A 144,179-nucleotide genomic window follows, 5' to 3' on the forward strand; every position below is an offset into this window, starting at 1 on the left:
TTTCTGTGATGTCCATTGTAACTTCTCCTTTATCATTTGTAATTTTATAGATTTGAGCCCTCTCCCTCTTTTTCTTGATGAGTCAGGCTAAAGGTTTGTCAATTTTGTTTATCTTCTTGAAGAACCAGCTTTTAGTTTTATTGATCTTTGCTATTGTTTTCTTTGTCTCTATTTCATTTACTTCTGTCCTGATCTTTATGATTTCTTTCCTTCTATTAACTTTAGGTTTTTTTGTTGTTGTTGTTGTTGTTCTTCTTCTTTCTCTAGTTCCTTTAGGTGTAAGGTTAGATTGTTTATTGGGGATTGTTCTTGAGGTAGGATTGTATTGCTATAAACTTCCCTTTTAGAACTGCTTTTGCTGCATCCCATAGATTTTGGGTCATCCTGTTTTCATTGTCATTTGTTTCTATGGGATTTTTTTTTTTGGTTTGTTTGGTTTTTTTTTGCGGTACGTGGGCCTCTCACTGCTGTGGCCTCTCCCACCGCAGAGCACAGGCTCCGTACGCACAGGCCCAGTGGCCACGGCTCACAGGCCCAGCAGCTCCACGGCATGTGGGATCCTCCCAGACTGGGGCACAAACCCGCATCCCCTGCATCGGCAGGCGGACTCTCAACCACTGCGCCACCAGGGAAGTCCTGTTTCTATTTATTTATTTTTATTTCCTCTTTGATTTCTCTGGGCTACTTAGTAGCATATTGTTTAGCCTCCGTGTGTTTGTGTTTTTTGTTTGTTTGTTTTTTGCTGTAATTGATTCCTAATCTCATAGTGTCAGAAAAGTTGCTTGATATGATTTCAATTTTCTTGAATTAATTGAGGCTTGATTTGTGACCCAAGATGTGATCTATCCCAGAGAATGTTCCGTATGCACTTGAGAAGCAAGTGTATTTATTCTCTGCTTTAGGGTGGAATGTCCTATAAATACCAATTAAGTCTATCTGGTCTATAATGTGTCATTTAAGGCTTGTGTTTCCTTATTAATTTTCTGTCTGGAAGATCTGTCCTTTGGTTTAAGTGGAGTGTTAAAGTCCCCCACTATCATAGTGTTACTGTCGATTTCCTCCTTTATAGCTGTTAGCATTTGCTTTATGTATTGAGGTACTCCTATGCTGGGTTCATGAATATTTACAATTGTTATATCTTCTTCCTGGATTGATCCTTTGATCATTATGTAGTGTCCTTCCTTGTCTCTTGTAGCAGTCTTTATTTTAAAGTCTGTTTTATCTGATATGAGTATTGCTACTCCAGCTTTCTTTTGATTTCCATTTTCATGGAATATCTTTTTCCATCCCCTCACTTTCAGTCTGTGTGTTCCTAGGTCTGAAGTGGGTCTCTTGTAGACAGCATATATACAGGTTTTGTTTTTGTATCCATTCTGCCAGCTTGTATCTTTTGTTTGGAGCATTTAATCCATATTACCATTTCCTTAATTGTTTTGGGTTTGTTATTGTATGTCTTTTCCTTCTCTTGTGTTTCCTGCCTAGAGAAGTTCCTTTAGCATTTGTCATAAAGTTGGTTTGGGGATGCTGAATTCTGTTAGCATTTGCTTGTCTGTAAAGCTTTTGATTTCGCTTTCGAATCTGAATGAGATCCTTGCTAGGTAGAGTAATCTTGGTGGTAGGTTTTTCCCTTCCATCATTTTAAATGTATCCTGCCACTCCCTTCTGGCATGCAGAATTTCTGTTGAAAAATCAAGTGATAACCTTATGGAGATTCCCTTGTATGTTATTTGTTGCTTTTCTCTTGCTGCTTTTAATATTTTTTCTTTGTATTTAATTTTAGTTAGTGTGATTAATTTGTGTCTCTGTGTGTTTCTAGTTGGGTTTATCCGGTATGGGATTCTCTGTGCTTCCTGGACTTGATTGACTATTTCCTTTTCCATTTTAGGGAAGTTTTTGACTATAATCTCTTCAAATATTTTCTCAGACTCTTTGCCTTTCTCTTCTTCTGGGACCCCTACAAACCAGATGTTGGTGCATTTAATGTTGTCCCAGAGTCTCTGAAACTGTGCTCAATTCTTTTCTTTTTTCTTTATTCTGCTCCATGGCAGTTATTTCCACTGTTCTATCTTCCAGCTCAATTATCCGTTCTTGTGCCTCAGTTATTCTGCTATTGATTTCTTCTAGTATATTTTTAATTTCAGTTATTGTATTGTTCATCATTGTTTGTTTGTTCTTTAGTTCTTCTAGGTTCTTGTTAAATGTTTCTTGTATAGTCTCCATTCTATTTCCAATATTTTGGATCATCTTTATTATTATTACTCTGAATTCTTTTTCAGGTAGATTGCCTATTTCCTCGTCATTTATTTGGTCTTGTGGGTTTTTACCTTGCTCCTTCATCTGTAACATAGTTCTGTGTCTTCTCATTTTTTTTAACTTACTGTATTTGGGTTCTCCTTTCTGCAGGCTGCCATGTCATAGTTCCTCTTGCTTCTGGTGTCTGCCCCCAGTGGGTCAGGTTGGTCCAATGGCTGTGTAACCTTCCTGGTGGGGGGTACTAGTGCCTGCATTCTGGTGGATAGAGCTGGATCTTGTTCTTCTGATGGGCAGGCCCACATCAGTTGGTATGTTTTGGGATGTCTGTGAGCTTAGTATGACTTTAGGCAGCTTGTCTGCTAATGGGTGGGGCTGGGTTACTCTTCCTAGTTGTTTGGCATGAGGTGTCCAGCACTGGAGCTTGCTGGCTATTGGGTGGAACTGGGTCTTTGTGTTGAGACGGACACCTCTGGGAGAGCTCTTGCTGATTAATATTCCCTGGGGCCAGGAGTTCTCTGCTGGTCCAGCATCCTGGACTTTGCTCTCCCTCCTCAGAGGCTCAGACCTGACCCCTGGTTAGAGAACCAAGACCCCTCAAGCTGCATGGCATGGAATTTTTTAAAAAAAGGAAAACAAACAGACAAACAAAACTCCCAAGACAAATGGTAACAGCAAAATCAAACAGAGAAAAACCCACAAACAAACACACACACACACACACACACACACACACACGAAGAGAGAAAACAAAAGAGAAGAGAGCAACCAAACAAATGAATCCAGAAACAGAACAAACAATAAAAACTAAACTAACAAAAACAAAAAACGAATCAAAAGCAGAAAGCAAACTACAAAAAAAGGCAAAGCATAAAACACACACACAAAAGTGATACAAAAAAGATAAAAACAAAACAAAGGAAAGAAGAAAAAAGGAAAAAACATGAAACAGCAAAAAAGTAATGTAAAAATAGAAAATTTAGTTAAAAAAGCAATAAAAACAAAGCAAAACAAAAGAAAAAACAAAAATAAGGAAAAAACACAATATCACAAAACAGTAAAGTAAAAATAGAAAAAGAATAAAATAAAAAATATATTAAAAATAAAAGCATAAAAAAACATAAAAATAACAAAAGACTAATTTAAAAAGAACAATGGAACAAAATGAAACAAAAAATTATAGTAATAATAATATTTTCCTGGGGCCTCAGGTGTCAGTGTCCTTGCCCCCACAGTGAGCCACAGCCAATCCCCGCCTCCCCAGGAAGTCCTCCAATACCTCTAGGTAGGTCTCTGGACTTGATGTTGGCACTGTGGGGCCAGCTCAGACTCTGATCTGGCCCAAGTTCCCTCATGTACTTTCCCCCAATGTCTACAGTTGTTCAGGCTAGACCAGCCTCAATTGTGGGAATACTCATTGACTATTCAGATATTCCAGAGATGCAGGGTTTACCAAGCCAACTGCCAGGAGTTAATCCTCTGCTCCTACAGCTGCACAGAGAGATTTCCGTTCCTCTCCTTTTGTCACAGCGCCCCTGGGGCTCAGCTTTGGTTTTGACCCCATCTCTGCATGTGGGCCACCCTCAGGCATCTGTTCCCCACCCAGGAGAGAGGGGGCAAAAGCAGTGGCTGATTAGGGCTCACTTGCTCTCTCAGGCCGGGGAGAGGGATGGATATGGCAGCCACAAATGTGATGTGCAGGGAGTGCCTGAGGTGGCAGAGCTCAGCAGGAAGTTGCAACAGCCTGAGGTGCGCCATGCAATCTCCCGGGGTAGTTGGGCCCAGATCGTGGGACCCTCGGCAGTGGCGGGCTGCGCAGACTCCCGGGAATGTGTGGGCAGTTACCTGCACTTGTTCACAGGACCCTTGGCGGTAGTGGCGGCAGTGGTAGTGGTCTGCGCCCACCTCTGGATCTCGTGTAAGCAGTGCCTGGTTGCCTGTGAACACACGGAGAAAGAAGCTCTTATAGTGGGCCCGACCCTCTCCTTGTGCACCCCCAACAATGGCCCCTTGTCTCTCTGGTGAGCCCAGGCTTCTTCCTGGACTCCCTCAGCTGTGACACACTAGCCCCCTCAGGCTGTCTTCAAGCAGCCAAACCCAGTCCTCTCCTTGGGGTCTGACCTCCAAAGCCCAAGCCTCAGCACCCAACCCCCACCTGCCCCGGCAGGCGAGCAGACAAGTGTCTCAGGCTGGGAAGTGCCAGTCAGCACCGACCCTCTGTGCAGGACTCTCTGCTTTGCTGTACGCACACCTGTTGCTGTGCTCTCCTCTGAGGCTCCAAATCTGGCCCCATCCCTGCAAGTGTGGGGGCTTCCTAGTGGAGCACTCTCCCTTTTTTTCTTGATGAGTCTGGCTAAAGGTTTATCAATTTTGTTTATCCTTTCAAAGAACCAGCTTTTAGTTTCATTGATCTTTTCTACTGTTTTCTTTATTTCCTATTTCACTTATTTCTGCTCTGATCTTTATGATTTCTTTCCTTCTACTAACTTTGGGCTTTGTTTGTTCTTCTTTCTGTAGTTGCTTTAGGTGTAAGGTTAGGTTGTTTGAGATTTTCCTTGTTTCCTGAGGTAAGCTTGTATCACTATAAACGTCCCTCTTAGAACTGCTTTTGCCGCATCCCATAGGTTTTGGATTGTTGTGCTTTCATTTTCATTTGTCCCTACATATTTTTTTATTTCCTCTTTGATTTCTTCAGTGATCCATTGGTTGCTTAGTATCATATTGTTTAGCATCCATGTGTTTGCATTTTTTACAGTTTTTTTCTTGTAGTTGATTTCTAATCTCATAGCTCATAGCATTGTGGTCAGAAAAGATGCTTGATATGATTTCAGTTTTTAAAAATGTACCGAGGCTTACTTTGTGGCCCAGCTTGTGATCAATCCTGGAGAATGTTCCTTGTGCACTTGAGAAGAATTTATATTCTGCTGCTTTTGGATGGAATGCTCTATAAATATCAATTAAGTCTATCTGGTCTAATCTGTTATTTAAAGCCTGTGTTTCCTTATTGATCTTCTGTCTGGATCATCTTTCCATTGATGAAAGTGGGGTGTAAAAGACCCCAATATTATTGTGTTACTGTCTATTTCTCCTTTTATGACTGTTAGTATTTGCCTTATATATTGAGGTGCTCCTAGTTTGGGTACGTATATATTTACAGTTATTATATCTGCTTTCTTTGATCATTATGTAGTGTCTTTCTTTGTCTCTTGTAACAGTTTTTATTTCAAATTCTATTTTATTTGATATAAGTATTGCTACTCCAGCTTTCTTTTGATTTCCATTTGCATGGAGTACCTTTTTCCATCCCCTCATTTTCAGTCTGTATGTGTCCCTAGATCTGAAGTGGGTCTCTTGTAGACAGCATACATATGGGTCTTGCTTTTGTATCCATTCAGCCAATCTATGTCTTTTGGCTGGAGCATTTAATCCATGTACATTTAAGGTAATTATCAATATGTATGTTCCTATTGCCACTTTGTTAATTGTTTTGGATTTGTTTTTGTAGGTCTTTTTTCTTCCCTTCCTCTTTTGTTCTCTTGTGATTTGATGACTAACTTTAGTGTTGTGTTTGGATTCCTTTTTCTTTTTTTGTGTGTGTGTATTTACTGTAGATTTTAGGTTTGCAGTTACCATGAGGTTTTGATGTAGCAGTCTGTACATACACAAGGTTGTTTTAAGTTGCTGGTGTCTTAATTTCAAATGCATTTACAGTATCCCCCATGTGTGCTCTCCTCTTCTCACAGTTGCTCGTTTTGACATCATATTTGTGTGCAGATGATTTTCTACCTTTACTTTATGTCTGCCTTTACCTGTGAGCTTTTCCGTTCATAATTTCCTTGTTTCTAGTAGTGGCCTTTTCTTTTCTGCTTAGAGAAGTTCCTTTAGCATTTGGTGCAAAGCTGGTCTGGTGGTGCTAAATTTCCTTAGCTTTGCTTTTGTCTGTAAAGCTTTTGATTTCACTGTTGAATCTGAATGAGAGCCTTGCTGGGTAGAGTATTCTTCACTGTAGGTTCTTCCCTTTCATCACTTTAAATATATCATGCCACTACCTTCTGGCCTATAGAGTTTCTTCTGAGAAATCAGCTGATAACCTTATAAGAATTCCCTTGTATATTATTTTTTGCTTTTCCCTTGTTGCTTTTAATATTTTTTCTTTGCCTGTAATTTTTGTCAGTTTGATTACTATATGTCTTGGCATGTTCCTCCTTGGCTTTATTATATCTGGAACTCTCCATGCTTCCTGGACTAGGGTGACTGTTTCCTTTCCCATGTTAGGGAATTTTTCAGCTATTATCTCTTCAAATATTTTCTCAGGTCTTTTCTCTCTCTTCTTCTTCTTCTTCTGGGACCCCTATAATGTGAATGTTGGTGCATTTAATGTTGTCCTAGAGGTCTCTTAGACTGTCTTCATTTTTATTTGTTCTTTTTTCTTTATTCTGTTCCACGGCAATGATTTCCGCCATTTTGTCTTCCAGCTCACTTATCCATTCTTCTGCCTCAGTTACTCTTCTCTTGATTCCTTCTAGTGTATTTTTTCATTTCAGTTGTTTTATTGTTTATCTCTGTTTGTTTGTTCTTTAGTTCTTCCAGGTCTTTGTTAAACATTTCTTGCATCTTCTTGATCTGTGCCTCCAGTCTTTTTCCGAGATCTTAGATCATCTTCACTGTCATTACTATGAATTCTTTTTCTGGTAGATTGCCTATCTCCACTTCACTTAGTTGTTCTTCTGGGATTTTATCTTGTTCCTTCATCTGGGACATATTCCTCTGCCATCTCATTTTGTCTAAATTTCTATGATTGTGGTTTCTGTTCTGCAGGCTGCAGGATTGTAGTTCTTCTAGCTTCTGCTCTCTGCTCTCTGGTGGATGAGTCTGTCTCAGAGGCCTGTGCAGGCTTCCTGGTGGGAGAGTTCCTGCCCAGTGGTGGGTGGAGTGGGTCTTATCCTTCTGGTGGGCAGGGCCGTGCTCAGGAAGACTTTAAGTAGCCTGTCTGCTGATGGGTGGAGCTGTGTTCTTGCCCTATTGTTTGTTTGGCTTGAGGCGTCCCAGCACTGGAGCCTACAGGCTGTTGGGTGGGGTTAGGTCTTGGTGTTGGGGAGGGGGTGGGGGGAGGAATGGCAACCTCTGGGAGGGCTCACACTACTGAGTATTCACCAGAACTGCTGCTGCCAGTGTCTTTGTCCCTGCAGTGAGCCACAACCATGCCCCACCTACACAGGAGACCCTCCAATACTAACAGGTAGATCTGGCCCAGTCTCTTATGAGGTCATTGCTTTCTTCCCTAGGTCCTAGTGTGATTGGGACCTTGTGTGCGCCCTCCAAGGTGGAGTTTCTATTTCCCCTAGTCCTGTGGAATTCCTGTGATCAAACTCCACTGGCCTTTACAGCCATATTCCCTGTATGGAATATTCCCATATTCCTAGGAGGGTTCCTCCTCCTGTTGCCAGACCCCAAGGCTGGGAAGCCTGATGTGGGCCTCAGGACTTTCACTCCTGTGGGAAAACTTCTGTGGTATTATTTTCCGTTTTGTAGGTTGCCCACCTGGTGTGTATGGGATTTGATTTTATCACAGTTGTGCCCCTCCTACCATCTTGTTGTGGCTTCTTCTTTGTCTTTGGGTGTAGGGTATCTTTTTGGTAGCTTCCAGCATTTTTTTTTGGTCAGTGGTTGTTCAGCAATTAGTTATTATTTTAGTGTTTTTGTAAGAAGGAAGGAGTGAGTTCACATCCTTCTACTCTGCCATCCTGCTGGCCAGTCTCCTCCCTTTTCTTTCTGTTCAGGTCCTCTATTGACTTCCTGGAAAAGACCAAGTATAGCTATTTTCAAGTTTTAACTTTATTTTCAAGTTTATCAAAAACTTTTGAAGTTAACCCACAGAAAATGTTCTGATCAACATTAGCATTTTTCAGCAGATCCACTTTCTGGGTCCCACAGGGTTCTGTGTTGCAAATATGCACAGCAGCCCCTGGCAGGTTGATGACTGGTTGCACATGGGGCCCTCAGAGGTGGCTTTCGTCTCATGTATTTTCGTTTAGAACCCGGCAATCCAACTGAAAGCCCAAGAGGATTTTATAAGCTACCATATTTAAACCACATGTCTATATATGTCTCCTATTACCTGGGACAATATCCTTGGAAATTGTTGGGACTTACATAACTCTAGTGGGGGACCACAGCTCCTACCCAGTAGACATGTAAACATAATCTAAGTAATCACATTAAGGGCTGAATTGTGTCCCCCACATATTAAAGTTTTAAACCTAACCCACCTCCCTCAGAATGTAGCCAATATTTGGAGATAAGGCCTTTAAAGGAGGTTATTAAGTTAAAACTGACACCTTGATCTTGAACTTCTAGCATCCAAAAGTGTGAGAAAAATAAATTTCTGTGTGTAAGCTCCTCAGTCTGTGATATTTTGCTATGGAAGCTTTAGCAAACTAATACAAGACAGCACTTATTTTGTTAAGTTATCATTATGATCAAAGAGAGAAAGAGATTTTTCAAGTACCGGACAATGGGAACCCTTAAATCTTGGTTGGAAAATTAGGGAAAAAAAGCAGCTACACACACATCCCCACATACATATACACATAAATGTGTGTTGTTAAACTGCCGTACTGATTTCATAATTATTTATCGATTGCCTTTAGGTTCCTGGAATTGTGGTAATAATGACGATAGTGATAAAAATAATGGCTAATGCTTACATAGCACTTAGCATGTTTCAGGTAATGTTTTAAGTACTTTGTCTATATTAACTCATTTAATCCTAACAACAAACTCACAAGATAGACACTGTTATTACCTGTATTTCAAAGGTGAAGGAACTAAGGCCCAGGGAGGAAGAATAATTGATCAGGATCACAGAACTCACGAGGCCGATTTAGGATCTGAATCCAAATAGTTTTCTCCAGAATCTGAGATTTTTAAGCACCATGACTGCCTGCCAGATTCTGACAATGTGATAGAGAATGATGGAGATGCTAGGGAAGATGTTCATACAAGGCTAGTGAAAACTTCTACATATGAAAAGGCTTAGCAGTTAAGATTGGAGCATCCACCCACCCTTGTGAGTATCATCTGTCAGTTTGTCACTGTGTGGATAAAAAAAAGTTATACGGCTATAACCAACAAATGCAGTTTGCCTTCAGTTACTGCTGTTGTAAAGATACGGCCTGAGTCCTCCATACTTTCTGGCCCACAGTGAAAAGAATTCTGAATTTGAGCATCAGAATAGGTAGCTTCAAGGCTCCACTTTATCACTGTGAGCTATTTAACCTTCAGCATGTCAAATCAGAAAAGTTTTCCTAACTAAAATGGAGGTAAAATACTACTTTGTGGATTTATGTGAGGATTTGTGGATTTATGTGAGGATTGAGTAAGACAATGAATATAAAAGATCCTGATAGAAACAAATTGCTCAATAAAGTAATTCTGAAAAAACTGAGTCAAAAATCTTACCAAGGTGAATAAAAATCCATGACAGTACATGTAAGATATTATTGCCAACTCCTCCTAGATAGATCTAGAGATGAGCCTAATATTTAGTAGGAAGAATGAAGCAGAGATGAAGTGAAGGAAGAATTTTAATTCATTTTATTTTTAGCTTACATTGCTTTCCTAAATATCTCTTAGACTTTTACATTCTACTATATATGCTAGACAGTGGGTAACAGTTAGTGAGTCTCGCTCTAAGTGGTGAATGATATTATGCATTTAACGCTATACAATCAAACCATCTGTATTAATAAACATGTTACTCCTTCAGTATTTACAATCATCTTTGGTGGCAAAATAGTATGAAATAGTATAAGTCATATAAATCTCATGATTTTCACTTACCTATGTTAAAAAGGCCAGGATCTACCTCCCCAACAGTTGAGATCATCTTTTCCTCAAATATCTCCTCCCACACCCCTGTAAGACCCTAAATACTGATGAGCTAGAGGCAAAAGAAACTCTAGGTTATGAGACTGGCACCAGGACCTTCATACTTGGAGAGAAAGCAAGGAGAAGACTCCAGCTAGGAGTGTACTGTTAGCCAGTGGACATCAATAGGGAAGGATGAGGGCACCATGAAAACTGACTCTAAAAGTCCAGGGCCTGGAGATAAGGGAGCAGAGGAAAAGGTTGTGGTAAGGGAGGGTGGGAAAGAATCAGCTCAAGAATTTTGCTGTTCTTACTGGCTCTCACCTTTTGGGTACATAAAAGTAAAAGAGTTCATAAACCAAACTCAGAGTTTTCCTAAGAAATCACAGATACTCTCCTGCCCTGTGGTTCCCACTGGCCTGGACAACTAGCATAGCCTTGTTTTCCCAGCCTCTAAGCCACCCTTCCCCCACCGTCCTATTTCCATATTGACACCAGGGCTATCTTTCTAATTCGAAATTCTTTTGCCACTTCCCTGATGAAATACCTTCACTGGTTCCCTGGTGGTTTTTTGTTTTTTGTTTTTAAAACATCTTCACTGGAGTATAACTGCCCCACAATGGCGTGTTGGCCCCTGCTCCACAACAAAGTGAATCAGCTATACATATACACACATCCCCACATCTCCTCCCTCCTGTGTCTCCCCACCATCCCACCCCCCCAGGGGGTCACAAAACACCGAGCCAATCTCCCCACGCCACGCGGCTGCCTCCCACCAGCTATCCACCCCACGTTTGGTAGTGTACACACATCCATGCCACTCCCCCACTCCATCCCAGCCCACCCTTCCCCCTCCCCGCATCCCCAAGTCCATTCCCTAGTAGGTCTGCGTCCCCACTCCCGTCCTGCCCCTAGGCTCTTCACGACCATCCCTTTTTAGATTCCACACACACGTGCCAGCATACGGTACCTGCCTTTCCCTCTCTGACCCACCTCACTCTGCACGACAGACTCTAGGTCCATCCACCTCACCACAACTCAACGTTGCCTCTTTCCATGGCTGAGCAACATTCCATTGCATATATGTGCCACATCCTCTTCATCTATCCGTTGATGGACCCTTAGGTTGCTTCCATGTCCTGGCTATTGTAAATAGAGCTGCAATGAACATTTTGGTACATGACTCTTTTTGAATTATGGTTTTCTTATTCCCTGGTGTTTTTAAGATAGAATGCAATTCCTTGGCATGACTGTATCCATTATCTACTGCTGCATAAAAAATTACCCGAAAACCTAGTGGCTTAAAACAATAATCACTAATTGTCTCTCATGGTTACTGTGGGTATAAATCCAGGCAGAATACTGCAAGAGTGGTCTGTTCTGCAGTATCCAGGGCTCTGCAAAGAGACTCACTGGCTAAAATCATCTGAAGTCCTGTTCATCCCACGTCTGATGGCTGATGCTGGGGCCAGGAGCCAGAACATCTACACCAAGCCTCTCCTTTTGACCTGGCCTTCCTCACAACATGCTGACTTCTAAAGACAAGGGTTCAGAGAGAGAGGGAGAGAGGGAGAGAGGCAGGAGGAGAAGGGGAGGAGGAGGAAGAAGAAGAAGCACACTGGACAGAAGCCATATTGTCTTTTATGACCCAGCCTTGGGAGTCATGCAGCATCACTCCTGCCATGTCCTATTGGTCAGGAGGTTATAGAGGCAGCCCAGGTTCACAGAGAGGGATCAGAGACCCTGCTTCCAGATGGAGGAAAGTAAGATCCTGTGGAATGGGATACATAATTGTGAGGTCACCTTTGAAAAATACAATCTGCCATATGGCTTAACCTGACCCTTCGTCTCCAGCTTACCTTTCCAGCGTCATTTCCCTCTACTCCTTGCCACTCACCCTACACTTTCCATACTGATGTATTTTGTTTAGTTTTTTTCTTTGATGATGATGAACTTTTCCATGCCTCTGAACCCTTGTACATGGTATTCCTTATGCTTGGAATGTCCTTCCTTCTCCCTGTTAACTCCCTAGTGAAAATCTTCTCATGATTCAAGTCCAAATTCAAGCTGTATCCCTGTAAAGCCTTCTTGTTCCACCCAAAGAAGGTTAACTGTTGTCTTCCCTAGGCTTCTATATATGGTATGTACCTCTCTGTCTTACAGTATTATCTGGTTGAATTTTTATCCTCAACAGACTATGAGCAACTCAAAGAAAAGGACCAAGACTTGTTCTTTTCCTTTTGTTGTTCTTTTTTTTTTTTTTTCACATTTCCCTTGTTCTCTCCTGAATGCCAAATATTTAACACAGTGCTTAACACAAGGTCCTCGCTCATTAAATGTGACTTGAATGGCAGAACAAAACTTTAAGGCAAACTTTAGAAAATTGCCATTTCAAGGGCAAGGTGGCTCCCTTGAACTTCTATTGCAAATATTTTTTTCCATTTCTACTATTGCCTGAAATAGTTTACTTTTTTTTTTTTTCAGTAACAAAAGAGTTTATTCATGGGATCTTAAGAATTCCAATTGGGAAGACACAGATTTGGGAAACCCCAAAGGAGTGTTTGGGGGAAGAGAAAGAATTAGGGGCTTATAAGAGAAAAAGTCACAAGGTTGTTAAAAGTTGCCTAGTGATGAAATAGTTTACTTTTTTAAGCTTTACATTTATGAATGAGAGAGAGAGAGAGAGAGAGAGAGAGAGAGAGAGGAGGGGGAGAGAGAAAGCTGAGTAGAAAGTACAGAATGCTGTTCAAGGCAAAACACTGTCTCAGTCAAAGCGTGAATGAAGACAACAAAGCCATTTATATGCATCTAGGGAAGAAAGAGTTTAGAACAAGAACACACTGGCAGGATGAAGGAGTGAGGACACCAACAAGGAGGGCAAGAAAGCAAAAAAGAAAGGCCGTGAACACCACAGCGAATTCTGCTTCACTCACAATTTTGCCGTCAAGCAAATCTTGCTCTTCTTCAGCTGTTTCTGGAGGACTAGAAGCCTGGGGCAAAAGTACTCCATGTTCTGCCTGGTTCCTCAGCAGGAACATAGCCCAGGACTTTTCACCTTCTCTCGCCCTTCCACTGCCCCCTCCAGCCCTGCTGTTGTGCCCACAGGGCTGATGAGGGTCGGGGGGAGGCCCTCCCTGCATGATCACTTACTCCAAGGAGCCCCCAGGTGGCCCTTAATATCTGGCTCTAGCATGAGATTGCCAAGAGGTCTGCAGTCCCATTCACAGCTACCTTCCTTTCTGGTCCCTCCATTCTGGTCCTGGCCCTCATTTTCTGGGCTTCTGCAACCAGTGTGTCTCTTTGGACTTAAGTTTCTTCATCAGGCCCCTAAACCACCTGAACACGATAATGCTCTGGGGAAGCCCAAGTTTTTAATCATACAGACTCTGGACCCTTCCTTGGGAGACAATCCAGCAAGCCTGGGAGGAAACTAGGAATCTCTTATATTTACAACTGATGAGAAGAGTTTAGGAAAGCCTGGACTAGATGACCGCCAATTCCCTTGTTGGGCTTCAATAAATGGTCTTCATCTAAATTATCTCTTCTGTAACACATGGTTATACGATTAACCCTCCAAAGTCACAGCTCTGATCAAGGAGTCTGGGCTTCATCCTGTAGGCATTGGGAAGTCACTATGAGAAGAGTACCATGATCAGACTTAAGATGTGGAAAGGCCACTCTATGTAATGTAAAGGGTGTTACAAAAGGAGAAGCAGTAAGGACAAAAGTATTACAATAGTCCAGAAATCCTCTTTTCCAATTAGTGGCTTGGAGCAATCCTGCTTCCCTTATACCACAGGAACTCATCTGGTATCGCTTAATTTTAACTGAAATTCTTTGTTATCATGCACAGCTACATATGCTATTCAAGAGATGGGGAGGACCGGGACCAAAGCAGCAGCAGTAGAGGTGGAGAGAAGGGGCAGGACAGGGGAATGATAGTGAGATAGAAGATGTAGAACTTGGTGAAGAAAGGATTAACACAGAGACCAGTCTGTGCCTTGTAAGGTATTGTAGCCAGTGGAGTGAGAGTGAGAGCTTACCTCTTTTTTAGTAGCACCTTCAGGCATCTCACCACTCTTTCTTTTTCATCATCTTGTTTCCTCCTGCAATGGCCCTAGGAATTTCTCCCATTCCTGGGAATCCTTTGATTCATGCATAGACCTTTTGGACCTTTCTCTGCTTTTTCCTGGCTATTTACAATGTTGAATAGCAATAACTTGCATATCACGTTTCTCTAGGGCTTGCTACCACCTAACCCGTATAATATCCCACAGTAAAAAGGCGAGATAGAAAGCTGGTTTATTCTAGCTCCCCATTCTACTAAATCAATTTCTTAGCTTATCATCTAGGCTATGTCCTAAGCCTTCCTTTACAGGCATGTTAGACTTTTCTTTTCCACAATTTACTTCATTCTTCCTGCCACCATGCTAGTCTAGGTGCAGCTCAAATGCCATCCTTCTGATTCCCATGGAGACATAACCACTCTCTCTTCTGATCTCTATAGCTCTGTACACCTGTTAGAGCATAATGCCTCAACTATGCTCCCTGCTGGCCTGAACACAGAGCTCCTTGTTGTGAGACACTGGTTTATGTACTTTTATAGTCCTCAGTTCCTAGGAGTTCTATGCTTGTTTTTGTTGGATTATGAAGATGTAATGACCACATTTTACTGAAGCCACAACTTGTTTAGCTCAACCATGTCCTAGTTCTTTATTCCACAGTTGTGAGAATAGCTTTGTAACATAGATTAAAAATTGGAATTGTTTTCCTTTTGTAGTTAAAAAAATAACAATGCAGATCTCCTAATTCGAAGTTTGGCACTTTTCATGAGGATACAGTCACATTAGCATGGACATTTTCTATTGGAGGAAGTAGGGGACATTTCAGTGGCTCAACACAGTGAGTAAGGGAATAATCAGGACTAGAATTTGGGTTTCCTGAATCCGGATCCAGTGCCTTTTCCATATTGAAATAAGGTAACCAAACAGAAAATTATTACAGTATAGAGAAAACTCTAACAACCTCGACTCAACCTGTTAACAGTACATGAAAACCACTTTACAATGAACAGCCAATTAATGTATTGAGTTCAAATTAAAACAGTGTTTCTGGAAATAATTTACATGCCTTTTTCAGAGAAAACTTTAAAAATATGCAGGAGGATTATCATAGCACAATGAACAATAAGAGAGCAGTGCAAACCAACCAAGTGTCTCTGCAAAGTCCCATAGAATCAGAACAGAAAGAAACAGTGATCTCATAAGCCCATAGAGAAAAGCAGCTCCCTGTATCTGGACCCACCCCTAACATTTGTGGGGTCCATATAAAGAAGAGAAATGAAGACCCAACCACTGTACTTTTAAATATTTTACAATTTTTAACTAGACTTATAAATCCTTAAATATAAGGTTCTCTTCTGCTTTAACCAATAGACCTTCATGATGGCAAAATGTTTAAATATGTAAAGTTATACTTTTTATTTGACTGAAAGTCAGCAAAATATCAAGACTACTGAATTTCATTATTATTGGGTATGTCTTAGTGTTCTGTTGATGTGCCAGCAGTGTTTGGGTAAGTAATACAATAAAGACATACATGACTCATAATTATATATTTATTCCACAAAAATGCACCTTTTGCCTTTATTTCATCAAAATCACTGTATTGTTATAACCAAGATTTTCACGTAATTTGGTGATGTTGACAGAAATAATTTAAAAGTTTCTTTTAAAAAAGAATTTGAAGTCTACACATTTGAATATATTTCATCAAAAATGTTAATTAAATGAAAATAGAAACATTAAAGTATTTCTTATATTTTCAAAAAAGTTATTTTTCTAAACTTTTTAAAATTTTTAATTAAAATTAAAAGGCAAAATAGAAATTAAAATTAATGAGTATCAAACAGTAAAATTATTGTTTTAAAATATATAATTATATCTCATAAAATATTTTTATAGAAATAAAACTATTAGAAATTCTAGAGTATAATGTCTGTCTAGTTGCCAAGTTAAAACAGCACTATCATACTTAATGCATGTTATGTCTAGACCTACATATTATACAAATTTTAGAGTATTATAAATTATTTAATGTTGCAAAATATTCCTCAGTTCATAGAACTGTTAAGAATACCTACCATGTTCATTTGTGACAACCTTAAAAACCAACAATTGGAACACAAAGAGAAGCAAGAAAACGGACACTTGGCACTCTTGGGAAACAATACTTCCACTTTCAAAGAATCTACTGCATTCATGCTCTCTGAGAGAAAGGATCTGGTAAGTGAATTCATTTGTCTTTCCTCTCATCTCTGTGTTGCACTGATCAAATCTGCCTGCACTCTAATGATGACAGCCACTTAACACACTAATCTTCCAGCATGCGAATGCTGTCTTTTGTAAGAGATGAGGAAGAGCATTTCCTCGGTACCTGAATGGTGTTAGTTGTGATTGTGGGTATTTAGGTTTATGAACACTGAGAGTCAGATCCTGAATGACAGAGCTGCTCGTGTATTCTTTACTGAATTTGTTTTTTGTGTATTTGTAACTGCGGCCCCTCTACAGCATGAGTACCAGGGCAGACATTCCTCTTATTCAGATATTGCTTATATGGTCTCCTCTCAGTCCCCCTGAGCACATGAGGTGAACTTTTTCCCCCTTCTGTCTTTTTTTGTGCTCCTTACATCACTGAGAATAGTGTAGGGAAGAGTTACTCACATTGGCACTGTTTTTCAGATACTGAAAAGTGTTAACTGCCCTTGAAACACATTAACTCTTGTGGACCTAAGTACATTTGTTGTCAGTTTTGAAGATTTTCCTTACAAGGATGGAGTTGTGAATTTCTTGAGGTGTGACCTTATAGTTTTCTTTTTCATACTCCCAGGGAGTCTTGCCAGTGCTGGGTACATAAGAGGCCATCAATATTAGACATGCGAATATTGCAGTGGCTCATTTTTAGAATATTTGATTAGTGTGCACTTGATACTCTAACAAGGATATCGGGACTTTGCATTTGTATAATTGAAAGTAAGAAATATGGTCTTTTAATAGTCCAAGTGTCAGCTTGAATATAAGGAGTAAAATGGAAGAAAAAAAAAACAGACTTTTAAGGCTCCAGTAGAGTAGCACACACATGTCTTGAAATACTCTTACCTGCAGACATAGGTCCAAAGTCACTTGTTTAATTCTTGCTTTGACATGGAAGATATCACATGCTTTAGAAGTGATTTCTGATTATTTTCCTCACATTCTTGCCACCTCTAATTCAAGTGAATTCTAGCTCTCACCCACCTTTCCTGAAACTCACTTTTTTTTCATAATTACTAAAAATGCCTATTCCTGCATAGCCAGAGAAGTAAAAACCGAATTTTAATAACTGGAAATATTGTGGAAATTCATTTTAGAATTCTGAATTATCTAGAATCCAAATATAACTGACAGGGACTTCCCTGGTGGTCCAGTGGTTAAGACTTCGCCTTCCAATGCGGGGGATGTGAATTCAATCCCTGGTCAGGGAGCTAAGATCCCACATGCCTTGCAGCCAAAAAACCAAAACATAAAAAAAAAAAAGAAGCAATATCATAACAAATTCAATAAAGACAAAAAAAAAAGGTCCATATCAAAAGCAACAATTACAACAACAAATATAACTGACTATTGGAACATCTAGTTCCCAAAATAATGTCTGGCCATATCTTTAAATATATAAAATCACATGAATTTGGGATGATCCTAAAGTATATTATAGTAAATTAAACGTTTTGTTTAATTTGCAATATTAATTTTCTCATTGAGTTCATTATCTTAGGCATTTTTAATGAAAAACACAGGTTAGAAAAACAATAATTTGAGATTACAATCTAGACATGTAATTTTCATATTGAAATGTATATTTGGATATGTATTTCTTTTGCAATTCTGATTTCCATATTTCTCTGGAAAGGCAGCTATCTCTGGACAGCATATTGCTTTTGGTAGGTTAGCAGGCCCATAAAACTCCTTAAGAGCATTATAGTATGCAGAAATGTTAAAACTGAAAACTCAAGCTGTTTTAGTTATATAACAGACACTTTTCTTTTTTCGTAGTAGAAAAGTTTGCGTCTTTTCAACTGGCAAGCAGATGTTACCCTGGTGCTGCCTCCATATTCATTAGCCTGTAATGAATCTATTAATTGAATATGTAAGTTTGGCTAATGAGATGTAAGACATTTCTTCAGATTTAAAGGGTAGTAATAAAAAATTTAAACTGCAACACCAGATCAAGCATTTAAGGGTTGATAAATGTGAACTGGAAAGTGCACAGTTCCAATATAAATTAGTTAATTGCCTCTGTTAATTTAGGTGAATTACATTAGCAGAAAGGTCAATCCATTTGAGGCTTGATGTGTTTTTCAAATAGTAAATTAAAAATAGCAAATCAAAGAGCACTACAAAGTGAGAAGCATGGAGTCCACTTTTCCAATCCAGGGGCTGCAGAGTGGACTCAAGTAACCCCACAGAGTTAACATTCTGTGGGTTAACCAGTGGTTCTCTAGCTGGGCTGTGTCTTATAGACACCAGAAAGCTTTGTTAAAGATATCAATGCCTTGGGCCCCACCTTAGACTAATTGAAATCTCTGGAGATTGGACCGGGCATTCGTATTTTTAAAAGCTCCCTAAATTATTATAATTGGAAACTGGGCTGAAAACCATTGGACTATTCCATGAATGTAATAGCAGGAGTAAAGTGGCAGGTCGATGGCAGGTATGTAAGCATTAGTAGTGTCAAACTTAATGCTCTCTTTTGTTCTTAAGTGGGGAAAAAAAATAAACTGCCCTTAGTCCCTACTGTGTTTTCTCTTCTGGCTAGGCCTGTGCCAGTCTCTTACTTGAGAACATATAACTAGGATTTGGGAAGTGGGAGGCAATCCAGGTATTTGCTTTTGGGAGTTCCAGTTCTACAAGTAGTTACTTACTGGATAACATTAGTTATCTTTACACTAAAAAATGTCAAAGGAGTTCTTTGTTGGGCCATGTTTTGGAAAATGTTACCTTTATCACTTGTGTCTTATGTCCCTCATAGCGCCTGGAAGAGTATTAGGCCTATGGAAAGCCCCAACAAAATTATTTGTAATAGGTTGTCTCCTTTCTGATATCACTTTCTTTCACTCTCATTCTGCACTGCATATTCTCACTTCTTTCCTGTCTCATATGGCCCTTGAATTATTTCACATATGCAGTTACTGTCATTCCACACACTTCTTTTTTGTTCTTCACAGATTCTATGTCAGTGCTTGGCTCATAATGTATCATCAATGAATATTTGTTCAATTGAAGCTATTTGATTGATAGGGGGAGAAAAAAAGTCCTGGTTTAGCAATGTAGTCAAGGAGTCACAGATGCTCTGAAAGGGGGAGTATGTATATCTGAAGCAAGAGACCCTTCCTTTGTAGTCTGGGGCTCGATGTCCAAATTGGATGTCTATATCCTGGTTCTGAATGCCTCCCATTCTTGCCCTGTGCCTTTCACAGATTGAACTGTGGGGTTGAGAAGAAAGATGCTGGCATTCCCCCTCTATTGTCAAGGCATCTAAAGTGTTCCTCATTATCTTTTCAATGGCTCATTCCAGCAAGTAAAGGAGAACAATGACTGTTCATTTAGCCTCGTTTTCTAATGAACCTGAACATGGATCCCTGCCCCAAATAGCACCAAAGTTCATATGAGGATTACTTATGCCCAAAGACCCTCTGGGTAAATGACTGTGTAAGGGCAGAAAGAGTTGGGGAAGAAGTTTATATTTAAGAACGGGAGAGTCTTAAAGTGAGTAGTAGTAATGGTTAAGAATTAGTTATGTGTAGACTTGAAGAATTTTTAAAGTAAAAAGAAAAATGCAAACTAAGGAACACAAAAGAAAAACAGAAGAGCAAACTTAGTTACATGCCAACCACTTATCTGGGTGAGGAAAAAAGTAAATTCTGGGGCTTGCCTATTAGTAACTCTTCCTCACTCATGATGATAAAAACAGTTGTTTCCAATCTGAGACACACCCATGTGACTTGCTCTGTGATATTACCTTCTCTTAACTATAATGTGAACGGGACTGTAGGGTTCTAAGTACTGCACCTTTTATGGTAAATTTGCTAATGAACCCTATCTTTTCTTAAAAGTCACAAAGTCTTTTAATGAAAGTCCCTCTCCTAAACTAACTGCAGTGTAAAATTTGTCTGGATCTTGAGGGTTTTTTTTTCCTCTAAAGTAATTCAGACTAAAACTGTAACATCTAACAAAGATTTATCAGTATTAGACGTGTACATTGAATCCAAGCTGTTGCTTTTTAAATGACAATATTCACTTGCACATACATACCATCAGCTGCAGAGGGAGCTAATGCCTTTTTCCTCAGGCTCATAAGAAAAGGCTGCAGAGCTGGGATTTTAATTTCTCCCTACGCCTGTTAAGCGTGATTATTGATAATGTACTGAGCTCATCTCTGCACCCAAAATTAAGCCTCTAAAACATATATGAGGTGGAACTGGGCTTTACAACAAAGAGGAATCTAGTTTCCACTTTTAAAATAGTCTCCTGAGGCTCTGAAAAGGTGGAGGATGTATTTTAAAAGGAAAGAATTGTGTTTTGTAACAAAACATGATTTTTGGAGTCATGACCAATTAGGAATCTACTCCCTGCAACCATAAATACTCTTTTTCATAGAATATAGTGACCAGAGGCCACATTGGGCATGGGGACTTAATATGTAGAGAATTTTTATGGTTAATAAATGCCATAATCTCAGCCTCTTTTCTTCTAGATATTGGAAGGAAAAGAATAATTAAGTGAGCATTTAGATCCCAATAAAAAGTTAACATTCACATTAAATTAAAAATATAAGTGAATTTATTTTACAGAAGTTTTCATAATGGGTCGAAAATACTTCATTAGGCATTTCTGGATAAAAATATGTAAAGCTCTTATAAGCTTTTGTTAATATATTAAATACCATTTCTCTATAAATATACCTTACATTAAGCTTTCCTGTTAGAGTTTTCAGGAAACATTTCAAATAAAGTAGCCAGGCGTATCCCATTTGAGATGAATGAGATCGTTAGGAAACACTTATATCTGAAATGAGCACTGAGATCATTCTGCATACAACCCAAGGGCCCTAATTTTTAAAATATGTCAAACACCATGCCTCTTTCAAATCATTAGACTTAGAGACATTTAAGGAGCTGGTTCAATTAACTCAGAAGAAGGCAATGCTATAATGTGTGATTTATTTTTGCAGATAAATTAAAATGCAAGTGTATCTGTTAGAAAAGGTAGGCTGTCATCGTGGTTAGTGATGGGAACAGGATGGCAATTAAGCAGGGCTACCTGAGGCTGGAATAGCCCCTAAACACGAAAGATTGAAGTTCAAGCTGGACATTCAGTTATTGTCAAAACCAAAAGTGTTCCTTCGTTGGAAGGAGTCTTTGTGCTCTACTCAGTTTCCCTCATTGACTTCTAAAACATGTTCCTCAGTTTAACAAATACTTTTCCCCTTTAACTGTAATCTGAAGAGAAGCCTAAATTGCTATGGTTTCATACCTAAAGTCAAGCTTCACATAAAGCTGATGCCTGAAAATTACAACTTTGCAATTCTACTATTTAGGTGAGGAAATATGAAGCAAAAATTTATTTTTCTCCCTACAACCCCAAGATATTGGCTCCACCAGGCCTAATAAAATGTTTTCACAAGGAAATAAATAGAGCATGCTGTAGCTTATGTTCCCTTGTGCAGGGGGTTTTAAACAAATGTATCCTAAAAAATAGATAATTACAAGTGGGGGAGGGTGGGAGAAGGAAACATTATAAGGGTGGGCAAAAAATACGTTTCTTAGCCAAATCACGGAAAAGACTGAAATTCAAAATGTTAGAAACCTGAAGATAAAGACTGCTACTTCAACCATTGTTGAAATCTATGGAGGAAATGAGAGGACAACAAAACAAGATGATAAAAGAGACAGGAAATGAAAGAAGAATGTGAGAAGAGATTTTAAGGCAGCTTTGAAAGTAACAGCAGAATAAATTCTACTAATAGAAACCAAGAAGACTGAAGTAGTTATAATTCACTATTCTTTTCTGCTAAATTTTGTCCTGCATCTTGAATTAGAGTTTGGACAAAAAAATGGCCACAATCATGAGCTGAAGATAGGGGGAAAAGAGAATGATCATGCAAATTAAAAATTCTTAGAAATCTATGAACAGAAAAGCTTATAGTAAAAGATGGGGAAAAGTGAAACAAAACTTAAGATCAGGAAGAGAAAATGTCCCTCAATCAGAGAGCTTAGGAAAGTTACATTCATTTACGGTTGAAGTAGTCAGCGGAAATGGAAATGTTTAGGAGAAGAAATGTTTTGGATATGTTTAGGAGAAGAAGCCAAGAGATCCTCACTTTCTTGCCTGAGCAAGAAGGGAATCTCTTTATTATTCTTCCTCACTGTGTAAAAAACGCTAATAATTCTATCACCCTATTCCTTCCAGCCATGGTGATGGAACTGGAGTTAGCACACCAGAGTTAGGTCAAGGGTGAACACACCCTGTCATATACTTTGTGGAGAATATAAATCAATGGTTTCTGGTTTGTGATAGTCTTTCTTTTTTTTTTTAGTTTTTTTTAAACTTTATTCTGTAAATTTATTTATTTATGACTGCGTTGGGTCTTCGTTGCTGTGCACAGGCTTTCTCTAGTTGTGGTGAATGGGGGCTACTCTTCGCTGCAGTGCGTGGCCTTCTCATTGCGGTGGCTTCTCTTGCTGTGGAGCAAGGGCTCTAGGCGCGCGGGCTTCAGTAGTTGTGGCACACAGGCTCAGTAGTTGTGCTACACAAGCTTAGTTGCTCTGTGCCATGTGGGATCTTCCCAGACCAGGGCTCGAACTCGTGTCCCCTGCATTGGCAGGGGGATTCTTAACCACTGTGCCACCAGGGAAGTCCCTGTGATAGTCTTTCTTGACAATATTCATTTATCAGTTTAATTTATACAGGTTTCCCATTTCTCTTCCTCAGAATCTTTTGATGACTTGTCCTTCTCAGTGCCTGAAGAATAAAGGCCCTTACAACCTTGAGTCATCTGCCTTGCCAGCCTCATCTGCTGCTCCCCCAGCACCACTGATGTCCTGTAAAAAGCATTCTCACATCTCTGCACCTTTGCTTTTGTGGACTCTTCTTCCTATACTGTCCTTCTCTCCCTTGTTGAAGCCTGACCTTTTAAGGCCTAGCTCAAAGGTCAGCATCCCCAGAGAGCTGGCCTCTTCCTTGATGGGGCACCCAGATCATGTTGTTGATGCTCTTTTGTAACTTTTCCCCACAGCCTCTCATAGTCAGTGATCTCCCTCTCCATGGAGAAGGGCTTAAGCTCACTAACGTCCAGGGCTGTCCATCTTGTTTGTAAACAAGTCTCTAGCACCTTGCCTTGCATTGGAAGGTGCAAACATGTTTGTAGAATTGTTCCACAAGCATCACTGATTTCCCTTGCTATAGACTTCTCCCTCTCCTCAACTAACCTTACTTTTTGTCTCTCAGTTGTATCTCTAACCCTATAAGGTTTTCATCTATTTCATGAACATATACTGTTATTATTAAGGCATAATTTTTGGCCATAGAGATCCCCTGTGAATTGAAATCTTGTAACTGCCTAAGCTAAGGTTCCTAGTTTCTCAAGAAAAACCAAAACAAAACAAAACAAAAACCCAATTCACTCTGGTAACCTTGTGTAGATACTCTGGGTTCTGCGAGGCTGGAAGTTACTTCTTTAGACTTAATACTAAAATGAAATATTTAGGTCTATTTCTACTGTTGTTTAGTATCCAAGCAATGAGCATAGGGCAGTTTTAGTTACTCAGAGTATCTAAGGCAGGATCTTTTCTGGCTGACACTTAACATCCAAAGAATCAGTAGGCCTCTGCCAGGCTTACATTGAGAGTTAGGAAGGGAAGCGACCTATAAACGTCTTTTTATCTGGACCCCAGATTTAGCGCATGGAGCCCAAAGCCCATTCTGACATGGGGTGTCTGTGTTCTTGACGTAGACCTACATACTGACCTCTAGCGTCCCACAAACTAGAAGATCTGTTAGAGCTACAGAAACGCTTAAATTAGGGGGGGTATAGGTATGGGAGCTCAACCCCAAAGGGGCAATTAAGTGAGAAGCCCAGTGTCTGGCGGGATGATAGCTGTTAGCGTGAAGAACAACAGAAAAGCAAAACTGGTGTCTCCTTGTGTCTTTGGGGGCGAGGAGAGTACGGGCTGGAAAGAGGGATGCGAGAAAGACCAGAGGGGTCAATGCAACTTGCAATTCCCCAGAGCGTACCAGGACCAAGGCTCCATCCTCGCAGCGCAGCCCAGACCGCCCGGGGTGGTCCCGGCCAGCAGAGGGCAGCAGCTGGGCGGGAGAGTCCTGGCGAGGGCCGCGCGGCGTCGACAGGCTCGCGGGGATACTCATTTTGAGTGTGGGGCGAGAGACTCGCGCCCATCACTACTCGTACCCTACCCTGTGGCCACTGCGCGCTTCGGCCCGCGTTTCGGGAAGTGCGTGTGCGCGGGGACTGGGGTCGCTGCGGAGGGCCGGGCGCACATGCCCGGGGAAGGAGAGTGGAGGGTGTCCTGCGGGTCCCCGGGAGAGAAGGGGAGACGGGCTTCCGCGGGCGCCGGGCGGTAGGGGATCTCCGCGTCCGCTGCAGCGTCGCTCGCCCCATCCTCTGCCGGGCCCCCTCAGCGCCCCAGGCTTCTCCCGCCGACACCGCGCCCCGCTCACGGGGCCGCGTCAGCACCGGGCCGCTCGGGTCCCCCGCCAGCCCCCGCTCTGCTTCCGGGACCCGCGCCCCATATCCACCAAGGTGTGCTTTCCGCTGACACTGCCCCGGCCGGAGCGAGGCCAGTCCAGCCAGCTGAGCCCCGCGCGGCCGCGGCGCAGGTTTGCGCTCCCGCCGTCGAGGACTGCGGCGGCCGCGTGGGCGTGGGCCGGTCCCTGCGGCCAGGGGGGACAGGGGTACGGCAGGCGCACTTGACCGTGGGCCCCAAGCGTCCGAGCCGCGCTGCGCCGGCGGCGGGCTTTATGTAAATCGGGGCTGAGCCGGGGCGTCCTAGGTAGGATGGACCAGCCCCCCGCGCCTCGGCCCTCACGTCCAATAAGAAGAGCCCCAGCTTGACACCTGCCTATATACAGGCGAGCGCGCCCCTGGCTCGCGGACCGAGCGCACATCCCGCACAGCCCACGCCGCGGGCGAGCGAGACCTCGGCCCGCCTTCATGACTTCCAGTAAGATCAAGATGCCCGGCGAGGTGAAGGCCGACCCCGCCGCCCTCATGGCGTCCCTGCACCTCCTGCCGTCGCCCACGCCCAACCTCGAGATCAAGTACACCAAGGTAAGGCGCCGAGAGGGCCTGCCGTCCACGGAGACTTTCTAGAACCTTCCTTCATCTCCGTGGTCTGTTAGGGGGAGAGGGTGGCGTGACGGGGTTTGGGGCCCGGGTCTCCCGGGCCAGTGTGTCGTCCCCGCGCAGCAGAGAGACAACACCCCATCCTCGGCGTTGGGGCTTCTGAAGTCCTGCTGGGATCTTGGGACGCGTCGGGGACTCGCCCCAGCCTGCCGCGCGGTGCTGAGGGTCGCCGTCAACGGCTCCTTCCCAAACCGCATTTGCCGCTGCCTTCTGGTCGGATTCTCAGCGTCCCGACTGCTGCGGGGAAGGCGTCGGCACCGCTTCCACTCCTCAAAGGGGTAAGAAGGGTTCCCCGCCAGGTCGGCTACGCCGCCTGGCCGTCTCTTCTTGGCCGTCCACCTTCAGGGGCCGCAGGGCTGCTGGCCGCCCTCGGGCCCTCGGCAGTCCGCACGGTGCGCTGCGAGCGGCTTTCGCGTAGGATCGTCCGGCACGCAGCACTCTGGCCGCCTTTGCAGATTTCATGGAAACCTGGCTGCTGAGTACAGTAGATCCGATGTCAGCATTTCATTCGAATTCTGTAGGCAGTGGCAGTTTTCCTGGAAAACTTGAGAAGTCTTTAAATTCGTGCAAATTAACGGGTTCGCTTTTGAACTGAAAAAAAAAATTACTTTTTATAATGAACCCTGACATCTCGGGTTGGCCAAGCAGGAATTTTTTGTTGCACCACAACATAAAAAGGAAATGAGTTCGCTACCTTAATGTAAATAGAATTTACTTCCCACAAATTCGACATGGAAAAAAATGCATTGATTACACACACGGTGGGGGGGCGGTTATGTTATGGCATTGGGGTGGGAGAGAGAGAGAAATAGATGCGATTTAAAATAATGTTTCTTGGAGTTCCTTTTACAGTTGTCCTGTTTGATTTTCTATTCCTTTTAGTTGATTTCTACTACAGACATCGCCCAATCAACTTAAACACATACTGCACACACACAATACGGTTAAAGTTGTTTTCCATCATGCTTATTACGAGATAAACTAAATTTTGTCCAGAAGTAAATAGTTTGGTTTTGGCTTAAGGGTTGAAAGTGAAATTTATAAAAAAATCCATCAGAATATTGAAATTTTACCTGCTAAGTTTTAGGATAAAAATCAGGGTGACTTGTGTTTTGAATGCCAACTTAGATGGATTTAATGTACCTGTTAGCTTTTTAGATGGTGTGACAAATTCTTGAAAGCCATTTTAAGGAGAGGTCGTTAATGGTTACAACCATTTAGGCATTGTTTGCATAACAATGGTGCCAATGTGTGGCAATTCTCCGGGTTTAGGAACAAGCAGGGAAAGCATGCAGCAAAAGAGTTTTGTTTTATGAGGGTCCCTAACCTCTTCAGGCTTTCTTTAAAGGTTTTAGGATGCAAGAGCTATGCTGGAGAGAGGACTTCAGATTTGGGAGGGTTTGATTTTAGTCTTACTTTGGATTGGATTTTCCTCACAGCCCCTGAAAGGAGTTTTAGGTATCTAGGAATTTAATTTTGAAACTCTTCCAGTTCTCTTTTACTCTGACAACCCTCGCTCTCTTTTTTTCTCTTGTTCTCCCCCAGTAGGAAAGACAACTGATTTATAGCTAATTGAAGCCTTTAATGTGGAGTCTTTTAGCTCAGGGGAGACTTTTATCCAGTATCCACTTTCCCACTTATTACAAAGAAAAACAATCAAAAATGAAATAATGGATTGTAACTTGATTCTTTAATTTGTGGGGAGGAGGCACCTTATTTTAGGCTTGGCAAACAACCCTCATAAACACTGAGTATTACTAATCTAAAGGCAAGCTCTTTTCACAAAACCTTGTAAAATCAGGTATCTGCGAACATTCCCAGCAGCTTTCCTCCTCAGCTCTTTAGTGAGACTTCTGAATTTTCTGAGACAAGCGGCATGGGCAAGCAGCATCTTTAACGTGAAGAGCAGAAGCTGCTCTTTTGGTAGCTGAGGGTAATGGGTAATGATTTTTTTTTTACTTAAAAGGAAAGTAAGATTAATGGAGAGTTTAAAAAAATTCACTTATGATCATGAAATTATATTAGTGAGTTTAAGCAGAAGAATGAACAAGGTACAGTGCACAGTCCTTTAGAGCAGTGATACCCACATTCATTAGGAATTTTAAAAAGGGTAATAGCTAAAACATTATTATGCTAGTGTGATTGTTGAATAACATGTAGGAAAGAAATAACAGTATTTGTGTCAGAAAATGGTACAAGACAAATATAGATGGATCCTTAATAATTTTTGTCTTGTTAAATAAAAACTCTTTAGTGAAGGATATATAATGACAGGACTTTAAAATATGACTTGAGGACCAGTATTAAGTCACTACTTTTATGTAAGTGGTGATATTTTGAGTATTTCAAGTAGCATGCATTCAGAAAACTTTGCACTTGTGATGTTGTATTTTTCTGTATTTTTTCACCATTTTCTTTTTTCTTCTAAAAGTATTTTACATTTTTTATAAAAGGGGAATGGGGGAGATCATAAGAAATAAAAGTTACTGCTATTGCCCGTCCATGGAAATACTCCAAAATTAAAATTCAATCCCAAAGAACGCTGAAAGGGCTGAACTCGTGGTTTTGTATTGACTCTCGGGCAGTTACATTTAGTTTTTCAAATAAGCCTTCCTCTCTGAAGTTCCAACACCCATTTAGAACTGATTAGCAATAGCAATACCATTTTTTGGAATATATCTATTTTTATTTTCCTAATACAGCAAGCTAGACCCCAAGTTTTAAAAGTGATTCTTTTTTTAAGTAATATGTTTAAACAAAACAAAACAAAAAACTGCAGACTGCCTTAGTCAGGAAAGACTGATAACTCCACCAACATCAAGTAGCGAGGGGACCACTTTGGGGCCGGGAGAATGTGCGCTCTCCTCCTTGTATCCTAAGGAGACTGCTTAACAGCTAGCATAGGAGTGTTATTGTTTTTAGCTGTGCTTTTATGAATTAAAGATTTTCTGAGTTGTTCCTATTTTATCAGTCTGGTTTTTAAATTTTTGTATATCTGAATATATTATAGGAGTACACATATTATAAAATCAAGGCTTGCTCTTTGCTGACTGCCCCTAACTACAGGGGAGATCTCTTCCAGATTCCCAGAAGATCTTTGAAAACTTTCCGACTTTATCCCACCCCTACCTTCTCTATTGTCTCTATCATCTTTTCTGACTCTACTAGTCCCTCCTCCCCCCACCCACTATACACACATGCATTGTGCTGTCTCTCTGTTGATCACTTTTCAGTGAGAGTTTATGCCCATAACTAACACTAACATAAAGGGTTTTGTTTTCCTCTAGCATTTGATACTGTGAGGAGCTAAGACATAGGGAAGAAGGGGGTTATGGAGAGCTGACCCACTAAACTAGAAGAGAAAAAAATAAAAGGCAATTAACTGAAAATTAGAGCTAATGTGCATTGGGTAACTACTATTTATTCTTTTATTTATTCATTTAACAACCTTTTATTGAACACCTACTGTTTTCTGGGATCAATTTCAGTTCAGTTCGAAGGATTTTTAAGTGGCATCTTCCTGACAACAGCGCTTTTCGTTAAGCTAGTTGGGCTGAGGAAGCATGGGCCTCCTAGGAGCTTAAGGTCTTTTTAGAAAGATGGAATGCCAAAATTTGGTTACCAGTATGGCAGTAATTCAGTTGATCAATGTAATAATAACAATAATGATAATACTTATAATGCCACTTACATTGTGTATGGGACCTAATGGCTTACCTAGCACTTTCATATGTATCTTATTTGATCCTTGCAAAACCTTTTGAAGGAGACAGAGTAGGAAGAAGTAGGAATAATTGATAAGGAAGACCTTGGCCTTGACTTATAAAAAATTGATAAGAGCTTTCCTCACCATACACTTTGCTTTTCCTAACAGTCACATACTTTTTTTTGAGAGAGAAAGAGTTTTAAATCTTTATTTTTGTATATTGTTTCTGTTGCAAACATGGAGAGAATATGAACTGGTCTACTTCTTTTAAGAAGGAGCTACGTTTTGTGACTTCTGATTCCCTGGCTTTAAATTACTGTATTTGCTATTTCTATGAGTTAGTGGGGGGGGGGTTTATAGGTCTGAGGCAAGATTCTTGCCTATACCAGGGATTATTTCTTAAAAGATGGTACAGGTTTGGTTACTTCCAAAGCTCTAATCAAGACTGTCTGCTTGATCATTAGTTGTTAATCAAATTTCGCGTTTAATGGGGACCTCAGGTTTTCAAAACTATACTTTTTCATAATTGGACAGCTTTTTGATGTTTGTATCATCTCCATTTAACCCAGGAAAGCTAAACAACTTCATTGTAGGATTTGAATTAGATAACTTTTCGGGGGTCCTGCCTGATGCCTTCTACTATACAGGCAGGAATCATATGGAATCATCATTTGCTGAGGTGCTTTTGTCCTTTATTTCTATAAAATGAGGAATTATAGTTTCTCTATGTAAGGGTAGAAGATTCTCTGAGGTGCGTGTTCTGTGAGGTCTGATTTCCTTGCAGCCTGGCTTAAGAGAAGCCAGGCATGCACAAGTTCTCTGTTGCATTAGACCATGATTAGCGTGATGATCAAACCATGACCAAAACAAAAACATCTCAAATAGCAATATAGTTCTGCCTCAAGTCTTTCTCAGTTGGATAATAAAATACAAATACTAATGTCTATTTTTATCTTTTTAGTTATCTTAGTGACAGCTTGTAGGGGTCAGCAAATTACAGACTGTCTCTTTGATTTTGTAAATAAAGCTTTATTGTAACACAGCCACACCAATTCACTTACATATTGTCTGTAGCTGTTACTACAGTGGCAGGGTCAGGTAGTTACAACAGGACTGTATGACCCACATTTCAGAAAAAGTTTATAAGCCCTTGACTTACTTAGAAAAAAGAAAGGCTCTGAATAATAATAGGCCTTTGTTCAAATCTTGGTCAGATTTGTACTTATTAGCTATGTGCACAGATAACATTTATTCACCACACAATGCCAGGTATGGTGCCAGATTCTGGAGATGCAATAGTAAGCAAGGTATGGACAGTGTCTCTTCTCAGGGAGTTTCTTCACTGAGTATCAATTTCTACATCTGTCAAAATTAAAGGTAATAGTAGTACCTACCTTACATGATGGTTATTGTCAGGACTAGGCGAGCAGGTGTGTGAAAGTAAGTGGCATATAATGATAATCAGCTAAGGACTAGATCCATTTCATTTTTAGGAAGTGATGAATACATTTGTTGTTTCAAATTAATGGATGCCCATTTTAAGAAAGATAAGAAATGTATGACCAAGAAAGTTTTCTGAAACAGGCCATTGTTTACAATTTTAATTAAGTATGAGTTTAATATTCTGGGTAGCTGTGGAATCCTTATATGTTTACACTGGATTTTCATCAAATGGGCTCCCTTGGAGGTTTCCCTACCAAGGACTTCTCTTTACTAAAAAGTTACTAAAACAATTTCCCAGCCAGTATTTTAATAATCAAATTAGATGTCTGACACTTGTGCCAAAATTGTGCATCCATATGCCTCAGTATACCCAATTGGCTGGGCCTAAATGTCAGATGGCAAAGAGTCATTTCTGATATTTTAAGTAGTTTGAAGAAAGATCTTGCCAAGTCATTGGTGCAAAAATCTGGGAAGTATGGCAGCACAGGAGGACATTTTCAGAAGATACCTTTTGGAAATGGGAAGGTATCTTAGTTTATGAAATTTAAAATTGAAGAGTCAGTGGTCTTGATTGCCCAATCTGGGGGCACTTCACCCTCCAAAAAGTAAAAGCACGCACGTAGTGACTATTTTGAAAGTTCTCCTAGCGTTTCTTTAATTTCTTTGTTTGCTGTGACAGGTAATTTCAAAGCCAGTCATTTCCCGTCAAACACCAAACGAATGCAGAGAAATGATTGCCATAGTGTCACCTTGGTTAATTTTTAATTGCCTTTTCAGACATGTCTTTGAGCTTTATTCCATTTTACCTTTCAGATATATGAGAGAACCCAAATTGGGAATTTCTTATCTCTGGCATTTCTCTATTGCTAGTCTGTCTACTTGTAAGATGATGGAGTTATGTGTAAATTGTTTCCCTTCAAAATCTTAATGAGTTTATTTACAGTAAGTCTCTGTTTTGTCACATGATTTGAAAACACTTCCAGCCTTTGAAAATTCCAGTTGGAATAATAATTGAGTGATTTCACCATCTAGACTTTTGCGGGGCTCTCAACAAAACTTCCCTGGGGCTAAACATGGGGGTTTATTGACTTTTGTAGAATGTGGTTAAAAATTAGAATGTCTGTATGTGAACATTCTAATTTTTATTATAGAAGGAATCTTTCCTTTTACTGCAGTTCAGCTCTGTTACCTCCAGAAGTAGATACCTGCTCTGTTTCCTTTCCTTACCACAATCTGACCTTTGGAGAGCCAAAGTAGCAGTTTCTTTATCCCTAGATCTCTGGAAAGATAAAACCTATTGTCCAGTTGAAACTGGAAACACCTTATTTAGACAGAATTTAGGATATCATGGGTACCAAAACACTTTCCAATATTGATTATAGGGGGAAAATTCAAAATAATTAAAGATTATATTTTTATACATTTTCTTATACATAATTTTAGTTTGTCTAGCCTGTCTTCAGATTTCAAGTCCAATGACTCTTAGGATATTTTGCCCTGGGTCATTTCTAGGGATTTCTAAGAGATTAAGCTGAGTCAGAAAATGGTATAAGATGTATGGTTCTTCCCTCAGTAAGGATGGAACCTACCTCCAGGTAAGTGGATCTACCAAAGTAGTGTGAATTTAGTAAACCCACTAACAGGCAGAAATCACTTATTTCCCTCTTCCTCCAACCCCCACCATTGACACACACCAAATATATGGATTGAGGTGTGTGTAATGATGGAGGGTTTAGGGTGAAGGAAGAGGGGAAATAAGAAGACCTTCCCCGGGAAGACAAAATGATGAAATGTCTCTACAGATCTGCAGAGGATAACTTAAAGTCTTATTTCCCCAGGTGTGAAAATTGGACTCTCTCACTGAATCCTTTTTGGGAGGAAATTAGGAAATAGTATGAGACTGATTGGTTGAACATGAAACCAGTGAATTCTACCTTATCTATATTTTAGAGGCTGATAACCAGCATACCAATATAACTTGATTTTCACAGGGAAGGTTATCTAATTGTATTATCTCGGGGTTATTTTTATCTTTAACTTCAGTCAGAGCTACCCTTTTGCTCCCCTGAATTTATTTGCTTGTTTCTTCATCTGATGTTTATTAGAGCCTCTTGTGTACAAAGCATTGTTAATCACTGTCTGGCACAAAAAGATACATAGATGTGTACCCGGTCCTGAAGAGGCTAGAGAGGATTCCTATTTGGGTGTGGGATGAGAACATGCACACAGATAACTATGGTGCATGATAGAAGATGCTAAATTCTTGACATGAATGCACTTAGAAGCACCATGATGATTCAGAAGGTAAAGAGATGTTTCAACCTCAGCACAGCAACAGCACATTGTATTGTTAGACATACTTGAGACGAAATCAAATATTTCAATCATACAGCAGACTATAGACAATATAACAAGCATGCATACATATACCCAGATTTGTTTGTTCTTAACTGTTTGCCCTATTTGCTTCTAATCTTTTTAAAGAAATACACTGTCACTTCCCCTATGAACTTCTCCCGTTCCCCTCTCTCCTCTCCTTCCTTTCTCAGAGGTATTTGGCATTTATCTTTCCCATTGGTGTACGTATTCATACATGTATATGCATTCATAAATGATATATGTTATTTATTTATTTTTACTTAGTAAATATTTGTTGAATTAATTCATGCTTTCTTATATTGTCCATGGAGGTTATTCTGCTGGATCCCATTAATAAATAAAATAACCATTTAAACAATTTGTACTTAATAATCACATATTTCCTGGCAAAATAATGAGTCCAGCAGCCAGGCAGCCTGGACTTCAACATTGACTCTGTCACTTGCCTAACTGTGTAACCGTGGGCGAGCAAAAGTGTGCCTCACTTTTACTATCTGTGAGATAAGGAAGGTGTTGTGAAGATTAAATGATTTAATACATGGAAAGCACTTAGAAAAGTACCAGACGGTAATGCCTCAATAAGTTATTATTATTACTACTAGTGCAACTATCAATATTATTATTCCAGAAATAAAACACTCTTTTAAAACAATACTAAATATGCTATATTACTGAGTTTTTTGTTTTTGTTTTTTTTCGAGTTTCTACGTGTTTCTTTTTTAACATCTTTATTGGAGTATAATTGCTTTACAATAGTGTGTTAGTTTCTGCTTTATAACAAAGTGAATCAGTTATACATATGTTTCCATATCTCTTCCCTCTTACGTCTCCCTCCCTCCCACCCTCCCTATCCCACCCCTCTAGGTGGTCACAAACCACCGAGCTGATCTCCCTGTGCTATGCAGCTGCTTCCCACTAGCTATCTACCTTACGTTTGGTAGTGTATATATGTCCATGCCACTCTTTCGCTTTGTCACAGCTTACCCTTCCCCCTCCCCATATCCTCAAGTCCATTCTCTAGTAGGTCTGTGTCTTTATTCCTGTCTTACCCCTAGGTTCTTCATGACCTTTTTTTTTTTTTCTTAGATTCCATATATATGTGTTAGCAATGATATATGTTATTGTCTCGCATGCTAAACCTTTTAATATAAATGGTACCGTTTATATCTTGGCTAACTAATTCAGTACTATACGTCATCCTGTTAGTTTAGAGAATTTAAATTATTCCTTAGCACCAGGCTTGAAAATAGCATTACTTTGTTTTTTGTTAATATTTGAACTTATTGTGTTTTAAACTCAAAGCTGGTGTTATACATTCACCTTCGTATTTGGATTTCGTAAGTTATTTGATATGTGCATGTGTGCCTCTAATTCTAAAGAACCTACCGAAGAATGAAATTCTCCAACCTTAAAACTGAATCTAGCCCTTCTGTGGATGTTACTTATGTAATACCTAACAGATGAACATATTCTCTGAAAGCCCTTGTTACTTGTTTGCACTACTACTAAAATGTGCAATTTTTGCCTTGTATTATATTTTTCTGCGTAATCTTCTACTCCTAAACTGTACTAGATTATAAACTTTCATTCATGTTGGTATTTTGGAAGCATCTAGTTCAGTGTCTTACAGTGTAAATGCTTAGGGCATATTTGTTGAATGAATACTTGTTATATTTTATTATTAATAGCTACTAATAGCAATGAATTATCTTTTTATTAATACTTTATTAATTAATATATTATCCTTTCATTATTAATGCTATGGTTTCCAAAGTACTTTTCACATATGATTGCTTTTAATAATTGTGGCAGTCCTATTATATGAATATTATATTAATATCCCCATTTTATAAGTGAAACAGTCAAGCATATTAAAGTTAATTAATTTTTCCAGGATCAGTAGCTATAGGTGACAATTCCAAGACTCAAATAATCCTTTTCCTTCTCTCCTCATAACAATAAGAACAAGCACAAAAACCACAACAAAGACAAAACATTTTGGATTATTAGCCTAAAGCTCTGCTAAATGTTTTGCAGGATAATCCCAAACCCAGTTCTCTGACTACAAATCCCAACCTTAAGTCCAGTTGGTATTGTAGCTATCATTAGCAACAATTTCAGCCTGACATAAAGATGAGAGTGTGTGTTCAAACAACAAAAAAAGTTGATATAATCAACACTTTAGGTATGAATCACCTGGGTAGGTGTGATTCTTTAGGCTATGGGAAAGAACTGTATTTTTGGATTCTCACTGGTTGGGTAGTCACACGTGGCCCTTAATAACACCTGCTTGTTTGTTTTTTCAGTCAAAAAGTGCTTTTCTTTGGTATGGTTATTCAGATTCACTTGGGAATGAGGATTAATGAGACTGTTGAAAGCAAATATATTTCATAGTCTTTCAAATCTTCCTCTCTCCCCATAGGCCATCATTTTGTGTTATTTGACTATAAATTGTGTGGGAGAGGCACTTGCCAGAAAGAGTTGGGTGGATATGTTCTATCTTGCCTTTATGAGCAACCGTTTCTCACTAAGGCTTAACTACTGTTAGATCCATCTATTACATGTAACCTCAGCGGGGATGCAGAAGAGAGAAACAGTGGTCCGCAGGAATTCATGCAATAACCAAACTTTAACAGAGTTAAAGTGACAGAGCGTGGTGGTGATTGGGATGCACAATTAATGTTTCATTGTAAATGGCTCAAAAATCCTGTCTAAAGAAACTACTGTCAAGTTATTGCCTTTAAGCCAGATTTTATAATCTCCAGATTTCTGTCTTCACTTTTAGAGAGAACACATTGCTCTTTCTCCTCTACTTCCCAGTCAAACATCCCTTCTTCTCACCTTTCCCATCTCCTTTTAAATTTTTACGCACTTGTGCTTCTCTTCTCCTTCCCTAAGTATTTCTCTCAGACAGGCCCTTGATGACCCTCATTCCTTGGTTAGACTCATTTACCTGTTTTCATAAAGTGGTTAGCTGTGCCTGGGAACCTTTGTAGTCAGCTCTTCCAGCTGTTGGCCCGAATGGTCCCTAGGGAGACCAGAAGCAATGAACCTGGAATAACCACATTTGACTTCTGTGAGCCCTCTTGAGAATTTAGTAATTACTTAATGGATTGAATTGGTGACATATACTATTCCAGATAACAGCCTAGGTTGCATTAAATTAACCTTCACAAATGGGTATTTACTGGGTACTCTTAAAAGACTACATGTGTTGGCTGTAATTGCTCTTCCATGTTTCTCCATGCTGATAGGTATTTGTACCGAGTGAAAAATTTCTCAGATTAAAGCCTGGGTGGTAGTTGTAGCCATTTAGTGATGTGTGTCATTGTGTTCAGCACATTGAGCATAAATCCTGTCTTGTAAACAGCAGGGAGACTAATGAGGTTTGCCCACATTCTGGTATCATTACCAGGAATTCCAACAGAGAAAAAGAGAAGAAAGAAAGAAAAGAAGTTTTTTTCAGAGTGATTTTTGGAACTCCTGATGATCCAAATTAAGGAGAGAGATGATTGCTCAACATTAAGTATAGTCACGTATGTATAAATATGAGTACGTAAACTACATTTAGCTAAAACAGAAACCAAACATTCTGCTTTTATGAACACTGGCAAAGTCAGTGACTTAGTTCTATAGAGAGCTAATGAAGGGCTTATTTATGAGTGTCTGTAATTGTGAGGGTGTAGTGGGACGGCTATTGAAATAATGCAGCTGTTAACATGATAGCACACTTTTTGCTTTCTCAGAACTCCTTATCATTACAGCCAACTAAAATTTCACATTATTTTTTGTCTTACAATTTTTGGAGTGATTCTGCTGTTATTTTTATAGTCACAAATGACTTCTGAACAAACCAACTGTCTTGTGAGAAATCTTTCAAATGTGCTTTTTTAGGTTTATCTAAGGTCTTTATTATTACTGCTAAATAACTTGTGTGTTTTGATAATATCACATCAAGGGATTCAATTATTGCTTAATGCCTGGGCTACTTATCTTCCTGGATTCAAATTTTCATGAAAGCTGGTATCATCGCACCTTTGGCACAAAGTGTGGTCCACACATTTTTGTGTTTGAATAATGAGTAAATGGATGAATACTAGAAAATAATATTGTCTGATCCATTTGCAGAGTTAACTAATAGACAGAATGCTGGGACTAGAAAGTGAATTCCAGGGTAAAGTGTTTTGAAATAAATAGCTTTCTCTCTTTAAAGAAAGCTCATGCATATTCTCTCTCTGTCTCTCTCAAGGAGAACTCCCTTCCTCCACTCCCACTTACCCCTTCCTTTGAAATAGAAGCCCTCAGGGTACATTGTAGAGTAGTGAGCAAGGCAGTGGACTGTGCATTAGAAGACCTGTGTTCTGGTCCCAGCTCTGCCAGGGATGTATGCTCATTTAGCAGTTCCTTGTACATGTAGGCACACGATAAATAGTCACTGAATTAATGAATGAACAAATTACTCGATTGCTTATTTAGTACTTCCTCGTACGCTAGGCTCTCAGGATATGAAAATGCTTTGTGATATTGGGTAACTTACTTAAATTCCTTAGACATCACTTTTATTACTTATAAAGTGATAGGACAGAATGAGTTGCTTATTTACTAACCCACCTAGTACTTATAAAAATGACTGGATTAGAAAAGTTGTAAGATTTCTTTATCCCACCCTGACTCGGCAGAACTCTTTAATTTCCTGGGTCCCAACCTGGGATCATGAGATCAGAAGGACAACACCAAACTTGTTTGTATATCTAGTTACAGTCTTTCTGGGACCCAAAATTTTCACTCAGAACAGTGTTTTTTAAAAATATTTTCCCAAGGATGTCCTTATAATTACCAAAAAGTAGTCCACAGAAATCTCTGTTAATGATTCTCCTTATGTAAATGAGTGATTAGCAGTGTCATAAAGATCCACTGGAAATAAAAATTTTTGTGTTCACTGAACACTTAGAGTACTAGAAATTAGAGCAGTGACTCCCAAGACAATTCCTCCTTTAAGTCTTAGGGAACATTGATTTTAATACTTGGTGATAGTGGTAGAAAGGAAAGGTTTGTTGGCACTTTTCCTCCAAACCATTTTGGCAGCTTCTTTGTCAACCTAAGCTCGTGAAAACCACGGTGGGTCGGGTAAACTCTGTGGAGAGGGAACTTGTCAGAAGCTACGGCTTTTCACTTGAGTCTAATAGAGACTTAGCACTTTGCAGGTCAGTGCCACTGCTATTTGTCTCTGACCCAAGAGATCTGGAGTTCTTCACATCAAAACCACATCTTGCTGAGCAGAGATCAAACGTAGGAAGGTAAGGATTCTGCCAGTGATTTATCATGCCAAGGAGAGTGATCAGGCCATATGGGGCTGCTGCAAATGAAGTTGACATTCCGGCAGTTTCTCTTATAAGTCTCACATGTAGTTATGGCTAGTTTTTCTTGTAGAGGAATTCCAGGTCAAGTGGCAGCTTTCAGTGGCATTTCTTAGCAAGCCTTACCCCCAACATGAGGTTTACTTCAAAATCACGTCCTAGCAAGATATTTTCTTATGGTTTATGTAAATAGCAAAAAATGATTTCTTAACCAAATATTTGAAGGTTAATTTGAGCTTTTCACTTGATGTCTCCTTTTTTTCCCTTTTCTGGGAAGGTAACTATTAAAAAACAAAAGAAAAAGAAGAAAAGAAAGAAAGAAAGGAAAAGAAAAATTAAGGTGATTTGAGGTCTACAAAAAAACACTTTCTTCCTATATATTAGATGTGACTTTAAGGTAATGAAATTGACTCTATAAGCTATGCTTAATTAGGCTCATTAGTTCATCACATTTTATTAACTCAGGGCTTTAGGAATGAATGAATACGATTATTACAATCCAATTCCTGGGGTAAGGAAGGTATCACGTAGACCTTTCTGTATATTTGTAATGGCCAAGAGCAAAGAGGAAGGAATTAATTATTTAAGTACAAAGTAGGTATAGTTATGTTTGAAAGTATTTGCTAACATTTAAGTCAAGGACAAAAATTTTGATTTTAATTGATAGAAAAAATTCAGTAATCCCCCTGTTCTTTTAACTATTTATATCAACAGATACATGAAAATAGTTGTGCAACATAAAATTCAGCTGGTTGTTTGTTTACTGTCACAAGGAAATGTTTAGTCTCCTGTGGAGAAATCACTCATTTATTGGTTCAAAGGCCTCTTCAGCCTTAGGATATGCACTGGGGTGTTTCAACCCCTCTTTGCACAGGATATTTGCTTTGTAACATCAATGAAAGATGATATTGGCCTTTAAATGTAGTAGTTCATGACATTAACTTCTAATTCAACTGAAGATATCAGTTGTCCCTTTTGTGTTTTACTTTTTCTTAATGAAAAAAATTACTATAAATGGAATGGGCTTCGGTAGTTAGAACTGGGTCTCATCCAGTAGTCAAAATTCACTTGATTTCCTGAGGTGTCAGTATATCTGTTTATTAACTGGGAATTATTATTCTGACTGATGAAGTACTTCAAATCTGCAGGAAGCAAGTTTAAATATAGTAATAAAATGGACTTTCTCCCAGCTTTCATCCTTGGCATCCTTGGAGTGTGTACAACATCCACAAAAACCTGGTAGGGTTGCCAGGTAAAATACAGGGTGCCTGGTTAAACTTGAACTTTAGGTAAATAATGAATACTTTTAAAATATAAGTATGCCCCATGATTTGCCAGTGATTTAGGACATACTTATTCTGAAATTTAATTAGCTGTTTTTCTGAAATTCATATTTAACTGGGCATCCTGTATTCTTACTTGCTAAAACTGGCAACCCTAAACTGTTACACACATGGTTTGTGATTTTTATCTGTGACCAGCAAATAAACATCATTTTAATGGAAGATTAATTGGCAATAAAATCAAAGACCAAAGGAATCCTTTAAAATTATTGCACTTGAATAATGAAAAGGCATGTCGTAGAAAGATTTTTTTTTAACCCTATCAGTACTAGTAAATAAATAGGGCAACTAGGCCCATTGTAAGACAGCTTAATCTCCTAAATGAATTGCCCCAACCTTTTAATTCAAAATCATACAAACAAAAACATTGAGATAAGCTGGGTGCTTTTTCAAATGGGGACCCCTGTGGCTTTGAAAATAAACACTTCAGTCTCCTCCCCACCACCAACGCCCACAGCCACACTCACTAGCCTTTCTGATGTCTTCCATTTGCAAATGAACAGGCTGAATTCTGAGCGAGAAGACTAATTAAACCTGGGAAAGATAGGCAAAGGAACATTTGTTTCCAAGCAGAAGTCAAAAAGAAATCAAGTCACAATTCTGCTTTCTCAAGACTGACAGGAGGGCCTTAAAGTCCTTCCTGAAGTTCCTTCTTCTCCAAGCGTATTTCCCACACCACTGCTCAGACCCTCTCAGGGCCAGGCTACAGTAGTGTGTTTGAACCGACCCGCATTAGTCTGTCTTCATGGCCGAATCAGGCAAGGGTCACAATCAGAAATTCTGAGAGACTTAGTCAGAGTGTGGGATGACCTTCACCATCTTTACCTTCTTCTCCCATCCTTTTGCCCTATGTGTCTCTCCTGGTTTGGCAAAGGGGTCTTACTGGCAATAGAGAGAAGAATAAATGGAACAAATAAACACAGAACAAGGAGTGTCTAGCTTTTTAAGAGCACTAATAAATTGCCTTGAATTGATGGTTTACATTCAGAATCAGAATCAATTAAGAGTTTGAGTGCACACTATACCAGACTTTTCAGTAATCCAATACTTTAATCCTTACAACCACTGGATGAGGTGATTTTCTTATTTTAGAGTTGAGAAAATTGAGCCACAGAAAGATTAAATGACACACCTAAGTCACACCATTTAGTAATCTTTATACATGTAGAAATTTGATCCGTAAAGAAATAGTTTGAGAGCAATGGGGAGGCAGAATTTGATCTTAGGACACCTAAGAAGACCAAAAAGACCTCCATGATATTCAACATAGGTGCTAGTCAAACCTGGTGATACGACTGAGGCTGGGAAAGTCACACAGTTTAGGTCTGTGGTAGAGATACCTGCCATAACCCTTGGGATCCTGAATCACTAGGTCTGCTCTAATCTGTGTCACAGGTTCTTGGAATTACCCCCAGAGCCCTTTAATCTCAGTAATCCTAGCTGCCTCATTCTGGGAAAGAAGGCAGCCCCCTACCCCCCATACTGCGCCTCCTAGTTCATTTGGATGGAGCCTCATCCCCTGAAGTCTGGCCAAACTGAACTGTCCTCTGGGGGACGTGACTAATGATCTTTTGTCTCTGTACTCTCATCAGTGTCCTTTCACTTTCAGAAACAGACCTTGAGGTTAGATGGCTATGTGAGAAGCTGGGTGGATCTTGGCTACCTAACTGCTAATATCCTAACTTATTTCTGTTTACAGCGTTAACACAATTTGTGTAATCATGGCATGTTAGTGTAATATGTTGGGCATACAGCATTTATTTTAAAATACTCTGGCATAATCAATTTAGATTAATATTTTAAAGCTCTTTTAAAATGTTGCCTCTAGTTTCTCATTTCTTTGACTTTGTGCTATTTACATACTTTCAAAGTCTAGTTTGCAGTCTTTTCTGTTGAAGGCTTTTCCTTTCTCCTGCCTTTCAGCCTAAGACTCAGGATGAGTGGGATTCAAGGCATACAATATTGAGTCTATTATTTAAAACTGTTAATTGATTAAAATTAAGATTGATAAACTAGTCCTTGTCAAAGCAGGCTTTGTAAAACCATGCTTTTTGCCAGGAAACAATTACACCTATTGAACAAAGGCCACGTCTCGATAATATCAAAACATTGACTTTAAAGCGAAAAATGCAATCAATCATCTAGGTGTTTTCCTATACAATGCCATTTGGGTGTTTTTTCACTTTTTAGCCAGATGTTTTGGCGTGAAGCAAAGCGAAGAATGGAAGGCAACAGAACCACTGTTGCTCTCACTACCTTAGATATTTCAATAGGAAGCTTCTCCTCTCACCCCATAAGTGATCTGGACATTTGCTTCTTTGTTTTATTTTATATAGGTGGCCTCTTAATTAGAAGTAAAATAAGGTGGGGATTTTTGTTCATTAAAGTTAAAAATACCTTTATTGCCTTTGATTATAATATTTAAAGGCTACCAGCTTTGCAAGGTAGCATACTGAGGTGATCATCAATATAAATAATTTTTTATAACAGTAGAAATTTAATTTTATATAGTTAAATGATAGTGCTGTCTGTACTTTGTTGTCTGTAAATCTCTTTAAAGTACATCAGCAGAAACAATGGAACAGTCATGTAAAAGGAGATAACTAACGTATGACAAGTCCTCAAACTACTTCTTTCCACTCTTAATTAAAAGTAATTGAACTTTTTCCTATAAATAGATCAGTCTGGTTATTGATTTGCTGTCTGGTACTCTCCTTTGATGAACCAAAAGCAGTTTAGCAGCAAGCCGAGTAAAATTCAACTCTCCAAGGCATAATCTACTGCAGGATTTAATACAAATCATTTGAAGCATTTACTATTAAAAAAACAAAACATTTTATTACTGAAATAAAACATGGCAGCTTTATGTCAAAGATTCATTGAGGATAGGAAGTTATTTACACCTAACTCCTATTAATGCCTGCTGCTTTGAGAACTCCTCAGGGGTTTAGATTCTCCAATTAGAAAATTCATGGCAGCCTCTCTGTATTGTCACGGCCACTTTGCTGTGGGCTGGAAGTGTGGTAAGCCTGATTTGTCCTTGACTGTCTTCCTGCTGCAGAAGTGGCCAAGTGATGTGGCTTGGCTTGCATGGCTAAGCTTCACTGTTTTGAATCTTTATCCAAGTAACTGCTGAGATTTATAAAACAAATTAAAGCAATTTTTAGAAGAATCAAATTCCTGTTGACAGCCAGTCTGAATTCCTTATCCCACCTTTGCTTCTTTCCCCAGTAACATGATTTATTAAATCTTTTGAAAACTGTCTGCATGTTAAGTGCTGTGTTAGAATGTGGGGGAATCCAAATGATGCCGGGAGACCTTTCTTCAAGGAACTTAGAAAAGGCAGAAACTTCCGTTTTAGCCAACTAAGCCTTACGCACATTCACATTTTATCTCACCTAATTGTACAATAGCCCCGCAAGGAACAGGCCTTATTTCTGCTTTTATAGAAAAGGAAACAAAGCTCAAAGAGTTTCAAAGTCTATTTTAGATGGCTCAGGATTTACACAAGTGGTAAAAGGAAGACTGATTTTAAATGGAGATTCAACTCTAGTACTTCCATTCTAGTTTGTTCTATAAGGAAGATAAAGAAGTACATGCAAGATTAATCACCTCAGTGCTCAATGAATTTCCTACTTTGTTTTACATACATAGACATGACCCTCATGACATCTTACCATTACTGTTGAATAATTAAGCAACTTCAGTCTCTCTAGTTGTCTTGGGGAGAACAGACTTGCATGTTACTTTGTTATCCTGGTGGTATGTTTTGAAAAAAATTGTATAAACCAACCTAGTCATCTTGAATTGGCTTTCAAAAAGCCTGCCTTTATCATCTTTACTGTTTAAAGCCAGGGACACAACCATATATTTCATTCATACTTCAGGCCACCTCTCTTGGATGCTATGAGATGTCTGTTCCTTTCAGGTTCGGGAAGGGACACTTCTGTTTGGCAGAAGGCATGTGGAGTATTGTCCTTGTTAGAGTTCTTAAAAGCATTCCACCAGGAAGGGAATAAAATTTGTGAGATGGGGAAATAGATGACATTTCCTGACCAGGTTCTCAGAATTCTAGGATGCTATGAAGTAATTACAGAAGGAAATTGTACTTACAGATTTTTTCCAAATGCCTGTGTGGCATGTCCCTAATTAACTGCCATTATGAATTTTAATTTTAATTCCCTTAGCTGGGTGAGGTAACTGAGAGCCAGGTAGCTGTGATCGTTTCATAAAGACTGGCATTTGATGCCTGTTTTGATAACTAGATTCTTCAGAGAAAGGAACATATGAAAAAGGAAGCACTTTGATGCAGTGAATTTGTAACCAGCTCCTAAGTCAGGCAAGGTTGGCCATTCCCTTTTTCTTCTGCGCATCCAAAACCAACCCTTCTGTGGAAGGTCGTTAGGATAGGGATTGGTTTTGAAGTCCCCTTCCTGGACCCTCAAATATAGCCCTGTGGTTGTAAGAGCACAAAACTTTTCTTTAATAAGCCTAGGAAAATAATTTTCTCTCTGAGGATCACAGTATTGTGGCTGCTGTCCTCTGGCAGAAGTTCTTGCTTCTGCATGTGAGGAGAATGCAGAAAATGTCCCAGGACCTCACCTCTGAGTGGAATCCACTAGGAATGTAAATCACTACTGTTTCCATAACACATTTTGCCTTCAAGAAAGAAAATGAAAAAGTATTTTGCTGTCACCCGTGTTGATTGTGCTTAAGGAAAAAAGGACTCAAACAGAATTCCTTGTGCTGAATAATTTTAAAGAGACATTGTGAAAGAGGTGCTCATATTTCCTGGTCGACCATCAAATCTTCTTTCTAAAGAAACATCAACAAAATTTAAATTTAGAAAAAGCCCTGGGATGGGAATCAGGATATTGGGTTCCAGTCCCTATTCAGCCACTAATGGGCTGTATGACCATGGGCAAGTCACTGGACTTCTTTTGACAAGTTTATTTATATAACACTTTCCTTCTGCATAGATTGTATCTAAAGCCCTTTCCAGCTCTTTGAATCTAGCTCTTCTTGATTAAAGCAGCCTTTACTATATTTAGACCAAGAAAAAAGTTATTCATTCATTAGTGCATTTAAAAATAGTACTTTAATAAGGCTTAGCTGTTAAGGTATGAGCTCGGCATCCTGCATAGTTTCAGAATAAGAAACTAAAACCAATTTTGGGGGAGGTGAGCTGTTTCCAGTTGTTCTTGGTGATCACTTTGCATAAGTTTAAACATGTTTGTTCTAGGACTTTTTTCCACCTAAATTTCACTTTTTTCAAATGGTATATTTCTAGCACATTAGTTGCATGTTCAAGTATAAGACATAATTTGTAAAAGGAGGCAGTAACTTTCGAACCTGGAGGATAGAGTAGGCTATGGGCATGGAGATATATGATTCAAGTAGTTATGAAACATCAACCTGCACTTAGAAAAGGAACAAAACAAATCTACAGTGTCACAGAACCTCTGATAAACTCTCTTATTGAGCGCCCACTGGTGGTCACATGTGTTCTATACCCAGTACCTCAGACAGGCAGAGTATTAGAACTAGGAAGTCCTTAGAGATGGCATCTTCCATTCAGTTGGTAGTAGCTTTCTAACGTGCCATGTTGAGAAGTATTCAAGAGTTTAACTGGAAAGTGTCATGATCAATTATCAATGTCTGTCAAGGGACTGGAAGGAAGATTTGTATCACAGGTGCCATCGATGAGCCTGTCTTCAGTTGCCAAGTCTGGTATTGTTATAGATAAAAGAGGGACGGTGGGAGACTTGCCGAACATTTAGTGTGAAACCAAGACCGGAACACAAGCACTTCACCTCCTCCTCCTCCTTTCGCTGTGGAAGAAAATAGAACTGTTAAAGTGGTATCCTCTTATAAATAAACCCCCAGGCATAATCAGCCTAAATAATGAACTATAAAATGGCCAAACTACATAATTGGTAGTGGTCAAAGAAGGACCACTGCCATACCCCAGTTCCTTTACATAGCTGAGCTTCCACTTCCTCGCCTATGACGTGGAAATGATGACAGTGCCTACCTCATGTGGTAATTTTGAGGATTAAACGAGTTAATACATGTGAAGTGTCTGGAACAGTGCCTGGAACATAGTAAGCACTCACATGTTAACTTTCATCATTATTCTCTTGATCCATTTGGTTTTCAATTCTGACTTTACAGTAAATTTCCTAATTATGTTCTTTCTACTGCCTTTGGCCTAACTGAACACAGATCTTTAACTTACTGTTATAGTTCAGCAGAGAAGAGGGGGGGGAACCAGTAATGTTAAGAGGAATGGAAAAGCTCTATACTTAACTTTGGGAGACCTAGGTTCAAACTTTTGCTCTGTAAGTTATTTGCAGTGTAAATTTGGACTTGTAACATAAATCTTAGTTTACTCATCTGGAAGGAAAATACCTACATCACAGATTTGTTATATAGATTAAGTGAAATAGTGAAAATGCTCAGTAAATGGTGGGTACCTAATAATGTTAATAATCAGAATTATTTTTTGAATGTGTATTATCCATATATTTGGGGTCAAAACGAATTTGGTCTTCATGGTACAGTTGGGCCTGTGTAGGTGTGCTCTGTTAGCACAGCTCTTGGAGAAGGACTTACTTATCAAACAATTCTGTTTTTTCATCTGTGGGTTCAGAGGTCTGGTGCTTTCTTTGATGAAGCCCAAGTCCTCTCCTCAGAAGGATGTTCTCTTGGCTTCTGTCAGGCAGGTGTGGTTCTTTGGTTGGATTTCTCCGAGGCACACAAATTACTTGTCTAGTGTTTGATAAAATTAGAATATAAAATCTCTTATCCTTAAAGCATATTCATAGTAGGTATTCAATAATACTTTTGAATGTTGTTACCCCATCATACCATTGGAGCTGTTCCTGTGTTGGTCTTTCCCCACTACAGTGCTGAACACTTATTTCAAGGGCAGGGGCTGACCCTATTTATTTCTGTATCCCTAGTGCCTTGCATAGTGCTTACCATATAGTGATTGTGAGTAACAGAAAAATTAATAACTTTACGGGAGACAGGACAAAGGCACTCCCTTTCACACAGGACTGTCCTTTTTCTTCTTTTCCCTCTCTTTTCAGCTCCTCCCTTCCTCCCAATAACTAGTGTCATGAGTCATTTACTAGCCTTAATTCACCTTTTTAGAAGATAATATTTCCTTCATTTCCCCTTTTCACAAAAGTGAAAGGTGACATGTCTTCATATAAAGAAATGGCCTCGGCCAATTCTGGAAAAACTCTTGTGGTTAATCAGTTACTTTTAATTTAAATATATATGTTTAATGCTGTATTGCATTGTAAACTCCCAGGCTGATTTATGGTCTCAGTCTGCCTTAATTAACATCGATTCTAGGGGAATAGTAAATGGGAATGGCCTTCACAATTGAGGCTGAACAATGAACTCTCTGGGTGTTGTCCAATTTGTAACATGATTTACATGGAAGCCAGCCCTTCCTTTCCTGGGGTTATCCCTTTTTCATCTAGTGTTTAGGATGGGTTATATATAATCCATAGATAGGAACATTTGCTGTCAAATACTTTTGCTGATTTAGAGCTAGGCCACAAAATGGTCACTATTAATAAAGAAGGAGAAAAAAACCTAATCTGAGGCTTTGCAGGGATTCCAGGTTCTTGCTATGTGTCATCGCTTGTCCAGTCTATGGCATTTTTATGAAGTGACCATAATGAAAGTCAGATTAAACGCACAGGATATATACATTTAATCAACAGCCATTGGAGTCTGTGGTGCTGGAACAGTTATAAGAGCCCCATGAATGCAAATTTATTGCAAAAGAATCCAAGGGGTGGGGAATGAATGTCTGCTGAATGGTACTGCCTGACACGGGACACCAAAAAACTTTCCAGAGTGAGTGATTTAAGTGTAAGGTTTGGCTTGTAAAGCTGCCAGCTGCTTGGTTTCAAAACTTGAAACATTTCCAAAACATTGGATGAGGCACTTTATATGTGCACTAGAGTAAATACTCTGGTTTTACTGCCAATTTAAATGTGCTCAGTTTACAGTAATGAGCTTGTATAGGCATTACCTTGTTTATAGAAAGTGGAACAGGAAGAAATGAACATTAACCATTACCAGTAGCAATTCCCGTTGCCTTCTGCCATATCACTGATGGCAAGCAAAGTTTCTTCCAATTTGAGAATATGTCACAACTGACATTGGTGTGTACTTGGCTTTAATGCCATGTTGCTTCAACATGTAACAGAGTAACAAATGCTGTAATCCACTGTGGCTCTGATAAGGCTGCTCAGACCAGTTGACTGTTGCCTTACTATTTTTCCCAGAACAGATGTGAAAAGCATTCCCAGATATGGGAATCATGGGACAGTAGAGTAGGTATACACAATTGAGTTTATTTTATTTTAGCCAGGTCTGTTTTCTACAAGCAAATCAGTAATGTGAGTCATTTATTTTCTCCTAAACAAATTATTTGGCTGTGTTTTGGTGCTCTACATGGAAGCATTGGCCTTTGTCTTTGGGGATGACTGGCACAGGAACCCCTTTAGCCCTTTCGTACTCTTGAGGTCATATACTGGAGACAGACAGATATATTTAGCCTGAAAGACATAATTTGCTCAGCCTGGAAAAGAAAGAAAGTATAGAAATCTAAGGAGATGTTAGTGAGCACAGTGCCTAGAAGGGAGTAGGCACTCAATAAACACTGTTGAAGGAGATAAGAAAAGCAGGGAAGAAGGGAAGGGAGGGTGTTCAATAGGAAGATACCATGGAAACCCATATTTTAAGAGACATATCCTCATGAGTTCAGCTGTGTTTAGAATCGACTTCTTAAAACAAAAAAGTCCCTACTGATCGCCAGGGACTCCTTGTCTTTATTTCTGCGTTTCTTTGCGTGGCTTCTGAGAACCTTTTGGCCCAAGTACACATACTTATGAATAACTGGATTATGCTACCCAAGGAATACCACACTTCCCCTACAGTATAATTCCTTTTCCATTGCGTGGGATACTAGCGAAATGCAGAAATTGACCAGAACCACGAGCACGGTGTATGTCTGCAAATAGTAGGATTCTGATGATGCAAGTATATGGCTATAAAATTGATCTTATGACACAGACTATGCATGTTTTCTAGCTGGTCTTGCCTTAAGTGCTTTTTCTAACAGTATTTTCATCGTGCAAAAAGAAAAGAAAGCTAGTCATTCAGCACTGAATAGTTCAAAATATTGACTACCTGAACTTTCATGACAGGTGAGCTCTACCTCTGTCTATTTTCCCTCTCGTACCTCTCCCTTTCCCTCCATCCCCACCTCCCTTCATCCTTGGTTCCCTTCTCAGTTCATTGTTTCTCAGTATGAAATCAATAAGGCTTATTTTTCTTAGTCTCTTCTATTCAAACAGAACTGTATTTTTAAAAATAAATATGTTTTCTAACACTATTTTTCAATATTCATTTCCTTATCTTTTAAAAGTCTCCTCTTCTTGTCTCCTCTACAGTATTTTTCACTCCTTTAATTGCTGCTATTAAATGTGATTAGTTTATATTTTAAAAATTCTTCTCTCTTTTTTCATGTCTTCCTTTATATGACTCTGTTTGACTAGGTTTATGTTTTTCTGACCTATTTACTCTGACTGTGAGTTTTCATGGCTTTTTTGGCCTTGCTTGCCTGAAGGTACCCTGCTCACTCTGAAGACAGTGCTGTGGTAGAGGCCAGTACTGAGAGTGCTGGGGCCCTCAGCCACTGGAGCTACTTGTAGCGTCTGGGGACTTTAGGTGGGAAGGAGAGAAGCTACACTTGTATTTCTTCCTTCTCTGTCACACATCTTCAACCCTGGTATCAGATAATCTTTGAGAGGAGCTGAAGTCAAGGAGGAGGGACTGATGAGGCCAGCTGAATAATTTTATTAGGGATAGAGTTTCTTTCTTCTACCTTATCCGTTCCCTACCCCAGGTCATACTCCCTCATTATTTCTTGTTTCCCTGAAGTGTTCTTCTAACATGTCAGCCCACACCAATATCTCCCTTCTCTGAAGCAAACTCCTGCAGTGCTTATCTCTACCATTCATCTTGGCACTAAATCATAGAGTGTCTTAACATTATTTAACTTTCCTGAAAGTAATCTTGTCTTTGAAGCATGATTATAAGCTCAAGGACAGCAGAGTACACATCTTCTGTAGATTTTCAGTGGTACCTATAAACAGCTCCCTGTTTAGAATAGGCCTTTAATGAACATTTTGCAGTTGTTTTCTGTGAAATCAAATTTCTGCTCAGCTATTCCTTTCCCACTTAATTTGAACTCAGGCTGTTTTTGTTCTATCAAACCTGTTTCACAGAGGAGGATTGATAGGGTTTAGCAGCTGCCTCAGTGTTATGAAGTGGTTGCATTGCAACTTAGAGCCGTTAACTCTTTTTTAGATTCTTCTTTAGATTATTATTTTTTAATTTACATCATTTAAAAGATTAATAGTTGCTGCCCAGGATTTCCACTTTGGGCATTAAACTATCATATTCTAAAGGATCCTTCAATCACGATGCAACTAGCTCTTGTATGAATTAATGTGTGTGAGTAAATACATGTACTTGAATTTCAGTTTCCAATGATTTGTTGATAGTATATTGATCTTGTATCCTGGGACTTTGCTAAATTATACTTCTAGTACTTTTTTGGTAGATTTCTTAGGAATTTCTACACAATCATGTCGTCTGAAAATAAAGAAAATAAAAACTTATTTTATTTTCAATCTTTTGGCCTCATCAGATATTATTACAATATTAAATAGAAATAGTGGGAGCAGCTATCCTTGCATATATTATTTTTAATGTATTGCTTACTTAAAAGAACAGTGATCTGAAAACAAATCAAGGGGCTGAAGGAAAATGCAAAGGCTGAGTTTTCTCTAGAAGCAAAATGCCAATACTAGTTCTAGGAATAGTAAACTAAACCTCCATCCAGCAACAGCAGAATACACGTTCTTCTCAAGTTCACATGAAGCATTCAACCAAGTTAGATCACATTCTGGGCCATAAAGCACACTTTGGCAAAATTGAAAGCATAGAAATCATATAAAAAATATACTCTCAGATTACAGTGAAATTAAGCCATAAATTAATAACAGAAAGATAACCTGGAAAAATCCCAAAATATTTGGAGATTAAACAACACATTTCTAAATAACACATGGATCAAGGAATAAGTCTCAAATTAAAAATATTTTGAAATAAATGAAAATACAACTTATCAAAGTTGGTGAGATGCAATGAAAGAAATGTTTAGAGGGGAAGTTATAGCACTGAGTACATATATTAGAAAATAAATAGTCTAAGCTTCTACCTTAACAAACGAGAAAAAGAAGAGCAATGTAAACCTAAGTCAAGCAGAAGAAAAATAATAATAAATTATACCAGAAATCAGTGAAATTGAAAACAGGAAAACAATAGAGAAAATAAATGAAACCATAGGCTGGTTCTTTGAAAAGATCAATAAAATTGATAAACATCTAGCCTGGCTAATAAAGAGAAAAAAAGAGAAGACACAAATTACTAATATCAGAAATGAGAAAGAAGTCATCATGGACGTTAAAAGGATAACAGAGGAATATTATGAGCAACTCCATGCTCACAAATTTGATAACTAATGGGCAAATTTTTAAAAAGACATTCTACTAAAACACAAGAAGAAATAGATAATTTGAATAGCTCCATATTTATTAAAGAAATAGAGATTGTTGCTAAAAAACTTTCTCACAAAGAAAACTCCAGGCCCAGATGCCTTTGCTGGTGAATTCTACCAAATGTTTAAGGAAAAAATAATGCCACTACTACATAAACTCTTCCAGAAAATTAAAGAGGAGAGAATACTTCCCAGCTTATTCTTTGAGACCAGCATTACCCTGACACCAAAACCAAAGACATTACCAATATTTAAAATCCCAACATCTACCAAATTGGCACCCAGTCCTGAAATAGTCATCACTTCTTGCCTGCCCCTCCATGGTTCTTTTGATTGTAAGTTATCCTGACCCAGGACTTAGAGTTTAAATGGCCTCAAACTGTACTGCTTGACCTTCTGCTTCCTGGTTCCAGGTGTTTGGACCCAAGGGCAGTCATTTAATTTACATCTGAAGACTGGCTTGAAAAGATGTACTGGAACCCAATCAACTGCTGTTCTCCTGAGATTGGCCTAAGAGACACAAAAGGAATGAATAGTTGATGGTGAGAGCTGAGGATGGAGACTCATACTGGCTAAGCCTGGTTAGACCTATACCTGTTTAAGAAATTGAATCAGTAATTAATAACCTCCCCCATTAAACATCCATCAGTCCACATGGTTTCAGTGGTGACTTCTACCAAGCATACCAATCCCTATAATCTCTTCCAGAAAATAGAAGCAGAAGGAACACTTCCTAATTCATTTTATAAGGCTGGCATTACTCTAATACTAAAACCAGAAAGACATTACAGGAAAGGAAAACAGCAAACTGATGTCTCTCGTTAACATAAATACAAAATCCTCAAAAATATTAGCAAATAAAATCTAACAATGTTTAAAAGGTATTATATACCACAGCCAACTGGAATTCATTCCATGTGTACAAGACTGGTTCAGTAGTCAAAAATCAATTACTGTAATCTGTCACATCAACAGGCTAATGAAGAAAAATCATGTGATAATATCTATACATACATAAATAGCATTTGACAAAATCCAACAACCATTCATGTTAAAAACTCTCAGTAAACCAGGAATAGAAGGGAAATTCCTTAACTTGATAAAGAACATCTATATGAAACCTATAGCTAATACCATACTTAATGGTGAGGAACTAGATGCTTTCTCTCTATGACTGGGAACAAGGCAAAATAGTCTCTCTTCAATGTTGAGTTCCTATTCAACATTGTACCGGAAGTCCTAGCTAATACAGTTAAGATAAGAAAAAGAAATAAAAGGTATACAGATTGGGAAGGAAGAAATAAAAGTGTCTTTGCTTATGATATGGTTTCTATGTAGAAAATCCCTAGAATTGACCAAAAAAAAAAAAAACCCAGAAAAACAAAAATAGCCTCTGGAATTAATAAGTGATTATAACAAGGTTGCATGACACAAAGTTAATATACAAAAGTCATTTGCTTTCCTATACACCAACAATGAATACTTGGAATTTGAAATAAGAAAAACAGTGCCATTTGTATTGCCACAAAAACGAGAAATACTTAGGTACAAACCTAACAAAATATGTACAAGATCTTTATGAGGAAAAATGTAGAACTCTGATGGAATTAATTAAAGGAAATCTAGATAAATGGGGAGATATCCCATGGATAGGACAACTCAGTATTGTCAAGATGTCAGTTCTTTCCAACTTGATCTGTAGATTAAATGCAATCCCAGTCACAATCCTGATAAGTTATTTTGTAGATATCAATAAACAGGTTCTAAGGTTTATATGGAAAGGCAGAAGAGCCAATAATATTGAAGGAGAAGAAAAAAGTTGTAGAATCGACAGTACCCAACTTCAAGACTTACTGTGAAGCTACAGTAATCAAGACAATGTACTATTGGTAAAAGAATAGACAAATAGGTCAATGGAATAGAATAGAGAGCCCAGAAGTAAATCCACACAAATATAGTCAGTGATCTTTAACAAAGGAGTAAAGGCAGTAATTGAGAAGGGATAGTCTTTTTGACATGGTGCTAGAACTAGACATCCACATGCAAAAATGAATCGAGACACTGACCTTGCACCTTTCACAAAAATTAGCTCAAAATGGATCATAGACCTAATGTAAAATGCAAAACTATAAAAATCTTAGAAGATAGTATAGGAGAAAATATAGGTGACCTTGGGTTTGGCAATGAGTTTTTAGATACAACACTAAAAGCATGATCCATGGAAGGAAAAAATGATATGTTGGACTTCCTTAAAATGAAAAACTGATCTGCAAAACGTACTGCAAAAGAGAAAAGACAAGCCACATGCTGACAGAAAATATTTGCAAATCACATGTTAGATGAAGAACTTGTGTCCGAATTATATCAAGAACTCTAAAATTCGGCACTAAGAAAACAACTCAATTAAATAATGGGCAAAAGATCTAAGATTCCTCACCCGGGAAGATACACAGACAGCAAATAAGCATATGAAAAAATTCTTGACACCATATGTCATTGGGGAATTTCAAACTAAAATGAGGTGCCATTGAACATCTATTAAAATGGCTAAGATCCAAACAAAATGAAACAAAACAAACCTGACAACACCAAATGCTGACAAGGATGTGAAGCAACAAGAGCTCTCATTCATTGCTGGTAGGAATGCAAAATGGTACAGTCACTTTGGAAGACGGTTTGGCACTTTCTAACAAAGCTAAGAATAGTCTTGCTATGTGATCCAGCACTCTCCTAGGCATTTACCCAAATGGGCTGATAATTTATGTTCACACAAAAACCTGCATATGGCTGTTAATAGCAAATTTATTCTTAATTCCTCCAAACTGGAAGCAACCAAGATGTCCTTTAAAAAGTGAATGGATAAACAGACTGTGGCACATCCATAAATGGAATATTATTCAGCATTAAGAAATAATGAGCTAGTAAGCCGTGAAAAAACATGAAGGATGCAATATTTTTTATGCATTGCATCCTTAATGCACATTGCTAAGTGAAAGAAACCAGTCTGAAAAGGCTACCTCCTATATGATTCTAGCTATATGATGTTCTGGAAAAGGCAAAATGAAGGAGACAGTAAAAAGATCAGTGTTTGTCAGGAGTTTAGGGGGAACAGGGAGGGATAAATTGGTGGAGCACAGGATATTTAGGGCAGTGAAGAAACTATTCTGTGCTAAGTGATGGTGGATACATGACATTATGCATTTTTCAAAACCCATAGAACTGTATAACACAAAGAGTGAAGCCTGATTTAATCTATGGACTTTATCAATACTGGTCCATCAGTTGTAACAAATGTACAACACTAAAGCAAGATATTAAAAACAGAAGAAACTGAGGAGGGGAATAGCAGGTATATGGAACCTCTGTGTACTGTCTGCTCAGTCTTCTGTAAACCTAAAACTGTTTTAAAAATTAAAGTATTAAGTTTTAATACAAAAACAAAAAGACCACGCAGATTTGAAAAAGAACAAAGTAGAACTTTTAGAAATAAAAATATAAACATTGAAATTAGCAGATTAGACCCTAGTAAAGAGAGCTGAATGATAGATCTGAATAAATTATTCAACTGCAGCACAGAGGAAAAAGGAGAACAGAAACAACTTAAATGTCTTTCAGTAGAGGGCTGATTGAATACATTAAGCTACACCCATGCACACACATGCATGCGTGCACACACGCACCTATATACATACACACAGAAATACACATTGGAGTCCAAAGAAACCATTAAAAACGTCTATAGCATATTGTTAACTTTTTAAAAAGCAAATTCTAAAGCTCATGTACAATTGATCTTGTTTCGTAAAATTGTGTGTGTGTGTATATCTGCCTACAGACATGTCTAGAAGGATGGTCATGAATATGTGAACCTTAGTTATTTCTGGATGATGAAATTTGAGTTGATTTTTTACCTTCTCTTTGCTTTCCTGTATAGTTTGAATTGTTTAGAAGAGTATTTTTTCACATATTTACAAACACAACAAAGCTATGTTTACATAAAATATTTTTAAAAAGAGATGGAAAATATGAATGGTTAAAGACATTGAGGATGGAGTTGGAGTTCCAGAGCAGAGAACAGAAAGATTGATATTCAAGGAAATGATGATAGTGATTAAGAATATCCAGAAATTATAAGAGACAAAAACTCAGAGATGCTGCAAGCACAATGCTTCACAATCAAAATAAAAAAGAAATTGATAGACATATTGTGATGAATCTTAAAACACTGAGACAAAGACAAGATCTGAAAAGCAACCAGACAGAAGAGGCAAATCATCAACAAAGAAATGATAACCAGAGACTTACAGCAGAGATTTCTTGTAAACACCATTGCAAGATAGAAAATATTGGAATAATGTTCTCAAAGTATTGTGAGAAAATGATTGTCTCCCTAGAATTGAGTAACCTTCTGGGAGTATCTTTTGAGTATGAGGGTGCAATAAATATATGTTCAGAATTGAGACTTTACCCCAACAAATATTTACTAAATGAAATTCTAAGAAATCATGAGAATAAACATTTTTAAATCTTATTAAATATAAGAAATCCTTCTCTGTATAAAATAATAATTTTATAACATGCCCCTGGAGAAGAGTGATTAGATTTTGTGTTCTAAGGCCCTCATAATTGTTTGGGAGGAATGTTAAGATATATATTAACTTTATACTTAATTTTCTTAGATATGCATGATAAAATATCGTGGATAATCAGTGAAAGAACATGAAAGATGTTCATGTTCTTGAAAGATGTACGTGTTCATGTACATGAAAGGTCATGTACAATTTCCAAACCAATAAAAGAGGGAAATTATAAAACAAACAACAAACATTAATCAAGTTGAAAAAAGAGGCAAGATGGGAGAAGACAGGAAGTAAAGTAAAGCAAGACAAATAAAAAGCATTAGGTCCAAATATCACACGGTACATTATTTAACACAAAATATGATCACAATAAATACAAATGTATTAAACTGGCCAGTTAAAAGACACAGGTTTTCATATTGAATAAAATAAAACATAGCCATACATCATTTAAAGGGACACATGAAAATAATAAAGATGTAATTGAGAGAGAGTAATATGATGGGAAAAGATCTATCAGGAAAATACTAAAGAAAAGCTTACATGGCTTTACTAATATTAAACAAAATAGTCTTTAAGACACAAAGCTTCATTAGTAATAAAGAGGGTCACTTCATATTGATAAATGGTTTTGTTTTATCAGAGAATCTAATAGTTCCACTTAAATTCACTAATAAAATAACCTAAAATTTATAAGTATAAAAATGATAGAGCTAAGGGATATATTGACAAATCTACCACCAAAGTGGGAGATTTCAACACAGCTTTCTAATTATCAGTAGGACAAGCAGATGAAATGTTAAGAAAGATCAATTTCTCCCATTACTGGTGATGTTAACTTTGATCACTTGATTAAGGTGCTGTCTGCCAAGTTTCTCCAATGATAAGTTACTATTTTCTACTTTGTCATTAATAAGCATCTTTAGGGGAGATACTTTGAAACTACATAAACATCCAATTTTTCATTATACTTTTACCCACTAATTTTACCATCCATTGATGATATTTGCCTGAAACAATTACAATTGTGGGATTTGACACATTGGTGGTAATCTAATTCCATCATTCTTTGACAGCTATTAGTTTGAATTCTACTGTTAAGAACAGCTTTTCCTTATCCCCCATTTATTTATTCATAAAAAATTTATATCATTTTGGACTCTTGGGTGCCTTTTTTATTCTTTGGGTAATAATCCATTACTATCACTATTTGTTTTGTTGCTTAAATTGTCCCAGTATTGGCCATTGGGAGCCCCTTCATGTTGGCTCCTGTGTCCTTTTGATATGTCCCCATCAGTTTCTGAGCATGTACTTGATTTCTGGCACCATAATATTCCAGGATCATCTTGTCCTTTCCCTCTAGAGCCCTGAGATATATTGTTTTTTAAGGAGCCCTGGTCAGAGAAGAACACTTTAGACAGCATTCAGAACTTTTGAAATTGCTCAGAGAAGATGAAAACCTTCAAGTATTTTGGAGGAATTTGCTTTCCTTTGTTTTTTAAGTGTCATAAGGCTAGGTCTATAAGAAATAATAGTATAGTAAAACTATCAAATATTTTAATGTTTGGCATACCAGGAAAAATAGTCATCACATTTACCATCTGGGTCCAATGGAGGCTATAAAGTTTTAAAATAAAGTTATTTTATGAAAAATTTAGAAAAGTGAAAGTTAAGAGACAGTGAAAACAACAGAACAAGAATTTAAACATAACAAAACCAATTTTTCTTCCATATTTTCCTGGTATTGGAGGTATATGTACCTGAAGTGAGCAATGGCCTTTGAATACAACTAACTACTCATCAGCCATCATGTTTGAAACTGGAAATATTTATGCCATAAATACTGATGGCAGATTTTAAACACATCTCTTATAGGTTGTATCTTACTGTTACTTCTGGTTCTTCTTGCATTTGCATTATCATAATGTAATACTGTTGAAAAGTTTGAAGGCTCATAATTTTGTAGAAGAGAGCATGGCCATTTTTCTTCCATAATTACAAAAGCATTTTCATTTTTAGTTTTATAAATGTAAATTAGATTGATCAATCCAATGAACTTTTTTATTTCTACGTAATATCTGTACTCCAGTCACCTTGGTGTATACACCTACCTTCAGCATGTTTCCATTTTTGAATCACATCAGGTAAATTTTTACCCGCAAATATCATGAAAGATAAAAGAATTCTTACATGTTCTCTTATCAAAACAGGATGGTTTTAAGTTATTAAGTCCTTCCTATTAATGACTAGTTGGGTTAGACTGTCATATTTCCTTTTTGTGTTGATAAGTATCTTGTTTGCTCTCTGATTATTAATTTGGAGAAAATGCATTTATTTATCCTAAAGACTCATAGTCCAAGATTTTGCTTATACAGTCAATTTCACCCTCATCAGCAGTCTCTAGTGTTTCTGTCTCTTTGCCTTCAGCGTCTGACTCATCTAACAGTTATGAAATGCCTTTTTCTATTAGTTTTCTTCTCTTTCTCATTATGGACAGAAATGAAAAATTCTGAATTCTTAACTGTGTTCAGTGAAAGGTAAAAAGAATATGACAAAGATGGTGTCTCCACACTTCTTTATTTATACCCTTTTGAGACATAATGCATTACTTTGGATAATACAATAATAAAACCAAAGGATGATGAAATAGTGGGGATGTGTTTATTCATTTCTAGACAGTTCCATAATGTTTTTGTTTCCTTATTATTTTAAGGTTTTTTTAAGCACAGTTGGAAATAAGTGATGAGTGATGAAATAATTCTGAGAATGATGAAATTAGCAATATGTTTCAAGATACAGGAAAAGCTCACTAAGATCCCATAATGTATTTTAGATTGACAAAATGATCAGTGTACTTAAATGATAACAGTAAGAGAATGAATTTTATTCTATTAAAAAATAAGTAATTTTTCTCTTTGATCTTTGGAAGACCTCTAAGAAACAATAAAAGTCATCAAATATCAATCCTTACATACATTTAGAACTGTTCAACAAAGAAGCTTAAAACTATAATTGGATCTGATGATGTTCCAAGGGTTAAGAAGTTTCAGTCAAATAGTGAATAAAAGGAATAAGGAATATTGGCAAGACCCATTCTTCTTTAAACCTGATAATCTCTGGAAGTGAATCTTTAATGAAACTAACCTCTTAATTTTTTTCTTTTGCTACCTTTGAGATCATATTGTATTTCAAAGGAGTGTGCAGATTTGATGAGCTGTGAAATGATAGGAAATTTGTTAAATGGAGTGAAAAGAGAACTAGATCAGGAGTCCAAGAACTATAGATCTAATTTAGGCTTGGACATAACTAGTTGTGTTTCTTTGGGCTGAGCAGTCCTGGAAACCACGGTGTAGTGGAAAGAGCAGCAGACTTTGAATCAGAGCCACGATGAGAACCTGCTTCTTCGGACTTTTAACCTCTCAATTTTTTCATCTTCAGTTGAGATAATAAAATCCTGCCATTAGGGTTGTTGTGAGTATTTAATGAACTACTAGAGACTGTTGACCCTGGAAGGCTGGAACTCTTAATCATTTTTGCCTCTCCTGTGTCTAGAAATATCTATGCATTTATTGAATACATTATGCAAATGAATACAGTATGTTAAGCATGTTTAGACATTCATAGTGAAAACTTTAAAAAATTGTTACTCAATTAGAAGGTCACTGTGTTTGTGCTCAATACATTTGTATTAAGTGCTTTTACAGGTTTAAGGTCTTCCCGCCCCCCCCCCCTCCGCCTTTATCTTAAAAAGCCTTCAGGAAAAGAAGACTCGTTCAACACAGACTCATTGTTTTATCAAATCAAGGAAAAAGCAAAGCTTTGGCATAATCTAGAACTTAATTTTTAAAATTGTAGATCTACACTCAGCCTCGTCCGTGATTATTAAAATGCCAGGCAGTAGTAAATCAGTTTATCATTGTGTTTGTTCTAAACTGACTGACTACTGAATGGTTCATAGGTTCAGAAATTTTCACTGTTGTGCCATAATTTTTTTATTTTATTTTATTTTTTTGCGGTACGCGGGCCTCTCACTGTTGCGGCCTCTCCCATTGCGGAGCACAGGCTCTGGACGCGCAGGCTCAGCGGCCATGGCTCACGGGCCCAGCCGCTCCGCGGCATGTGGGATCTTCCTGGACCGGGGCACGAACACGTGTCCCCTGCATCGGCAGGCGGACTCTCAACCACTGCTCCACCAGGGAAGCCCCATAAATTTTATAGAGTAAAATATCTTTGTGTATTCTTTGGGCTTTCATAGTCCAAAAATATTAGTTTGGATTTCTCTCTTAATATCAATAAAAATTTTTTAATGTTTTTGCCTATATTTTCCCTCCTTCGTTAATGCGTATCTTACAAATCTTCTGAGAAATTGACTTGAATAATTTCTTAAACCATTTCTTTGCCATTTTAATATAATCTTTATTTCCTATGTAAAGAAACCAAGGCTCTTAAGAAATCCTAGAGAGACCCATTTGAAAGTTATAGACCTTTTCCTTTTGCTGAGCCACATAGCCTACCCAGCAAAAGGAAAGAAATCTAACTTGGATTTACACATGTAAGTTGTTTAACTCACCAGTTGGTTTGGTCAGAGTCATTGCTCAGTTCAGGATCTGACTATAAATTAGGCAAATGCTTATTCCAGCACCCTTCAGATTTCCTTGTGAAGTCACTTATTCCTCTGACAGAGAAACTAGTAGCTAAGGCTGGATGACTGTCAGTTTGATCCACGATCTACCCTTTTGGGATATTGGCCAGAGCTTGGACTATAATAAATACTTCCTCAATCTCAGTGTGTGGTTTGTAGGTATGTGAGACTGTCTATCCTTCCTTCCTTGTTTGACTCTCTGAGTAGTTGACAGGTTCACTAAAGGTAAGAATTATATTTAATCTTTGGCTGATGTTGAGTTAAAAATATCACAAAGGAAATTTCTGAATTGGGGGTGAGGCTGGACTGCATAATGATCTAGGGTTTCTTGTAACACTTCAAATTCTATACTTTAATTATATAGCAGCAAGCATACAGAGCCAGTATTACTACTGTGGTACTTCCATATAATACGGCACCATTGACTGACTTCCTGTCACCTGTCTCATGGATCCCATTCTGTTGTCTACTCCCTTAGATTTTTATTAACAATGAGTGGCAGAACTCGGAGAGTGGGAGAGTGTTCCCTGTCTATAATCCAGCCACAGGAGAACAGGTGTGTGAAGTTCAAGAAGCAGACAAGGTATGTTTGTCTTAGAAAAAAATTTCGTATGAAATAACTACCTTCAGACAACAAAGCAATAAACTTATGCTCTCCAGACATCACCACTGACGTTCATTCATCACCTTTTTTGTGAAAGCAGACGGTTCTACCTTTATTTGTAGCTATCCCTCTCTTCACTTGTGTCTCTTCCTCTCTAACAGGCAGATATAGACAAAGCAGTGCAGGCAGCCCGCCTGGCTTTCTCTCTTGGCTCAGTGTGGAGAAGGATGGATGCTTCAGAAAGAGGACGTCTGTTGGATAAGCTTGCAGACTTGGTGGAACGAGACAGGGCAGTCCTTGCAGTAAGTGACCTAAGAAAGCATCACGTCTTTACCCCAAATTTACCATTCCATTGAAATTTAGATTCCTCAGTCTTTCTGAAAGTATGATGTGAAGCAGACCTGGGGAACAAGCTAAGGAGTACGTAATACACATGAAAAATGGGAGAGGTTTGGCTTTTGGGATCAGATGGGGAAGTGGAGGACCAGCTGAGAGTCTCTTCTTATTGAATTTTGAAGAACAAAACCATAGCTTCCCATGACTGGTAAGGACCTTCCTGCTTTCCTCGTCCCCCTTCCTCCCGCCCTCAACAAAAAGAACAAAAACAGTCAAGCAACAGGAGAGTCACCATGCTCCTTGCAGGAAACCAATACCAAATTACTGTTGGCAGTCAAAAGAGTTTTACCTCTCCAGAGTTAGCCCCTCTTGACTAAAGAGAATCCTTCAGAAGCAGAGAGCATGATATGGACCTCTCATATCCTTCTGCTCCCTTTGTTCTTTTAGAACTAATAGGAGAGACAGAAGGAGACAGCAACTTTCTTTCACTAAAACAATCATTTTCTCACATAAGGAATGTCCCCTCTCCTAGTGGTTTATTGTTGTTATTGTTGTTGCTATTTTAAAAATAAAAGTCAGCTTCTTAGAGAATACCAACTTTTTTGGAAATTGGAACCATTTAGGAATGCCTGTGCAGTATACCTGTCTTGCAGGGATCTCCACCTGCATGACCCATAGTTGATCATTTAATATTTAGGGCATCCTCGTTGAGCCAGGGCATTAAAGCCATGAACACTATATTCTACCTTCTGCTTGGGAAATCAGAGCACTATTGGGTTCGCTTTGGGAGAGGGAAGCATTAGTACTCTTCCTCAGTGTCGTTTCTGCCATGGCTCTCCCTCCTACCATCCCTTTCATGCGTCTGTTCATAGTGTGGAAACGAAAATGAATCCTTTATGGAGATGGTTTAGAACTCTTGCTATATATAACATTTATTTATCTATAAAAATATTTTCTAGTTTGGTACTTCAAGGAATACTGTTTCCAATGAGGTGTTTATATATATTGGGAAAAGGTGTTCCATGGAAATTCATAAGACACTTAGCATATTAAAGATTCTGACAAGCCCTACTCAGTGTTTCTCAAACCTGTCGGAGCCTCAACACTATTTCTCTGGCTAACCTGTCAATATCGTACAAAACAGAATTCTTTGGAGCACCTTGGGGGAATGCTGGTCTATATGCTGTCTCTTTGCTGGATTATGATTTCTTTGAGAGTGAAAATTATATTTTACTCCATTTTTTGTAATCCTAGCATAGTTTGTGACACAAACGGTGAATGGGGGCACATTGGTGGTCTGTAAGTATCTGTTTAATTGAGTTAAATCCATAGAATATTTATAACATTAGATTAGCAGTACTTACTAGATGATGATATAGGTAATTTCTGCTGTTGTATTTTCATGTCATAAAATTCATATGCCATCCTGTTTCTGACATATGTCTCACTGTGGTCAAGTCCTTTTTCCCATCACATTTAAATGTGATTTCTACTTTTAAACACTCCCAAGCCATGAGAGGAGTGAGTTTTGTTAAGAGGTAGCCTCTAGAATATAGGGGGAGCTCCTGACCAGAATACTGAAGTTAATACTGCACCCAGGTGAACACAATTGAAAATAAACTTAGGGCTGGCAACTCTCAGGTAAGTTTAGCTGGTGTCAGCAGCTCATTGGGATGGACCATTTAGGTGGCCCAATTCTGGTTACTGACTCTACTTCAGTCTATGCTGTCAGGACCTTGGCTCTCTGCCTGCTGTGTGGAGAATGTAATGCTCATCTCACAGACGTATAAATATTCTAAAAAGGACTGGGAAAGAACTTGATTTCCTTAAATAAAGGTGAGCCAATATACAGTGAATAGGTCACATGATATTTTAAAATGAGTTCCATCTTATACACATGGTGAGTGGAAAAATTGCACTGTAAATAATATTTTCATGTCATTGAATGGAAAATATTTCAATTTTAGTTTTGTCAGCACTCAAATAATTTTCGTACCAGTATGTGTTGTAAAATGTCCTTGAAGAGAAGGACATGAGATTACAAACATATTTTTTTTATTTTATTTGTTAAATATGTAACACCTTTACTATTTCTCAGGTCGAAATACTCTTCTCATTTCATTGTGTTCATTTGTAATTCTTTATGTTACAGATTTACCCTATTTAGGAATGTGTCATTAAAATAATAACATTTATCATCTAAAACTGCTTAATAACTCTATTTTTATTAAATGGACCAGATACTTCTCTCTTAATAGATCATGGTTATTAACATAAATATTTATGAAAAAACAGCCCTCAAGTTGTTAATAGTATGAGCTTCCCTAGAGGAGATCTTGTTTACTTGGTGGTAGTAAATAAGCTCGCTGTGCACCGTGGCTATTCCATTTCTCAGCAGGGGTCTTGGCAGTGTGGAGAACGTTTTATAGTCTCATCAACTGCATAAAAGCCCATGTCCCTGCCCCTCATTTTGGATTCAGAATACTGGTGTAGACTCCGAAAAATCCCCACGCAGCTCTGATCATTAATACAACAGAAGCTGGTTTGACAAGCAGAACACTTCCTTATCACCAGTTGTGTTTATATTTTGGGATAGTGGTTACTGGAAACACACAGGCACAAGAACACACACATATAAGTTCATTGTGGTTTTTACTGGAAACTAAACTAAACAGATGGTACTAAAAATCTTTTCATTTGGGAAATCAGAGTTGACCAGGTATGCATCATTGTTCAGATTCATTTGTATTCTCTCTATTCCTGTTTTCTTCTGCTGTAGAAGTTACTTAGTGTATCACTGGAAAGTTCTCTCCATTTCTTTTCCTACAGACCATGGAATCCCTAAATGGTGGCAAACCGTTCCTGCAAGCTTTTTACGTCGATTTGCAAGGAGTCATCAAAACCCTTCGGTACTACGCAGGCTGGGCTGATAAAATTCACGGGATGACCATTCCTGTAGGTATGTGTAATCTGAGTATGTTGAAAAGGGAAACATGAGGCTTCACCAGAAACACACTTTTGCCACCAAACACAAACAGCAGTCACATGGAGTACAGATCTGAGCACACTTTTACAGCAGCTTGAACCGAACAAAGAACTAAACAGATTATGTCACTAATTCTGACAGTATCCTTATTTCAATAGGCAGACAGTCCACACACAGGTGTGGGGGCAAGCCACATCAGTACGTCTCTCAGCTAAGGAACAGGCGTGTGTTTGTCAGCTGCAAAGTGTTTAGCACTGTGGTAGGTTAGGTGCTGGGAGTGTGGAGAGGCGCTAGGTGTGGGGAAGCCAGGGAAGATTCTGAGAAGATTAAGACTTGGCCCTTGCTCTCCTGAAACTAAGATCTTGTTTGGTAGGAGATCCTCTAAAATGTTAACAGTTGTTTTTTCTTAATGGTGAGATTATGGATTATTTATTATTTCTTTTTCATATTTTTCTATGTTTTCTGTATTTCCTATAAGTTACTTTCACAGTCTGTAAAAACAACCACCATCCTGACACTTTTTTTTAAGATCCAGGTTTGGAGACAAAACCAGTAACACAAAACAAAGATCTCTACAGGAGAGTTACAGTTAGGTGCTAAGTCGTGTGGCTTGGCCTGTCAGTGCTGTAGCCCTTTAAAGGAGAGGGAAAGTATCCAAACTACGTTGGGGGAAAGGTCTCGGTCTGAGCATGAATACTAGCTGTAGCTAAGATCAAATGAAATGCTTTCACAGCAGCCCCAAGGGGAAGGCACTGTTATTATTAACATCTTCATTGACAGAGGAGAAAACTGAGGCCTAGAAAGGTTAGTTTTCCTGATTCACCCAGCAAATAAATTGTAGAGCTGAAACTTTGACATTAGAGCCTGGTGAATCACTTCACTAGAAGATCCATTTTAGATACTGAGTAGAAGAGATATCACGGCAGGAAAGGGACCAACTGGAAGACATAGGACGATATTGGCAGTGGTGAATACATATAAAGAAAGAAGATACATGTTTTTGAGTGGCTTCTGGGTGCTGCTAAGTCACGTGCCAGGTACTCTACCCGTGTTCTCCGGAAAACAGCCTGCTTTCCATGTACACACTAGGAAGAGTGGAAAGTGATGCTGGGGACTCTGGAGTGCCCAGTTCGGGCCTTCCTAGGCTCAGGAGGATTGGTTTACCAGAAAAGGGGATGATTGGCTAATACTGTAGCTGGCTTAGAGCAGTGCTTCTCAAACTTGAATGTGCATATGTATCACCTGGAATCTTCTTCAAGTGCAGGTCTAGGATGGGGCCTGAGATTCTGTATTCCTAACAAGCTGCCAGGTGATGCCTATGCTGCCGGGTTCTCTGCCTTGCGTAGTGAGGAGACGATACAGAGACCAGCACCAACCATGTGGCCATTGCGATGCCTCATTTAGCAAGAAGAGAAGAAGTCACAGTGAGAAGGGAGAAGGGACAGAGATGAGGCTTCAAAGGACTATTTAAAAATTATCTCCGTGAATGATGGTGACACGTGGAATGTTAGTCTTTAGAAAATGCATTTCTGGCTATAGGGACTCTTCCCTGCCATCCAGAAGTTTCCCACGTTCAGCAGACTCAGAAGGATGGAGAAGACTGTTCTTAAGGAATGTCAGAATCTTGCTTCACTCCTGCCTCTGGGATATTGCGGACCACTGTTCTCTGGCCTCATTTGTAGGATCGAGGAATGGCCTAAGTGAGGCAGAGTCATTGCCTGGCATAAGCATACCTGTGGGAGGGCCTGGGAACGAAAACCGTTGTCAAGAGCAGGACATGCGCCAGCCTTTTCAGGTTGACCTCTTCTGTTTCAGTGCAGAAAGGAAATTATCAGGATCAAAGGCCCTGGTTGTTTTGCACCCCACCCCACCTGCCATTTCACTAAGACAACAAATATGTTTCAGGTATTTAAACATCTTTTCAAATGATTTAGAGATATCTTAGAAATAAGGTGAAACAGAAGGCTGTACACATTTGACCTGGTATTTCACCTAACGGTATCTTGGTTTTCTTTGGCCTCCTTAGGAGAGAAGACCTTGATTGATTAGATAAAGATTTATTGGAGTTCCTGATAATGTTTGATACTTCACTGTAACTTTATCTGGCAGAGGTGGTTGGTCTATAAGCCTCACTGTTTTCATCTGATGCTCTTTGGGGATTCTGAGTTAGAAATACAGGGCTTAGAAAAGTCTTTCACAGTAGTCTCTCCCACCTTTACTCATAAACTGGTGTCCAGCCTGTGAAGGAAAAAAAGTGAGGAATTCCCTTAAATGGCAAGTAATTTTTGTTTCCCCAGTTTTTCCTAAAGTGCGTTTAGAGGGGTACCAGGATGAGGGACTCTCCAGGGATTCAGGTCATTAAGCAGAGCTCCTAGGAAGCTGGGGGTCTGGGATGTAAGACCTTTCTGCTGTGGTGCCTCAAGCAGTTGAAAGGAAGGATGACGGCAAACGTGAACTTGGCCGCTTTCCCTTCTGTTCCAGTTTTAGATACATTTGGACATGTCCTGAGAATTCATCTCACAACCCCTTTGGCTAGTTCAGTGCTTAGGGAATCTAGATGGCTAAGCCAGAGGGGTGATAGTGGAGGATCAGGGAAAGGGAGCGTCATTATTATTTACTTATTTATTCTCAAATTTGTTCAGTCAATCCATTTGTACTTTATTTGTCATTTGTAACTTTATAATTTAACATCAGCTTGATTTTTGTCTCTGTGTTCTTGGCTTTTTTCAGTGAAATCTGGAATATAGGAAAGCTGTTAACCTTTAACCATGAGGTCTTTATTGTGTTACATACATTTCCCTGTGAAACACCCTAATTTTGTTTGAAATTATAATGTAAAGGGATAATGTACTTTATGTTTGCAAAGCACTTGAGCATGTAAAAGTTTCCTTCACATACAGGATCTGTGTGATTCTGTGTATGATCCTGTGAAACAGGTCAGATTTTAAAAGGTATTGTACCCATTTTGCAGGTGGGAAAATGAGACGGCGAGGGTTTAGTGTCTTGAACAAGGTCACATGTGAGTAAGTGGCAGGCCTGAGATTTAAACCCAAGTCTCTTTCTGCCTAAGCCATTGTGGACCCTCTTGTGGAGACCTGTACAGCAGGGCGGGAAGAGGAAGAGGCCAGTCATCCTCTTCCGATTTTTAGATTAACATCCAGTTGATTCTCATTATTCATGGTAGTTATGTTCTATAAAGTTGGTGTGGACACTGAGTTAGTAAATACTGAACCATTGCTCCTAGGAGAAATACAAGGACGGAAAGCACAGTTCTGCCTGGTCACCCATAAAAATAAACCTGAAAGGTTTTTTTTAGTATAAGGCTGCTTTGTTACATTGAATCGTACTCCATAGTTCATCCAGCTTAGTATCCCTGACACTAAAGGATAAGAACCAGAAAGAGTGGGAAGAATTATGCTATTGTCTCTTGGACTCCTTCCCATTTAGGAAGCCTGGGCGTTCTGCCTTGTAATGGGAAGAGCTCTTCCTTCACCTGCTCTACCAGGCTTCAACCTCGGTCTCTCAGGCATCCCCTCATTCCTTCATACATTCATTCATTCAGCAGATTTTTTTTTTTTGAGCACCTGTGTTAAGCACTGGAGTTGCAAAGGTGAACAAGTAAGATGTCCATAGTATAGTAAAGAAAACAAACAGGTAGACAGCCAAGTGCAATACAGAGTGGCTTATTCACATATGGAAGTACAAAGTACAGTGGTACTCCATAGAAAAGGCATCTCACCCAGTATTAAGGCTACCTGGAGAAGGAAGTGGGATGTACAAGGTGATGCCTGTACAAGGGCAGGTAAGTGAAGATGGAGATAGGGCCATCACCAGCAGTGATAATAACCTGTGCGAAGTATGGAGGGAGGAGAGTACGGTGTGCTAGTGGATCTGAAAGTATAGCCAGATTTAGAAGACAGAGGGGCTCTGGGCCTGGGGAAACCGTGCTGCAAGTTTTATTCCACAGTAATGGTGAGTCACTGAATTATTTTAAGTAAATGAATGCATTGATCAGAATTGTGTTTTAGAAAGAGATTTTGATTACATAATGGATAATCAGTTGGAGAGAGCAAGTATGTACTTTTTCCTCTCCCCCTGAAGGGTAGCCTCCCTCTTGAATATTTGGGAGGGGGAGAAAAGGGTTATGGCCTGACCACTTTTGAGCCATCCACTGGACAGCTGTTTCTCCCTCTGAATTGAAAGATTCTCCCATCCGTTTCTGTCACGTCCCCCTCAAGGCCCACAGTTGGATGTTATCACAGAATCATGCAGTATTAGTTTGATTCACAAGGGTCTTGACGTTCTTCCCTTTACAACATTGTCTATTATTTCCTGCCATGGTACGCGATGGAGCCATTCTTTCTGACCATAAATCCTATGCTTTGACCCTTCTGTAATAACATTTGCTAATTATGATGATAATAATCATTATTATGATTTATTATACACCTTCTTTGTGCCCATTACAATATCTCTAATCTCATAGAAGCCCTCCAGGGGAAGTAGTTTTATCCCCATTTTGATTATTTTTAACCTGTATTATTTTTAACCTCTCATGGCCACAAACTCCTTGTGATGGGGGAAGGAACAAAGATTGTTTTTAGTTCACTGAAGGAAAAATAGAGGATAATTGATTTATATTACTTACGATTTTTCTCTTTAACAGTATTGATTTTATTTATTTTGTGATACGTAAGCAGAGAAAATGTGGTCCAGCTTTAAGCTGAATTCTGACATAAAAATGACCTTATGATACATTAGCATATAGAAAAGTTTAGAAAGCTACTCAGGCCATCTGTAATTATTTATCTACTTCACCTCCTTTCAGTTTTACCTGTTGAACTAAATAGGCTAAAAATGTGCGGAAATTGACTCGTATCCTAAGGTTTTGCCTTTAACAGCTCGATCTAATTTAGCGTTGTCAGCAGGTAACCCATATGGTGAGATCTTACTGTTCACTCAGAATGAGAATGAGGAGCTATTTGCTGTGCCCACCTAAGAACCCAGGGTAGGTAGTTACCTGAATTGGTGGTGACAGGAGATCGCAAAGCCTGCTTCACATGTAACCTCTTTGAGAGGTTAAGGCTGAAGAAGAACTCAGGGATCACTAAGGCCAGCCTCCTCATTTTTCAGACAGAGAAACTGAGGTCTGGAGAAGTAAAGTAACTTTCCAAGATGATGTAATGGAGCAGTAGTAGAGCTAAGATATCTTCATAACTGACTCAGGAGCATGTAGTTTAACTTCTGAGATGCTACCAGCAGCCTCTTGGGAGAAATAGTGTTAGCACCACTGTATGCTAATGTCGTCTCCAGTGTCTGTATAAGCATTTATAGAGTTTATCCTTATAGCTGTAAAATGTTCAGTCTCAGAACACATAGGAATCTGCTAGAGGACAAGATGAACTAGTTCAATGTAGTTGGTCTAATTGTTTAATACTGGGGTCACCAAAAGGGTTGCTAGCTCCTTGAAAGGTAATTCTGTATACAAATTAGAGATTAGATGATGGCCATCCGTTCATTGAATTCTGTAACAGATTTTGATGCTGTTAAGTAAACTCATTTTTAGTGTTACCCGATATATAAGATTTGTAGCAATTCTTGAAATACTCTTCATATTGTAGTTGGGAGCCATTTCTTCTTTGTTTTTTTTTTTAACATCTTTATTGGCGTATAATTGCTCTACAATAGTGTGTTAGTTTCTGCTGTATAACAAAGTGAATCAGCTGTACATATACATATATCCCCATGTCCCCTCCCTCTTGCGTCTCCCTCCTACCCTCCCTGTCCCACCCCTTTAGGTGGACACAAAGCACCGGGCTGATCTCCCTGTGCCATGCGGGTGCTTCCCACTAGCTATCTATTTTACATTTGGTAGTGTATATATGTCCATGCCACACCCTCGCTTCGTCCCAGCTTACTTTTCCCCCTCCCTATGTCCTCAAGTCCATTCTCTACATCTGCGTCTTTATTCCTGTCCTGCCCCCAGGTTCTTCAGAACCATTTTTTTTTTTTTTTTTAGATTCCATATATATGTGTTAGCATACGGTTACTTCACTCTGTATGACAGACTCTAGGTCCATCCACCTCACTACAAATAACTCAATTTCATTTCTTTTTATAGCTGAGTAATATTCCATTGTATATATGTGCCACAGCTTCTTTATCCATTCATCTGTCGATGGACACTTAGGTTGCTTCCATGTCCTGGCTATTGTAAATAGAGCTGCAGTGAACATTGTAGTACATGACTCTTTTTGAATTATGGTTTTCTCAGGGTATATGCCCAGTAGTGGGATTGCTGGGTCATATGGTAGTTCTATTTTTAGTTTTTTTAAGGAACCTCCATACTGTTCTCCATAGTGGCTGTATCAATTTACATTCCCACCAACAGTGCAAGAGTGTTCCCTTTTCTCCACACCTTCTCCAGCATTTATTGTTTGTAGACTTTTTTTGTTTGTTTGTTTATTTGTTTTTTGCGGTATGTGGGCCCCTCACTGTTGTGGCCTCTCCTGTTGTGGAGCATAGGCTCCGGACACGCAGGCTCAGCGGCCATGGCTCACGGGCCCAGCTGCTCCACAGCATGTGGGGTCCTACTGGACCGGGGCACAAACCTGTGTCCCCTGCATCTGCAGGCGGACTCTCAACCACCGCGCCATCAGGGAAGCCCCTATTGGTTTTTTATGGTTTTTTTTGTTTGTTTGTTTTGTGTAGACTTTTTGATGATGGTCATTCTGACCGGTGTGAGGTGGTACCTCACTGTAGTTTTGATTTGCGTTTCTCTAATGATTAGTGATGTTGAGCCTCCTTTCATGTGTTTGTTGGCAATCTGTATATCTTCTTTAGAGAAATGTCTATTTAGGTCTTCCGCCCATTTTTGGATTGGGTTGTTTGTTTTTTTGATACTGAGCAGCATGAGCCACTTGTATATTTTGGAGGTTAATCCTTTGTCAGTTGCTTCGTTTGCAAATATTTTCTGCCATTCTGAGGCTTCGTCTTGATTATGGTTTCCTTTGCTGTGCAAAAGCTTTTAAGTTTCATTAGGTCCCATTTGTTTATTTTTGTTTTTATTTCCATTTCTCTAGGAGGTCGGTCAAAAAGGATCTTGCTGATTGATGTCATAGAGTGTTCTGCCTATGTTTTCCTCTAAGAGTTTTATAGTGTCTGGCCTTACATTTAGATCTTTAATCCATTTTGAGTTTATTTTTGTGTATGGTGTTAGGAAGTGTTCTAACTTCATTCTTTTACATGTAGCTGTCCAGTTTTCCCAGCACCACTTATTGAAAAGGCTGTCTTTTCTCCATTGTATATTATTGCCTCCTTAATCAAAGATAAGGTGACTATAAGTGCGTGGACTTATCTCTGCACTTTCTATCCTGTTCGATTGATCTAGATTTCTTTTTTTGTGCCAGTACCATACTCTCTTGATTACTGTAGATTTGTAGTATAGTCTGAAGTCTGGGAGCCTGATTCCTCCAACTCCGTTTTTCTTTCTCAAGATTGCTTTGGCTATTTGGGGTCTTCTGTGTTTCCATACAAATTGTGAAATTTTTAGTTCTAGTTCTGTGAAAAATGCCATTGGTAGTTTGATAGGGATTGCATTGAATCTGTAGATTGCTTTGGGTAGTAGAGTCGTTTTCCCAATGTTGATTCTTCCAATCCAGGAACATGGTGTATCTCTCCATCTGTTTGTATCATCTTTTAATTTCTTTCATCAGTGTCTTATAGTTTTCTGCATACAGGTCTTTTGTCTCCTTAGGTAGGTTTATTCCTAGGTATTCTATTCTTTTTGTTGCAATGGTGAATAGGAGTGTTTCCTTAATTTCTCTTTCAGATTTTCCATCATTAGGCCCACAAATGGCCCTAAGTGTGTTCACTTTAGCTGGCCAGAGTTTTGCTGTATAGATCACAATACATTATCCTTAATGGAAGAACTATTTGGTAGCATTTAATAGTTAATGTTTACCTTTATCTTGGAGCCATTCATTTAAAAAATGAAAGATTTCACATTTAGATGGCCCAAACAAAGTCCTGAGAGCTTGCATCAGAAATCAAATGGCAATTCAGTGTAAGTGAACCCTAAACTTTGATGAGAACTTTGGCAAAATTTCATCAGTTCTATGAAAATACTTCTGCATTGCTGAGTAAATGATATGAGGAAGTAAAATGGGAAGAGGACTAAGTAAATAGCTCCAAAAAGGGAAAACTTTTTAAAATAGAAAAAAAAAAGGTCCCTGTCTTTAATTTTTTCCCCCATTACAACCACCCCCTTTCCTTGGCCTAGCTGGAATGCACAGTAACATTGTGTATAGGAATGCAAGAGATTTCTGTGCATTAATTTTGTATCCTGCTACTTTACCCAATTCATTGATTAGCTCTAGTAGTTTTCTGGTAGCATCTTTAGGATTCTCTATGTATAGTATCATGTCATCCGCAAACAGTGACAGCTTTACTTCTTCTTTTCCGATTTGGATTCCTTTTCTTTCCTTTTCTTCTCTGATTGCTGTGGCTAAAACTTCCAAAACTATGTTGAATAAGAGTGGTGAGAGTGGGCAACCTTGTCTTGTTCCTGATCTTAGTGGAAATGATTTCAGTGTTTCACCACTGCGACTGATGCTGGCTGTGGGTTTGTCATATATGGCCGTTATTATGTTGAGGTAAGTTCCCTCTATGCCTACTTTCTGGAGGGCTTTTATCATAAATGGGTGTTGAGTTTTGTTGAAAGCTTTTTCTGCATCTTTTGAGATGATCGTGTGGTATCCTTCAATTTGTTAATATGGTGTATCACATTGATTGATTTGCGTATATTGAAGAATCCATGCATTCCTGTGAGCCATTTCTTGGGGTCCATATTTGATAAATTTCTTCTCAATTTCTGGCACATTTCAGATTCTTCTGATTTCATTGACCATAGGTATTACCTAATCAAACTCTGTCTAGTTTATATGTAGATGATGTCAATGCCAGATATTCTTATGAGAATAATAATTCTGTCAAATTTTTTTTTCAAACAACTATGAAATCTGCTTTAAGAAGTAATGTTTACCCTGAAGGAATAATCCAAATATTTAAATTGTTCTAAATAACTAAGTAATTGCTATATTGCTTGTGTAATTTAATGAGCCCCCATCAAAGAATATAGAATAGTGCCTCGACATTCACAAATGTGGAAGAGGATTTTCTATTACTCATCTCTAGAGACAAAGACTCTTCTTAGTTTAGTTCTAGAAATGGCTCAATCTATACATACTCAGTAAAATTTGATCCATAGTTCAACCAAATTCATGGTAAAATAGAGTTTTTAATTGTAAGATTTTTATATTCTTCATAAAGGGTACAACATTCAGGTATGAAAACACGTAAGAGAAGTTGTCTCTGGGTGTGTCTTAAAATAAACTTTTAAGAACAGTATATTTTACTTGAGTGAAATGGAAAAGAGGCTGAGAGATAAAAAGTTCTAAATGTGAGTTAGTATCTCTGTTTTGGTGTGTCATCACTTCTTTAGTTTTCTCTACCATAGTTATATATGCTAACTTGTCTCAGAATGTGATATTCAGAACATTTATTTAGTATTTTCATCACAGGCAGTCCTTTCTTGCTGAGTCTGAACTCTCTCTGTAATGCCTCATATTTCGTAAGAAGACCTAAGATCATCATAACCTAAAATGGAGTATCAGAGTTTGGATGGAGATTTTTTCTATGTCAGGCTGATTTTATAGCACAAAGGTAGAGAAATGAAGGGAACAATCTTTTTAATCATCTTGCCATATTTAGAGAGCATTATTAATGTAAAAGATGGGAAAAAATGGGCTGCAATTTTTCTTCTAGGCAGAGAGCAGTATTCGTTGTACATCATCTTAGGTGTAGAAGAGAGGGAGAAGTAACAGTCCGCACCCTCTTGGAGTCGACTCACCCCAGATGCAGAGAGGTGCTCAGCCTTTGGCTCCCCCACCTGAGGAGAGGGCTGTTGCTCTGTAGCGTTCCCTTTATAACTTTAGATACAAGAGTCTATGTGAGTTCTCTGTCCACACACCACATCCTCAAAGAATCATCTTCACCCTTCGTAAAAGGGTTGTCTTTTTCCCGCCATTTGCACTCCTTGACGTTACACTCTGATTCTATGGTTTGTGATAGCCACCTAAATCCAATACCTTTTTCACAAAAGAGCTTTTAATATGTTTCTAAGGGAAGTGAATTTGAAGTCTGATGATGCAGATTCAAGTGCAGGAGCCACAACTTAACCAGTGATATCACTTTAGACTTAACCTCTCTGTGCCATATTTTCTCTAATTGTAAATTTCTAATAATAGTACTTGCCCTAATTTTCCATAGTGTTGTTTTGACCATGAAATGAGGCAAGAATGTAAAAATATTTTGTAAGGTTCTGTAGAAGTATATATGTTTTTGTTCTTATCTTCCTATTTTAAAAGTGTTAAAAACATTGTTTAGATTCTCCTACACTTCAAACTCCTTTCGGGCAAATTAGTTATCAGAGAGGCAAAAAGTAAATAGAAATGAAGTCAGCAGCTGTAGGTCATCACAATACACATGGACTACCCTTTACCTGCTTGGTTCCTCTGAACCTCACTACTTGGAATGTGGTCTGTGGATCAGGAGCATTGGCATAATCTGGGAGTTTATAGAAATGCCGACTCTTAGGCCCCACCCTAGATTTACAGATTCATAATCTGCGTTTTAACAAGAACTCTAGGTGCTCTGTGTACACATTTAAATTTGAGAAGCACAATATGGCATACCATGTGGCACCAGTAGCCTGCAAGATGATTCTATAGAAATGCAAATCGGAACCGCAATGAGGTATCACCTCACCCCGGTCAGAATGACCATCATCAAAAAGTCTACAAACAATAAATGCTGGAGAGGGTGTGGAGAAAAGGGAACCCTCCTACAACTGTTGGTGGGAATGTAAATTGGTGCAGCCACTATGGAGAACAGTATGGAGGTTCCTCAAAAAACTAAAAATAGAGCTACCATATGATCCAGCAATCCTACTCCTGGGCATAGGTCCAGAGGAAACTCTAACTCAGAAAGAATCATGCACCCAGTGTTCATAGCAGCACTATTCACAATAGCCAAGACGTGGAAGCAATCTAAATGTCCATCGACAGATGACTGGATAAAGAAGATGTGATATATATATATATATATATATATATATATATATATATATATATATACACACACACACACACACACACACATATACACACATGTGTGTGTATATACACAATGGAATATTACTCAGCCATATAAAGAAAGAAAGAATGCCATTTGCACCAATGTGGATGGGCCTAGAGATTATCGTACTAAGTGAAGTAAATCAGACAGAGAAAGGCAAATATCATATGATATCACTTATATGTAGAATCTTAAAAAAATGATACAAATGAACTTATTTACAAAACAGAAATAGACTCACAGACATAGAAAACATAGCAAAGGGGAAAGGTGGGGGAGGGATAAATTTGGAATTTGGGATTAACAGATACAGACTACTATATATAAAATAGACAAACAACAAGGATCTACTGTATAGCACAGGGAACTATATTCAATATCTTGTAATAACCTATAATGGGAAAGAATCTCAAAAAGAATATATATATATTTATAACTGAATCACTTTGCTGTATACCTGAAACATAAATCAACTATACTTCAATAAAAAATAAAAATTAAAGATGATTCTTTACAGTAATGCAGTAAGCATGTTTTATTTTAATTATTAGGTTTGAAGAATATTAGAAGAAAATATTGCTAGCTCATGAAATCTGTTATTTCATAGATTTTCCCTAAGGTGAGGCTAACAAATAGCTGACAAATAGCTTTTAAAAGACGAGTTAATTTAAGAAATTACAAGTAATAGGGTAAGTGATACTTGAACATGGCAAAAATTAAGAAGGTGGCTCTTGAGTGATTGGCCTTTGGGTAACCTTAGCCTAGAAGCTTGGTGAGATCCAGAGCAGGGTCATAGTAGCTGTGTGGGACCTCTGAGGTGCCTCCAGCCCTGGCCAAGGGTGCACGTAGGAGGTATAGTTCTCGTGTGTTCTGGGCACCCTGTTCAGACTAGGGGTGTTCAGAATCCTCTTCCACTAACCAGATGAGGATACGGACTGAGTACAAGGTCTGGGACCCTTTCTTTATCTCTTTCACTCAGCAGTGTTTTGGGAAGAGCTCAAGCACAAAAATACCCTTTGCTTATCTACTGCTTAGAGGAACTTAGATGGAAGATTCTTCGATTTCTTTCACTGTGCCAGCCATTGTCAAATCTGTGAACAGTTTATCCAAGAAAGTTTTCATTCCCCATAACTCAAGTTTCTCTTGGGATCAATTATGGAGTCGAGTTCAGTTCCTTATGAGGTCAGCTTTTTAAGATTTTCCTATATTTTTTCTTCTCTTTCATTTCTTCAGTAACTTTCAAAATTATAAAAGTAATACAACTAAATTCTTCAGCATTTAGAATGTAGAGGGGGGAAACGCTTCATGAATTACAATGCTGTGCTTGTGCAAGTGCCCTGTGAATTCTCTCTGAACCATTCTAGTGCTGCTAAAATAAACACCTGTGTGGTTCTTCAGTTCATATTCCCATTTTTTTCTCAGGTCATTTGTACTCCATCTTGACATTATACTCTTTTTCTATGGTCTTTGATTAATACCCGAATCCATCACCTTAGCCAGATTACGGAGTTTACTTGAGAAGGATTTCTGTGCATGTGAAACTCTCTAGCCTATTGATCAGTGTTTTTGCTCCCTGTGAAAAACCTTCCCAGGAAGAGGAGCCTAATATTGCATTTATATCTTCTGGGAAAAAAATGTGAAACATTAAAACTTATTAATAGGAAAAAGCTTTTTCAGAGATTTATAAATTGAAGAAGGGTGGTAACTTGCACTATTGTAAACAAAGATACCTATGAAAGTTCTTGAATTGTCTGCATACAAAGCTGAGATAGTTAAACTTGATTTTTAAAATATTACTCAGACTTCTTATTGTCATCCTGTGGACAGTTTCCACATTTTGGCTATTTTTGTTGTTGTAGTGGAGATACATTCTAAAATAATTTCCTTCCTACAGTTGCTGAGCTTACCTACTTCCTAAATTCTTCCATTTAAAGTAATATACATGAAACAAAATTAGGAGACAAGTAGCAGACTAGGGTAAAACTTTGCATATACACATGACAAAGGTCTAATTTTCTTAATATACACAGAGTTCTCTAAATGGTTAAAAAAGAATAACCTAGTAGAAAAATGAGAAAGGATATAAACCTGAAGAAAAAAATTTTAAATGAGCATTAAACATGAAAAAATATTCAATCCATATATCACCAAAACAGGTTGTCATTTTCTTACCTATCAGGTTGACCAAAATTAAAATGTTTGAAAAACCCCAGTGTTAAAGGGTAGGGAAAAAAACATGTTGTTTTGGAATTATGAATTGTGTAATTTTTCTGAAGAGTGATTTGGCAATATTGATCAAAATGTGAAATGCATGTACACTCTGACCATGAAATTTCACAGATACACAGAGAGATATAAAATGATAGTGTTACAGCATTATTTATAATAGCTTGAACTGAAAGCAACCTCTGTCGTCCTTCAGAACAGTTTACGGTGGTACCATTATTTATTGAGCCAGTGGAATAACATTCAGCAGCTTAAAAATGTGTTAGATTTATATGAAAAAAGTGGGAAAAACCAAAGTATAGAAGACTGAATAATATGACCCCATTTGTATTTTTTTTTAAACAAAGAGAGGGGATAAAATGATGCTAATGTATGTGGGAAGAAAAAGTTCTTTGAAAAGATGTACCAGCAACAGATAGCTGTTAATTCTAGGAAGAATTAGCATCTCCTCCTGTCCCCACTTTCATTCCCATCCCTAATAGTAATGCTCTTCCTGAGTATTAACTGAGGGTCTTCACTTTCCCTAGTGAATGGCTTTTGAGAGAGAAAACAAGTATCAGTGAAGCAGCCAAAGGGTTGGCAACTGAGGGAAAAACAAAGACCCAATATCAGAAATGAAAAGCTTTATGCTAAGAAAAACAAGCCATTCTTTGGCTTGTTTAAGTGGCTTAATTAGCCACTTAAAATAATTCAGATAAACATAATGGTACTTTCCTAAAGAAGAATTTGGTTTGGATTTCCTGGGTATTTATTCCAATTTCCCATTGCTTATTAAATTGTCCTCATTTCCATGGCTGGTTTGAGGGTGGAGGCTTTGGGTTATTGATGTAATCTTCTTTGAAGTGAACTTTTGCCTTCTTGAAATAGACCTAGACGTGCCTGGGTTCCCCCAGTGCCTGGAAGTGCATTTGGACACCAGGATTGAGTTATGAAATAGATCCTACTTTTACACCTCACCTTTTCCAGTTGCCTAGCATTTTAAATTTATCCAATCGCATTTTACTTAGTCTCTTTTTTTTAGTACTTTCAGAAAACTATTTAAAATTTTGAGGTATCTCAGTTTTTAACTCAACTGTTCTATATATAAATATCATTTTAATATTTAATATAATATTTAATATTTTCCAGTTCCCTGGCCCGCCTGCCCCTGTCCCTGCCCCACCCTTCACCCCCAGGACTGCATCTAGTGTCATAAACTTGTCTTTTATTTTGCCTTTGAGGGCCTCTTACCAGTACTCTGTTTGGGTGTCTGGGGACCATATCTGGAGAAACCCTTTGCCAAGTGACAGCTCTTCTACCAGCTTTCATACATAGTTGAGTAGGAACCATGGAAAAAAAAGTTTTCTCAACTTTATTTCTGCTTTTTGCTGCCACCCAAGTTCTCCCTCTGCAGTTTTTCTTCTAGTCTGAACTCAGTGGTAGTGACGGTGCTCGTTTCTTTCAGATGGAGACTATTTTACCTTTACAAGACACGAACCTGTTGGAGTGTGTGGACAGATCATCCCAGTGAGTGTATCTCCTCACGCCTCGTATTTATTTTGATTTGAACCAGTTCTCTTAAAGATACATAAAACATGGACCTCAGCAATGTGTGTTTTCCATTACTGGGGGAAAAAAAAACTGAGTTCATGTTGTTGACATATCTTTAACAGCCTCCCTGCAAATGCTTATTTGAACAGGTTAATAGGGTTTCAGCTTTGTTACCAGGAGTTGAGTTCTCAAGTCATGGAATTCTCATGATTAAAATAAGCAAAGCAAAGTCTAGTGTATTAATAACCTGCCCTTGGTTATGGATGTCCATTCTGCTTATGGAAAATTAATACTTTGTTTTATTTGCTTGTTTATTTTTTAGAACTGTGACTCACCATTTTTCCAGGCATATTGTTTTATATGGTCTGTTAATCCCGTTCTTTCCCACTGTTTCTTTTCATAAGAATCTAGATAGAAGACTCTACAGAAGACACAGCAGTACAATTAACGTCACAGTCATAATTGAAACCATGCCGGGCTGTTGTGTATCTTGTACAGGGAAATATATGTAGTGCTTAGTGTTTGGATTGGAACATTAAACATTTTTTTTTCTCTCTGTCTCATACACAGCCTTGGCACTATACAAAACATCATCGAATCTGCCAACAGAAGATTCTAGCTAATCGTTCTGGCAAGGGTTTCAGGGGAGGCTCAATTTAAATTCTTACAGTATAGACAAGAAGTTTTCTCTTCTCAAAATATAGGAGAACAATTCAAGATAATCTTTGGCTTTGGAAACCAAAGATTTTTGAGAAGTATTAATATATTATTTTAGTGGTCCATAAGCTCTAGGTTACGGTGAGATTTATTAGAGAATGAAAAGGGAAGATGAGAGATTTGGTTTAACTTCTTCTGCTCCTAAACCACCCAGGGAAATCCTACTCAGCTCAGAGCAGGGTTGAGGTCTGTCACCTTAATTGCAGGAACTCAAACCTGCTTTTCCTGCCCTTCCCCAGACTCTTGGAGCTGCAGCTTTCACTAACAGGACAAGAGCCGCTTGTCAGCCAGCTCGGCTCAATTACTGCACTCCAAGATTTATATACTGTAGATGGAATTAAAACATCACTGTGTACTCCCAAGTTTATAAACAACTAAGGGGAAAAGAAATTGGGTGTTTGGTGAAGGCAAGACACTTGTATATTTTTGCAAGCTTGCCAGGGCCAGTGAGAATCTTTCAAGGATGGCAGCTGAGATGCTTCAGGCAGAAACACATTGTGGCCAGGGGCTGAAGCCAGGGGACCAGGATTTTTGTTTTCTTTCTTAATGAAATTATCAACGACACCTGATAGTACTGAGGCTCATGCCTGCACTTATAACAATACAAGCTTAATATCCTTTTAAAATCAGTTTAAACCATTTTAGGCTGCAGACTCAGATACTCACATATATTTTTTAGTCTCCATTAGCTTTTTTTTGCGGTGTCAAAGAGACAAACTAAAACTTTTGCATACTCATCAGTAGATGCACTTTATTTTTTGTAATCATTTGTTTTGTGACAATACATGTAGGTAAAGAAAAAGGTGCTGCCTGGAAATATACACTGACTTCTAGTTCTTCCACACTGAAGAGCTTTCATACCAGTCTGAAATCCTGGTGTAAACATCACAAATGCAAGAAAAAGTTTTCATACACAAGAACTTACTGGAACCAAAGGCTAATTTTAAAAACATATAAAGTAACACCAATGAAAAACCAAAACAAAACAAAGAAGAAACAAAGACTCCCTTTTTACCATGAGATTTCTTTTTGTGGGTAGCTGGAAATAGTAATTTGCTGACCAGAGAGAACAGGAGAGATTTTCACGGTTAATCCTATTCTGTTCTTAATGAAGTAATTAAAAAATCCAAACATCTATACTCTGGTGGGAGAAGATTTATGTTGAGGGCTAGTCTGAGACATCTGAGAAGTCACAGCTTGAAAACAAAGTAATGGAGGAATATTGTTCATCTATCAACCTTGAGTTTTTGCCTTTCAGTGGAACTTCCCCCTGCTGATGTTTGCCTGGAAAATTGCTCCAGCTCTGTGCTGTGGCAATACAGTAGTTATTAAACCAGCAGAACAAACACCACTCAGCGCGCTCTACATGGGAGCCCTCATCAAGGAGGTAAGAGAAACTGACTTCAGGAGTGGCTCCCACTCTCCTTACAGTTGGGGCCTACTGGAGCGTATCCGATTTAACGTGCTTCATCAGCTTTCACAAGCCACGTTTCCTCCAATTCTGTTTTGTTAGGCTGGCTTTCCACCGGGAGTCATCAATATTTTGCCAGGATACGGGCCAACGGCTGGGGCAGCAATAGCTTCTCACGTTGGCATAGACAAGATTGCGTTCACAGGGTCTACTGAGGTAGGTGCCTGAGAAACCATAGCTTGAAGAACAGTTCTGCAAATGAGTAGAGGGTTTAAGAGAAAATTGAAAATGTTACCCATAGGCTGAACACCTAAAGAGCAGTGAATACCCAAGGTCTCAAGGAGCAGCATTGGTATCATAGCTAGAAGACTGATGAATGTCAGAGTAAAGGTGTACATTGACTATTTGATGCCACAGATCTCTGAGGTTTTTTTGTATGCCATTTGTGTGAGACCAGTCCCAGAAAAACAAACAAAACCCTATTATATTTTGAAATAAAAGGAACACATATCAGAGGCAAAAACAAACTAACAAACTGTCCCACAAAAGTGTCCCAGAAGCTGGGATTCTGAACACTTTCTTAAATCAAGATCATAAGATAAGAACTGGAGATCTAGGGACTTCCCTGGCGGTCCAGTGGTTAAGACTTCACCTTCCAATGCAGGGGGGGTGCGGGTTTGATCCCTGGTTGGGGAGCTGAGATCCCACATGCCTCGCGGACATAAAATAGAAGCAGAATTGTAACAAATTCAATAAAGACTTTACAAATGGTCCACATCAAAAAAATCTTTAAAAAAAAAATAAAAAGAACTGGAGATCTAAATTAATCTCTGGTCTTATTATATCACCAAATCCTGTAGATGCAGTTTGCAGCTTACTATGGCCATGAGCCATAAGGGGTGGTATAGAGTAGAGGTCAGCAAACTTTTTCTGTAAAAGGCCAGATGGCAAGTACTGTAGACTTTGCCGGCAATATGGTCTCTGCTGCAACTACTTAACTCTGCTCCTGGAGCACGAAGTAGCCATAGGTAATGTATAAGCTGAACAAGGCTACAGGCCAGCACTCCATGTCCTGCACTGGCTTTGCTCTGGGGGCAGTCGGCTCTGCTTGCCTGCCTCTTGGCTCAAGCACTACCGAGCCACACAGCTTTCACGAGTTATCAACCCTTCTGGTCATATGGGGCCGGAAGACACTCTACAGTGGGTGGTGCTGTGATTCAGCTCCTTGTCTGGGCAGGGCACACTGGGCTCTAGGGCTAGCAAAAGTCCTTATTTGAGTAGCTGAATCAGGCAGATCTGCAACCCTCTGTGTTGCCTGATCAGAGTGTGCCCCCAGTTTGGTTCTGCAGATGAGCAAAGTCACTGGTTGGGATTACTGCTTGGTCACCGCAGGTAGGAATTCAGTCTGCCAAGATTTGTGTGCTGCAAGCCCCTACCCTCTTCACTGTCACAGTCACGTTCCCAGTGCTTGAGCTCTGCAGAGTCCCCTGCAATCCCTGTGGTACGAGATCAGAGTAGTAGCTCCCACAAATTAACTCACAATTCTGGCTTCTCTTTTCCCACTGGAGGAACCAGAGGGTCAAGAGAGATCTCTCCACATGGTGCTGCAATGGCCTGGGGGAGGGGCAATGCGGTCACAGTGTAGGCCGCTTTTCATAACCCTTCTAGTGGAGTCTGTCTGGGTCTCTATGGTGCAGGGGAGTGCTTCAGGCTTAACCTTGTGTTCTAGGATTCTCTCAGTGATGTCTTGTTATTTTTAATAGTTATGCTTCTCGTGAAGGGAAGCAAAGTCTGGAACAACCTATGTTGCCATCTCTGTATCATCAGTCCTCAGTATTTTCACTAGTACCAGGTTGCTTTAATTATTAGGTTTTAAAAGATGTGTTGTAATATGGTAGGCAAGATGCCCTCTTATTTGGTTTTTCATAACCCTTTGGCTATTCTTTCCCATTCTTTCAGATAAAATATCAAATTAGTTTTCCAAGTATCTTACCTCCCTCTACAAAACTCTTATTGGAATTTTGATTGGTGTCATAGTACCTGTCTATATTAAATTGAGGGATAAGTGCTCTCTCTAGAAGATTGGCTACTCATCTAGGAACATAATATAAATCTCTTCATTTATTTGTCCTATAATGTTCATCACTGATATCATCATTTACGTGTTAGGCTTTTCTTGATAAATTAATTTCTGGGGATTTAACTTTTTGTTCCAAGGATATTTCAGTTTAAAAACTGAGCACTTTTTTTTTTAAGTCACAGTACTGTGTATTGGAAAGTTGTATTGAAATGATGACTTAATCTTTCAGGCCAGACAAGAAGTGACATAGTGAATCATTAAGAACATAAATGCTTGTTTCCAAGTTGCCTGGGTTTAAATCTCTGTTTTGCCATTTAAAAAGTTCTTTAAACTTTTAAAGAGACTTTATTGAAGTATAATTTACACACAGTAAAATGCACCCATTTAAGTACCAAATGTACACAGTCAGGTAACCATCACCCAAATTAAGATATAGAATATTTCCATACCCTAAAAAGATTTGTCATACTTTTGGCCCCAGGCAACCACTGACCCTTTTTATTAATTTTTCTTATTCTATTAGTTCATACAAATGGACTGATACAATATGTACTCTCCTGTGCCTGATTTTTTTTTGGTGAGGGGGTTGTTGTTCAGTATTTAATGAATTTTTGATATGATTGGGTTTGAATCTCCCATTTTGATTTTATTTTCTACTTGTCCCATTTGCTTTTTGTTCTTTTTCTCCTCTTTTTTTGCCTTATTTTGGATGAATTTAGTACTCCATTTTATCTTTTATTTTGGATTATTAGCTAAGCCTCTTTTTTTATATAAATTTATTTATTTTTATTTTTGGCTGTGTTGTGTCTTCGTTGCTGTGTGCAGGCTTTTCTCTAGTTGCGGTGAGCAGGTGCCACTCTGTTGCGGTGCGCAGGCTTCTCATTGCAGGGCTTCTCTTGTTGCGGAACACGGGCTCTAGGCGTGTGGGCCTCAGTAGTTGTGGCACGTGGGCTCAGTAGTTGTGGCTCAGGGGCTCCAGAGCACAGGCTCAGTAGTTGTGGTGCATGGGCTTAGTAGTTGTGGCTCATGGGCTCTAGAGTGCAGGCTCAGTAGTTGTGGCTCACAGGCTTAGTTGCTCCGCGGCACGTGGGATCTCCCCGGACCAGGGCTCGAACCTGTGTCCCCTGCATTGGCAGGTGGATTCCCAACCGCTGCGCCACCAGGGGTGCCCCAGCTAAGCCTCTTTTTAAAGTGCTTGCTTTAGTAATTGCAACATGCATCTTAATCACAGTCTGTTATTTAAAAGTATTATGTTACTTCATATATAATGTAATAACGGTACAACAGAATTCTTCTATTTCTCATCCCATCCTTCATGCTACTGTTGTTCTATAATTCACTACTGATGTATGTTATATAGCCCATAGTACATTGCTACACTTTTTGTTTTAAAAATTCAACTATCTTTTCAAAAAATTTTTTAAATGAGAAAACAAAATTATTTTACATTTACTCACATACTTGCCTTTTCTGACCCTCTTCTTTTTTTGTTGTTTTTTGGTTTTTTTTGGTCCATGTTTCTTTCTGATATCATTTTCCTTCTATATAAAGATCTTTCTTTAACATTTCTTACAGTGCCGGTTCGTTAGTGAAAAATTCTCTCAGCTTCTGTTTGTCTGAAAATGTCTTTATTTTGTTTTCATTTTTTATGACTTTTTCCTGAATATAAAATTCGGATTCAACAGTTTTTATTTTATTTTATTTTACTTTCAACACTTGAAAGATGTCATTCTGTTTTATTATGACTTGCTCTGTTTCTGATAAGTTAGCAGTCATTCTTATCTTTGTTTTACTGTATATAACTTTTTTTCTCTGGGGGCTTTAAAAATGTTTTCTTTTTACTAATCTTCAACAATTTGATTATGATGTGCTTCTGTGTAGTTTGCTTTGTTTTTCTTCTCATTTGAGGTTCATTGGAAATTCTTGGATCTATGAGTTTATATTTTCATCAAATTTGGAAAACTTTGGCAGTTATTTTTCAAATATAGATGCTTTTTTCATGTCTGTTAATTTTTGAAAGGATGCTGAACATTGTGACCATTACCTTATTGAACATGTGGATTTTGTTTTCTTTCTTTAAAGAGTGCTGGACTTTCTTCTGTAAAGTGGTTAAGTCGCTTGCAGTACAGCTTGACCCTTTTGACACTTAATTTTAAGCTTTGTTAAGTACTAGCTTATCTTTTACTAAGATACTAAACTTTATTAAGATTACTAAGTTGGGATCCTTCTGGAGTTTCTACTGAATATTCTCAGTGTTCAGCTAGGTCTTTCCACTCTGGCTAGTCAGAACTCAAATGTCCCCAACTCTGTATGAGCTCTGGGGATTATTCAGCATACAAATTACCTGGTCTTTGTTCTTTATCCAGTCTTGTGGAGTTTCACCATATGTATACCCAGTTTAGCCTTCAGCCAAAGACTTGGTGGGACCCCCCCCCATAAGGTTTCTTGACTGCATTGTCTCCCTCTGGTACTAAGCCCCTCACACTTTAACCACCTTATTGTCTCTAAACTCTGATCTATTTCATCAATTCAGTGAGACCACCGTGTTCTACTTTGGTCTCCCCATCCCATGCTGCAATCTAGAAAGTCTTTTGGCAGAAAGGTCTTCCCTTGTTTGTTTCTTTTATCTCTAGAATCACAGTCCCATACTGCCTGATATCTCATGTAAAGAAAGCAATTTCTTGTACCTTTCTAGTTTACCATGGGAGGGCAAGTCCAGTGACAGTTTTTGACAAATAGACTGCCAGTTATTCCTACAGCCAAAATGGGTTTATTCAGAATCAGCAAAGACTTGCAGTTTGGGGTCTGCAACCATGGCAAACCACATGCAAGTCCTTCCACAGCAAGGAGAGGACTCTTAAAGAAGGGAAAGGGAAATTCGAGGGCTATAGTAAACAGAGTCCATTGGAGAAATTGACAGTTTGAAGTATAGTGGCTTTTCATTGGCTGAGGTTGTGACAGTCTCCTCTAATTGGATGAGCTCTTGCCAGGCAAGAAGAGGAAGTCTTTCTTTTTCCTGTTAGGCTCTACTCTTGTCATAGGTGTTAGAGCTCCCCTTTCTGGTCTCCCAACTCTATCTTAATTGAGGTTTCTGTTTATTAATTTTTACACTTCCCCCTTTTGATCAAGAGCTTTCTCTGAAAGCATTGCTGATCAAGAGTCCAGTTTTCTGGTTTCCGCAGCTTTTTGTCTCTCAATGCCCGGAAGGACCTTGGGTGTAGTTTCCCATGTCAGAGGGAAAGTACACGGATTGAAAACCTATTGAGGTCACATTCTAGTAACAAGGAGGGATAGGAGGGAGAACTCTCGGGCACTTTTTGTGTAAAATCCATGCGTTATCAAGATCGTAGACCTAGGAGATCTTCTGAAGTGTTATGTCATCATTAAAGGTCTGGCAGGCAAGCTTCCAACAGGACTGGTCCAGGTTATCTTGAGAAAGCTATCTCATCAGGTGTTGTCTGCTTCAATTCTAGAAAATTTTTACTTTCAGGCCCCCAGATGATGTGCAGGTCCAGTCAGGGTTTGGTGCTTTCTTTTAGTGTATCACGTGAATCCACAAGTCTATTGCCTGGAGTTCAGTGGCACAGGGGTTGGTTAGCAGTACCAGATAGGGGATCTTTCCAGCAAGGTTGGAGAAAGTCTTTCTGGAGGTCTTTTCCAAAGATTTTAGATAAAATCTCCAGGGTGTAAGGTGTGATGCTGAACGTCTTTGTCTCCCAAGAGCACACTGTAAAAAAGATTGCTCTAACAAAACATGGTTATTTTTAATAGAAGCAATTAGGCCTTTGCAATATTGCAGTATCTCTCTTATCAGTGAGTCAGAAGGGGCAGGAGCCAAGTTCATTGGGTATTCTATGACTGTTTCAAAGTATGAGAGTTTATGAGTTCCAAAAGGGATGGATCTAAAATTTAGAAGGACCTATGGCAATGCTTTTGGCCAAGGTGTTTTTAGGGACTCTACAAATTTGCCGTTTGAGTCTTAATAATATCATTAGTGCATTTGACTAAACTAGAGGGTTAACAGTGGTACACATGGTGAAAGCGTTGTAAAACTGGCCCAACAGTGCACAGTTGTCAAAGTACTGACTAGTAAGATGAGTTCCTTGATCACTATGAAGTTCAAGAGGAGTTACCCAGGTAGGGATAATCTTTTTCAAAGGGACTTCAGCCACAGAAGAGGCAGTAGCCTGTCTGCAAGAGATGCCTTCAGCCCAGTGTGAAAACAGGCAGACCAGGACTAAAACATATTTATATTCATGAGACAGAGGAAGTTGTATGAAATGCTTTTTCCAGACCTCAAATGGTTATTAGGCAGTTTGAAATGTCCGGGAGCAGTGCAAACAGGCTTCTCTGGGTTATATTTCAGACGCGTGGGATAAGTGAAGTAGGAACTTCTTGCAGTCTTCTTAATGTTTCTTCACCAGTCTTGATTCATGAATGCTATCATTATGTCAGTAGACCAATGGTTTAATGTATGTACAGTGGTTAGGATTGGGAATTCTAGAATCACTGCTAGGACTGAGTTGTTATTTGGTCCAAACCAGAGCTTTCTCTTTTTGTCAAACCAAGAATTGTTGAACTTCCAGTCTTGTTTTTCCTTCTCTGAGGCCAATTGTGTTCGGCTTCTCTAACCAGTTTTTCTAAGTTATAATTTGGGGAAATATCTCTTTGGACCATGCCAGAGGTTTGGCTGTTGTTGGTTCCTTTAAGGACAGCATTCCTTGTGGAAATGTCAACAAGGTGATTTCTTTTAGCTTCCAGAAAGTCAACTTTAGAATCTTAATAATAGCTAAAGCAGCAGACGAAAGTATTGCATCTAGCAATTCCTGAATATAAGGGCCATTTTAAATTTTATTTCCACTACAAGTAAGGAAGCCATACTGCTTCCACAACATTCCAAAAGTATGAATTACTCTGAAAGCACATCTACTATCAGTGGCACTTTTGTCCTTGGCTGAAGTACAAGCCTGTGTAAGAGCACATAATTCAGCCTGTTACGCCAAAGTAGCCATAAGTAAAGATGCTGCTTCAACAACATTAAAAGGAGTTGTAATAGCATGTCCAGCACAATATTTGTCATTGTCACTTTTTAAATAGAAACCATCAGTGAACCATGAGAAGTCAGTGTTACCCAAAGCATTTTCCTGCAGATCATCTCAAGGAGTCGCGAGGTGATCTATCAGCGTTAAGCAGTCATGAGGGACTTCATCAGTGACAGAGGGGAGAAGAGTAGCAGGGTTACCGTCACTCTGTAAAAGAGTGATGTGAGGAGCAGTTAACAAAAAGACTTCAGAGGAGGTGAGGCAGCTGACTGAGAATTGTTGAATATGATGAGAATTCAGGTGAGCTTTTACTGCATGAGGTACAAAAATGGTTAAAGGGGATCCCATAATAGTTTTCTTGGTGGCTTTCACCAAACGGGCAGTGGCAGTAATGAATTTTTCTCCTGTTTTGGGAGAAAGAAATTCTGGCATGATACTTCCCTAAGAAGTCTTAGCTAAAAATGGATAGGGGTGGAGGAACTAAGGAGAAAAGAGTATGTATTTCTCAAAGGGTCTAAACAAAAGGGTATAGGTTCAAAGACAGGAACCTCTTGTGGTTCAGTAGAGATCCCTGATATTTGAACTGTTCAGTACTCCGAGGCAGGGGCTGCTTTATAGTAGCAGAGTTGAGCACCGGGTGTGTTGGCTTTGGTGTCAGTTAGGACTGGAGGAGATTCAGCCCCAATCTGGAGAAACATTTCCCTACGATGGTTAAGAGGGAGGATTGGGAAGGTCCCCTGGAGTTCCTCAGAGCCACTTCCTTGAGGACTGGGAGAGCAATGGAAAAACTGGTTAGAGGCCTCAAGGTGCCGGAAGTGCTCGAATTTATAACAGTCTCTTTTCCAGTGTCCCGGCTGTTTTGCAAAGATAGCAGAAACTTAGGAGGGTTTTGATTTCATTTAGGGACCTTCATTTGCTGGAGTTGAAGATTAAGAATTTTGTTGGTCTTCCTTTTAGGTGACTGCTCTAGAGTGCGAGAGAGCTGGTTTACCAGATTACCTAAATCTGAAGTGGACATAGTTTCCCATTCCATCCTGGTCCTTTTTACCAGAAGGGAAAGGCCCCGGTTCAGCCTATTGATAAACATAAAATTAGAGGCTCCCCAGGTGGGATCAACATTTGAAGGAAGACCTGAATTTTCCTTAACAATCTGGAGTTAATTATAATAGTCATGACCAGATTCATCAGATTTGCGTGCCAGCTTGAATTTTGTCCCAGTCAACAGGCTTTGGAAAAGTCCTAGGAATTGCTTGATGAAGTTGTCTAGCAGTTGCCTGAGCCTGATCACATAACTTAGCGGGCTGGTCTCTAGCTTTAATTCTAGAGACCTTTCAGGATTTTCCCAATTAGCAGCTTTCATCCAATGCTGGGCCTAGCCTTCACCAGCAAGCATATGAGCTAGCAGATATGAATCAGAGAAACCAGGTTGATAAGTTTTGTTTTGTGTATCCCTTAACTACTTATTGTGGATATAGATGATTTGACTACTTTTGTCTTTTAATTTTCCTACTAGCTTTATAAGTGGTTGATCTCCTCTCTTTATCGTATATTTGCCTTTACCAATGAGGTTTTTCCCTCTCATAATTTTCATATTTCTAATTGCGGCCTTTTCTTTTCTGCCTTTAACATTTCTTTTAAAGCCTGTTTTGTGCCACTGAACACTTTTAGCTTTTACTTGTCGGTAAGACTCTTGATCTCCCCTTCAACTATGAATGATAGTCTTGCTGGGTATTCTTGGTTTTTTCCTTTCATCATTTTAAACATATCATGCCACTCCCTTCTGGCCTGCAGAGTTTGTGCTGAAAAGTCAGCTCATAGTCTTACGGGAATTCCCTTGTATATAACTAGTTGTTTTTCCTTTGCTGTTTTTAATATTCTCTCTTTATCTTCAATTTTTGTCATTTTAATTACAATGTGCCTTGGTATGTTCCTCTTTGCATTAATCCTGTATGGGACTCTCTGTGCTTCCTTTCCCAGGTTAGGGGACTTTTCAGCTATTATGTCTTCAAATATGTTCTCTGCCCCTTTCTCTCTTTATTTTTCTGGGGCCACCAGCACATTTGATGTTGTCCCAGAGGTCTCTTAAACTGTCCTTATTTTTAAAAAGTCTTTTTTCTTTTTTGCTTGGGTGATATCCCCTCCTCTGTCTTCTAGTTCACTGATCTGTTCCTCTGTATCATACAATCTACTGTTGATGCCCTCCAGTGTATTTTTTATTTCAGTTATTGTATTCTTCAGCTCTGTTTGGTTCTTCTTTATATTTTCTAACTCTTTGTCAAAATTCTCATTGTGTTCATCTATTCTTCTTCTAAGTTCTTTGAGCATCTTTATGATTATTACCTTGAACTCTTTATTGGGTAGATTGCTTACCTCCAGTTCACTTAGTTCTTCTGGTGTTTTATCTTGTTCTTTCATTTGGAACATATTCCTTTGTCACCTCATTTTGCCTAATTTCCTATTTTTATTTCTATGTATTTGGTATGTTGGTTGTGTTTCCTGATCTTGGCAAAGTGGCCTTATGTAGGAGACATCCTATGGGACCCAGCAGCACATTCCTCTTTGTTCAGCAGAGCTACCTGCTCTAGGGGGCCCTCTGTGTGGGTTTTGTGGGCCCTTCTGTTGTGGCGAGCTGACTACTGCTAGCCTACTTGTAGGCATGGCTGGCCCCTGGCCTGGTTGGTTGATAGGCTCTGCCTAATGTGGAGGCTGCTGGCTGCTGGTGGGCAGGGTGAGGTCCTGGCATAACTGGCTACACAGGGCCTGGGATTTGTGGTCCTGGTGCTGGCCCATTGGTGGGCAGGACTGGTTCACAGGGCACCTTGCTGCAGAGCTTCAGAGGTTCTGGGGCTAGTGCTGGACCACTGGTGGGCAGAGCTGGGTCCCAGGGGAGGGGGTGGCAGGTTGCAGGGGCAGGAGTCTCGGAGCTAGTGTCAGCCTGCTGGTGAGTGGTCTGGGTCTTGACCAGTGCTGGGTGTGGCTGGGCCCAAGGGATCCCAGAGCTGGTACCCACCCACTGGTGAGTGAGGCTGGGTCCTGGGGCTAGTGCCAGCCCACTGATGGATTGGGCCAGTCCCGACAGCTGGCTGCAAGGTCCTGGGGGCCTGGGGCTAGTGCTGGCCCACTGGTGGGTATAGCAGGGTCCTGGGCCCTCTGGTGGCTGGGGCCAGTTCCAGGGCATCTTGGGGCTCAGGTGTCCTATGGCAACAGCCCTGCTAGTAGGTGGGACTGTGTCCCTGCACCACTATGTGCTAGGACTGGGGTGTCCCAGGACTGGTGGTTACTGGTTGGTGGGCAGGGCCAGGTCTTGGTGCTAATAAGCTAGAGGGTGAATTCCAAAATGGCACTTGCCAATAGCAGTGCCCTTGTGGTAGAATGAGCTCCCCAAAATGGTTGTTGCCAGCGTTGGTGTCCCCAGGGTGAGCCCCAGTTGCCCCCTTCCTCTCTGGTAGGCTCTCTAAGATCAGCAGGTGGGTATGACACAGGCTCCTTTCAAATTACTGCTGCTGCCTTTGGTCTCAGAACATGTGTTGTGTGTGCCCTTTAAGAGTGGAGTCTGTATTTCCCACAGCTCTTTGGGTCTCCTGAAAGTAAGCTCTGTTAATGTTTGGAAGCATCAAATTACCAATTGAAATAGGTGTTGCATTCAGTTTGGGAAATTTTAGAGCTGTGTAAGTTTGAGGATTTCAAAAGTTTCCTATAATCATCATTGATATTCTGAATTGCCTTTGGTTAGGTAGGTGTCAGGTAGGTCACCGATTCTCATAGTTTATCATTGTCTCAAATTGAATATATTATACTCAATGAGGTTACAAATTTATATACTTCTGTTGATACAACTAAAGTCTTAAGCATACAACCCTAACGATGTTTGAATTTAAAAGTCATTGGTTTCTTCAGTGTAGAATATTTTTAAAGTATTTTAATCCCATAAATGACTAATTTCTAATCTTTTAAAAAATTATTTTAATTTTATTTATTATACAAATGATAACATTTCTATGCAAGATTTGCCTATAAAACACTAATTTCTAATCTTTTGGGGTGAGATAATTTGCTTATCAGTTTAGTGGTGATTTTTTAGCATTAATTTTTGACGATTACAGTTTCTGGTCAAACATACCGATTTTGGGGTGGTGGTGGTTTGCATTCTCTTTGGAGTCTATCCTTTAGTCATTCTTCTCACTACCCCGCGTAGCATCTGATGTGTAGTCAGCATGAATTATAAGTATTTGTTAGGTACACGAAGGAGGAAAGACTGAATTTGAGAAATAAAAGCTTAATCTCAGAGCTAGAAGGTGATATATCAGTGGAACACTTTCTTCAAAGTGTCACTAATAGCTTAGGGTTTAATGTTTTTTACTTTGTAGCTATATAATTGTGGACCACTTAATTCTGTACAAAATTTGCTTAATAGTAAGCACACATTTCTCAGGGTTGTGAGAATTAAATGCACAATGAGTTTTATAAGTTGTAAGCAACAAGCAAATGTTAGTTTGTAATATGTCATTAGCATTCTAAAAAATGAGAGAGCTCTGTGAGTTGGATGACCTGTCAAGGCTTCAAGAGAAAGGGGGATTTGATACAGGTTTTGTAAGATACGGGTAAGTCGAGTGAACAGAGAAGAAGTAGAATTAGTCAACAACTAGAGGCTGGAGTGTACAGAAAGTCTTAGTGGAGTAGAATAGGGATAGGGAAGGGGTTGGGGAGAAAGGTTGGGAGGCAGATGAACTAGAAAGTAATATTCTGCAAATCAAGCCACTGAAAATAATTCTCAGTTTAAAAATTGAGGCCAGATAGTAGAAGACCTTTCAGACAAAGACATCACATGGAAACTATACACCAGTATCCTTTATGAATATAGATGCAAGAATCCTCAACAAAATACTAGCAAACAGAAATCAGCAACTTAAAGGATTATATACCATGAACAAGTGGGATTTATCCCAGGAATGGAAGGTTAGTTTAATATCCAAAAAATCAGTCAATGTAATATTCCATATGGATAGAATAAAGGACAAAACCACACCATCATCTCCATAGACATGGAAAAAAGCATTTGACAAAATCAAACACCACACAGAAACATACAGAAATATTATTCCTAATTCCCAAAAAGTGGAAACAATCAAAATAGACATCAAATGATGAGTTGATAAGCAAAATGTGGGTGTATCCATAGCCATACAGTGGAATATTATTCAGTCACAGAAAAGAAGGAAGTACCAATAGAGGCTGACATGGGTGAACCTTAAAAACATGCTAAATGAAAGAAGCCAGTCACAAAAGGCCACATGTCGTGTGATCCTATTTCTATGAAGTGTCAAGGATAGGCAGATCTATAGACAGAAAGTAGATTAGTAGTTTCCAGGGGCAGGAAAAAGGGGAGAATGGGGAATGACTACTAATAGATATGAAATGTTCTGGAATTAGATACTAGTAATCATTGAGATGATTGCACAATTGTCTGAATATACTAAAATTGAATTTTAAAGTTCAAAAGGTAGATTTTATGGTATATGAATTATATCTCAATAAAGCTGTTAAAAATGGATGTTTTTAAAGAAGTATATAAGGCTTAAAATTGTGGATATTAATAGCCAACATCGATTGAGCACTTACTGTATGCCAGGTACCTGCTAAGTGCTTTGCATATATCATCTCACTACATCTTTACAGTAGCTCTAGGAGATACACAGTTGAGCAAGTGTGGCTAGGAGAGGTTAAATTACCTGCCCGTAGTCACGTGCTAGTAAGTTGTGGGTCTGAGAATCATACCCAGAGCTTATACTTCAAATGACAGTGCTAATGCTGCTAAGGGGCTGTACTCGGTACCATGGAAGGAGGGAGCCATTAAAATCAGGAATGACATATCAAAGGGGATACTTAGGAAGGATAATATCAGTGGAACATATTCTGTTCAAAGCATCGTCAAGCGTATGTAATTCTGAAAGGTCATAGACACTATTCTAGCTCAACTTTTTTTCCTTTTTTCTAAAATTTACTTTAAAATCGCACCTTTGGCCTCTTGAAATCTTATTCGATACATTATAGGGCTTCCAGTGGATGATCTCTGGCATAGAACTTACAGTCTTAAACCTAAGTTGTCTTGTCCACTCCGCAAATATTTATTGAGCACTTACTAAATATCAGGTACAATGTTAGACCTTAGAGAAATTGTGCAATTCAGTCTAACCCAGTGATAGTCTGCGAATATGTAACTAGTATAGTGTGGTGTGTATGGGAGCATGGAGAAAGAGAAGAATAATTCTGCACCATTTCTCTTAATACTTCCTTATTGAAGATGCCTTCTAAGACCAAGGCTAGAACTAAAATTCTTTTGCTCAACATGGTTTTCAAATGTATCTATATCTGTGCATTAAGGAGAAATATAATTTATTCAAGATGCTTAAATTCAAACGAAAAGCTATTTCATTCAAAGGTAACACCATTTAAGAAAAAGATAATTCTACATCTTAATTCCACAGTTGTTAATACTCACAACTGTGGAAAATATAGGTCTATCTTCCTTTTCTCTTTGGAGAAAATGAAATTATGGTGGTATGGTATGGGAGCCAAAGTACGAAAAGGACTTGTGGGAAAGGAACCCCAACTGTGGGGACCCCTGTGAGTAATGTATTGCTTGATATTGGCGAAGAATCATCAAACACTGGTATCATTCAATTCTCAGAATCATTTCCCATGCCTGATAGTCCAGCACTTTCAAAAGGCTTGATACATATTTTGTTGGAATGTAAAATGGGATGTTAGGTTTCACTGTTGCCTCTCAATAGCAAATGCAGTTTTTGTTTTTTGCATTTTATTCAGCTCTGCTTTTAACAGGCATTTTAACTCCAGAGCTGTAGATTTTATACTAATTCAGTATATCCTTAAAATCTCTTCTAAAGTGAAAAGCCTAATAGAGATGGGGGAAAAAATAGCCCTATGAATCTAAATCACAACAGATGGGACTTGTTGAGGAGTTAGTGGGTGTCTGATTTCCTCGTGCCCTGAACACTTGGTAGAGTGATCTAGTGCTGGACACCAGATGTTCAGTCAGTGACTGCTAAACACATAATTCCAGTGTTCTGGTGGAAGTATTTTTATTTTAAGGGACACAAAAGTGTGCAAAAGCTAGGAAGAATATTAGGTTTTCCCATATACCCATTTTCCATAAATCATCTTTCTAATGCTCAGATTATATTACTCTCACCTACATTCAGGCCAAGTTAATTTCCATCTACAAAACTATCCAGTGGTATATGATAAGCAAAGGTAATAACTGAGCTGAAGGGTTAATAATCAATCTGATCCATCTCACGATCAACAAAGACCTCCTCACAGAATTTTATATTAGGGAGTTTAGAGCTTTAATGTAGTTCACCTTGAGTTTATTTCTTTCAGTCCTTTATTTAGAGTCTCTTAAAGAAAAATAAAGTACTCCTCGTGGCTTTGCTAAAATGAAGCTTGAAAGAATGCTGCATCACACTACCTCTAAAAAAACTAGAGGAAAGTATTTTTTCAGTAAGAAATGCCAAACATAGTCTTCAAATCATACTAAAAGCAATCAAGATTAAACATCAGATCTATATGAGAAAACTAGACATAATTTAAACCTCTCTCATGGTAGTGTGCATTTGTTCACGGTACATGTTAATATGTAATCTTTCCCACCCTCAGATTCCGTCTGTAGATAAGGGATGACTGTGCCTGACTCATCGAGTGTGAGGAGGGAGTAAGCTAGTGTATCTAAAGTATTCAGCACAGGGCCTGGCCCTTAGCAAAATGTCAATAAATAGTAGCTGTTACTGTTTTCTATTTATTGTTAAATGAAATTTGTATAACAATGTAGTCTTGGGAAAATATGGTGTAATATAGAAGGGGGCTGGGTTCAACCAAGCTTGGATCAAATCCCAGCTCTCTTTGGCATATTATTTAGTCTTTCTGATCTCTCATTTCTTCATCTATTAAGAGGGGTTATGAAGAACTGCTTATTACATGTTTACTTGTGGATTAATGGAGATAGTGTATTTGAAAGTTCCAGTCCTATTGCTGTCACATTGTAAGAATTCAGTGAATATTAGTTGAATCTGATTGATTCTAGTTGAATCTATTTGCAAAGGATATGTCTGTCGAAAACTAATTCCTGCTTTCCTCTAGAAATTTTACTTTCTTTTTGTTTTATGACTTTTATAAATATTTTACAAATATTTTTGTCTTCTAATAAATGTTTATTTTTGTTTTGTTTTGCTGTTCTATTTCACTTTTTTGGAAGATTGCCTGGGTGCTTGCTTGAATAAACTGATTTTTAATTATTTTTTTTTTGCTGCATTGGGTCTTCATTGTTGTGCATGGGCTTTCTCTGGTTGTGGTGAGTGGGGCTACTCTTCCTTGCGGTGCATGGGCTTCTCATTGTGGTGGCCTCTCGTTGCGGAGCATGGGCTCTAGACGCAAGGGCTTCAGTAGTTGCGGCACGTGGGCTCAGTAGTTGCGGCACGTGGGCCCTAGGGCACGTGGGCTTCAGTAGTTGCAGCACACGGGCTCAGTAGCTGTGGCTCGTGGGCTCTAGAGCACAGGCTCAGTAGTGTGGCTCATGGGCTGAGTTGCTCCGCGGCATGTGGGATCTTCCAGGACCAGGGCTCGAACCCGTGTCCCCTGCATTGGCAGGTGGATTCTTAACCACTGCGCTGCCAGGGAAGTCCCCACAGTTCTGTGACTTTGCACATGTCATTTCTTCTGACAAAAATGACCACCCTTCCCTTGTCCACCCGATGAGATCTTAGCTCAACGATTTTGTTCTATCTGTGCAGATAACTGAGAACTGGTCAATTTCTATAATGAGTATGATGCTTTATTCTTATTTAGATTGATGATCTCAAATTTTACCACCCTTTTACTTCCAATAATTTCTTTTATTGGCTTCTAATCTGTTCTTTGTTTTCACCACCTTTTGCTTTCCCTTAAGTTTAGTTTTTTTTCCTCTTCACTTGTTCTCTTTCCCTTTCAGGCTTTAATTATTTTAAAATTTAATTAACGTATTCTAATGCATTTAACTTTAATTAAAACCATTAAATCATATTTTAAATAGTCATGTGGATTCAATATCATTTCCCCACCAATAATTCACAAAGGTCAACAAAAAGAAGTGTGGCATAATTACTCTAATAAAGTAACATTTTTATTGCTTAATATATCTTTATTAACAGCTTTATTGAGGTATAATTGATATACAATAAATTTCACATAAAGTGTACAGTTTGGTAAGTTTTGACATATGTACCCACCTGTGAAACCATCACCACAGTTCACATAGTACATACATCCATCAGCCTCAAACGTTTCCTACTGCCCCTTTGTAATCTCGCTTGCGACTTTCGCTCTGCTCCTCCCCCCATTCCCATTCCCATTCCCAGGCACTGATCTGCTTTATGCCACTGTAGGTCATTTGCATTTTCTAGAATTTTATGTAAATAGAAACATACAGTATGTACTCTTTTGTCTGACTGTTTTTACTCAGCACAATTATTTTCAGATCCATGCACATTTATCAAAAATTAATTCCTTTTTATTGCTGAGTAGTGTTCGATTTTATGGATACATCACAATTTGTTCATCTGCCTGTTGATGGACATTTAGGTTGTTTCCAGTTTGGAACTACTATACATAAAAGCTCCTGTGAACATTTTATGTGCCAGTCCTTTTGTGTGTGTGTGTGTGTGTGTGTGTGTGTGTGTGTGCGCGCGCGCGCGCACGCGCGCGCATGTAGGTGGATAGTTAGATAGATTGATTGATTCTTTTTTTCTCTTGGGTAAATGCCTAGCAGTGGAATGGCTGGATCTTATTAGGTTCAGAAACTACTAAATTGTTTTCCAAGGTGGGTGTATCATCTTACCAGCAATGTATTAGACTTCTAGCTCCTTCACATCCTCAGCAGCATTTGGTATGGTCAGTCTTTATAATTTTAGCCATTCTAATAGGGGTATAGTGCTATCTCACTGTTGCTTTATATAACACAGGAAATTCTTTATCTTCACAGGAAGAATATTAACAACTAAATATGTTATCTTCAACAATGCAGATATCCAATGGGGGAGCTGAGAGAGAAGGGAGAGTTGGGGAAAGAGAATAAGATGGAAGGTGGCCCCATGAAGTATTTTGCTGTTAGGAACATTCACACAGTGAGATAGCTTATGGCAGTGTGCATAGAGCAAGTTTCACCTAAAGTTTTCTGGTGGAGTCTATTGATATTTCTCTCTCTAGAGGGGTTTACATTCACTAGGAGGGAAACAAATCCTGTGGCATCTTGAGTATCTCCAAGTTTCTTCTCTAGGATGATATCATTGACAGATAATAGAGGACCAGAGGGAGAAGTATTTGACTAGACTACAAAAGCCACCTTATAATTATATTAATGGTGGCAGGTGGAGAACTTTCACAGGCAAATCTAATGATCATGTAATCACCAAACCCCTTTACAGCTTGTAGTTTTTTTACTTCTTTATTTGTCTACCCTCTCTTAATTTTGTAGGCTACTTGGGAAACCATATAGGTTCTTCCAGAGGGTGCATGTCACTTAAATATGGATTTGAATGTGGCTCCAGTAATGATTATCCTAGTAGAGGGGACCTGTTTATACATCACAAAATGTCTGGAACAGTCAGCAACAAGAAGCTTATTTGAGGTGGCTGCTTTCCATTTTACTTTAGCAAAAGGTATTTAAAAAGAAAACAAAGTTACTCAAAGATAGGATTAATTTCTCCTTATGCAGCTAAATACATAAGCAATGAATGTAAATATTTGATAAGTGAATATAAATGGCCTCTTACAAGCACAGAGTAAATAAACAACCTCAATAAAGTACAGGAAAACAGTTTGCATTTTGCTTGGTATGATGTTTTCTTTATTCAGTTAAATTAACAAACCATGATTTCATCATTAGTCAACAAGATAGTAGAGGGACCATCAAAGCAAACTACAGGAGAGTCCGGATTGATCTGTGCCAAACAAATGTTTGTAGCTAACAGCTGTATTATCACTGATTCTAATTTACACAGCCAGGGTTCTCCTTTCATTTCCTAAGTGAGATGAATGTCATCTTACATGATACAGACACCCTCTCTGCTGCTTGAGTAATGAATCAGGTCAGCTCTCCCCTCTGGGTAGCCTCACCCCTCTTTGTAGGTGGGGAGAAGTGGCCTGCTAGAGTTTTTTTGTTATTTTTTAAAAAACAACTTATAAACCTCTTTCTAAGGTTGTATGAGTCCATTAGTAAACTATCCAGCATTTGAATGAAAAATACCAGTTTGTTGTGTCAAAACCTTTGGATGTACAGGTTTTAAATTATGTGCTTTCTTCCTTTTCTTGTTTAATACTTAAATAAAACCTTGAGTGCTGAAGAATAGGAAACAGTATGCTGTAGTCTTTGCCTGCTAGCTGAGATTCTTTGATTCATTCTGCAGTAGATTTATCTCCTCAGAGCTCAGGCTGAGAATGAACCGATCCTAAGAAGCCCATCCGTTTAGTCCACCTGGTTAGTGGGACATGTAGTACCTTTGACTTGAGGATTCCAGGCTTCTTCCCATCAAAGCAGAACCCCTCCCCCAAAATCAAAATCTTGATTTTTTAAATTTATTTGAGATTAAAAAGGAGAGTCTTATGTAACAGAAGGAGGGCTAAGGGTACAGGGCAGTCGCTCTGGAATATGTGTTAGCTGTGGATGGTGTGTTTAGCCATCAGAATTCTGCTCATAGCAGAGGGTATATAACCCCAGGAGAACATCTGGAGAAGAGGAGCAGTCCTGGCTCTGCCACTCAGTGGGTGCCTGTCAGCAAGTAATTTCTTGATCTGAGTCATGCTTTTTTTTCAACTCTAAAATGGGGTAATAATTCTTACCTCACAGGATCACCATGAGGATTAAATAATGTTTGTGAGAACAAGCAGCACAAAATAGGTGCTCAATAAATGATAATGTTCGACAATTGGAAAACAGAACCAACAATGAAAGGTTAGAGACAGTATGAGAGAAACGCCCTTAAGGATTCTTTAATGCCACGGTTCTTAACCCTAGCAGCACATTAAACTACCCATGCCCACGGGCTCCACTGCAGACGAAGATGATCAGAATCTCTGGGGGCAGAGCCCAGACAAAGAAAACGATTTTAAGTGCTCCGGGAGCTCCAACGTGCAGTCATGTCAGAACCATGAAGCCATCCCCTCCATTAAAGATGTGGAAATTTCAGCCAAAGATAAGTAAGAAGAGGAAAGCTCAAAATCATTCTGCCAGTGGTGTCAAGGCAAAAGCCTTGGACATAGGCATTCCGTGTTCTAATCGCTCACCTCTGTTTCCTTGAAGACTTCATAGTCTCTGATTTCCAGAGACTTCAAGAGCAGCTGTCCTGTTCTGGCCCATTGGCTCATCAAATGTTGCTGACAGTCTGTGTGTGTGTGTGTGCGCGTGCATGTGCATGCACAGGAGTCCCTCTGCTGATGGTCAGTCTGGTAGGGAAGACAGCTATTAAGCAAGAGCAGTATGAGAGTTATGTGGGATCAGAAAAGTGGGAAAACCAAACCCGATAGCCAGGGTGGATCTAGAAAGCTAGCTTCTCAGAGGAAGTGGCAAAGGTAGGGCTGAAAAATGAGTAAGCAAGGAGAGGAAAGACATTTCAGGCAGAGGAAACAGCTAATACAGAGACACGGTCATATTCCAGGAAGGGCAAGTGGTTTCATGTGCTGTAGTGATGAGTGTGTGCTGGTGAGGATGGTGGTGGAGGAGAGGGGCTGGAAGCATAGTCAGAGGCTGCATTGTTTTTCACAATCTGAATTTCACAAAGTTTTGAAATTGCTATTATCCCTTAAATTAAAGGAACTGCTTAGATGCCTTGGTCCTGTGACTTTCTGGTGCAGATCTGAACAGACTGATTTGGTCTGTTATTTCTGGATATTTCAGAAAGACAAGAAATGTCCAATTATACATATTTTGGGCGTTTCTACTTCTATCATAGAACCAGTAGCACAATGAAAATCAAGAAAGGAGAGGAGGAAAGAAGCACAGAGTCAATCTGTTTGGGGTTTAAGAAAGGAAAATATATTGGAAAAAGCATTCATCTTCAACCTGTTTACTGAGATCTCTACTAGAGAGTTTTCCATCTTTTAAAAAAGGTGGCATATCTCTGAGAAGGAATCCACCCCAATATGTATACTTAACTAATCAAGAAAAAGAAATATCTCTGAGAAGAAGCCCATCCTAGAAATATGGGTAATTAACTAATGAATAAAAAGAAAAATTTTACCAGACTTTAGAAACTCTGTTCGGGGAGCAACAGCCTTGAATAAAGAGGGCACGGAAAGCCTTCCATGGTCTTTTTGTCCTGTATAACAAATTATTTTCCATGCAAAGCTCCAGATTGCATTTCCTACCCTGCTGCATCGCTGTGAGCGTGATGCTGGTACATTGTGGCTCTTCCGGGGATACTCCTGATATCGGTCGTGAAGACTACTCAGGATGAGGTTGGGAGTCAGCGTTGATTTGTGCCAACATTCCTGCTGAGAATTAGCCCAGTTCCACTCTGTGTGGGCGAGCCCCTGGTTCCTGCCCTTGCCTGTTGGAGGTACACAGATACAGCTGAGGGACTCTGCAGGGAGCGCCAAGTTAAGACACCCCATGGTAGGAACGTTATCACTTACTCTTTCATAATGAGCTCTTTGTGGGAAACCTAAAACGATCAGGTTTATCTACCATTCAGTGCAGCTGTGGTGCCTCTATGAAAAGCGAGGTCTGCTTAGTAAGACAAGAAGAATCCAGAAGAATTGGATTCTTCTGGACAGACTCTCAGAATGAGCAGGGGCCCTGAGTCTTTTTTAACTCTTCCAACTAACTGGGGTACTAAGGGCCAGAGTAACTGCTTGGTTTGTGTCTTCGTTCATCAGTTGGAGAAACTGAGGCCCAAGGAGGTGAAGTGGCTTCCCCAAATCAAAGGTTAGTTAGAGGCCAAGCCAGAACTTATAGTAACTAGGTCTTCTCACTCCTGTGGGCCGAACTGTCGTCCATAAACCTGGTTATGATTATAATTAGCTAGGTTGTCAGAGATAGGACAGGATGTATAATAAGAGTATATTGTGAAATCTTTTCTGATTTGAAAAAAAAGATAATGATGAACTTGGTCAAAATTTGTTCTCTGTGCTTTATTCTATTTAATCTGTGTTCACATACAAGATTTAATTTCTCAAACTGTGTATTTCTCTGTTTTATCTCACAGGTTGCCTATTTATCAGAATAGGGCTTGGTGTTACGAAGTCCACCCCTGTTGACTTGAACCACTCAGAAGACCTGTGCATCCTGGCAGCCTCATTTATCTCACCTCATGCTCCCACCTTGTAGTCGTGTATAAACATGACTGGCGTAGCACATACCTATCCCCGCGGAACTTACTACTTTTCCATCTAAGATGGGTCACTTAATCCCAGGCCTTTCTTTGATGTCTGTACTTCATTCTTTCCTGGACTTTCCTACCCCATAGATTTTAACTTTGGAAACCTTTGCATGGGATTTGTACAAGTAATATTCTAGGTTGGTTTGCACAGGACCTATCATGTTTTGTAAGAGTTGGCTCTCACATTAGCTCTTTATTTTTAAACATTACTCTTTCCTGTTAAGAGTTCCCTGCTTTGGAGTTGCATCTGTTCTTCCTATTGTCTCTTTCCCCCTTACGGTAATAAGAGTGAGGAGTGCCTCCCTTCAGGGTCACTTAACCTCGTTCCACTCACAGGGAGAATTCATGAGTAGTAACATGTTCTCCAAAGGGAGTCTGACCTGCAAACTGGGCGTGTTATGTATGGGGAGGCAGATGATGACCCCCAATCACATAATCAGTGAAGATTTTTACACCTAGCCCACTTCTGTGGGTGAGGCCCAGAGGAGCCTGACTCTGGGTTATAACAAAATGCTGCACAGCCATAATTTCACTGTTCAGATCTAATATTAAATCAGGTCCAGATTTTTCTGTACTTATTGAACACCTGTTAGGTTTACATGGGAATCCTCTTAGCTGGGAGCTCCTCGTGGATGAGGAACTGTGCCTAGCATTGCACTTGGCACATAGTAGGAGAACCAGGGATAAGTGTTGAATGAAGGGGATTGGTGAACAACTGGGGCTTTTCAGAGTATCCTGTCCTGAGGCCACTCCAGATGGAAGTGGTTCTCCTGTAGCGTAACACATCCAGTTCTTTCTTGAGGTTGGGCTGCAACTTGACCTTCTTCCAAAGATGAAAAGGAAAATCATTATTCATCTGAGATTTGCCTTTCGGTGTTTAGCACGAATTTGGTTTCTAAGGAAAAAATGGCAAAGCATTCATGCAGGAAAAACTATTCTTTAGGTATTCTTCTCTGATGACCATAGACTGAGCAAGACTTTTGTATGGTTACTGTAGCCATGAAAATACTAATCATTGGACAACATTCCTAATGCAACAGATATCAACCCATAGAGCACTTTGATGAATGTCAGGGAGCAGAGCTAACAGAAATGCAATGCTAGTGAGTCGGCACTCTCTTTACCAACTCCACACGTTTATTCAGCATCTTCCTATGTGTAAAATCCGTGACTTCTCCTTGCTTTTGTTTGTTTTTCAAATGTCAGTCTGAAGGCAGAATATACCTTTTGTAACTGATGAACTGTGATCATTATTTGTGTCTATAAAAAGTGATATTCCTCCTCACTTTTAAATTAATTTGGAGTTTCAGGGATAAGGTTTTGGTGGTATGTGCCATGCATTAGGTGCTCAGTAAATATAGAAGGGAAGGCCGAGTGCTGGGAGGAGGTTACGGGAAGGAGAGGAAGTGATCCACACTTGGGCCCTGGAGTCAACCTGCACAGAGTCCAGCCGACTCTGTGTGTAACTGCCAGGTAACCTGGTAACATCCATTGACTTCTAACCTGAGTTTAATATTCTTTAAAATGAGATAATACCTACTTCGTAGGGTTTTTGAGAGGCTTAAATGCATGAATACATGTAAATGTCTGATATAAACCAACTCAATAAATGCTAGTTTTTTAAATATAATTAATAATAATGTTCATGACGTCCAGTGATTATCTTCTTTGAGAAAGCACTTGTCTCTTTATCTTCCTGGACTTTGAAATGACTCCCCTTCAGTTGATATGGATTCCTCAGGGCAGAGAGAGACAAGCACAGTAGAATTGCTCAGAACAGGCAGCTGCAGGCGACAGCCTCCTCAGGGACGCCCCATGGTGCTATTGCCCTGCTGCCCTCGTGTGGGTTCCCCTCTGCTAGGGTCTCAGGCTTCAGTCCTAATCTCACCTGACTGCTGTTCTCTTGCCAGGATGGAGGGCCAGATTCTCCTTTCCTTTGTGTATCCATACTTTCCTCTTGCAGGAGAGCATGTTTGCCTGAGAACGGGGCCTTTATTCGCCCATCTTCCTAGGGGGTTTACCTTGAGGTCGAAGAGAGACAAGCCGGCCCGGTGGGGAAGGGCCATCTGGCTGTGGGCTGATGTCTGCCCATTAATCCTTAGGGCCAGACGTTGGTGTTTCTTAAACCTTTGATGAGTAACAGTGTTCTGCATCTAAGAGACTCTAATTTTACCTCTTTCAGAGACATCACTATTTTTTCACCAAAATTAGATTTCCTCAGAATGAGAGTATATTTTCTAAAAATGTTTTGGCACGAGGTAGAGTGACAATAAAAACATGTAAAGCATTTAGCCCTGCTAATGAGCAATACTGGAGACTGGTGGCAAGTCAGAGGGCTTCGTCGGGGTTTTCCTGAGGTAATTGACACGCACAGAGAGTGGAGGGGCCCTGGGAGGAGACCTGCTTTGGAAGGTTCTGCCCACTACAGCCACCTCCATTTCTCTGCGCCCAGCGTGGAAGAAGGGGCCCTGGCCTCTCATACCTGCGCGCGGCTAACTGGTGCAGGCGCTTACTGCGTGCCAGTCTGGGTTCTGAGGGCCGTCGACCCTAAATCACTTCATCCTCAGGACACCTAAGTTCTGAGGTGGATACTGTTTCTAGCTCCATTTACAGAGGAGGGGATGGAGGCTCAGAGAAGATAAAAAATTTCCCAAGGTCAAACAGTCGTTAAGTGATATAATCAATAAAAAAAAAAAAAAACCCAGGCTCCAGAGCCTTTTCTCTTAACCACTGCTCTACTACACTGCTTGAGGAGTTACCCGTCCTTCCTGAGGATCGCACGCAGGGACCAGAGGGGTCCAGCATATATTTAGCATTTCTCTTCCCCAGCTTTTTAAAATACTTTATTTTCAGTAGGATTCCAGGCATAAGTAGCAGTCTTCATCTCAACAAGGGCAAACTGCCTATAAGAGCTATAGGGTGGCCCAGCACTTTCCGTAGAGTGACCTCTGCCCTCCAGTAGGGCAGCACCCTGTCACAGGCCAGGTGCCCTGGAAGGGGTTTCTGAGATGGAGTTTGCCATGCAGGTTATTTATTAGGGATCCCAGCCAAAGGGCAGTTGACACAACGGGAAGTTGAGCTGCAGTGCAGGCCTGATGGCCTCAGCCAAGCACCTGGCTGTGGTGGAGCAGACGTGGTCTCTCAGAGCTGCCTGGTGGTACCACCGCCACCATCAGGCGGTGGATGTGGGACACCTGAAGGAGGGCATCCCCTTGGGCAAGGAAGCTCTTTTCAGCTGAGGTGACTCTGAAGGAGCTGACAGCATTCCTTGTCACTGAGGCAGTGCGTTCTTCCTTGAAAGGGGGCTCTAGGCGCTGCATCCGTGTTTCCATCTTGACGCTTTCAATTTTATTAGTGAGTCTACACAATGGGAAATACTTTCTTCAAACTCAGCCTCTATTTGCTTGGATTCTAGATAAATAGGCATTGCACAAATAAAGACAGATCCTCAGCTTTCTGGAATCCTTTTACTATAGCCTTAGGCAGAAGCAAAGGTATCACATCAATATATATATTTGGACCATGTGATTAAAGTCATACCTGGCATTTTTGGAGGCACTTAAAGAGTTTGTTTTACGCTCATCATGTCTTTCAAGTGGAGCCAGTTGGCTTTTTTCTGGAGGCCAGAGTCCAAAGCTAAAAGCCGCAATGCAGTGATGGAAAATCTCTAGTTACATTTTGCTTGCTAGTTGTCTTTTAGAGAAATCTTTCAGTGATTAAGATTCCAGGTTTAACTCCCTTTTCCTTGCTCCTTCCATCATGATACTAAAGCAGTCTTCCAGCTCCCTTCAGAACAGACATTAACCTGCATCCCAACTGACTTATTTCTCGTCCGCGCAAGTTGACCACAGATTCGTTCCTGTGTATCCGGTGGGTGCTTTGCCCTGCAGGATCCATTACTGCTGTGTCCCACTGTTGCCCGCAGCTGGCTCTGGCCACTGACGGTCTCAACTGCAAGGTGCGCAAAACCTTTCTCCATTTCCCTTCTTTCAGGTTGGGAAGCTTATCCAAGAAGCAGCTGGAAGAAGTAATTTGAAACGAGTAACTCTGGAACTTGGAGGGAAGAGTCCCAATATTATTTTTGCAGATGCTGATCGTAAGTCAACCACAGATCTTTTACATGCCCTGGCCTACTGGCCTGCGGTGCTCACTTTTATTATCTCCACTTTCAACAGGACACTAAGAAAAAGGTCTTTGAAGCTAAGTGGCATTCAAGGAGAAAAATCTAGACCCTTCCTTTTAAGGACAGAATAGTATTGGTAAAGACCACTTATCAGTTGACAATCAGATAGAGTTTGTTTTCTAGACATAATAAGCCATTTTGACTCTGTGTTGTTGTAAAATAGGGTAGAAGAGGTGAAGGCCTGGTTGGTATCGCATAGTGGAAAGAGCAGCGGTCTAAGCCTCTGAACACTGGAAATGTAACCTCTGCCTAGATTCGAGAAACCTGAAACGTCTCATGTTTGCCTGGTGGCTTTGTAGATCATTAAAAATTTTTAGTTCACTAGCTCTACCAACGTTGTCCCAAACCCACACCCCCTTCTCTGTTTAGCCATCCCCACCCCTTTCTGTTGCCCCCATGGCTTTTAGTCAGGATGACAACACACTATGGTCAGTTCTGTATGAATAGACCTAAATTGGAGGTGATTACACCTTGGCGGTAGGACTATACAGAGGCCTAGAGCTATAACCTAGAAACCCCATGTCTCCAGGCAGGATGCTCTCTAGTCCACTCTGCACGGGTGTGCTCCTCATGTTTGGAAAAACTTGCCAGGGAATGAAATTACAAAACCTCTTTCAGTCATCCTTTTTCTTCTTCACATCCTGCCAGGCAGCACTGCTTCCTCAATTTCACTACTAGAGAGATCAGAGAACAGAAAGCAGATTGCCTGAATTTCAGCCCCAGCTTGGAATTTGCAAGTTCAGCTTCAGCTTTATACTAGTTGTCAAGAGGATCAGAATTCTGTACCTAAATTCCTATTAAGGTGTAGGCACTCCACTGACAGTACATTGATTCATTCAGTCAGTGAGTCATTTAGCAACTAGCAGACACCAGATTTATTAATACTATATTGAGTATTACTTAGTATCTCTTATTTTCACATGAGATGAAAACGAGTTACCATATGCTACTATACAATTCCATGTAAATATAGAGGAAATTGAGTGTCTTCAAAGATGATCATTGCTGTCACAGTTTAATTTGCCAAAATACTAATTTAAAGTATAGCTGCAAGGCCCTATAGATTAGGGATTGCAAATTGGCAGTCTATAGGCCAAATGCAAGGTATGGCTATGTTTACTTCTAAGTATTACACAAAATATTGATTTCCGTTTTTTCTTAAAACTGGAAATCTGGCAACCCTGGGCTATGTTTATGCATAGCAACAGCCAAATGTAGTACTTTCCTTCTGAGTCTCTGTCACATTGCTTTACTATTATCTACACAGCCCCTTTGGTTATTGGGGTTTGAGACTCCTGTTATAGATAACGTGGTCTAATCCCTCTTTTTACAGAAGAAAGGTTTTCCAAGAAGTGAAGACGTCCAAGTTAACACAGCCAATAACGTCAGGGTCTGGTTAGAACCAGAACCAAGTTGTGTTCTCAATCCAGTGCTTTTCACTGGGCTGCTCACAGTTCTGCTCTGTGGTGAGCATGACATTACACTTGGGGCTTTGGGGAGGGAAGAGGGTCGGTCCCTTAGGCCCCTCGGCAGGCAAAGCAGTGTTGAGAGCATGGCTATTTCCTCTTGTAGTGGACTATGCCGTGGAGCAGGCTCACCAGGGTGTGTTCTTCAACCAAGGCCAGTGCTGCACTGCAGGATCTCGCATCTTTGTGGAGGAGCCCATCTATGAAGAGTTTGTGAGAAGAAGCGTGGAGCGGGCTAAGAGGCGCATAGTGGGCAGCCCCTTTGACCCCACCACCGAGCAGGGACCCCAGGTAGAGAAATCACAGACATGCCCGTTCTTTTTTTATTTTTTAAACATCTTTATTGGAGTATCATTGCTTTACAATGGTGTGTTAGTTTCTGCTGTATAACAAAGTGAATCGGCTATACATATACATATGTCCCCATATCTCCTCCCTCTTGTCTCTCCCTCCCTCCCACCTTCCCTATCCCACCCCTCTAGGTGGTCACAAAGCACTGAGCTGATCTCCCTGTGCTATGCGGCTGCTTCCCACTAGCTATCTACCTTACGTTTGGTAGCGTATATATGTCCGTGCCACTCTCTCACTTCGTCCCAGCTTACCCTTCCCCCTCCCCGTGTCCTCAAGTCCATTCTCTACGTCTGCGACTTTATTCCTGTCCTGCCCCTAGGTTCTTCAGAACCTTTTTTTTTTTTTTTTTTTTAGATTCCATATATATGTGTTAGCATACGGTATTTGTTTTTCTCTTTCTGACTTACTTCACTCTGTATGATGGACTCTAGGTCCATCCACCTCACTACAAATAACTCAATTTCGTTTCTTTTTATGTCTGAGTAATATTCCATTGTGTATATGTGCCACATCTTCTTTATCCATTCATCTGTCGATGGACACTTAGGTTGCTTCCATGTCCTGGACATGCCCTTTCTTTACTTAATCTCTTATGAACACAGAAACCAGACACTCTGGTGGAACCCGACAAAGCATCATCTTCCTTCTTCTGCTGACTCCTTACTCTTCTTCCTCATCTGTCTTCATGGCTGGAAATGTAGCCAGTGAGGCATTGCTTGCTTACATCTTGTGCTTCTCTTTCTGTTTCTAAATTTTATCCTTGAAAAGCCAAGAGATTAGGATTGCCTTAAGGATATCTTGAACTTTGGGGGTAGGTTGGAGTCTCCCAGCTCCAAAAAAGGACCCAGGCATGGCAAGATGGATCTTGACTAGAACCCAGTCCCAGTCCTTAACTGCTGGAGTCAAGACATCCCCACAAGTGCCACAGTCAAGGAGGGCAGGTATCTCTCATTCCCAGAAACCCATTTATACTTTTACCAGCTGCCAAGGATTGTCTCCACCAACCTGACCTATTCTGGGATGACCACATGCAGTTTGTAATTGTGTAGGGAATGGAGAGCTGTCTGCTCTCTCTTCTGCCATATGGTTCTCTCTTACTCTGAATGCTTCATGCACTGTGGTGGATGAGGAGGGCCACAAAGGTCCCTGCTGGCTGCACTCTTGAGCTCTGCAGGTTCTCCATGGTCATCAAGGTATATTTCCAGTTAGAACTCTGGTTTTGAACTGAGAATTTTTAAAGGAATACGTAGACCAGATCTCATCAGGATCACTAGAGCATGGGTTTTCCTGTTAAGAAGCAATATCTCCTTAGTTTTGGGACCATTTGAGAGAAGACTGAAGTTGTAACAGCAATTCAAACTCAGGTGAATGTAGGTTTCTTTTTTATTTACCATAATAATTGAGTGATAAGTCTATAACTTGGGGGCTTGCGGGGGGCGAGAATGACCTTATTTTATGGACTAGGACGCTAGCTCTCACTCTTTAAACTTAATCCTTTCCTCTGATGGTATAACAGTAGTTCCATAAAAATATACCCCAATATTCATTTGTTTATAAGGTTAATTTTTACTTATGTAAACAGTGAATAATCAATTAGCCAGTATCTCCATCATTTAGAAATATTGCTTAAATCTTGAACTGGTACTTATGACTTGTCAGTATCATCAGAGCAGTGCATTCACTGGAATTCTTGATGTATTAGGTTGAACCATACAAAATTACCCTTTTTCATAGGTCCAAAATGGTTAATTAACAGCAGTTCCATATGATTTGACTAGGTATAATGAAGCTTTGGCCAAAAATCACAAATGAGAGAGATTCTTGAGCACATGCTTATTTCCATTTTCATAGAAGATTTTACTTGGAGTCATCAGGCACTTTCTTCTGTAGATTGATAAGAAACAGTACAACAGGATCCTGGAACTCATCCAGAGTGGTGTGGCCGAAGGCGCCAAGCTGGAGTGTGGAGGCAAAGGGCTGGGCCGAAAGGGGTTTTTCATCGAGCCCACGGTGTTTTCCAACGTCACTGACGACATGCGGATCGCCAAGGAGGAGGTATCACATAGATTTTAACAGCAGCCACATCTTCCTTGGGATGGTTTCCAGGGCATTTCTAGTAGACAATATTAGAGGTTTAGTTCTTTGTATTTTATATACATTGTACAGTAGCAATAAACATGGCTATGAAAATCCCCAGTTTCAAGAAAGAAGTTAGACAAAGAGGCAAGCAAGCTAGACAGAGGCCCGGTGATGTGCTTTATGATCTCAATTGTTATTAGCCAACAGAACCATCATAAAAGCCAATCAATGGTCTCAGTGATACATTGTCAACAGTTCAGTTCCCCCAAATATGGGTCATTAGGCTGTTAATCAGGAAATAGAAAGCACCCAAGCATCCTCACGCTTCTGCAGGAGAGGACCAGTTGCAGATCAGCCACCTCTCCAGAGCGGTAGTTCTCAGTTCTGGAGCAGTGCCTGGGGGATCATGGAGAACACAGCTTTAGAACACACTGTGGAATCAAGTGTTGCCAGGCAGGGTGGGGGAGCGGAGGAGTTAAACTCTAAGGGTAGACTTATGTAATCTTATTCTGGGAAAGTTTGGGATATTTTTACAGTTATGTTCTGCTAAACTTAAACATCATTTAAATGATGAAGGCAGAATAAACTTGCCTTGAAACATAGAAAACAGGTGAAAGGATGGCGAAGCAACCATGTTGGGTCAACCTATTTTATTGCAGATCTTTGGCCCCGTTCAGGAAATTTTGAGGTTTAAGACTATGGATGAAGTTATTGAAAGAGCCAATAACTCAGACTTTGGACTTGTAGCAGCTGTCTTTACTAATGACATCAACAAGGCCCTCACGGTGTCTTCTGCAATGCAAGCTGGGACTGTTTGGTAAGACCAGAGTCAGTCTCGTTCTGGCCATAACACATTCCACGAGGGTGGGAGGGGGCTTGTAATTCTCCAGAGCCTGCGTGAAATAAAAGCATATGCTCTGGAAGGATGGGGGAGACCGAAGACTTCACCCTGAGAAGGGATACTTCCTATTGGCTAGATCAGGAAGTCAAAGTAAATCTTATAAATTATAAAATTTTCATGTGGGGAAAAAGGAATTAAAAAATAGAACTTATAAAAGAAATATCATGCCAGTGGGATTGTTTCTGTGTAAGCAGAATACACACCAACAGTACCATGTTTTCTTCTTTCAGGATCAATTGTTACAATGCCTTAAATGCCCAGAGTCCCTTTGGGGGATTCAAGATGTCTGGAAATGGGAGAGAAATGTAAGTGTCCAAAGTTGCTGGTGCCTGAAGAGAAACAGGGTTGCGAATAGCAGCATAGAGGGGCACTCACAGCATCAGTGAATTCTCTTGCTCTCATCCATTCACTAAACAAACACTTGGTTGAAAACATAAATGTATAAGCAAAGCACACATTACAAAGATGAATAAAACACAATAATACCCTTACCTTAAGTGGGAATGGAGAAAAATTCATGTACCAATAATTCCATGTAATAGGTGCTATTATGCAAGTATGTCAAGTATCTTGTTAAGTACAGAGGAAAAATCAATCAATTTTGCCTGATGAGGTCACAGAAGACTTCACAGAGGAAATAACACTTCAGTTTCTTAGGAGCAGGCATTCCAGGTAGAGGGAATAGCAAGAACAAAGGCATGAAGGCATAGCAAATACAGACTAGTCCAGACACAAAACAGAGTTTGGCATGTTTACAACAGACGTCACCAACTGCCCACCCAGGGACAAATCTGGCTTAGAGAAATGTTTTGGGCTTTTTTTCCTTATAACATTTAAAAACCTTTACCTGACATTCAAAATGGGGAGACTTTCCATAAAAATCTAGATTTCTTGCTTATTTTCATTCCCCCAAAGCAAAATTGCTGCAGCTGTGAGCTCTGCAGTTTTCCCTATTCCCCATCATGCCTGCTTCTGGGAACTGAATATTGGCTGTGTTAGTTTTACACATAGCCAATTCACTCACTGTCACCTGCTCAGTGCCTATAGGATCTTTGAGTCTGGGGCTGCAGAGCCTAGGGCACAGGATGCATGGAGGAGACTTGCTGAAGATACAAGTGGAGAGGTTGCTTTAAACCCAATCTCAAAGGGTTTTTAAAGGGCATACTGTGGGAGCTGAGGGGATACCAACGTTCTTATGGCCAACATTCTTGGTGTATAGAGGATGTTTTGGCAGAGATCACAGGAAGATGACCCTTTACAAGGATTTTGCAATAACAATAATAGGTATTAATTAAATGCCTGCTCTGCATATGGCTTTATTCTACCTTCTTACTTGCTTTTCACAGTGATTCTATGGGATAGATACATTTATCTTTATCTTACAGATGGTTCAGATGAGGAACTAAGGGTTGGAGTGGTTAAGTAGCTTGCCCAAGTCTCACAGCCAGTAAGTGGCAGATCTGAGCTTTGAACCTAAATTTTAGTGGCTTAGTTTCCGTGATGTCTGGCCAAGGAAGCATGGGAACCAGGTATAAGGACTCTTCCGGGTCAGAATCAGAGCTGGGCTGCCCTCTTGTGATGCTGAGGACCTGAAAAATGGGACTGTGGCAGAGGAAAACTAGAGTGATTGCATTTGCAACTTCACATATGAATGGATTTTTAGAATTGCTTTCGGAGAATGAATGGTAGCTAGGGTCTTCCTGAGCTGACATCTCCCCTCATCCCCAAAAACTTTCATTTTCCCTCATTTGGAAAGGAGATAGATCCATGCTAGATCCACGTTTTCTAAATCCTGTGACTCATAAGAGGAAACATCTTCCATGCCTGTTCCCTCGGGCATTACTGAATGCATACTTTTTTGAACAAATGCTTAGTTCGCAATCAATCTGCTAAAAAGTATTGAGCACATACATAGTTTGTGCAAAGCATGATGCTTGGTCTGTAGGGAAAGGTGCAGCTCATTAAATTACTTAAAATTTTGTTGGATAAATGAAATATACAACATTGAAAGAATCAAAAGAATTCCAGAAAAGCCTGTGGAGTGGTAGAGGAATGCAGGGGTGATAGAGATCATTGTGAGCTGGAGAAGTCCAGGAAACCATTAGGTGTGATCTTTTATAGGGATTTGAATTGGCCTTTAAAGGAGAGGAACATTTGAGTAGATGAGGAGAGAGGAATAGTTTTTCATGGTTGGTGGGCAAAACAGGATAGCAGTGGGGGAAGAGTTAGCAGAGGCATTGTGGGAGAAATAAGTATGGTGTTTGGGGGGAAGTGCAGTGAACCCATGACTAGCACAGGGGATTTACATCTTCAGATACTATAGCTGGTAATCTCTAGTCCCGAGCCATTAAACCATGAAGTAGATATAGCTTTGAGGCTAAGAGCAGAGTTTCTAGAATCACACTGCACAGATATGTACCCTGGCTCTACTGCTTAACACCTGTGCAGCCTTGGACAAGCTATTTAATCTCACCGAGCCTCAGTTTCCTCATCTATAAAATGGGAATAATTATAGATAGTACTTAACCCTGCAGAGTTGCTGTTAGGATTAAATGTTAGAATCATGTACGCCAAACATCCAGCAAGGTATCTGGCAAACCTTCAGAAAATGTGAGCTACTATCATCATTATTGATCAAGTAGATGACTGTTATGTAGGCAGTCCTTCTTTTTCTTAATAAATGTATTAAGAAAGGGAGAAACTGCTCTTGCTTGAACCTTTGCTTCTGGCCTTCAGTACCTCCCACTTGCTTTATAGCCAGAACCCATACCCAGTCTGGACCCTATTGGCTAAGTTATTAGTATTCCTTCAGCTTTTATAAAGTCTTCATGTACTCTAAGTATCTCTTCTTAACTTGCACATGGCCTTAACTTTCTGCTTCCACTTTTGAAGATGCATTCAACTTCTTTCATTTCCTGCCCCTGTGTTTGTGCTCTCCCAGTCTCTGAAATGTTGGGGCCATCGCCGGCTCTGGGAATGCTGCTCACATTGACTGTTACAGATCATTAACAGGGTGTATCATGGGCATAAAATACACTTGAAATAACTAATTGCTGGTTGATGGTTTCTCATCTCAGGCTAGCCCTGGACTCTCATCACAGGCAAGCCTCCTACCAGGATTCGGGCTTGGGACATTGTTCAGGCGCAGTCTCTTCCTGTCAGAAATATCGCCCTCGCCTAGAAAGAAGGTCCAAGAGACAGTTTGGCTGTGTCAGAACCACACAGAACAGTGGCCTTTCTCGACTCGTCCCATGGGCACAGTAGTGATTTGGCCTTCCCAGTGCAGTTAAAAAATAATCAGGAAACAGTGCTCTTTGATGAGACTCACTTCATCTTATCTAAATTATATGAGTCTTTGTTCCTGTTTGCCCCCAAAACATGTTTTCTCTTCCTTAAATGACCTGGAGTGGTAGGAAATGCTTCAGATAAAAGAACCTGCCCTGTCCTGGTTCCCCACTCTTCTTCTCATTTAATACGGTCCTGGAAACTCTGCTTAGCCTTCCAGTTGGACAGAATTGTTTATCTCATGGCCTGCAGGCTCCATGCAGCTTTGGTCCCTGACATCTCCTTGCCCACCTCTAAGAGGAGCAGAGAAGGGAAGTAGCATTTTCTGGAAATGAGCTCCAAGGAAGGCTGTTGGAGCCCCCGAGTGCTACCCCACAGAGAGCTGTGGAGAGGGCTGCCCTCTACAGGTTATCTGATGAGCTGGCCTCTAATTCCCAGGGTCAGAGACTTGGGCTGAGTTTCTCTCCGTTCTGCTTGTCCAGCTAATTCCATCTATTTCAGCCTTCCCATCCTTTTCCGTCTCGTTTAAGCTCTCCTGAGACAAGGGATCATAGAGTCCAAGCTATAAAATATGTATCACAAACCTAGGGGATGGAAAGAACGCTGTGAACCTCAGCATTTTAAAAACTAAGGACTCACGCTTTGAAGACGAGAAGTGTTGTTCGGATGCTCTGAATCAGTGTGTGTGTGCACAGCATTGCGTATGCACAGAAAGTCACCTGTAGGCTGGGAGAGGGGCTTTCTAACCCTGCCTATCTGGCGATCCACTCTCAGAGATTCTGATTTAGTAGATCTGGGCTAGGGCCCAGGACCTGGATTTTTAACAAGCTTCTGGAATGATTCTCGTGCAGGTGGTCTGGGGATGCTGCTCTGAGAAATGCTGCTGTAAGTCAAAGAAAAGGGCAGGGAAATTATACACCCTAAGCAGAAATCCCTATTTGTTTTATGCGTGAGTCTGAGTGACTTCCTAAAATGGCTGGCTGAGAGACACCCAAATCTAACGTCTTACCTTACCTTTACGTATGCCGAGTTTGGTTCATCTTTGGGAATATAACCTAGTCTGGCCAAGAAGCAGGAATACAGGCTTCTAAATGTGCTGTGCCCTGACACGTGGCCCCGCTGGAAAGGTGACTATACAAAGAGATAGGGGCATGTCAATAACAATACGTCTGCCTTTTGTGCAGTAGTGGACTTCTTCCTTAACTATGGAACTATGTGCCACAGAATTTAACTGAGAAAAATTTTAGTAGATTTGAGAGAAAGACCCTAGAATGAGATGGCGAAATAGCTGAAGAATCCACATGTTAGGGATTGGATTCAGAGACCTTACAGCAGTGTTGCTCAAAGAGTGGGTCCAATAGCCACCCATCTCATGGTCTCTTGGGCTCCTCCCCAGACCTACTGGAACAGAATCTTTGGTGGGAGATGATCAGGAACCTACAGTTTAAGCAAGCTTCATGGGTGATATGTGTATATTAAGGTTCAGGAACTGATGTCAGAGAGACGACCGGGTGCCAAGAGGAGGGAGAGAGTCAGCTGGAGTCATACAGCCAGTTTCATGCAGAGCCGAGTTGGCACTCCTGTCTGCCAACCCCCACCCTCAGTGTTCTGCTCCGCGCGCTGCCCTGAGACCTCTCATTGGCTTTCCTTGAGGCCTGGGCCCATGGGCAGTCTTTCCTTTCACGGCAGATGTGAGTCCACTCCAACATCTCGGAGCAGGCTGTGTGCCGGCCATGCAGCAGATGGCCGCCTGGGACCCGAGAGAGGAGCACCTCCAGTCCAGCAGAATTTTCCGTTGCTTTGAGCACCCAGAGATTTGGGATCCGGCAGTCACACTCAAAAGCAAGGTTTCTAGCTCTGTAGACTTTCTTACATCTCTCACAACCTAGTTAGAGATCTGAGTGGGAGGAAAGTGGTTCAGGGTCTGCCCCATGTGTGTGCACAAGCGAGGGAACAAGAAGGGAGTAGCCACACTTCAGACAGGAGGCAGATGGTGTCCGTGATGAAGAGACACATGCACAGTTGCCCAAGGGCAGGAGAAAGGCCAGCGAGAGCCAGAGCTGAGCTGGTAATAAAGAGACAGCCTGGACAGAGCTGGTGAGGGAGCCACATTCTGAGTGGGGCAATCCCAAGCTTATTCTTCCCATTCCTGCAAGCAGAATGGCCAGTGCAGAGGAGAGAGCAGCATGCTGCCTGAGTCGCTGATGTTCTGGGGGCTGTGGGGGAGGAGGGGGGCGCGACCACTCAGGTGCCCTGGTGCTCAGAGGAGCTGCTGGCACAGCAAGGGCAGCTCTGTGTCGGGCCAGGGAAGCAGAATGAATCCTTTACAGCGGGTCTTTGCTGTAAAGCCCAGTTGCAGTGACTTTATACCTTTTATATAAGACTGTTTTAAAAAACGGCCTGTCTTAATCCTTTCTTATTCAAATATATCTCTAAGCGTTCTTTCATGTTTTTTTCTGGCAGAGATGGTCAGTCAGCAGGGTGGAACTGGGGAAGAGGGGGTAGGAAGAAGCCTGCCCCCCCTTCCTCGCTCCCACAGTTATCAAGTGCTTTCTTTCAGCCTGATGCTGTGGGCCGCACGCTAGGTTTGGGGGAGGACAGAAAGCAAGATCAGGAAGATGCAGATCGGTGGGGGAGACAGAGACGCTCGAGCACCCCCGCCCTCCCTCCTGGTATTACAGGGCTGTGGTAGAGGTGGGTACAAGGTGCTCTGAACACAGAGCAGGAGGGGCACTCCTTCTGCTGAGAACTTGAGGAGAAGCTTCACAGAGGAGTGACTTTGAAAAGAAAAGAAGAAGAAAATGTCAAGTATTTTGCAGAAAATAATTAAGAGAACATGCTTGATGTGACAATGAAATCGAGAAAAGAAAGAAAGACAATTAAAGAGAGGTAGGAATAAGAAGGAACGAGAGAAGAGAAGTGAAGGAAAGGAGCACCGTAGCAGTGAGGCTTTTCCACGCGCCAGCACCCTTCAGGCAGTGGTCGGAGGGGCTGTTTCTCCTGGGGCCGCCGAGGCAGGTGACCTGGCTCCCCTCCCCCCTCTCAGGCCCGGCCACCTACAGGCCCTTCAGAGGCTGGGGCCGATTATCTGGTTTCTCCTGCACCCGGCCCAGCACGGTGCTGCCCCATAGTAACAGTGCAATAAACGTTCATTTGCCTGATGACAGAAATCCCTGATCAAGGCCCCAGAGGGTGCCATGAGCCAGGAGGGGAAGTGGCCGAGGGCAAGTCTCGGGAGACAGCTGACTCACACTTCCCAATTCCTTTCCCGTCCGTGGTTTTGATTTCCTCTTTCCCCGACTCTGTGGAGGCCGCAGACGGTATTTGTTCAGGGTTCTGTCTTTAAGGCATTGCGTGTGATCTGTACTCTTCTGTGGTGGGCCTTTGGGTATTGTTGCCGCTTATTAAACTGAAGGACCAGTGAGAAGGAATGTAGAACATCAAGCCAAGAGGACCCTCGTGGTTTTCTTTCAGGTAAAGTGGACTGGGTCTCGAGGAGAGCCATTAGAGCACAGGCACATCCTGGCGTCCAGTGGTTGGAACAGGGTTTTTGAAGAGGAAAGCCCATGTTGAGCTGCCTAGGCCTCTGGTACCTGATACAGCCCGTTTCTGTTTTTCAGGGGAGAATTTGGTTTGCGAGAGTACTCCGAAGTTAAGACTGTGACAGTAAAGATCCCCCAGAAGAACTCTTAAGATGGCCAAGAAGGAAGGTGAAGGCCAGCCTGCACGACTCTCCCCCTCTGCTTTCCCTGTGGGGCCCAGCTCTCAGGAATCCAAACTTGATACTCAGTCCTTACTTAAGATTTAAATGACAGCAGGTAGGCCAGGCCATTCGCTGCGTAAAGAAAGCAAGCCAGTTGGGCGTGGTTTCTTGGCACCCTGTGAGGGATCACCTTAACAGTACCAAACATTGGGGAACGTGGGATAAAGGCGCGAGGAGTAGCTGTGGGGCATACCCAGTATTTCTTTCTGGGGGGAGGGAGCTGTATTATTTGATGCCTTCTGTCACAAAGGACTTTGCTTGTGAGCAAAGGTAGCCTTTCCATTGTCTTCATTTCCCCCTTCCAGGCTCTCCCTGCTCACGCACCCCTCCCGCTCCTCCAAGGAGATCTCAGCTGAGCTCATCTGGGGCAGATGTTTGGGCCGGGAACAATTTTCCAAGGTTTTGCAGCCAAATTACCATTTCATGTCATCCATTTCTTCAAAGCAAAACATGAAATGGTTTTAGTTAGAGCCAGACCAGACTGAAAATGCCAGGAGCTGGTACACTGCAGATGTCCTAAGGAGAAAGAACTTGGGATATTCCTGACCCAGTCTGGCTTTCTTACATCCATATATAACAGGAGTGAAAGATCAGGAGATGGAGCTCCAGCGATCATTATGTGTAGTTCACAGCCTCGGAGCTCATCACTGCATGGTTTGAGGGGGTAAGAGAGAGGGATGTGTGTGTGTGTGTGCGCACACATCTGTGCGCGCGTGCATCTGTGCATTTAATTCCTTCTTGAGTATTCTGGAACAAGTCAGGGGGTGGGTTGTTTTTCATGGATTGATCTTTTCCAAAGCTTGTCTTTAAAATCAACCAAAAACTGATCTGAGCAGGCTTGAGAATTTGGAAAAAGGTAATGCTGGGTGCCTTGTAGAAATAATTCCATTTCCAGTACTGCTGACAATTCATACTAAATGAATTATCTCTGCAGTTGGAATCTATAGCTTCTTCCGCCTCCCACCCCCACCCCATCCCTGTCCCTGGTGCACGCCACCTCCCAGTCCCAGTGCTGTGGGTGTGACTTCAGCTTCCCATGCCCTAGGTCAACTGGCAGTAACCTTGGAAAATCTGGCCAGGCTCAGAGGTTTCCTTCTCCATTTGTAGAGTTCCGGTGTGCCACAACTGCCACGCTGCACCAGATCTCCACTTGTCACGCCCGTGGCTCGTCCACACACCACTCTTGCTCTTGGCCTCCCAAGGGGGAAGCATGAAGCAGGCTGGCTCCCTTTCCTCCAGCCACACGTTCCTCTTCTGCTTTCCACTGAAGGCTCCATCTCTGACATGGGCAGTGTCAGCTTCTTTTCCTTTTTCCCTCTTTCCAGCTGCCAAATCCAATTCGTTCTCTAACCTAGATGAAGATCATTTATTTAAAAGTACCAACATAACCTAGAATATATGAAATATGGGCAACACATATATAGCCTTCTGTATTTAACGGTTTTCTGCTTTCTAACCATACCGGTTTTCTATTTATAACCCTTGACTATTCATGATGTTTTAAAGAAACCTCTCCTTGCTGTTATTGACAAAGGACAGTGGCCAGATGCCTTGAGAGATGCCACATTTCTGAGTTCTTTCGTGTGAATGTCATGCTCTCCTCCTATAGCCTGTGTCCCAGTGAACATATCCATTAACCATCTAGTTACCTTTGAACTGCAATATAGAATGTGAAAATGAAGATTTATTTCTTTTAATTTACTTAAAAAAGAAACCTCTGTGCTAGCAATAAAGCATTTATATTGTGTACTCCTCGGGGTCATTTGGCTGTGTTTATCAGTGTCTTTGTGTCATACCGAGTCCATCTAGGTCCTTCTCTCAGCTGCTGGGCTTTTCAGGTATGTTGCTGCCTCTGGCTACTGAGCAGAATTTGGAGGGTATTCTTGCTGTAAGGTAAACAAGACCCTTATTTCTGACACTGTTTAAAATCCAGGCATACATACAGTTCTGTGTGGCAAACAAGTATAACCATGTATGAAACATATGAAATGACAATTTTCATCCAAAGGAGCCTCCGTGAAAGCTAACATGTAGAGGAGTCTTCAGGCCTGTTCTCACAAACATGGACCACGTGATGAGAGCTCACATTTGCTAATGGCATCTATCGGTAGCTTTATTTTTATTTACCGAAGTGGAACAAAGTCAAAAACTGACAACCTGATGTAATATTTTTGCAGCTGTAGAAAGGAAGCTGTACATGGTGACTATAGGACCAGCCAGAGCTTGTTTGCTTTCTGTGTGTTCTCAGGGTTGTGCTTTTGGAGAGCAGTTTCCACCCTTTAGACCTGCACATCCCCTCCTTCCAACCGTGCTTCCCCACCCAAGTCCTGGTCAAGTGAAGCAAAAACAAAAACTGATGACTTAGACACAAAGGAAGTGAGACCCGGGGAGAGACATGTTGCTCTGGACTGGGATTCCTTGCTCTGACTGCTGGTATCTTGTTCCTCAGAGGAACAAACTGGGCGTCGGAGAATGCCGTCCCTGGGGCATGGGGTGAACTCTGAAATGTAGGCTGTAGGCTTTCTGCGAATTTACCTCGTGTTCAATATTTCGGGCATCGGAGAGAAAATGAGAACAAGATGGACACAGAGTAATCATGTAAAAGTCCTTTGTTAGGTGCCAAGCAGAAGTTATAGATAGCAGGAATCCGGAATAAGGTAAGGCATAATTTGATAGTTCTTCAAAGCATAAAGTCCGTCAGACCTCATCCATTTATGATGCTGACATAAAGGAAAATGAAGAGAGATGGCATTTTAGGTGTCATTAATGAAACCAACACAGAGACACCAATTGGTGATTTGTCATCAGCACTACATAATTACAGTCTTTTTGTTAACCCCTGAGATTTTCATTGTACCTTTTCCTCCGAAACACCCTCAGTGCATTCATATTGACAGTGTCATTCTTTTTAATGACACTTTAGATAATAAAAGACAAAAATATTGCAATGTAGGGAGTAAAGAACAGAAAGGAACAGGGACTCTACTGGAGTGTGTCGTTAAAACAGGAAGGCACCCAAGAAAAGAGGACAGTCAGAGACAAGTGAATGGAAGAGGTGGGTTTTGAACAAGGCTTGAGGAAGGAATGTAATTTCAGTAGGCAAGGGAGGAAGAAGAAGGCAATCCTGCTCAAAGGAGTAACCTGCAGAGGCACAGAGGTGAGGGAGGCCAAGGCATGCTTTTGTGATAGGGGATGGACCAGCAAGAGCAGGTACCACGTGCTGTAACTTGGTCAGATGGGGGTCGGCCAGAGAGTTCCATGGCACTGCCCTGCCCCATGCTCCTGCCAGCCTCAGAGCTCACAAGTAGCACATGCTACATTCAGTTAGAAGAAACTAGAGCTGTATTTAGCTAGCTGAGGTCAGGGAGGAGGAAACTGTCCATGTAATAGATGTTAAAGAGTGAGTAGAATTTGGAAAGGTATGAAGAGGCGGGATAGCAAGACTGCTGGGAAAAAAAATCTCCCCACAGAATTTGTTAATGTCACATGGGCTGCATTCTTGGCAGGGGGAGGGGCACAAATAGAACAGAAATGCCCATTGTTACTTACATGTGTTTATATAGCTATTTATTCACTTTTCTAGGGGGTTTTTTTGTTGTTGTTGTTTTTTTTTGGTTGACTAGTATCCCAGAAATATTTAGTCAGCAACAACAATGCTTAAAGTATAACAGAAAAAATGAAAACAACAAAATCACATGAATTAAAAAGCAAGAGTAAAGGAAAAAACAAAACCACGGTGAGAAACGAATGCAGCCAAAATGAGACCAGAAAATACACATTCTACAAAGTCCTATCATCACTCATCTTAGGGAAATCTGATAATCTAGTGAGAGAAGAGCCAACACTGCAGGCCAGTGATCCTAAGAAGTTAACCTCCCTTCCTCCCTCCTGTCCTCTCCCCTTCCCTACCTCCACAAATGTTTACTATGCCAGATGCTGGCACAGGTGCTGGGATACAGAGCGGGCCAGGCATGGCTACTGCCCTCGTGAAGCTCATGGTCTCATATGGCAACTCAGAGCCAAGAGTTGGTAGTTTGCTTTGCTATCTCGCTGTAACTCCTTGCCAGGCACATACATTCAATTTATGGAAGGATAATGTAGAACCTTTTCCAGGTCCTCTTGGTAATCCAGAGTGACAACTTTGCACACAGAAATAGCCGATTAGCAACATCGCAGAGTGAAAAGCATCAGAGGGTCAGGGAAGTGATCAGAAGTCCTCACTTGAAGTCCCTTATTGGCCCTTTGCAAGTTGTGTGTCTTTGCGTAAGTCACTTAACTTTCATGGGCCTCCACTTCCTCCTCTGTAGGATCCAGATGATCATTCCTGCCCTGCCTACCTCACAACGTTGTGTGAGGATTAAACAACATCATGGATGATGTATCTCTTCTGTTGGTCTGAGACGTCATGCTGCACACATACAACTCTAAACAACTACAAAAAGTGCAAACAAAATGACTCTGTTGCTTCGCTGCTCAGTCCATAGGACATCAGAATCCATCATTTCTCATCCAGTGTTGAGGCCATCGTGTAGAAGCTGACTCTTTAGGGTGCGTTTCCTGTGGTTTCCAGGAGGCCTCCTTTCCCAAAGGTGGACCTCATCTGAACTCCTCAAGCCAGCTGGGAGTAAGGCGGTGAATGCAGCTCCAACTGTTCCCCAGGTTTTGGTTGTGTATATTCAGTACATTGTTCCGACATTCTATAGGGTGATTACAAGACCTCCAAGCTCTGGCCCGACTGTCTGTGCCACCCTGAATGTTTTACACAACAACCGCTCCTCAGTGGGGACCAGCTGGGAGTGGGAATGCAGGGAAGTCCACTCTGGAAAGGCATGAAGTCCTCTTCCTAAACATGTACATTGTCTAATCCTCATTTGGTTATTGGACAGATTAAAGGGAAAATCAGCCTGCCGTTTAGCCTTTGATGTGGAACTCTTGGATAATGTTTCCTTTGGCCATTTATGTAGCAAGGAGGAACTTGAAACCAGCATGGCCCAGGCGCCATTACTGCTGGAGCAGGAACGCCTCTGAATGGTTTCAAGGTCTTTTAGCCCTGCTTTTTTGGTTTGTTTCTCAAGAGCAGGTCCCTGTCCTCCTTCTCGTGAAATGAAACGTATGTTATTTGCCAAGTCGGCTCGAGTTGACTAATTTCGTTTACTACATGGTTTTGTTACCGACCCTCCCAAGTCAGTCCCCAACAAGGATCTTCCTGCCCCGTGTCGTCCGAACCAACAGAATGAGACTGAGTTAGGTTTAGAAGCAAAGGGAACTCTGTTCTTTGATCAGAGAAGGGAAAGGTGCGGGCTCCGACTCTGGAGTCCAAGCCCTCCCCCGACATGCCATGGGCGGGCTGGGGCTGCTTTACAGGGATCCTATCAGCTGGGAGGGGGTGGGGTTCTAGGGTGGGGTGGGGCGCAGGCGCAGGCTCAGGCGCAGTTCAGGGCTCCAGATCTCAGTGCCTGGGGCAGCGTTTCTACGCACAGCCCGCCGCCGCCGCCGCCGCCGTCGCCATCTTGAATTGCAGTGTTGCGCGTGGCGCTTCAGCTCACGACCCGGAGCTGACGTGCTGGGCGCCGCCGTTTCGCACTAGGAGCTCTGGTGTGAAGGGCCGGGTGAGAGGCCTCTGCACGCGGCCCCCTCTAAGCAAGAGCAACCAGACTAAGCACCAAGAAAAAGAAAAAAGGTTAGGCTTTATTTTATTACCCAAACTCTATTTTTATTTCCTGGGAATGGTTAATGGGCTTTGCCGGTGACAAGTCCCTCCTCTGTCTTTTGTCCTGCTCTTCAGTCTTTTTTTTTTTCTTTTTTTGCGGTACGCGGGCCCCTCACTGTTGTGGCCTCTCCCGTAGCGGAGCACAGGCTCCGGACGCTCAGGCTCAGCGGCCATGGCTCACGGGCCCAGCCGCTCCGCGGCATGTGGGATCCTCACGGACCGGGGCACGAACCCGTGTCCCCTGCATCGGCAGGCGGACTCTCAACCACTGCGCCACCAGGGAAGCCCTCGTGTTAGTCTTTTAAATTCAGATCTCACACACTAATTCCGGAAAGGGAAGCCTGTTAGTAACATGAAGAGTTTCTCCAGTGGCCAAAGGAGCAGAATCCTAAAGTGTTCCACAGCTCACCAGCTGTGTGCCCTTGGAAAATCAGTTAGCCATCCCAACCCTCAGTTTCCTGACATGGAAAATGGGGTGATAAAATTATCTACCTCACACAGTTGTTGTAAGAGTGGAACAAGAAAGTACATGTAGGGGCTTCCCTGGTGGCGCAGTGGTTGAGAGTCCGCCTGCCGATGCAGGGGACACGGGTTCGTGCCCCGGTCTGGGAAGATCCCACATGTCGCGGAGCGGCTGGGCCCGTGAGCCATGGCCGCTGAGCCTGCGCGTCCGGAGCCTATGCTCCGCAACGGGAGAGGCCGCAGCAGTGAGAGGCCCGCGTACCGCAAAAAAAGAAAGAAAGTACATGTAAAGTGCTGAATAGTTCCCATTGTAAGAGCGCAAAAAAAAAAAAAGAAAAGAAAAAAAAATTAGCAACTATTAAAAATGAATAAATATGTAAGTATTCACTAGCGCTATAGTCCCAAAGAAGGTGTAAATCTCACTTTCCCTCGGCCTTGGTCTAGCACATTGGGGCTTTGGGTTCTTGTGCAGAAGCCAGGCAGGAGGACACCTGTGTTAGATGGTGGGATTGGAACTAGGAATCTTGGTGAATGCTGGGAAGCTGGAAGGATAATCACCATTTAAAATCACATCGGTGCCCAGTCAGTTTTGCTGAGTCACCGAGATCTAAGGATTTCTTAACACAGAGGATATCATGGCTCCTGTTTGTTTAAAAGCACAGGTAGCAAGAAGAGGCACAGGGTTGAGAGAGGCCAGTGTTAACCCAGAAGGGGGTTTTACCACCTTGTGCTGAATAAATGTCAGCTGTATTGACGTTATTATTTTATTATATATAGTAACAAAATAATAGAATATTATTAAATTATTATTGTTGTTGTCATTGTTCTCTAATTCAAGGAACATGGTGGCTTTTTTGCCTGGGAGGGGAATCACTTGTCTGGTTTGGATATATAAATTGAAGCCCAGCAGTGATTCTCAGGAAGGGGATGGTAACCCCTATGGAAGAGTGACAATCTGAAAGATCTCTTCCCTGAAGCTACAAAGTATGACTGTCTGCAAGTTCTTGGCCCTTTCAGAGGAGCTCAGGCCCAGATGTTGGAAACAGGAACCCTGTCCCAAGCAGGGACCTAGATCAAATCAGCTAAGCCTAAAGGGCCACAGAGAGCAAACCTGAAAAATGCCCAGAACACATTCTTCTGCTGCCTGTTTGTCTGTTTCATTCCCACAAGAAACTGTTATTCTTACAAACTGGTTACAAGGCTTACCCACAAGAAGAATCAGTAACCTTAAAGAACCTAGGGAAAATAAAACCACCCTGGAAACTCAATCCCAAGGGCTGGGCTTGGGGCATGATGACCCAGGATTCTGATTTGCCTTTTTTTTTCTTTTCCTTCTCAAAGATAACAAATAAATTAATGCACAAAGCCACATCCATATTGGAAACACTTGTCTTTTTTTTTTTTTTTTTTTCCACTTAACGCTCAGAGACATCAAGGGCTTTGTAATAAATAAGCTTGTCAGGAATTCTTTTCAGGAAACTCAACCACAGTTTTAGTCTTGTCTATTCAACACATTGTTCAGAAATGTTTTGGTAACCTTTAAAGTCCTACTCTAGGAGAGAGGTTCCCATACCCTTCAATTAAATTTTTTCCTATTTTGAAGGTCATTAAGACTTCGGAAGATATTCTTGTACGTGAGTTTGAGTCATGAATCCGTGTCCTCAGCTGAAGAGGCAGGAAGGTCCACGCTTGTGAGGAGAACGTTCCACAGAGCCACCAAGTTGTGCTGTTCCAGGCCCTTCCTGGTTAGGAAGGAGAGCCGGGGGGTGTTGGACACAGCTGCCAACTAGCGAGGGCTCACTGGTGTGGGGGGCTCCATCTGCTGTGATAGATGCCAGGGTGTGAACAGACCTAAAGCAATGAGGGTGGGGGACCTGTGCCACGAGAAGGCTATGAGAAACCCTGAAGTAGGGAGTTGTTTCTCCCACTCTGCCAAAACCTGGTCGTAACAGGGACTCAAACAGATATTTGGATACCCGCGTTCACAGTAGTGTTATTTACAGTAAAGACAGAAGCAGTCCAAGTGTCCTTGAATGGGTAAACAAAATGTGCTACATACATACAATGGAATATTATTCAGCCTTTAAAAAGGAAGGACATTCTGACATGTTACAATATGGATGAACCTTAAAGACATTGTACTAAGTGAAATCAGCCAGTCACAAAAGGAAAAAGATTGCGTGATTCCACTTATACGAGGTACCAGAATAGTCAAATCCATAGAGATGGAAAGTAGAATAGCAGTTGCTGGCAGTGGGGGAGGAGGAAATGTGGAGTTATTATTTAATGGGTTCAGAGTTTCAGCTGGAAAGGATGAAAAAGTTCTGGAGATGGATGGTGGTATTGATTGCACAATTATGAATGTATTTATTGCCACTAAACTATACACTTTAAAATGGTTAAAATGGTACATTTTATGTTATGTATATTTTACCACAATTTTAAAAGCCCTACTCATAAAAAGACTTGATAAATTCATACGCACTTGGGGTGATTATATGGCTGATTAGACTTAGAGTATTGGCTCTCGGGACACTTGTATTTTAGCAGGAGAGAAGCCTTAGATCAAGGCTCCTTATCCCAGCTGGTACAGGCGGACCTAAGGGAATGAAAAACAGAGCATCTCTTCTTGAGCATTCTTTCTCAGACGTATACCTGGCTTTCTTCCCTCAGCAGGAGCAGAAATCACTAGAGATCAGGCGTGTCCATGCTGTCCTGCAGACATAGGGTCTTCTCCTATTCTAATAGGCTGTTTTCCATGTTTAACTTTTGTTTGGTTTCAGTTTCTTTTAGTGAATCCCAAGCTATTCCTCTTTCTCGTGATCAAGACTGAATTTGCACTGAATGGTCCCCTTTGCCACCCACCTAATCCTGAAATGGCTAAAACCATGCTACTCGTGCTCAGAGCTACAAAGTATTTAGTTACTGAGAACTCTTTTCCAAAAGGACAATTATATCTTCTAGTGCCTATGGTTGAAAATATAGATTTAAACAGAAAAGACAGATTTAGGCAGGGATTATATAATAGAATTTTAAGCATTAAAGGGGACCTTTGAATTATTCAGTCTACTGCCCTCATTTTACAGATGTAGAAAATGAGCCAAAAAGAGAGATGACTTCCACACGGCAAACCTTTCAACCCAGGTCTTGGAACTTAAGTCTGTTGCTTTTTCTCGCCTGCCTCCTGGGATAGAATTTTAGAAAAATTGTTATACTGAATCCCCCATATTACTTTACAGAAGTGAAACGCAGTCATTGATTGCAAATGTTTCCAGAAGGGTTCATGAGTGTCTTTTAATAGAGCGCATTTGCCCATTATTACCCACTAAACGCATCATCACTCAGTTTACCAGATTAGCTTGAAGGAAGGGTTTGAAGGGCAAGGGATCTGAGACAAGAGAAGTCTTTCTTGTGTAGAGAAGTAGAATCGAGAGGAGAAGATGCTGGGGGCCCTAGTGGGATTGAGGGTTAAGGGATAGCATGTTTGACGATCTGGGCACTGGAAACCTAGATTTTACTTACTGTTCTGTTTCTAAGCAACAGTGTGACTTGGCCTCATCCTTAACCTTCTCAGAACTCAGTTTTATCTCTAAAACAGGGTCCTTCGTCAGGAGGGAAGTGTCATCCTCGAGGATAGGAGTCCTTGAATCTGGCATCAGAGTCATTTTGGAGAATTGGTTAAAAACACTGCCCCATTTCCTCTGGACTCAGGTAGGACCTGGAAATCTATATTTGTGGTTCATCTTATTTTAAATGTGAGTTATTTTAATTATTTTTGAATAATTACATGCGGTACATTCAAAACTCAAAAGACAAAAAAAAAAAAAAGTATTTGTATACTGGAAAGCTTCCTTCCAATGCCCTGCTCTCATCCCCCATCCCTCTTTCCAGAAGTAGACCTGATATCAGTTTCTTGGTATCTTTCCAAAGATGTCATCAGTGCTTTTAACATGTAGCCCAAGTGATTGTGGTACAGCTGGCTTGATTATAGGTATTTGGGGTGTCTCCTCTAGAGCTTCCCTACTGCAGATGGGGGCACTAAAGCTCACAGACATTAAAACATCACTCATGGAGTGTTTGGGAACTGACAGCAGCGCTGATGTACGGTGCCCTTGAATCTGTGCTTGGCGTGTCTTAAGGCCTATGCTTGCTGTTGGCATTGCCTTGCTGAAGGCCACTGCTGTATGGGACTGATGGGCTATGGTGTGTCCAGCCCCAGATTCTCTCTCCTCTCCTGAAGCTGGGAGAGCTGACTTTGCCCCTAGCATGGAACCTTGCCAGGAAGGGTCTCCCGCGCTCAGAGCTAGACACCTGGCTGGGCTTCTGAATTGCTGGATGAATGACTGGGACCCCCAGGTGCTGCCTCACAAGGGAGCCTGGCAAGGTGAAAAAAATGCATCTCCCCAGGCCCCTGGGAAGATAAGAACTCCACCATGGGCACTGCCTCGTTCCCTCCTCTCTCTGTCTTTGGTGGCATCAAGAACTTAAACGCAGGAATTTTTTCCCAAAGTTGACTGATTTCATATCTGAAAAATCTTCCCAGAAAAGGAGATGGAAATCCTGGAGAGTAAAGAGCCTTCGTTCCTGATATTTGAGTTAGTAATGGCCTTAAGGTTCTTCTAGCAGTGGTCCCAGCAACCCTCCATTTCCACATACTCCTGCCCTTAGCTAATAAATAACACAGTGAAGCTTCACGAGGGGTCTGTTTTTGGACAAATTATCTTTTCAACACTTGGATCAGTTTACTTCATAGCTTGGTTGTTTCCTGTTTCTCAGCATCCAATTGGCTTCCCTTGGAGCTGGCCATGAGTATGGGCTTTGTGTGTGAGCATACGAAGAATTCCTTCGCATTACTTAAAATCCAACGTTCCTCACTCTAGAGCTCCCATGGGGGTAGCCCTCTGCAGTGGGAGGGACCTCTGACTAACAGTCCAGGCACCTGGGTTCTGGTCCCGGCTGTGTACTGACGCCACACCCTTGGAGCCAGCTTCCTCCTCTGCATGTGCTGGCACCTCTCCTCTGCGCAGTTTCTTCACGTTGCGTTGTTCCACTTCAGTCTCACCACTGCCCTGAGAGGGAAGTACGTGAGTCCCATTTCGTTGATGGCAGTGAGATTTGAGAGGAACTCAGGAGCAGCAGTATATGAACTAGAGTTCCAGGCATTGGGGTGGAGTATCAGAAGTGATGGGACCCTAACCCCCAGCCTCTGCCCAACCACACATCTCCATCACCACACCCCCCCACTCATCTCCTCCTCCAACCCCAGCTGACCCATTTGTTACTGTTCCCACTCTGCTCGCTGACACTTACTCCCCGCCGCCACCCACCCAGAACCCATCCCCACTTCCCTTGACTTCCCCTTTCTTTCTGTCATTTATTTATGCTTTGAGCAGGATGATTGCCCTGTGCTCGGTTTCAGGCGTATACTAGGTGCTGGGAATACCTAGCCAGTGAGAAGTGTTGGTCATCTGGAGCTCACAGTCTAATGTGCGAGACAGAGAAATAAATAAATCACTGTAATATCATAAGTGCTCTACTAGGAAGAAGAACATTTGCAATGGGAAGGCAGCGGAAGAAAGTGATAAACCTTGATTTGAGCAGGAGCTAGGGTGAGTTTGGGGGGACGTTATATGCAGAAGGTGACATTTTAGTTTTTTAATACCTCCCTGCTTCCAGAAGTATTTTAGAAGGATGAATACTGGGTAGGGGTGAGAGAGTGAGAACATCATGATCTACCATGTAGCCTGTTACATAGCAGGCATTCTTTACTTGCCCAGTGGCACATAGCTAGGAGATTCAGAGGCATATCCAAAGCCCAGAATCTTACTTAACCTCATAGTGACTCTGGGACAGTTAACTTCTAGGGGGAAGAAAAGCGTGGATATAAGCCACAGAAGAAAAGCCAAAGTACATGGAATCAACCTCAAGGGGAAAATATCTGTCTGCCAAACAGGGATAGATTCTAAGTGTGCATAAGCAGAACAGTGAGGTGCTGGCAGAGCCTTGAAGACTGATTCAGAAAGGGAGGGGAAAGCGACCAAGAACTGAAGGCAACAAATGGAAGGGATGACTGCACACTCTTCTCTGAAATTCTAAATGGACCTTGCAGGAGGTGGATGGGACACATTCTGGAAGAGGGGCTCTTGAAGATAATTGCAATTTCAAGGTCCACTTCTCCTTTGCTCTGTGATCTTTAGCCCCTGGTCTAGTGTACCAGGCAGGCTGGCAAGTGGACTGAAAGCTGCTCTGCTGGAATCCAGGAGGAGCAGTGAATGGTCAGGAGGAGGGAACCCACTACAGGGCAAGATCTAGTCACACAGCTCTTAACCCAGGCTTCAGGATAGGGATGCATTGGTGGAAAGACATCCCCATGGACACCGAAGAACACAAATCCTTCCATGGGTGGCAACACCAGGCAAGTAAAACTCTGCCTGCTAGAGATAGAAACTTTCACCTCATGGATTCCCAGCACGTCCACATACCAGGCACTGCAGTGGGCTCTGGTGTAGCACCGTGAGCAAGATTTGGCTCCGGCCTTAAGAGGCTTGTGGTTTGATTTATACTTCTTGGACCTGCTTGCATATTGTCACACCAAATGACATTAATGGAAAATGGATGAGAACTTACTAGTTGAATTAAAGAGTGTATATTCATTGTCTGTTATAAGAATCCTTGCATTTGGCCAAGTGGAACTGTTAGAATAGACAAGTCAAGAGTGATAGTAAGACTGAGTCTGGAATAAGACAGGTAGGCTTCAAATTCTGACTCTGTTGTCTGTGTATGACTTGAGGCAAGATGCTTATCCTCTGCATCTCATGTTCCTTTCCTGTAAAACTGAAGAGAGAGTAATATATAGTTTGCAGTGCTATGAGGATTTGAAGCATGTACCCAACAAACTAGGAGAAAATATTTGCAATATATGTAACAGACAAATTATCAGTATTTAGAATATATAAAGAGCTCCTAGAAATCAATAAGAAAAAGAAAAGCCAATAGAAAACTATTGAAGAATAAATATATTCTTCAAGAGAAAAATAATAGAAGAATAAACATAAAGTCCTGTTCAGTTAGCATATGAAAAGATCCTCATTCTTACTAGTAATCCCAGCAGTGCAGATTCACAGTGAGATGCCATCAGTATTGGTTAAGTATACTTTATGTAGCTCTACCATGAAATAAATTACACTTACTGACTCCTTTGCACATGCTGGGAAGAGGGAAAACAATGTGTTTTTAAATATAATGTTAAGTGAAGAAAGCTTCTTGCAGAATAATACATAAAGCATGATACCATGTAGGTTGAAACACACACACAAACATACTATGTCCATAGTGCACTTGTATATTTGTAAATGTCTAGAAAAAGACTGAAAAAGATTCACACCAAATGTTTATCAGTGGCTGCCTCAAGGGAGAGGCCTGCCATCGGTTGGTAGGGGAGAGTTGTCAAAGGGCACTTTAGCTCTATCAGGAAAGTTTCAATTTCTTATAAGAATGTGTTTGTAGATTAGTTTATATATATATATATAAGAATTTATCTCAACATGGTGTATGGTTAACATTTCCAGCTCTGAACTTAGACTGTCTTGTGCATACCTTGGCTCCACCACTTACTCTGTCTGAGCTTAGCCAACTCATCTAACTTCTCCTGCCTTAGTTTCCTCATTCTTGATAATAAGCGTAATAGTAGTACTTGCCAAGGGCAGTTGTTGTGCAGATAGATGAAACGATACATGTGAACAACTTAGTGGCTGGCATGTAGAAGGGGCTCAGTAATGTAGCTTTTACTGTCATTACCTTCCTTCCTACAATGGGTCAGCAAAAATCATTCCATATGGGAGATGGGAAGCCCCACATTTAGCCTAATGCCATTCTACAGATAAGGAAACTAAGACCAGAGAGATTCAGTTACGCTCCTGGTTCAGATTCTGGTTCCAAGGCTTAGTGCTCTAATAATACAAAGTTAAATTCTCCAAGGCATAAAAGCACTCAGAATCAGCTTTATTTCTGTGCCTGTGAAATGTTAATGTCTTTTTCTTTACACACATCTCACCAGACTTCCTTAGGAAAAGTGCAGCCCCAGTAAAAGGCTAACTCATGGCATGAATATTTTGCTTGAGGGCAAAGACAAAACACATCCTGGTTATGATGGTTCTCTTGTTCCCAATCAATGCTCCAAGGAAATCACTAACAATTAATATTTGTATTCCAAAGCACTTTCACATATTATCTGATTTGGTCCCTAAGACTCAGGGAGGCAAGTAGCATTATTATCCCCAAATTACAGAGGGGGAAACTGAGACTCAGAGAGTTTAAGTAGTTTGCCCAAGAGTGTTAGAGAGGATTTAACTTTCTACTAAATTAAATGGCAACTTTAAAATTAAGTTTTAAAAACCAGGCAATGAAAAAGGTTTGAAATACAGTTTTTGTTGTTTTTACAGAGGTGGGATAGAAACATGTTAAAACATCCTCTATGAGAACATATATTTGTGTAGATAGTCTCTAACAGAGCCATTTTCAAACATGTTGCCTTATGGGCAGAATTTGCATACTGGTATCTTTTTAAGAAAAAGTAGTTACCTTTCCTACGAAGAAATATTTTAATCCAAGATTCATTAAAGGTCAGAAATATCATTATGAAACAGTGATCATAATTTCCAACTGTTTCACTTTTATCTTAGTTTTGGGTGGCAAATAAGCGTAAGTAGATAAATAGAGCCAAGTAACCTTTAAAGAAAAGTTTCAAAAACTCATCCAAACGTGCTGTGAACCATGCGAGGGGGTGCCCCTTCACAGGGTGCCAACTGTCAATAGGTCCAGAAGTAGCTGGAGATGACAGAAATATTAAGAAAAATACTCCTCTCTGTGGGAGTCAGTGCTCAGCGCCTCCAGAAGATGCCTCTGGGAACAACGATGCTCAGCTCTCAAACGCAGGGTGTGTATCTGCAGAGAAGTGTTGGTTGATCCCACTCCATCTGGTCAGGCCCACTGTCCATACAAAAGTTTATGTGAATAGAGTCAAGTGCTTAACTCTCTCTAACCCACAAAGTTAATCTAAGGAGGCTTATTAGAGTGGGGTAGATATGTCCAAGGAGACATGAAATTTAGATATAAATGAGAAGAGGAAGGGGCTCGGAAAACAAAGGAGAAGCTTCTGAGCACCAAGTTCCTTTGTCTTGAAGAAAAAGGGCCACCTTGGACTTCCCTGAAGTCTTTTCCTATGGGAAAAGGGAAACCCTATCTCCTGAGGGAGGAGGATATTTTAATGAACTTTTCTACCTTTGGGTACTGACAAGTGGTGAAGTGCAAAATGCAAACAGTGCAACAAAGAAATGCAAATGGGACACTTGTTTGCCCAGCGGAGCCCACCCTGGTAAGCACTCCCACCCAGGCTGCTGCTTTGAAGGTGATGGATGGAGCGTGGGCTCCTCAGCCTAGCCATCTTTCAGGCTCCCACTGCCCCCTGGACCACTCTGGGTGATGGGGTTCTCACAATAGCATCTGAGAATTTTTGTTTTTCTAGTACGGACCTACCATATTTTACATGCATTCAGGAGATGGTTAGTGGCATATCTTCCTTTTCCAGTGTCTGAGTGTCTATAGCAGTTGTTGAGCACACTCCTCAATGCATAGGATTTACTTCCAGCATCTCTCCTCTAACTTCAGTGCTTGTTGATGAAGCCAGGGGATGTCAGTGAATGTCCCTCTGTATGCCAAAAGATTTTTTTAAATCTCCACCCTAAGAAATAACTCAGACAGATTTGTAATAATGACTAGTGAGTGCCACCAACAAGAATTAATATTTTAAAAGCTTGTTCATAAAGTGAATTCTCTTTGGGGTTGGTGAAGAACCTACACGTTGTTGTTGAGGCTTAGACCCTAATACCAAGATAATGTCTGTCCATCAGAGCAGCCATGGCAAATAAATTGCTAAGAAGGGAAAGGAAAGGATATAGTACCAGTAGCTTTGAGGGAAAGTTATGCTTACAAATCTCAATTCCTTAAAGAAATAGGAAATGCACTGTTAGTAGAATGCTTTCCAAATTATCAGTGAAAGTTACTGAAACTGAAAAGAAACTCACATGGCAAGGTCTGCTGTTGGCGGTAGGTAGACTGTACTACCAGTGTACCCGATATGGGGTGAAGTGAAGAAGAACGTGAGGGAAACCTCCAGCTACTAACATGTGGTGTGAGACTCATTCAGTGCACCCTAGGTTTCAAATATCTGGGACTGGGGTGAGGGAAAAAGAAAGAAGGGAGGGAGGGAGGGAGGAAGAAATGAGAGACTTTGCCTGCATACACTTCGTCGCAGCCCCTCTGTGCAGCAGCCCACTGGGCTCTCCTCAGAGGGAAGCAGTAGGACCATGCGCTGCTCTCTGCTGAGGAGGAACTGGTCCGATCTGAAGGAAAAGTCGAGCACAAGGTGGTGACTAGATGGAGGGAAGGAACCCTCATCGACACTGTTCTTGGCATCTACCAAAGAGAAAGATGGAACGTGCTGGTTATTCAGACACTTGAACACAGTACAGGGAAAGGGCTTCTTTTAACATTGCTGATGTTTTGAGATTGGGGAGGAACTGGAGATCCTGAAAACAGGACTGTGCAATGACAGAGTCAGTTGTCAGCATTCAGGAAACACATACTAGCCACACAATTGTTTCCTTTGGTCAAGGGTCTTAATCCCTCGTCCCAGGGTTAACTGTTCACGGTTGGAAAAGGAAGGGCTGTGGCCTGGGTGTTTATCACAATCCCAGGTTTCAGAGTCAGCATGGCCACTGACATCTCTATGGCCTGAGATGACACAATTGATCTGGGCTTTGGTGCCTCATCTGTAAAGACAGGACTGGATAAGGGCCTCACTATGTTCATTTCACCTTGAAGAACCAGTGATTCTAGGATTCATCTCTACACAGTTCTAGAGATAATAAGTATCTGGGTTTAGGGTGAAATATGTAAAATGTGTTGAGGTTTTGAAATGATCTCTGCTACTAGTGCTAATCTCATGAACACTTGGATTCATGCTACTTAACTTAAAATTCTCTCTCTCAATAGCAGCAGTTTTGTCTGCTGTTGCCTAGTTAATTGTCTTCCCTTTGGGGAAATTCCTTTTATAACAAGAAATCAAGGAACTAAGGAAAAGCAAACTAAGAAATACAAATCTATATCTATTCATTCCAACTTATAACAAAGAAAAACGAGGATTCAGCTACTTTCTCCAAACTTAAATTACTTTCTTTGCCTAGATAGGAATAGTACAATCAGCTGGAGTGATTTTTTAAAATTCTTTTTCCCATGTTTGTGAGCAAGATAATTTAAATATTAAAATATTCTTTAGGGACCTCTCTCACAGTCCAGTAGTTAAGACTCCACACTTCCAGTGCAGGGGGCATGGGTTTGATCCCTGGTCGGGGAGCTAAGATCCCGCAAGCTGCGTGGTGTGGCCAAAAAGAAAGAAAGAAATAATTTTAAAAATATATTCTTTAAAATCTATTATACGTATCTAATGACAAATAAGGAAGTGTAGAGTGCTTAATGGTTTGTATTGAAAGAAACAATTTGATGCCCAGTGGGCACCTGCTGCCTTGGACATGAGCCATCTTCCAATAACTCACTGTTTCTTCTTGACCCAGCTTTCAAAATAAAAGAGTCCAGCCATTACTGGGCGTCCTAAGGTAGCTACATCCCCATTCATCCTTGAAGAGCTTTCCCAGAACATTTATCCCTCAGTCAGGCCTCTGATATACAGCTGGGAGAACAGGCTGAGGTATCTGATTTCTGCTGACCTCGGGGGGAAAGGCCCTTGCATTTAGATGCATGGGCCAGATCCGTACCAGATGAAGAGGACAGTCTATCTTGAAAGACTTGGTCTTTCTCACCCTGGTCTGAGAAAAACTTCAGAATTTGTGAGAGCAGAGGCTGCTGAAGAGTGGCTTTTCTTAGGCCATTTCACTTCTCTTACGTAATAGAATTTCTCCAGAATAATCTGTGACAAATCACTTACATATGAAGAGGCTGTTGACTGCCCAAGAATACCAAAATTTGGCTCTCTGAGTGGCAAACACATTTTCATTTAGCCTGTGGCTCTCGCTGTAGAACACCAGCATGCAGGGCACTGCCACCTATTTTAGGTCCTGACAGAGATGCCACTTAAAGAAGTACCAAGATGCTATCTTAAATTACACCCATACAAGGTGAAGGATGGGATGGGAGTGGACCTCAAACCCAACTTCGCATCAAAATTAGTTGGGGCTTTGCAAAAGTACAGGTTTCCAGGCTCCCCGAAACTCAGACACACCAAATCAGTATCCATTGGGTTGGCCAAAAAGTTCGTTTGGGTTTTTCCAAGCATCTTATGGAAAAACCCAAACAAACTTTTTGGCCAACCCAATATCTAGGGGGATCTGGAAATAACACTTTTGAAAATCTCCTTTCAAGCTCCATGTGCCACCTGCCTTACACTAATCCTTGGGTTAGTACTTGTGAACCACTGAACCAGATTACTGTTTCCAGTATAGCAACTTCCTAGAAAATAAGTTGGTTTCATCTAGAACTGTGGCTAAGCCCAAGAAATATTTCTAAAGAGAGGCTTTCAGTGGACATTATTCATTTTAATTTAGCTGAAGTTGTTGCTGTTGCTTTTAGCCACACAGGATTTCTCATTTGTAATCAGATTAGCAAAAATTAAAAGTTAAATCTATATCTATTTTTAGGTTATTATATATGCTGGTTGATGGGGAAAATTCAGAACAGAATATATATATATGAATTAATATTTAGTCAACTAGACTAATTAAAATGTCTCTGACATTTTGGCTTTGAGACTATACACCTAAATACAGTGTATCTCCAAAACAGCTGTGGTTAACCCACTGAATTGGAATAGGTTTTCATGAAAAAATAACAGAAACATGCCTCAGCTTGCAGAATTTATATAGTTTCCTTTTGATGGGAAGAACAGCTCTGAATCTTGCTCCTTTGGATAGCATGGTGGCGTCAATGACATTCCAGTTGTTTCTGTTAAACCACTGAGAAGAGCAGATAAGGGAGGTGTGGGGAGTTCATTTTCCTGGATTAATTGGCTGGCAGAGATTTTGTTCAAACCTTGTGCTGAACCAAAATCTTTTCTTCTTCCAATTAAAAAAAAAAAGCTCTCTTTTTGGCTTACTTGCTTTATGATAATTTACCTACCACCCACTCCCCCAACTCAGGAATAATCAGAAGTAGCCATATCAGATCATAAGATCTGAATACAATCTCTACAGTTGTTGGAAAACTCATGAAAATTTGTAGAACACAGACAGTGAACTGAACAAAGAGAAGAGGAAGACCCATCTTGCACTCAAGCCCAATTCCAAATTTAAGAGGCTCATTCATCCTTTCAGACAACCTCTCTCAAGTGCCTTCTATGTGCCAAACACCAATACTGGGGATTATAGTTCTAGAGATTAACACACAGTTCCCACAGCTAAGAAATCCTCAGTGAGAATGACAGGTATTAAATTATTACAGTACTGTTGGATAATTCAAGTACAGTCCAATCAGAATATACAGAAGGACAATTCATGAATTGGACCTCGCATAGGAGTTCTCTAGATAAGGAAGGGAAGCACATCTTTTCCACCTCCCAAAGGTTGAGAGAGGAAATGTCAGGCATGGGCAATGGCCAGTGCTTCCATGTGGCTGGAATATAGGGCTGTGAGATGTGGCTGAGGCTGCAGGTCCTAGCAGTGTCTGGGTCCTAAAGGGCAGTAACTCATGCTCGGAATTTAGACACAATTCTTCAAAGAACTGTGTAGCCGTTGAAGGGTAAGGTTTCTGATGGCAGGGTGGAGGAAAGGGATGAGACTAGAGGCATAGAGAACAGGTAGAGGCTGTGACAAGGTGAGTGGCGATGGGAGTGAGATGTGAGAGCTCTTTGGGGGATGCATCTGACAGAATTTGATTGGGTGAGGACTGCAGGCTAGGAGGCAAGAGGGAAAGTAACTGACCTGAGGGTTGACACTGCAACATCTTGTCTTCTCTCCTCTTTCCACAACACTGAGTTGCCCTTGTTGTCTTAGATCCCTTTCCTGTTTTCTTGCTTCTACTTGATTTTACACTTCATCCGTTAAGAACTGAAATATCACCACTACCGTCCACATAGACCCCCATCCCCACAAACTATCCTACAAATTACAAGAGCTCAGGCTACAAACAGAGGCTCATGAGGCAGCGGGTCCCTGGTGCTCCTCACTTCACCATAAAATGACAAACATTTGCATATTGTTTCACAGGCCCACATTTTTTTTCACATCTGTACCTCCTTCGAGTCTTATAACCACCGTCTCTGTAGGAAAGACAAGTCTTACTGTTCCCATTTCAGGGAGGAAGACGCTGAGGCCGCATCCACAGCTCACTCCCAGGGAAGCAATAGGGAGCAGCCTGGGAAACCTGTCCTGACACCCCCAGACTGGGCTCTTACCTCTTGCCTCTGTGATGTTAGGCCTGTTACCCAAACTCTAAAAATCTCAATTTCCTTCTTGGAAAATGGGGACAACAGAAGTACCTGCCTCCTGGGATCACTGCATAGGCCAAAGGAAATCATGCACGTAAAGTGCTTGGCACAGACCTGGTGAAGTCTCAATGAATGTCAGCTGTTGCTTTTCCAGCTCTTCTAGCTCCGAAGTCCCAGATCATTCTCCTCTACCAAAGTGTCCCCCACTCCTGGGAGGGGGGACATTTTTTTCAGAAGACACTAGTTTATACCACTGGATAAATCGGCTTGCTGACAAAAGAAAAACACCTAAAGGAAACATGACTATTTCACTGGGCCTGTTACATCATTCAATAGCCACAACTCATGCCCTGAAGTTTCTTCACATACAAAACAGATAGTGCCAATGGAGAGATGTTAGTTTTTCAAGACCTGCTCTCAGGCTCCGAGAGAGCTTCCTGTACTTACAGGAAGTATAAGTTTGATGGAGTGAAAGTCAGCATGTCTATGGGTCTCATAAGAGGACAGTCTACTGGCTCGTGGGGTTTTTGGCTTGTCCTGCTTGGCTTCAGAAGAAGCTGCAATCAGAGCCATCAGGGTGTTCCAGAGATGCTGGCAACACTGTGCCTCTGCATTGGTGACAAGACCAAGGAGCCAAGCAGTGTGTTCTCCTTGCAGCCACTTAGCAGCTTGAAATCTTTCTTAAGAAAAACATGCCTCCAGTTCCCACATCAGGATCTTTGTTCATCTCATATGACTTTTTCTACACACTTCTACTCTGTACCAATGATCCATAATGAACAACGTAAAGATGGTGGGGACCCAGGAAGGGGACACGAGTGTTGGCATATTACTTGGGGACATGATGGGGAAGGATATTGTAAGGAAAGTAATTCAAGAAGAAAGGAAGAGGACTTCCATTCTGCTGGGTGGAATAAATGTTTGACTGAGCAGCATTCTGTCCAGCTGGGGAAAGGCCAAGACTAATTTAACCTTCGGTCAAATGATTGGGAGTTAGCTGGTTTCCTTTTTCCTCTTACATCACTCCCAGAGATTCAGACAAAAATAACATGGTCCCGATTACATGACATTATGGGCTCTGAAAATACACTAGGGAGGATAGTGTTGAAACCCCTCGGAGACAAATTAATCCTAGCAAGGCAACAGCTGTAAGATTGATACAAACAGAAGAAACAACAGCATATTGGTTCCAGGCTTGTTTAAGAGTTGATTTTAATCCAAGCAATTAAAAAAAAAGGGTTAAAAGCACTAATTTGGGAGCGTTTCTGTTACTTTAAAATGGTGCTTTATGAAATACTCATCAGTCCTCCGTGTGTTATAGTCTGCTGTTTGGCACTCTTTTGGATTTAATTCCTAAATTTGATTTTTTAAATCCTTATTGTTTAAAATTGAAATAAGTGCAATGAGAAAGAGATGCAGCAGAGCTTCAGCATCCTTCTATTGGGAAGCCAAGGTGTGAGAATCACCACTGTCCTGGGCCCACACTTGACATTCAGAGGTTGGGTACCTGCCCCCCCTCCCTGGGCTGATCGCATCCAGAGTGGATACTTGAGCATTTCCTGAAAGCACAGCCTGCAGCCCCAGGAGGACAATCTGCAGAACTTGTATGCACCATTGACACTCAAAAATCAAAATATTTCCTCTCCCCAGGACACAGCAGCCCTCTCCACACCCACCCGCTTTGCAGTTGGGCATTACTTGGAGACCCAATATGAACCCTAGAATGGAAATCTCACAGCTGGAGCTGGAACTCAACGGAAAGGAACACACTTTTAGGACAAGAGGAAATTATCGTATGGCTACAGGCATGGTCTCTGTACTCAGACTGCCTGAATCCAAATTCATCTCAGCCCATTGCTACCTGCATGACTATGGACAGGCCCCCTCTGTGCCTCAGTGCCCTCATCTGGGAAGTGGAGGCAAGAATAGCATCTATGTCACAGGAAGGCTGGGAGAATGAATGATGATGTGGAAGTGCTCAGCGCAGCCTGACAAGTAATAAGAACATAATAATGGAGCTGCTGTCATTGTCAGGACCACAGTCATCTTGGAGGTATTGGCAAACTCTTGGCAAACCAGAAATTGGATGGCAGTTAGTCCCCGTGAAGTAATCTTCAGAACTGGGCTAATTTGTAACCCTTCTAATCACAGAAGCAAAGACTACCAGGACAGCAGGCACAGAAGTAGTAAAAAGAGTCCCACTGCTGAGCCTGGCACGTGAGCTGAAGAGATCTGGGTCTTCTCCTGAGACCAAGGAAAGTGGCGTGGACTCTGCTAGGGTGGGGGATGGGAGCAGTCATTGGGGAAGAGGGAGTGAACTTATCAAAAATAGAAGACAGAAGTCCCAGTACAACAGGGAATGTTGAAGCATGGGAACTGCTGTTTCCATATTCGCTCACTCACACACTCCTCCATCCATCCATCCATCCATTCATTCATCCATTCATTCATTCATTCATCTATTCAACCATCCATCCATCCATTCATTCAACAGATCTCCATTTACTCTGTGCCTGGCAGGCACTGTGCTAAGTTCTGTTCATACAGAATGGTCATTTAATAGAACTTATAGCCTGGTGGCAGAGACACATTTGAAACATAATCACACAAATATTTAGTTTAAAGTTGTGCAATTTGTATAGTTTATTTCAAAATTAGGGCACTATGATAGGAAATAATGGGGGGGCCCACTTTAGGTTGGGGTTCAGGGGTGCCTTATTGATGAGCCGACAGAATGACCCCAGGTGGCTGGAGATTTAAACTTGTGCCTCCTGGTATCAGGTCAGCAGCCTCATCCCACCAACTCTGACCTCCTTGATTTTAGCCTTGTAAGCTACCACCTCTCCTGCCTCTGCAGCAGCACCCCCAAAACCTAGTGCCACTCAGGCTCTGGCTGCGGTGGGGCTAGCTTCTCCATCACCACATGGCAGGTTGGGTCTGGAACCAGGACTCCTGAGGCTGGGCTCCCACCTTCCCCCACGTGACTCAGAGCTCACACCCTAACCCCTCTGACCTCTGACTTCTTCCCAAGGAAAGAATGCTGGAAGGCAAATGTCTTTTAGAGAAATGTCTCCTAGAGAAATTCCTTTTAGGAAAGCCCCACTGTTGGGGGGGAACTCAGTCCCTTCTTGGAGACCCTTGATCTACTCTGAGGCCCTTCTAGGACCCCACCATTTAAAAATAATAAAAATGAAATGAAGTGAAATGATAAAGTAAAATAAGCTATTACAGGTATATTAAAGCTAGCACCTTCAGAATGATAATCACCACTTCTCAGTTTGCTGTGTTTATATTCTGACTGGCCTGGCTTCCAGGTTGCTCTACCCAAGAGGGAACATATTTCTGAATATTTCTGACTCATCTGTAGACCTTTGGCTAACATAGCGCATAACTAGTAGGTTTTCAACCCATATCTTTTGATCTCCCAACTCCCAACATGCAAGGTTAGTTACAAATTCAGTTTGGGATACATGGAGGCTACAGAAATGGCGAATGTTTCAAATGGCACACGGACCGAGGCAGATGTTCACTAATCTATTCAACAAACATTTGCTGAATGCCAGCAAGTCAGGCCCTGTGGATTTCCTGGTGAATGAGACCAACTCTAGTCCCACCCTCGTGGAATGAATAATTGTCCAGAAAATTCATACAGTAAACACATAACTACCCAGATGGTGATTAATGACAACACTGCTGAGCGCTGGGTGGGTTTGTACAGGGAGGGCATAATAGAACTCATGATCTGCCCTCCCAAACCGGGTCTTATTTTAGTCCTATCCATCTGGGAACACAGAACTCCCACCCCCAGCGCCTGTGTGAAAGCCAGTAACCAAGGACTCATCCTCATACCCTCTCACTCCCCATTACCAATCCCACACCATAGCCCCTGGATTGTGCTCCTAAGTATCTTCCAGAATTTTGCACCCCTCTCCATCTTCACTGCCATTGTCTCCACTAGCACTGTTGTCTCTTGCCTTTACCACTGTAGTACCCCTTTAGCACTGTAGTACCGGGTCTACCCCCAACCCCGGGGCCCCTGCAGTCCATTCTACACAATGCAGCCACGGTGGTCTTCTGAAAGGAAAACCTGATCATGCCACCCTTACCCTCACCTCTATTCATCTACACTTCCACACCGCCACCCCCTTCCCAACACTGAAAATCTCAATGTCTCTTTGCTCTTAAGAGTCAAGACAAACTCCAGAGCATATCCTACAAAGTCCTGATATTCTGTCCTTTTCCCTCTC

General features: G+C 40.6%; 1 protein-coding gene and 1 pseudogene across 1 annotated transcript; one reads left to right on the forward strand and one right to left on the reverse strand.

Moving 5' to 3' along the window:
* Positions 1–13,025: 13,025 nt before the first annotated feature.
* LOC149750184 (uncharacterized) lies at positions 13,026–25,340 on the reverse strand (annotated as a pseudogene).
* Positions 25,226–120,996, forward strand: ALDH1A2 (aldehyde dehydrogenase 1 family member A2). The gene is made up of 13 exons (XM_022579608.2): positions 25,226–25,503; positions 61,163–61,267; positions 61,450–61,590; positions 64,454–64,583; positions 79,477–79,538; positions 81,538–81,666; positions 81,793–81,906; positions 107,232–107,334; positions 108,994–109,178; positions 111,129–111,293; positions 111,977–112,134; positions 112,449–112,523; positions 119,124–120,996. The coding sequence occupies exons 1-13, from the start codon at positions 25,387–25,389 to the stop codon at positions 119,194–119,196; spliced, it is 1,557 nt and encodes a 518-aa protein (XP_022435316.1). The 5' UTR covers positions 25,226–25,386; the 3' UTR covers positions 119,197–120,996.
* Positions 120,997–144,179: the final 23,183 nt, after the last annotated feature.

Source organism: Delphinapterus leucas, chromosome 2 (genome assembly GCF_059928025.1).
Source record: "Delphinapterus leucas isolate spDelLeu-1000000601 "Yukka" chromosome 2, BTC_Dleu_Yukka2, whole genome shotgun sequence".
Classification (NCBI taxonomy): Eukaryota; Metazoa; Chordata; class Mammalia; order Artiodactyla; family Monodontidae; genus Delphinapterus; species Delphinapterus leucas.

What these genes read in the sequence shown, in the direction of transcription:
- ALDH1A2 (XM_022579608.2), top strand. Translation starts at nt 25,387, where the DNA reads ATGACTTCCAGTAAGATCAAGATGCCCGGCGAGGTGAAGGCCGACCCC. An exon ending in TCGAGATCAAGTACACCAAG is followed by an intron (nt 25,504 to 61,162) that starts GTAAGGCGCCGA and finishes CTACTCCCTTAG; the next exon opens with ATTTTTATTAACAATGAGTG. An exon ending in TGGGAGCCCTCATCAAGGAG is followed by an intron (nt 81,667 to 81,792) that starts GTAAGAGAAACT and finishes CTGTTTTGTTAG; the next exon opens with GCTGGCTTTCCACCGGGAGT.